General features: G+C 37.1%; 1 protein-coding gene and 1 pseudogene across 1 annotated transcript; one reads left to right on the top strand and one right to left on the bottom strand.

The window, feature by feature from the left end:
* Positions 1-4,412, bottom strand: part of LOC136125061 (cytochrome P450 1A1-like) — a 14,177-nt pseudogene extending 9,765 nt beyond the window's left edge.
* Positions 4,413-76,726: 72,314 nt separating this feature from the next.
* Positions 76,727-130,806, top strand: ALDH1A1 (aldehyde dehydrogenase 1 family member A1). The gene is made up of 13 exons (XM_065879239.1): positions 76,727-76,828; positions 95,500-95,604; positions 103,474-103,614; positions 105,694-105,823; positions 107,414-107,475; positions 109,024-109,152; positions 110,784-110,897; positions 115,072-115,174; positions 116,734-116,918; positions 119,751-119,915; positions 123,198-123,355; positions 125,428-125,502; positions 130,199-130,806. The coding sequence occupies exons 1-13, from the start codon at positions 76,763-76,765 to the stop codon at positions 130,269-130,271; spliced, it is 1,506 nt and encodes a 501-aa protein (XP_065735311.1). The 5' UTR covers positions 76,727-76,762; the 3' UTR covers positions 130,272-130,806.
* The last annotated feature ends 13,373 nt before the right edge of the window (positions 130,807-144,179 follow it).

The following is a 144,179-nucleotide window of genomic DNA, read 5'->3' as shown; positions in this document are numbered from 1 at the left end:
GGAACTATAAGAAATTTGATAGTGTCAACACAAATAAAAAACAATCTATAATAGGTATAGAAGAGAGTTTTATTCGAACTAAACTGAGGACTATAGCCCAGGAGACACAGATTCAAGAAGCACTTGAATTGTGTTTCCCCAGAATACAAAATGGGGAAGGTTTGTATAGGCAAAAACTGCAAAGTTACATAGGTTGTCTGTCAAGAATTATGGTTGGAGCTGGCAAGAAGTAAGTGTGGCTGTTCAACAAGGGTTGGCTGGGGTCTGAAATGGTTGCTTAGTTACAAGGGGAAACCTTCTAACCATAATATTGCAGCTTGCAGCTACTAGCAGATATTGTTTTAAAAATGGCTGGTGTTGTCCTTGAGTTTGATACAGCACAGAAAATTCAAGTTCTCAGTGATGCAGGGATGTGTCTGAAATCACATCCACAATGGCCATCCAGCTCCATTATGGTTACCTGAACCACAGTTTTATATTTTGTCAGAACAAAGAACAAACATCAAACATGACATGGGTACATTCCTTCAAGGTTTCAAAAAAGACAGGTTAGTATATTTACAGTGAGTCAGCATGACCTTGGTGTCTGAGAAGGAAACTTCATCTTCAAAGGAGTACTAGCATTGGTGTCATAGGAAGGGGGGATGACATATATATTATATCTATCTTCAAAGTAGACATTCCGAACAATCTGATAAATGCATTCTTCTTCTTTTTTTTTTTAACGGTTAAGCAGATGTACAGGCCATACTAGTTAGCATAAAGCTCAAGCCAAATCACGTATCCACCATGATGACTTCCCCATACCTCAATATATGAAAATTTCTTCCATCAATAGGTAAAAATGATTTAGAAAAAAACTATGAAATGTAAGAATGATAGTAGTGTGGTGGCAGTATAAATTGTCTTTCTGAAAAGGATTCTGGTAATCTGTATGAAAAACTCAAGAATCCTTTTATTAGGTGACCCAGAAATTCTGCTTCTTAACGTAAGACCATAATGAAAAAGGAGGGAAAACTGATGCACAAAGATAGTCATCTTAGCATTGCCAATATCTGCATTACTGAGACAGCAGACTAGTAAAATGTAGGGGGTACTGGCCATGGAGTACTATGCAACCATTAGAAGAAGCAAATTAGAAATACACCTGACAACCATGATTGAACCTTAAAAATATAGGGCTTCATGAAAAAAGTTAGAAATAAGTTGAGATGTAAATAACAATGGTAATTTACATATATTAAAATTCATGATAATATTAGAATACACGCTAATACATGAAAATATAAAGCCCATTTTATAAGAATACATGAAACAAAAAAACAGCACTTAAACAGATTAAGAGTAAATGTCAATGGGTTGGGAAAGGTACTGGGAGTGGGATGTAGGGATGAAAGTAGTAAATGGCCGATATCAAAAGAGGGAAAGACTCTAAAATGTAAACAGTAGAAAACAGAAAATTGCAATTAATCTTGCTTCACCTTAAATATATATATATGTATTTTTTGCGGTACGCAGGCCTCTCACTGCTGTGGCCTCTCCCGTTGCAGAGCACAGGCTCCGGACACGCAGGCTCAGCGGCCATGGCTCACAGGCCCAGCCGCTCCGCAGCATGTGGGATCTTCCCAGACCGGGGTACGAACCCATGTCCCCTGCATCGGCAGGCGGACTCTCAACCACTGCGCCACCAGGGAAGCCCCACCTTAAATATTGATAAATACTTTCACATACCAGCTCCAAAGAGGTCATTCACAGTGCTTATGATTTCATCATCATTTAAGGTGGCTGTTTTGGTAGCGGCATATTTGTTGTGGCATGTATTAATCAGAGCATCAGTGATATCTTGGATATAGTCCTGAGGATATAAACCTTAACATGATTAGTCATCCCTAACTACATTTTACAGCATATATGACTCTCATGCAAGAAAAGCCTTGAAATGAACTTGAAATGAACCCAATTAGCTTAGGAATATAAAGAATATAGGTAGATCATTTTAAACCTTGCAACAAGTTTTGCTTCTTAATGCTTAATCTTAAGGCAATGTTCAATCTTAAAAGAATGTAGAGGGCTTCCCTGGTGGCACAGTGGTTGAGAGGCCGCCTGCTGATGCAGGGGACACGGGTTCGTGCCCTGGTCTGGGAAGATCCCACATGCTGCGGAGCGGCTGGGCCCGTGAGCCATGGCCGCTGAGCCTGCGCGTCTGGAGCCTGTGCTCCGCAATGGGAGAGGCCACAACAGTGAGAGGCCGAGAGGCCGGCGTACTGCAAAAAAAAAAAAAAAGAATGTAGAATAGAAAATCAAGGTACCAAACTCAAATTTTTTCTTAAAAGTTTTTTTTCAATCAATAAAGAATATACCTATGTCTGGAAGCACACTTAGAAAAGTCAGAGGTTAACTTATTACAGAGAGATTGCTAAGCAATAAATACAATAGGAGGTTTTCAAACCTACTGTAAGGATTTTACTATAATCCCCATGACGAGGAAGTGGGGCTAGAGTAGGTTAGGGAGTAGGAAGCAAAATTTATGAATTTCACAAACTCTTTTACTTACTGTATCTGATCTAGAATTCCCTGCTGGTACCCTGAGACACATTGTTTTCTGCCTCTTCCTTCTAATCAGAGGGGACTTAAATCCTCACATCTCTTCATTTGCTCAATTACTCACATTTTCATGGTTTTTTTTTTCCCGATGCTCTCCTCTCAGCAAATTGGTCCCCAAGAACTAGGATTCTTTCTAGTACATACATATTTCAAGAGAGAAATTTACTCTTTTGTGGACCATCAAATTGGGCCAAAAACATCTCAATGGCCTCATAAGAAGGTTTGCTTCTGTCACATGGATAACATTTCTACATGTGTTATGACCTCAAAGTTCATTTCTTCATAGGAAAGAAACTCAAGTAGGATATGAGGGTAAATTGGAAGGTTCCTATAGAATATTCTTTATAATTATTCAAAACACTTTCTGAAAAAAAATATGCTAATAATTTTAAGACCTGATAGTTTCAGATGAAAAATTAGAGAAACAAAATTATTGGGTCATTTCTTCAGGAGGCTCACCTACATGTTAGTCATCATTTATCAGTCAATTACAGATTCATAATTCAAGTAGCAGCACATTAGGGAAATTTCTGAGGTCTCAAAAAATTCAAAGCTCTTCTTATGGTCCCTACATGAGAACTAAGTAATACTGCCCTATAATTGCTCTGATTGGACCTCACATTTACCAATAGTTTGGGTAAGGTTCATTATGGAAAAATTACAGTGAAAGAACCAAGGAAGTACATAAAGTTGTCTGAGTTCTTAATGCATCTCACCCTTTTTTTTTTCACTTCTCACCAAATCCCCAGTCCTGGCATGAATTTAAACCCTTACCGTATCATATGTTGTAAGATGATCTTGCACATGTAGAGCAATAAACTGATTCAGGGCCTGATAAAACTCCTGGGGAGAATTTATAATTTGCAGTGGAAGGTAGCCGAAACACAGTATGAAATCGGCAGGATTAGCAGCCTTGGAGGCCTTGAGTAAGTCACCATTCTCTTTAACTGTTCTAAGAAACTCCTCATCACTGTGGTCACATCTCTTGCCCAAACAAAGGGCACAGACAACGTTGGCCACTGCACACGTAATAGCACCTCTGGGGTCAAAGCTGCCATTCTTGGAAGTCAACTCTGCAGAGACTTTTACCAGCTCAGAAACTTCCTCAATGACATGTTTCTCAAGTAAGCAAAAGCAAGTGGAGGATTTTGCTTCTGCTTTAGAAAATGTTGTAAAGCATTGGAAGCAGTTTTCTTATGAAGCTTCCAACTCTCTCCGTAATTGACCGGAAACGTTAAGACTCTTTCCTTCTGCCAGGAAAGAAAATGTATGCATGTTAGGTCGGCCTGAAAAATGCTCTCCATCTTTTTTTTTTTTTGAGGTACGTGGGCCTCTCACTGCTGTGGCCTTTCCCGTTGCGGAGCACAGGCTCCGGACGCACAGGCTCAGCGGCCATGGCTCATGGGCCCAGCTGCTCCGCGGCATGTGGGATCTTCCCAGACTGGGGCACGAACCCATGTCCCCTGCATCGGCAGGCGGACTCTCAACCATGGTGCCACCTGGGAAGCCCTCTCCAACTTTGAGTAGTACTTGTTTCACCATTTCCATCCCATTCACCACCAGGACAGGCACCATGCCAAGTCTGATGAGAAAGACATTTCCGTATTTCTTCCTCGTCTCCATGAATGTAAGGTAAGGATGGTCTCCAAGCTGAAGAAGATTTCCTATGATGGGGAAGGACCACGGGCCAGGAGGAGACACCCGCTTTCTCCCTTTGCTCCTTAGGGCTCTTACAAAAACAAAAACCATCCCCAAATTATGAGAGAAGTGGTCACCTCTCCAGGAGTGATTGCCATGCCGAATATCATTTTCAGGAATAAAACACCTAAAATAGAAATACGTAACCCTTATTTTTGCCATTCTAAGCATAGACTAAGAGTAATCTTTCTCCATGTAAACTTTTAAAATAAAAGTACAGACCCTTTGTGTTTAGTTAAAAGCTGTTATTAAACAATGCACCAAGAGGGTAAAATTAAATTCTTGTAAAAGGCACTGTACCTTTATCTCAATTCTGTTACTTTCATGATTCTAACCACCAGACCAAATCCTTTCATGTCAGTTGTTGACACCCTATGGCATCAGAAGAAGAGGACAACTCAATGTAGAAAGCAGCCTGGCAGGTAGGAAAGGGATTGAGGCTATGGAAGCTGAGTTCATACTCATTAGCTGCGGGATCTTCAATCTGTCACTTAATCTAAGTGTATGCCAGTTGTCTCATCTAAGTGTCCTACCTAACAGAATTAGTCATACATTCTTTCAGCAAATATTTACTGAACACCCCAGTGTCAGGCACTAAAAATACAAAACAGGGGCTTCCCTGGTGGCACAGGGGTTGAGAGTCCGCCTGCCGATGCAAGGGACGCAGGTTCGTGCCCCGGCCTGGGAAGATCGCACATGACATGGAGCAGCTGGGCCTGTGAGCCATGGCCACTGAGCCTGTGCGTTCGGAGCCTGTGCTCCGCAACGGGAGAGGCCACAACAGTGAGAGGCCCGTGTACCGAACAACAACAACAACAAAAAATACAAAACAAAATTTCATAGACTAATCAGGAAACTAGATAAACAAAACTAAGATTACAAAGTGAAAAGTGTATAGAGAACTGTGAATAGAGTGGTCTGTCATTGTTTGAGGATGAAATGAAATCATTATTAAAAAGTACTTGGTGAATTACAAGCCATTTAGTGGATATCTAGTTGGCTGACTGCCTAGTCTGTTCTTGAACTTCTCAGGCCTGCTTGTAAAAGTGACTTTCTGTTTTGAAACCTGCCCACATAGTCATGGATGATTGATCCAAGGATAAGCCCTTGACCCAAGATGAACCTTCCTTATGAATATGGAATTAGGGCTGTGAAAGTTCATCTTCTCATTGGGCAGCTAGATCTATAAGATATAAATCTGAAAATATGATTTGGGGACCTTTCACCTACCAGGAGGACCTAAGAAACTGTGAAAGCACATCTGAAAAATAAATAAAGTAGAAAGGAAAAGAAACAGAGAGAGAGAGACCTCATGACCTTGCATTCACTGTTTCTAGTACCTTCCTGAGATCTTGTCCTTGGATTGAATTCTTTCCTGCTTAAACTAGCTAGAATTGGTTTCTGTTACTTGAAACCAAGGGAGTCCTACCCACCCCTCCTTCCCCTACCCCTGCAAAATAAAGTTTAATACACATGAAGAATATTTTTTGTTAGCTATTGCATTTTTTAGTAACTATAGAAAGAATACAAAACTTTCTCTCCCTTGAAAGAAAACAACTCAATTTCACACTTCTCAAATTACTTCCTGAGACAAGTTAACATTGGTGGGCAGTATACTCATTTGCCAGTGTAAATATCCAGTTCTTTTTGAGTTTTTGAGTAGGCCAACACTTGATTTCATATATATATATATATATATATATATATATATATATATATATATATATATATACACACACACACACATTCATATTGGGAAGCATTCTTGCAAGCAGCAATGAATTTGTTTTCCAGTTCAGAAGAAAATGATAGGGTGGTAAAAAGCACTACGCTTACGTTCTACTTTTAAAATGCACCAAGGATCAAAGAAATGTGTATCTTATGGCCCTCACTCTGAATACGTAAGAAAACCCTTGTCTTCTATTTTAGTTGATTGTTTTACCTTTCCAAGTTCACAGATAAAATGTGGCTAATTACACCAACTTGGTTGGCACTGTTTTCTAAGGAATTAACTTTGGAGTTAAAAGTGAAAGATCAACTTGTTTTTATAGGGGGAAAATTGTGCATTTAAACTAAAAAGAAAAACTGAGTCCCTAATCAATGCAACAGCTACAATTTACAAAACTTCCCTTTTCTCTCAGTTCAGGAAGAAAACAGTGAGAATGTCATTGCACTGAGGCTTTGCAGCATACTGATTTTGGGAAACCTCTCTCGCTTCTATGACCATTTATTGCTCTCTTACCAGATGCCAGATCCAGAACCAAGCACTAAATCCACACTTTCAAAGCTCATACCTCTATGAGGTAATGTATCATCCTGTTATGGGGAGGCTTTGCGAGATAAAGTCATTTTCCTCATTTATTTCCCATGGTTTTTGAGCTTAATAATGAATCACCAATTACTTCTAGCACTTGCCTTTTCATAAAATTCCATTTCTCTTGGGCATTCACCAAACTTCCAATTTGACAAATGCACATTGACAATTATCAGAGGCGTTTCCAAAGCAGACAACTAAATAGATGAGAAGTGAGTGGGTGTGGCTAGAAGTAGGTACGGTTTGACTCCCACAAAGATGACTGGGTTTCCCCCGCCTACCTCTTTCCCTATTTAGATGTGGGAACTCTATTATAGTGTCTTTTGGCCTCAGTTTTCTCATCTGTAAAATGGTCCCTCCAGACTAGTAGACTTTGAAGGCCAGCTCCAGCCTTCAGTAACCAAAGTTAGAAGGAAAAAGTGGGCAGAAGCCTGAGTGTGATGTCCAGGGTTAATTGCCTGGCTATATTGTGTTGCCAGAGTTTCCAGAGCAGTTAGCAGTTCCACAAATGTAAGTAACTGTGTGATCACCCTGGATTCTTTTTCAACTTGGGCCCTTCTAGTCTGTAATTAAATTCTCTTTGGCAGTTTACCAGACCCAGGCGCATTGCCAACTTTCCCAGCAACTTTCTTGGAAAGCTCTGAAGGCAAATTCTGTTCCTGTTGTTTTGGAGTGAGCTAGGGCTGAAACAGGGTATACAGCTCCCTAAGTGTGGGCTGCAGCATCGTCAAAAATTCAAGGTGAACTTTAACCCCTTAAGAGAAGAACCAGGTGAAAAAAGCACAAGTAGGTTGAAGGCTTTTGTTTTGGTTCTCAAACCTAGACACACACATCAGACCTTCCTCGGAAGCTGTGAAACCATTGTAATACCCACGTCCCAAACGGACCAGTTATCCAAATCTCTAGGGGTGGATGCATGTTAAAAAGCTCCTCAATATGACTAAGGGCCATTCCAAGTTGAGGACATTTTTGGGGAGAAAACCACCTGCTATGAGATCAACAAATCCATTCAGCCAAATTACAATGAAGCTTGGAAGGCTCACCCGTGTCCAGAAATCTTGCAGTCAGTGCGAGGAATCTGGCGGAGGGATCTAACGGCAAAGAAGGTTTTCTAGAAAGTTGCGTGCATCCTAGGAAACAGGAACAGTGTGGTCACAGCAGCAGCAGGCCTGGGGAAAGGCTGGGAGAGAACATTCTGGGAATAGAGAATGAGGGGTGGACTTTGGGCCTGTGTGGGGAGGAGTCTGGTGCTGGATTAGGGTATTTGAGAGCTAGAAAGAGGAACGGAGAGGCCTCTGCAGCCAGAATTGGGCCCTGGAAGCTGGGAAATTCCAGCATGAGTGGAGGGAGAGGGACCACATCTGGAGCTAGGGGTGGGAAGAAGACTGTAGGATGGAAATTGATCTTGGAAAAAAGCAGGGCGGGAAAGGGAGGATGCAAAAACTAAGCCTTTTAAAATTGCTGGTGACAAGCAGAATTAGGGTCGAAAGATAGGCAGCAAGGAAGCAAAGAGCAAGAAGGAAATGTACCGATGGTGCAGAGGTATTGCTTTGCTGTGAATTTCAGGAAACCAGGGACATGCACGCAGCCCTCTGGGCAGCCAAGCACAGTGGCAGGAAGATGGACGAAATAAAAAATCCAGGAAACTCAGGTTGCCTTTGTCAGGAGGGTTTGGTAGCTTCTTGGGAGTCTTCATCAACCAGACAGATTTGTATTTCCACAACTAGAGCAGTTAATTCTGAGTATGATATTCACAGCTTTGATCTGAGACAATATTCTTACCTGCGTCAAGGCACTTTTGTTCGACCTGTGTAAACACCAATTTTTCTACCTTTACAGCGTGTGAAGTCTAGTTTTTCTACCTGTTATTAGGGAAATGCTGGGTGGTTTGGTGACATCATCCTTTCAAGGTGTCTATAAGTTATTACATAATAAACTTTTCTTTAAAGCTTTGGAGTTTTTGGCTCCATAATTATTCTAGGTTTCAACTCAGCTTTTAATGAGACTGTCCAAGAAGGATCGCTGGTAGCTGGTACTTTCTCACGTGGTAAAGAAAGCAAGCCCCCAAAGAGAGTGTTAAACCTCAGATATTTCCTCAGGGGTAACCTTCAGGCCCTGAACTACTGTGTCATATTCACAAAACATTGTGGATTTCTCAATATCAAAACTCTTGAAATCATATGGCCAAAAAAGTCTGACTCCAAACCATAGGGACTTTCTGACCCAGGGGCAGAATTTTCCTAACCAGCATTTAGTCATTTCATACTTAGCTACCGAAAAAAAAAATTTTTTTTATTACTAATGTTTTTCTTTAAGTATTACCTTCTTAATACAACTAACTCCACATTGGATTAATGTATAGACATTACATAGCCATATCAAGTTCCTCGTGCATGTACCCGTGTTATAGACAATTGATAATAATTGCTTGGCAATGTGTTATTTAAAAGCTTTGTTAGGAGAAGATAATGAGAATTGCCTTGCATTCCCATTGGTTAAGAGGAAAATCCGTTCCAAAATATTAATTGTGACAGCTAATATTTATTGTGTGCTTCCAAGGAATAAGCATTTGAAAGTACTTTACATATTATTTCAGTTATTTCTTATATCCAACTTCTAAAAGAACTGCTATTTTTTCCCTGTTTATCCCTGATAAATTTTGAGGTACCAAGAAATTAGAAAAATTGCTCAGGCTAAAAGAGTGTAAATGGTGTAAAAAAAGTTTTGAACCCAAGTAATATAACTCTAGTACTGTGCCCATAGCCTCTGATTATACCATCTTCTACTGGAGAATTCTTCAGCAGATGTATACGATGGAATATTAGTCAGCCATAAAAAGAAATGAAACTGAGTTATTTGTAGTGAGGTGGATGTACCTAGAGACTGCCCTACAGAGTGAAGTAAGTCAGAAAGAGAAAAACAAATACCGTATGCTAACACATATATATGGAATCTAAAAAAAAAATGGTTCTGAAGAACCTAGGGGCAGGACAGGAATAAAGACACAGACATAGAGAATGGACTTGAGGACATGGGGAGGGGGAAGGGTAAGCTGGGATGAAGTGAGAGAGTGGCATAGACATATATATACACTACCAAATGTAAAATAGATAGCTAGTGGGAAGCAGCCGCATAGCACAGGGAGATCAGCTCAGTGCTTTGTATCCACCTAGAGGGGTGGAATAGGGAGGGTGGGAGGGAGATGCAAGAGGAAGGAGATATGGGGATGTATATATATGTATAGCTGATTCGCTTTGTTATACAGCAGAAACTAACACACCATTGTAAAGCAATTATACTCTAATAAAGATGTTAAAAAAAAAAAAGAAATCCTGGTATTTCTGGAACAGATATATTGTGTTGTAGCAAAAACATCTAACACCTATCATTTTTTGAGGATTATTTGGAGTTTTACACAAATTATCTCATTTAATCCTTAATAAGAGCTTTTTGAATTTGGTATAATTACACCCATTTAACTATGGTTCAGTGGTATTTTTTTCAAGGGTAGTACAAAGAACTCCCATACAGTCTTCAAACAATCTCCTGAAATAGTAACACTTATTACATTATCTACCATTCTCTTTTTCTCTTCAATAACTACAGTAGGAATAAAACCAGGAAATTAACGTTAATACACTAATATTATCATATTCAAATTGCCTGATAATGTTCTTTATAGCAGAAGAAAATATATTGTCTGTAGTTGCCATGCTGTTTTAAGCTCCTTCAACATAGTCATTCCACAGTTTTCCACGACTTTAACACTTTAGAACAGTGTGGTCTAGTCTTTGCTAGAATGTTGTTAAATGTAAGTTTGTCTGATGTTTCCTTAGGACTATGTTCAAATTATGCATTTTTGCCTGAAAGGTCCAATGGTTATTGGTAGCACAATTAAAGTTACACAGCTAATTAAATTTGAGGCCAGGATTTGAATTTGAGTGAGAATCCAAAAGCTACATTCTCGATCTCCATTTATAACATCATGAATAATTACAGAATTTCTCATACAACCTCTTTAACAAAGGATAATGACCTCTATAAATATCACAAAGATTTACTCTTGCATCTGCCATATTATAAAATGTGAAGGCAGGAAAATCAAATGGTATGATGGTATAGAACCTATTACAGGAAGTACACGTTTATTATCTGACTTGGGGAATGCTATTCAAAAATTTGGATTAATATAAAACTTTACTGTATTCTGTATGTCTTGGATTATCAATTTTATGGTTCCTTACTTTACTTGCTTATTTGGCTTCTGTCTTCTTTTCTTATCCTAAAAAATTGTTACATGATAGAAAATGTCAGTGTAATTCTATAGTACTTCAATATACACTAGTCATTTTCTAAAAAACATAATATAAACATTATAAATAAACTGCACCACATTCCAGAAATTCAACTCCTAAAAGCTTTGTACACAGGTAATGATTTCTATATAATATCCTGCTCTTTTAATTATTTCAATATCCAACACGTTAGAAAAGTCGATAAAAAAATAGTAGCATAGTCAATACTAAAAAACAAACTTCCCTATTTCCAAAACACTATACATCTTGGGCTAATTTTTCTAACGTCATTACTATGTTGTAAATTTAAGCAATACTCAATACTCAATTATCACTAACATTTTGGTCATGAGTATCTTTAAAAGCAAACAAGTTCTACAAATAAAAATTTAAATTTCCTGGCTACCCTTTATTTTAAACTTTCAGTTTATATACTCTCTCAAAATCACGATTAACTTGATTTCTATTAGTAAAAGTAAAAAGTCCCTGAAAACAAACATAGCTTCTCAATATAAATTGGTATTACATCTAAGAACCCAAATAATTAAATGGTGTACTTCTATTAATAGTACTGTGTCTCAGATATCACCATACACTTTCAGAACCAAAGTCCTAGAAAATCCATGGCCCATTGAGAAGAAGTAATGACTGATACACAAGGACAAGTGACTAGTTTATTTAATCCAGTGTTTTCAAGGATGTGGGTTTAGCTTATTAGTAGGTCATGACCAGTGTTTTAAAAAAACAAAACAGTGGAGAATTTCTCAATATGTCATATGGTAAATGTAAATATTAATATGTGAAACTTTTGTTTTAGTATGTGTGCATCTTTTGTATAGTGTGTGGAAAGGAAAAATAGTTTATTTACTGTGACACAACCAAAGAAAGCTTGGAAGCCACTGGTTTAATCAGAATTCAAATCAACTCATTTTTCACTGTTATTCCTATAGGTAACAAATGTGATGTATTTCATTCTTTATTAATTTTCTTTTGTCTTGCCTGTTCTTGACATTTCTAGGGCCTTTTTCACAGCCCTTACCTACCCTCCCCCAGCAATTCACACAGATAAACACTTCACCTAGAAATGTTCCTCACCTTCCACTCCAGCTTTCTCATAAAAATTAAAGCAGTTTCAGCCAGCATACCAGGTAGATACATACTGTAGATGTTAAGAGTTCTCTTCTTCCCATTGGCAATAATCTTTAGTCTCTTCTTAACTGATGAAATTTGCCTCAACAAAATGTCAATTTGTCTAATTTGCTCACCCTTATATACTGAGTTCCTACCCCATGGTATGGGCTCTGTAAGTATTTATTAAATAAATAACTGAATGAGATATTCATTTAACTCCCACAGACCTATGTGTGAGAGTGATCCTATCTACCAGTACACAGTGGCCTTTCTAAAACACCCCTCCCTACCAGACTGTTTAATCTGATTCTCACAGGACTCTTAAAGCATCCTCCCCTAGATTACACAATTAAAGGGGTAAGGGAGATAGAGGACTCTTCTTTTTTTTTTGTCTTTATCCTTTTTTTTTTTTAAACATCTTTATTGAAGTATAATTGCTTTACGGTGGTGTGTTAGTTTCTGCTTTATAACAAAGTGAATCAGCTATACATATATATACATCCCCATATCTCCTCCCTCTTGCGTCTCCCTCCCACCCTCCCTATTCCACCCCTCTAGGTGGACGCAAAGCACAGAGCTGGTCTCCCTGTGCTATGCGGCTGCTTCCCACTAGCTGTTTTACATTTGGTAGTGTATATATGTCCATGCCACTCTCTCACTTCGTCCCAGTTTACCCTTCCCCCACCCCGCGTCCTCAAGTCCATTCTCTACGTCAGTGGAGGACTCTCTTCTTGATTGAGATTATAATAGGGCTGGCTGCAGATTAAATCCAGCCAGTTTGGAAGTCTGGGATTAGCAGATGCAAACTATTATATATAGAATGGATAAACGACAAGGTTCTACTGTATAGCACAGGGAACTATATTCAATATCCTGTGATAAACCATAATGGAAAAGAATATGAAAAAGAATATGTGTAACTGAATCACTTTGCTGTACAGCAGAAATTAACATAACATTGTAAATCAACTGTATTTCAATAAAATAAATTAAAAAATAAATCCAGTCAGCAAAAATGGTTTATTTGGCCCACACATTTTAATCAATGTCCTATATTTAGATGGTAGAAATTCTCACATAAAAACTCAGCCTGTCTTGAAAGATCATAAGATCTGACAATGCCAGGTCTACAGTCGGCTGGAGCTGGGGTAGCTGATTCATTTTGATGAGTCATGTGTATACATCTTTTCTTCAGGTTTGCCTCCCTTAACAAGACTATGAGTTCCCCAGAATCCTCCTATCATGTTTTGTTTAGTCAGGGCTCAATATGTAGCATGAAGGCATAAATTAGGAGTGGGTCACAGTGCTTAAGGTCAGTTTTGAAGACGGCTTATATAACTATAAGGTTCAGTTCTCTCCTCTCCTCCTCACAGCATCTAGAGTTCGTCCCGCAGAAATCTAATCTTAGCTCATGGTTCAGCTCTCCTTTCTGCCATAAAGCTGAATCTGCAAGCCTGGCCTGCTTCTTGGATTCTAACCAGAAATCACTAACTGTCCCTCTCAGACTGTGTCACAAGCTTACTCTGTTATCCAGCCAAAACATACTTTCCAACCGATGGCCCTGATTTGTTTTAACGCTACCATCATCCTACCATGCACATAACCTTGAAGCCTCAGCAATTTTAACTTCCTTTTTCCTCCCTCGCCAGTCACATTCAGCGAGTTATCAAATCTAGTTTACTCATTCTTCAAAATATTGAATGTCTCTTTTTTTTCTCTTCTCCTTCCTCTGTTCAAGGTCAAGTTTCATCATCTTGATAAACACTTAATTGCTCTCCTTACCTCAAGCCTTTTGCCTTTCCATGTAGATTTATTTATAATAGCAATGAATATTTAGCCAGTGTCCACTGCTGTCTGAGGAGTTAGGGATACAGCAGTAAACAAAAGTGAGAGTTGTGGCTTTCATGGATTTGTAATCAGTGAGGGATACAGCAAACAAACAAACACGTAAATAATCATATAATGTCAAATAGTAATACATTACGTGAAAAAATAGCTCATATGAGGATAGGGAATAATGGATTAGAGAGGTACAACTTTAAAAAAAATAATTGTAATTCTTTTAAGGTTTAAATTCATATGCAACTAAAGGACACTTATTGCATATAGTTTCCCATATTAAACTTCCTGAAACATGTCACATTATGCCACTTCTCTATGCAAACACATTTAACAGTTATTTATCTATAAAACAAGTGAGATATAGTCCAAAGTGGTTAGCTCAGGATTACTTAATCTGGTCCCAAATATTCTTTCTTGCCTTTAGTGGATAAACACAAAACTTGGTTAACTTCCTGGCTTTATGCTTTGCTACTTGATTGGCTTATTACCATCCTAAGCCTCTCTGAAGCACCCCTACCCTTCAGGTCCCAGTGCAAAAAAGCCCCTCTCCCTTCTCCCTGCTCTAGGTCATCCAGTATGACAGCAATCCACCACCTCATAATGAGCTGTCTCCTTGTGTTTATATTTTATATTCCTAGGTGGATGGCGTACTTTTGAAAGATGACTGTATTATATTACTTTACACTCTTCTTAGTACTTTACAAAGTGGTTGGCAAATAAACACGTTTGTTAAGTAAGTGTCGACCAACCAACTACATGAGTTGACCACAGTCAGCATCTGTGGCTCCAAGTGGGCACAGCCTCACATCATCTGCCCTTGGTGACATGAAGCCTATACTTGAGACAAAACCATCACTTGAAGTTTCCATTTGAATATGCCTTTTATTTCCCTCTTAAAAGCAGTATATCAAGATGTTTAAAAAAAAAAAAAAAAAAAAGCAGTATATCACTGTAATCCAAACAGATCTTACATCATTTTGTGTCTAGAATGAAAGGTCTTGCTTTATCAGGGTGTTAGCTCTCTAAACTGGCCACAAGGGGGAGCAGCAGTTCTTTTCCAGGGACCAGAATGACTCCACACTTTTCATTCTTCTATAGTTAAGCCACCCCAATGTTCTGCTTTTGCCTGTACTTGGTCCCATACATGTTTCTCTTTTTGCTTTTTCTCCTGAAGGTATTTCTCACAACCGAAAGGAAACTTCTTCTTCACCTTAAGAAATTTTATTTTAGTTTTCTTGATTCCATTTCTCTAGCTATTAAGAGTTTAATTTCCATTCGGATTCTTAATTCCTTACTTTCATAGAACTTCTCAGCACTTCTGGAAAATAGTTACTGTTGGAAATAACAATTGAAGGGCAAATGAAAAATTATCTTTCAATCAATATCTGACATGGACGACAGGTAGCATGTATTTCTGTCCCTCAGCTTACCTAAAGTATCGAGTGCAAATAGGTGTTTAATATTGACAAATAGGAAAAGCTCTTAAAGCGTCTTAAAACTGGATGTTCCAATACTCAACACATATACAATTCTAGAGTTAGCAGGAATATTAGAAATAAACTGGACCCAAACCTCATTACAAATAAGGACTTTAAATCATAGAAAAATCAAATGATGAGCTGAACTAGTTCAAGGGCTCATTCCATGAAGCTCCGTTGTCTCTCTTTTGATCATAATGTAAAACCTGGTCTATAGTTTAAACATAGAGATGAAATAGTTCTTTTACAAATCTGACAATATCATGCTAAGGACCATTATAAAAATGTTGCTTTGGGTTCTGAATACTACAGAACACCTTACATCCACACATAGTGTAAGTGTTACCTTGCAGTTAAAGTTACTCAAGTAGATCTGTTGGTACTGGTTTGAGGTTCCAACTGAGTGAGGAAACCAAGATAAATAATAATAATAACAATAGAAATAATAACAATAATAATATTATGTAGTGTGATTTCTATTTTTATAAAGAAAACTATATATGTAAATACATGGATAAAGTTCTGTAAGTGTATACAGTCAAAATTGTTAACCCTGATACTTACTCTAGGGAGAGAGAAGGGAGCAGGCAAATGCCTTTCAGGGAGGCTTTCATTTTACACTGCATTTATTTCCATAATATTAGAGTTTTTGCAACAAGTATGTATAACTTCTGAGTTTATGAGCATTTAAAAGGCAAAAATTAAAAAATATAAAAGGAAACACTGCATTAACATTATTATGAGAAGAAAATTTTACTTTTACGAAAGGCCATTGAATTTGATTAAAAAACAAAGACATCCTTTATTTTCCCACTGAAAACATAGTCAGTGATTAACCAGCATAATAATAAGAGCTCAAAATTCAGTCCTAATGGTGGCTCCATACTGAGTTACGACTAACAAAGAATGGACTTGTTTTGCAGGACTGATTAAAAAATTCTTAGGAGCTACTTCCTAGTACATCAACTACATTAAATCTCCTATTCACCACAGTGAATGTCTTGAAGCGGTAAAGACATCTAGGCTTTATTAGTGCTCAAAGTTCAGGGTCAGAATTTTTTCACCCTCCACTAATACTTGGCCAGTGAGAATGGCCAAGCCCTGGAAAGCTACTTCCAGGCAGCCCTCTGTAGACGTCTTACTAGTGTCTCCTTATGTCCACTAATCCCCAGTCCGCTTTGTTTACTAAAATACAATTATGTTAATGAGTTCCTTTTATTTAAATATAGCTCCATAGTTTCTCCTTTCCTAAAATTAGGATGTAACAACATAAATTTTGAACCTCTTATATGTCTCTTGTCCTCTATATGATTTTGGAATCTTTTATTAAAAGGAAACGTGTATCCATGCCCCTCTCCGACTCCTCACATTGCCATAATGGAAACGGTTCTCAGTCTCAACTCTCTGACTTAGAATGAGTATTAGAACAAATACTTCTAGCTCCTCTCTCTATCTGGCCATTTCTCTTTTGGATGAAGAAGTAGCTTATCAGAGTGGTGACTTCAGTTAGAATATGGCCTTCATCTGTGCCATGTTTCTCTATTGGCTGAGATAATTGGTGTTGAAGGCCTTGTCCATGAGTTACCCCACCTCTTGTCTATTGTTCTTTTCCTTTTGGAGTGTTCTGTTCTCAAGTGGCACATACTTTCCTCCTCCAGCTCTTTTGTGTCCGTTTGGTACCTTCCTGTAGGGCATGTCTGCCATTCTCTAGATTGAGGAGATCAAATCCCAGTGAGAGGAAGCCCTACAATGCACTCAAGTTCAATATTTTTAGAATCTGATTCTGGACTTTGATCCCCACTTATCTCCTTGGGTTAGTTCCAAATTGTTTATAAACATAGGGGAAGATTTGTATGCAACTCATACTCTTCCCTGAGCTCCAGAACTGTATATCCACCTGTCTAATGTGTATCTTCTCTTGGGCATCTCAGAGTGACCTCAAAATTGAACACCCAAACTTAACTCATAATCTTCTCACTTGTGTAAAAATAAATTAACAAAATGCTGGTTCTCTTTGGAGCATCCCTTAGCTCAGCAAATGCCATTATCTTCTCTCTAGCTGTATAAGCCAGAAGCCAGAAGTCTTCCCTGATTTCTCTTCTCCATTTCACATATTTCACGTATCCAATCTATCACATTTCCCTCCATCTCCACCACGTCCTCCCTATTCTTAAACAACCTCATCTCTCACCTGAACTACCACCATTGCCTCATAATTGTCTACCCACATGTCCTCTGGGCTCTGTTCATTGAACTCACCATATTATAGCCTGAGGCATTTTTTCCACGCCATTGATGGCATTCTATTTCTCTTTCAATAAAGACAAAACTCCTGGCAAAACCTGTAACAGGGGTCAGCAAACTTTTTCCTCTAAGGGACTATATAACAAATATTTTAGGTTTTCCTGGCCATACAGTCTCTGTTGCAACTTTTCAACACTGTTATTATAATGAAAAACAGCCACAAACAATAAACAAATAGGGGGCTGTGGTCCAATAAAACTTCACATATAATCAAGCAACAGGCTGGGTTTGACACACAGGCTCTAATTTGCCAGTCCTTGTCCTAAAATATTCTGCATATTGCACCCCTAATTACCTCTCTACTCTCTCATACAGAATATCCTACTGTTATTGCCATTCCAGTGTTTATTTCATGCTTTTATACTTAACATATTCTTTCCCACCACAAGGCTTTCACTGATGTCCTTCTCTCTGCCTGGGTTGTTCTTCCATCATCTCTTCACCTGGTTAGCTCTTATTCCTTCTTCAGATCTTGGTGCAAAGAAGCCACCTGTGGCCTCCCCACCTTTGTTGAGTCTCTCAGAGCCTCCTAGATCCTTCCTCCAGAGCACTTGTCAAGGGCAATTCTTATTTCTGCAATTATCCGAGTAATGTTTGTTATCTCAACGTCCGATAACTTCCACTCCCTATCACCAACTGTGAGATCCAGAAAGGCAGGGATAGTATTTTCCTCTTGTTTATCATTGCATCCCCAGGCCCCGGTGCCCAGCACATAGTTAGCGCTCAGTAAATTCTTACTGGTGGACTAAATAAGTGAATGGAGGCATGGATGAATTATTTCCACTTTCACCACCACTAGCCTCCAACATCCCATGGTGACCTGTGTCTATTTTCTCAAGTCCTCTCTTCATAAATTGTCTCTAGCAATGTCTCTCTCTCTCCCTCTTTCCATATCAATCTCCCCTTTTTCTGCACACTTGGAAGAATTTCTATTGCTGTTAATTTATCTCTCTGTCCTTTACATATAACTGTCTTTTCTGGTGAGTGTTCTTCTAGCTTTCCTTTGATCCCCAAATGCTCATGCCACAGATTTGTCAAATTTCTCCAGCCAAAAACTTCCCAGAACACATTTGTAGTATAACACAGTTGCTTTTATTCACTTGTTATAATGAGGAAGAACACGCCCTTTGAGAAACCTTGGGGGCATCTCAGTGAAAGGGTGTAAGAAGCAACTTAGAAGATTTGGACATACGTTTGGTGATCTTAGGAAGAGTTCAAGGAAGTAGGCCTTTTGCTCTGGATTGACTGCTGCTATCAAAAATTAAAGATAATTCTTTGGGCATCTTAAAAATTATTTTCTAGGCAGTAGAGAGGAATGGTGTACAGCTAAAACTGTAATTGGTCAAAAGGCAATAGTTACTCATAGTAGCCAGATAAGGGTAACATCTGGTCTTTTTTATCACTTGGGTAATGTCCTTGTTTTTGTCTAACACATAATTACAGGAGGTTCTTGTTTTTGCCTTGATCCAACAAAATCACAGTGTGGCCTTGTCTGGTTTTGGCATTCTCTGAAATTATTTCTATTCAATAAGAGAATACCATGGCTTAGCTGTGAGTGGCAGGCCAGCTCCTAGCAGCACAAGGCCTTCTTGTAGTGCCAGGGAGTCCCTGGCTTTCAGAAGCTGCTGATCTTTCTCTCGGAGTGAGTCCTCTGATGGAGGAGTGGGTATACATGCAGGGTGTCCACACATACGAAGGCTCTCTATGCCGCATTCTGTGCCCGGTAGTCTGTGCAGGCAGGCTGACCTTGGCTAGCATGGATTAGAATTTCAAGACTGAATACTTCTGTTTATCATTTTTCATTGTGTCCTAGTTGAAGAGTCACATTAAGTTATGAAGTTAGACAAATAAAATTCCTCACTTAATGAAAAATGCATGGAATCCTTTGGCCTGTGCTCACTATTGTAATCACAGATAAGAATTTGAAAGTACAACAGCTCTCAATTATCTCTCTCCAGTACACAATTTTTAAAAAATCTCTTGAGTAATTTTGCAAAGATTGTCCATATGATATCGACTGAGAAGGCAAACAACTGAATTTTGGAAAAGAGCCAGCCCACTAGCATTAATTATTGACTGCAGCCATTGGCCCTGGGTATGACATGTGAAAAGGATTTATGAAAAGAAGCCAATGTAAGGTGCAGCCTGAGGACTGTGATAAGGAAGGATCTGCATCCTGTATACAGAGTTTGAGGTTTCATATTAATATTAGATGGTTCTTGAAACAAGAGTTGCATAAGATTGCATTGGCTGATAGGAGTAGAAAACCTGATTCACCCAAATCCCTCTGAGATCAGTGAAGCACAAATTATGAAAGTTTCTGGAAGTCTCTGTTCAGTACGTATTTGTGGGAGAAGAGTTTTGATCGTATCTGAGGTTATGCAAAGGCAGTTATCGAGGCTGAACAGGAGCAAAACACCAAGTCACTGGTTGGACATACAACTTCTTGGTTGGGGGAGGTGGTGTTGAATTAGAAATAACTTTGTAAATTTCAAGAACCACACACATACGATAAATTCATATTAGTATCATATTATCATTCAATTATATTAAACAATCTACAGATGTGTAAATATTGGCATATGTGTGATTACCTGTAAAGGAGAACATTGAAAATGTGGGTCCTGATAGACTGCTTATGGTCTATCGGCTAATTTCCTGATAGACCATAAGCAGTCATGTTCTTCAGGGGGGTTAGGCTAGAATAGAATAATAATATAACATAATGCAATACAACACAGTACAAATCTGCAACACTCTTTTTTTCTTTTAAGCTATTGAACTCAAAGTCTTCAATTTTCAAGTCTTGTATAAATTTTCAAAATGGAAATTCAGTATTACGGTATCAGATTAATTTACACTTTAGTATACAAATTGCTTTGTAAGAGACATTTGATGTTTAAGGAAACTTTTTACGAACAATTTTTTGTCAACACTATTTCTTTGAGGCAGAAAGTTGTATTTTGCCAAGAAAAACCAGAACTCAAATGTTGGCTTTATTCATATGACCTATAAAGCTGCCAAGCTGTGTTCTTCAGTCTTTAGAATTACACTTCTTTCAAGAAAATTTAAGTTAATGACTAAGTTGTAACATCCTTTTCTGTCTACTAAAACCTTAATTAGCAAAGCAATTCTCCATAATTAAACATTACAGTATGTTCTATCTTTAGAAGAACTGATAAACCTAAAAATCATGCTCTAATATTTTTTAACCATTTTAAATTTCAAGTCAGGTATTTCATTGGCTTGTTAGATTTGAGTGCATAATTTATCTTTATTCTAATACACTTGTGGTTTTGTTTTGTGTTTTTAGTTTGGAAAACTTTACATCATTTAAGAAACCAAAGCATTATTAAGCTCAACAATGAATGACGTTTACACTGAATATTTTGTGGCAGGTACACCTGAGAACATAGGATTCCTGATTTCCAGGCATGGGCAATTTCTACTGCTTTTCTGGCATTCCCCTCTCACTCACTGGCAACCCTGGTTGCTCTGGCCTCCCTCTCCTTGTTAACGTGAATTAGATAATGTGACATCCCAATCATGAATTTAGAAGCATTAATATTTTTAAAGTATAGTTGCCAAAATAAACTCCCCAAACCAGGAATGACTATTTATCAAAAATGATGATGATTCTTCCTCAGATATATAATTTTTTAAACCATATATATTTCTTTTATTTCTTACAGGGTATTAATTCCATATTTCAGAAGAAAAGAAAATAAGGGTTGATGAACTGCAAATTTCAAGTGCAAAACTTGCAATTTTGCCCATATTCTTGACTACAACTGTATCATGAAATGAAAATAATAATTTCCAAAGAAAAAGAAACAAGTGTTTAAAAGTAATAACCACAATGACAACTTTTGTAGAACCACATATATACATGCAGCACTAAGAGATATCTTTAGATCCCTTTTTTAGATGATTCCATCTATAATGGGACAAAAATACGTAATAGCTACCAGAATACATGCTTCATTGTTTAAGACTTATTAAATCATTACAAGCAGATCTATGAATAAGGCATTGGAATCACATGAGGACATGAATCACTACGTCTTTAAGTTTAAAATAAGATTAGGTTCTTATCCAAAGAATTAAATATATATATAGTGTTTCATATACAGGAGATATATATATTATATATGTATATATATTTGCATAGAAATATACTATATATATGTGTGCATATATATATACACACACATATATATACATATCCTACATGGAAATATATAGTTATCATAGAATATAAAACAGAGAGAATATCAAAAATTGTTACTAGAGACTAAGGAAGGACATTTTATCATGACAGAAAGGGTTAGAAAAAGTTAAGAACTGGAAGGAAATCAACCAATAATTTTTGAATGCTAAGAATGCAGAAAGATTTTTTCTTCTTAAGTATTTCTTGTGTTTCCCTATTTTTTAGAATCAGCTGGGTATTACTTTTAAATCATTAAAAATTCTTCCAGAAAAAGAAGCAAATAATTATTTGAGAGGATTAGCAATTTAAAATAGTAAATGTAACTCCTATATGATCTGAAAATTGCAACCCTTGTAATTTCAAGGTTAGTAGTCAGTTTAGCATTAAAATGGCATTAGTCAGTTCAGCATCTTAGTAACATAAATAATAATTTTGTAGAGACAGTAGTGAAACATTTCTATCAAATTAAAAAAATATATCAAATCATGTCTCAAATGACACAGGAACAAATCACTGGAGTACTGTATCATTTCCATAATTTGATGTAACAATAACAAATAGTAACATGTTAATAAAATTCACCTAACCTATGTAAACAATGCACATACCCATATTTATAATAACTAGATAAAATAACATAACTTATTGACATAAACAATTACAGTTATCTTAACAAGAATAATTAAAATTTGAGGGAGCTACCTTCTGAAAGACTAAAACCCCAAAGTATTTTCCACTTTAAAATTTTGGGTAGGTAACAGAGCTGCACTACTGGGTCTAAATCTATTTCCCAGTTAAGTTGACTCTAGCAATGGGCTTCTGTCCTCTGAATAAGGGTATGGGCTCCTAGTGTCTGCATATTGAGGTGACCCTCTCATTTCACTGGGAGTACCTACATGGGATGGAACAGAACACATTTTATCTCCTTGACTATATCTGATTTGGGAACCAGTGAGTTGAGGTACCAGGATCTGCATTGCAAAAGAAAGGCAAAACGGCTTGAAGACAATTTTACTCTCATTGGGGACTTTTTTGGGCTCCCTGAAAACTCCTCCTGAAATAGCTAATGCTGACTCAGTGGCTTTGGGGACACACTTATTGTAGCCAAAATTTTTTATGGCACTTGATTATGAGATCCTAGATCAGCTACATTGCTTGTTGACACATGAACGTTTTCACTTTGACTTACCTAAATTCAAATTATAAACTTTCAGAAAGAGCACAGATGGCTTTAAGATTTAGCATTTTATATTTATAAGGAAAAAATATACTCTATTCTAATTTATTCTCCTACCACAAGAAAATCTATGTTTTGTGCTAAGCAATTCCATTTATATCTACATGAAATGTCCCTGTCATTTCTTTCAGTCTCCACCCCAGCTGTTCTCATCACTACCCACACTCAAAAAATCTCTCTTATATACATTTTTAGTCATATTTTCTGCTCTAGAAAGGAATGTGCAGTAATTCAAATAACGCCTCAGCCTAGCATCGTAGGGTAATTGGCAAAAGAGAGTGGGGAGGGGGGTAACTAAGAAAGAGAGAGAAAGAAGTAGGAGGAGGAAGAGGGAAGGGGGGCAGAAGAAGAAGGAAAGAAAGAAAGAAAGAAAGGAGGAAAGAAGGAAAGAAACAGAGAGGGAGGGAGGAAAGGAGGGAAGGAAAAAGAAAGGGAATTTGCATCTGAGTTGCCATTTGAGAAATTGCTTTTCTGATTGTGACAAATTATTTTCAAAGGGACTTATATACACAGTAATTATCATTAAGATTCAAATAACGTAATAAGAACAGAGTGAACATTTCTCCAAAATTTAGCTAACAACAAATGCTTGTAAAGAATCTAAAACAAAGGTATTTATCACAGCATAATGTATTAATACAAATTATTTAACACATCCAAAAATGAGGAAATGATTTATGATATATTAGTATATCTATGCAGTACAGAGATATACTAAGACCTTATGTGGACAATAACATTGTGATTGTGGATTATTTAATGACAAAGATGCTAACCGTATATTAGATTATTACGCATAAAAGAGGGTTTAAAAAATTGCCTGTAGAATACGACCCCAGTTTCTGCAAATATAAAGATGTGTGTGTGGACATAGAAAACAAACCTATGGTTACCAAAGGGGAAGGGGAGGAGGGATAAATTATGAATATGGGATCAACAGATACACACTACTATATATAAAATAGATAAACCACAAGGATTACCTGTGCATAGCACAGGTAACTATAGTCGATATCTTGAGTAGAAAAAAAATATATATATGTATAACCAAATCACTCTGCTGTACACATGAAACTAACACAGTATTGTAAATCAACTATACTTCAATTTTAAAAAATGTGTATGTGTGTGTAATAAGAGCAAAAGATACACCAATTCTTTTTAAATTGTAGGATTATAAGAGATTTTTATTATATTGTTTTACTCCATAAATATGTACCGCTTTTTAATATGGAAAGTAAGCCAGTTCAAGTTACTTTTATACATGTTGTTTAGTGGACCAAGTTGACGATCAGTTTCGTGCTGCGCTGGTTATTAACCTACTGTATATCATCTCCAAACCCATTCTTCTATGCTCTGCTCTGTCATGCTGAGGTTTCAACTTTGCAAATAATCTTTCTGCTTTCTAGCAGGTTTCCTGTTAGATTCTACCAATGGGGGCACTCCTGGGAGACTGAGAGGCAAACACACAGAGAAGGGATATGCTCTTCCTATTTGCTTCTTTCTGTGGGTGTCATCCCAGCAATGGCCTGTCACAGCACAATTTGTTTCACTCGCGAGCTCATTTCAGCACTCCCAGAACAAGCCTCACCGCACCCCCTTGGTAGTACTAGCATAAAACGGGCCATGTCCTCTCCCAACTACTAACCGCCCTTACTGAATCACTTCTAAAACTAACACGTTTGAGTGGAAGCAAAGCAAGAGAAGGCTCCCCTTCCCCATATCAACACTGAGCTCACACACTTGGCTGCACCCCGTGCAGTGAAGGCGGTGGGCACCCCGATGGCAGGGCGGGCGGCAGAGGTATGGGGTGGATGGCACCACTCTCGAGATTCACAGATGTGGCAGGCCCATCTGATTGGCAGGGCAGTCAATCGTCCTGTACAGCTGTTCTCTTTAAAAACACTTACGATACAGTAGAGTTCAAGTCCAGGAGTTGAAATGCACAGTAATTGAGGGCAAAGGTTGGTGGCCTTGCCCAGGGCCTGCTGGGACAGACCCTGTTTGAACTCTGCCTGGATTCTGACACCTGGGCAGCAGCCAGCTGGGGAGTCACAGGCCAGGGCTAGGAGTTCCACAACTGAGTACATGGGCTTTTTTTGTTGGCCAGGTAGGGAAAAAGCTCATGATGTCCCGGAGGGAATCACTACTGTCCTATGCAATAGAACTGAAATCAGGGAGTAGTAAGAACATTCACATTGCTCTGGCTACATTGACCGTGAACTATTCTCTTTTCATAAAGACCATAACATTGAAGGGAAAGCTTAAGGCTTGTCAGTAATTAGCAAGTCTTGGAAGTTGTACAAGACCTGGCAGCTACTTTTAGACTTCTTGTGGCTCTTGGGACACTTATCAGTGATGATTCAAATGCAGTACAATTAGCCAAGTCTTTAGGCATTGATTCTCAAATTAAAAAATATGCCTCAGTATTAGAACCAGCTAAAATAAGCGAATGCTGTAGACTTACCCTAAATTTGCTATAACAGTGGGGTAAGAGGCTGAGATTTTAAATTGACTAGTGTTTTTTTTCTTACATTTTACATGACTGAGTACAGATGATGAAAAGAATGCTGTGGATTAAGTAACATTTCAGATCCTCTAAAGTGCGGGGGAAGGGAAAACAAAGGAGAAATAAAATTTTTGCACTGATGAACTGTGAAATTTTCCTGTATAATGTGGGTAGGTTTTTAAGAGTTTAGAAATAAATTAAGAATGAGCTGTGACCACCATCAGCAACAACAAGAAACAGGGGTGATTAAAAAAAAAAAGCAAGAGAAGGCTCTGCTGCAAGTCCAGTGGTCCTGCCTGGCCACTTGTCGACTCACAGTGGCAGATCCTAAGATCCTAAGAGTCTGGGTAAACAGGGGTGCTGCAAGAAGACTCTGGAAGGCCCCAAGAGGAGGACCACCGTGAAGACCTCTAGGGCTCGGGAGCAAATCTATGCTCTCTCTGATACGTTCTTTTCTTCTTTTGAGAAACGGTTCTTGGAGTGCTTTTTTGTTTTTGTTTTTTTTTTTTTATTGCGGTATGTGGGCCTCTCACTGTTGTGGCCTCTCCCGTTGCGGAGCACAGGCTCCGGACGCGCAGGCTCAGCGGCCATGGCTGAATGGCCCAGCCGCTCCGCGGCATGTGGGATCTTCCCGGACTGGGGCACGAACCCGTGCAGTTGGACTCCCAACCACTGTGCCACCAGGGAAGCCCTTGGAGTGCTTTTGACCCTTATAGAGACTGAAATCTTGACCATGGGACTGTCGACTGAAAAAAAAAAAATAATGCACAACCTAAAAGTTGAGAGTTATGTTTTATTTGGTGGACAAAACTGAGGACTTCAGTCGGGGAGGCAGCCTCTCAGATAGCTCTGAGGGATGGCTCAGACAAGGTAAAGGAGGAGCCGGGATATAGAGGAGTTTTTGCAACAAAGACCAGGTAGTCAGAACTTCAAAAGATTACTGTTAATTAATTAGAAAAATAGACATCTCAAGTTAAGGAATTTAGCACTTTTCTATGTATGAGAAGATGCAAAAGTCTGGGCTCACTGAAATCATTCATTTGATGTGCACCTCAGCTATCTGGGGCCAGTATCCTGTGTTTTCCCATCCTGAGTCTCCTTAGGGTGCACCATCGGGGTGGCTGCAGTGGCTGAGGGCTTGATGGCTGCAATGTCCTTTGTTCACTGATATGACAGGTGACATTTTTTCACTCACAGGACACGAAAATGACCATCCAACCTGAACTGCCCCTCATGAACTAGGTATTACATGGTTCACCAAGCCAGGAGTTTGGGCAAGTAATTAATCATCAAGTGGATACTTGATGCACATGAGAAGGTGGCTTGAGGCCTTCAGTTGTATTTTGATGTACTTCTTTGATACCAACTCCTGCTTTGGTGTCTCTTCTGCTTTGATCCAAGAGATTTTCTTATGACGGAGGAAAACAACTTGAGCTGTTTCCAGATGGTTAGATCCTGAGGAAGGTGGCTCTAACACAATTTAGGCTCTAATGGACACCAGAAGTTTCATTAAACTGGAAGCTAAAACTATTGCCTGGTCACTTCGGGCTCCTTATGGCACTGAACTAACACTCAGAAAAGGAGGTAGCTGCACAGGCTGGGGAAGTTGGTGTCGATTATCAAAGGGACTTGAGTAGCTTCTAAACAGGAAGGGAAGTAGGGAGCACACTGACAGGATTCTCTGAGCACCTATTAATACTTTCATGTCCAATAATAGAAGTTAATAGAAAACTACAGCAACCATAAAAAGGCAGGTTACTGAGGATTCAGATCCTTCAGAAATAAAAACTGAGATAAGCCCACTGGTAAAGAAACCCAGTTGTTCAAACGGAACATGAAAAAAGAAAGTGACAAATATTAACCACCAATTCATGATTAGTTTTATAAATAAGGACTATAGAAGGTACACATGCTTTCTTCCTCGCTTGTTATGTGTATTCATATTTGTATTATTATATACTCATTCATTTATTTTTCTCTTTTCTCTTTCTCTTATTATTTTATATGAGATTTATTGGGTGGTGGTTCTACTACAATTTAGACTGCAGATTAGTCTCCAGGTGAGACTGTTACAGAATTTGAGGAGTAATTAACATCACTCAGCGATGGATACCATGACTCTTTCCAGAGGTGAACACCCCAGTTGGGATTCTGTGTCTCCCTTTTTCCAGAAAGAGGGGAGAGCAAAGGACTATCTTTCTAGGCAAAAGCATAGTTTTTGCTTTTTTGGAAATTCAAAAATGGGTATAATACAAAGTAGTCAATGAGTGAACGATGCCAGTTCATTAAGCTATTTCTTTTCAACTCCAGACTCTTTGTTCTGTACTCAGCTGAGACTGCAAAATCTGCAATTCCCCTTGGCCAGATTGAGTCTTTCTAGACGACCAGTAGGAGGCACTAGAGGGAAAATAGAAGGCAGAATGAAGGAGGAAAGACAAGCTCATGCTATTTCCTTACTCTTCTTCAACATCTTCCTGCCAAGAGCTTTTTTCCCTGGCAGCAGCAGAAACAGCCCCTTAAGAGCACAAGACAAGTCGAACTCTCTCCCCAGCCGGCTAGATCTCAGCTCTGTAGCCCCTCCTCCCAGGGCTTGGATAACCCACTCCAACACTTTCCTGTTTTCTCCCAGCCCTACAGGTGTAACTGCTTCCTGCAGTTAATTTCTGTTTCCTCAATGCTCCTCTTTTTACCTTTTTTAGTCACTCTCCATTTTCAAGTCTCTTTGTTAAAATAAGTAGTGTGGTTTCTGATTCCCTGATAATCATCAGGTACTCTGTCTCAGATCCATTGTTTTACCTAGTCTTCACAACAACCCTGTCCAGGATATACTAGAATCCAGGGTACTGGGGCTAAGGAAACTGAAGTTAAGCTTTGTTTCTCTTTCCATGGTCACAAAGGAAATGACTGTCAAAACCTGGATTTGAACCCAGAACAGGCTAACCCAAATGTCCACCAACTGATGAATGGATACATAAAATTTGGTATAACCTACAATGGAATATTATTGAGTAATAAAAAAGGAATGGAGTATTTATGCATGCTACAACATGAATGAACCTTGAAATCATGTGAAAGAAGCCAGACCAAAAAGGCAACATACTGCATGATCTTGCTAGTGTGAAATGTTCACAATCGGAAAATCTGTAGAGATAGGAAATAGAATAGTGTTTGCCAGGGCCTGGGGGCAGAAGGACTTAGGAGTGACTGCTAATGAGTATGGGGTTTTGTTTTGGAATGATGAAAATCTTCTCATATTAGATAGTGGTGATGAATATACCAAAACCCACTGAATCATAAACTTGAAAAGGATGGATCGATTTTATGGTATATAAATTTTATCTCAAGAAAACTGTTCCAAAAATTGTATTTAAAACCAAATAATGGGCTTCCCTGGTGGCGCAGTGGATGAGAGTCTGCCTGCCGATGCAGGGGACACGGGTTCATGCCCTGGTCCGGGAAGATCCCACATGCCGCAGAGTGGCTGGGCCCGTGAGCCATGGCCGCTGAGCCTGCGCGTCCAGAGCCTGTGCTCCGCAACGGGAGAGGCCACAACAGTGAGAGGCCCGCGTACCACAAAAAAAACAAAACAAAACAAACCCAAATAATGAAACATGGGGATGAATAGCTTCATTACTTTTACTCCAGGAAAATAATTATTTTATCTTTCTGTTAATCAGCCTGAAATGATTTCAGAGAATAGCATTTTGTGTGTAAACCACTATTTTGCATGTGTGCTCGTATGTGTTTTTTCCACGAAAGGCATTCACACAGAGAGGGCTTTAATTTTTCATGGTGTTGCCGTGTTGATCTCTGAGATTTTGCACAGTATTTTTGATCCTGGACTAAAAAAAGAAAGTAGGAGGGCATTTCACAAAAGAGGAAGTATGAATGGCTAATAATATAAAAAAGATGCTCTACTTCACTGAGAGAATGTAAATAAATTTAACAGTAAGCTATCACGTCACACCCTCAGACTGGCAAACACCGGAGTGGTAACAAGTGAGGAAGAGAACTCTCATACATTACTGGTGGAAGTATAAATAGTGACGGCCGTTTAGGAAAGCATTCTGGCACTCTATATTAAAATTAATAATCTGCATATCCTTTTATTCAGCAATCTCACTCCTTGTATTCTAGCCCATAGAAATAAAAGTACTAGTGCATAAGGAATAGTAACAAAGATATATTTTACAGCTTCAGAAACAATTGAGGACTAATTTAATATGTTGTGATAGTTTCATACAATATTATTTAGCCATTAAAAGGAATGAATTAGATCTATATATATTTCCCTAGAAATATGTCCATGATATACAGCTAAGGGACAAAAACAAAATTCAGAGAAATATATGCACCATTCCAATTATGTAAAAACAAAGTGGCAAAATGTGTTTTATATGTGCCGTATGTTTTTGCATATATGCATGTATGATTCCATATACGTGGGAAAAGGTATAGAAAGGTATAGAAATCATCTACACCAGGAGGTAGGTAATTTTTTTTTTTTTTTTTTTGCGGTACACGGGCCTCTCACTGCTGTGGCCTCTCCCGTTGCGGAGCACAGGCTCCGGACGCACAGGCTCAGCGGCCATGGCTCACGGGCCCAGCTGCTCCGCAGCTTGTGGGATCTTCCCAGACCGGGACACGAACCCATGTCCCCTGCATCGGCAGGCGGACTCTCAACCACCGTGCCATCAGGGAAGCCCTGTAATTTTTGACTATATAGTTGGTGAAGAAGAGATGAGGTGGGGAGGGGAGAATGGAGTAGAGGGAGAGGAGATGTCAGTTCATAAAAACAACTGACGCAGCATGTATTATATTGTCCCATTTACGCCATTTTATATACAGAATAAATATCTGTGATTGCATGAAGATGAATAAATGAATTTAACCAAAACGACGCAAATGGATACATGAGGGTAGCAGGATTTCAGAGGACATTTTCATTTTTCCCTATAATTTATGGTATTCTTCAAAGTTTTACAAAGTTATGCATTATTTACATAATCAGAAAAAGTGATAGCACTGTTTTCAATGGGGAAAATAGATAACATAAGCAATATTTTGTTACTGTTATTTTTAAAGGCATTTAACCTGGAATACCTTTGTTAATTTGTAGGTTCAGAAATTAAAATACTTTGGAAAATATCTGGGATTGAATATTACCTTTGCTAGACTGGAAATAAAAGTTTCCATCTAATTAATAGTGTAAATCCCACATGAGGAAGAGATGTGTGTAACTCACAGACATTGGTTTTCAAAATCTCTAACCCTGGGCTTCCCTGGTGGCGCGGTGGTTGAGAGTTTGCCTGCCGATGCAGGGGACATGGGTTCGTGCCCCGGTCCGGGAAGATCCCACAAGCCGCGGAGCAGCTGGGCCCGTGAGCCGTGGCTGCTGAGCCTGCGCGTCCGGAGCCTCTGCTCCACAATGGGAGAGGCCACAACAGTGAGAGGCCCGCGTAACGCAAAAAAAAAAAAAAAAAAAAAATCTCTAACCCTGGTTCTCCCACTCAAGTCAAGGGTGTGGCATCATGAAAATGGAACCACTGAGATCCAGTATGTGGTTCTTGCTCTAGCATTCATGTCTTATGTGGTCTCAGGGCCTTCTCATTTCTGGGCCTGGAGTTTCTGATCTGTTAAGTGGCCCGGACTAGATTAGATGTTCTCCAGTCTGATGGTCAGCAGACTCCCACAGCGTGAGGTCCATACCAAGCATAATGAATCAGAATCTCTGGAGCTGGAGGTTAGAAGTCTATATTTTTAAAAATCCCTCAAGTCTGGAAGATTTGAGAACCACATGGAACACCATGTCACATCCAGCCACGACTCTTTAAATATCTGCTGCATTTTTTTGCTGTTACTGCCACACCCTCTTAGTGTGGAAAACAAGTCATCTCCAATGATCTGTTGCTGCTTCGGTGACTGACGCTCATGACTGACTTGATGCTCCTGATATGTACTAGTTGCAGTGGTTTCTCAAGGTCTGGGGGAGGGACGAGAGATAGCTTTTCTTTCTGTGTTATGTGCAGCTAAGGTTGTTGAGATTGAGCAGGTACCGCCTGGACACAAGTGAATCCTTGCTGTCGTTTCCTTATCTTTGTGGTGAAAACCATGCCTGTCCTTCAGAAGTGATGAATTGGATTCTCTGGGTGTGTGCTGTATTAGTTGATCTAACTATTAATGAGATTTTTAATGTACAAATAAAATGTAGAAAACAAAAGGAGTGAAAATTTACATTTGTTACATATATTACATTCTGAAACATTATAAGTCAAATTAAACCACTTCTATTAAAAGTCTAAAGGATCTAGAACATTGTGTGTTTCAAAAAGGAAAAATGGGGCTTCCCTGGTGGCGCAGTGGTTGAGAGTCCGCCTGTCGATGCAGGGGACACGGGTTCGTGCCCCGGTCCGGCTAGGCCCGTGAGCCATGGCCACTGAAACTGCGCGTCCGGAGCCTGTGCTCTGCAACGGGAGAGGCCACGGCAGTGAGAGTCCCGCGTACCGCAAAAAAAAAAAAAAAAAAAAAGAAGGAAAAATGTGTCCTCTTCTTACTGCTCCATATACTCTAAATACCAAATAAAACAAAAGTACATTATGTATTTCAAATAGGGTGCCTTCTACTCTTCGATTTAGTAGAGAATGTTCACATAATAAATATCTTCTTTTGTTACTTTCTAATTCTCATAGAGTTGAAAATATAATGTGATCAGTTAAATATTCATTGGAACCCAGTGATGAACCCATTAGAAAATTTACCTTTTCATATATTTTATACTTCTATGACACATTTCAATGTGTGAAAAATGAGAGGTACGTTGTATGTTAAAAAATTGCTATTATTTTAAAATTATATTGTTAAAACAGTGTGATATATTATGTGAGGTCTTAGTTCTTTCATTTTTAACTTATTAAATATCTTTAAGAACCTATTATGCCCCAAGCATTTTGCTAAGTGCTGAAAATTCAAGGATGAACAAAACATAGTTACCATTTCCCTAGATCCTGGATTTGGTTGGTACACTGTCATATAAACAAAGAACTGTGATAAAATGTAATGAAATGGCCACACACAAAGGCATACAAAAACTGTCACCTCATTTATAACTTCCCATTTTTCCCATTTCCCCTTAATATAATAAAGTACAATGATATATTTAAATGCTTTGTAAAGTTTGTACACTTCTAGCCACCAAATAAAATGTATTTTAATATCACTTGATCTTGTTTCCTATTTTAAGGAAAGGTAGCTTATAAAAATGGTATGAGTTGAATGTATTGCCTGCTAATTTTGAAATACTAGTGATTTTAAATGAAGAATAACATTTATAGAATCATATGTACATATTATATTTAATAATATGATCAAGGAATCATATATTATATTTAATAATATATTTAATAATATAATTATAAATGTCAAATTCCATTTTTTTTCTATTGGAAAGGCTTTTTAAAAAATGCTCTCTGTGGAATTTTCTCCTCTTTCTCACTCTTCTTTTATTTCCTTCTCTCCTCAGTATCATAGTGTTAAAGCAAATGAGGTGTTAAAAGAAATTTTTTAAAAAATAGAAATAATAACAACAATAACAAAAAGGGAAAGAAAAGAAAGTCAGAAACACAACATTGAGAAAATGCATATTTAACCAAGTCTGGGAGATCAAGCCAGATAGCACTTGGTAAATACTCTTTGAAGACAGTAATGCTCAAAGGTTGTGTTTGCTGTTGTGCTTGAAGTTTGCTTTTCGTGGGATCAAAGACACCAGATGACCAGTAATCTCACTTGCCCTTTCTTTTTCTACTCTCTGTGGGCTCTGTACACACCTCCTTTCCCCTGCAACCTTGCTTGCCCCTGGCCATCTCCCGGCTCACTTGTTCTTCTAAAGATGTCTGGGATGGTTAGGATTCAGCAGGTCACACCTTAGCCTGTCAGGGCCTGGTGCCTCCTATGCCTAGCATTAGTTCATCACTTTATTTCCCCTCCAAAGGGCCCAGTGACAAGTCTGCCTTGTTAGACATAAATCTCAGTGAGCCCAAGGCAGCCAGCAGTCTCCCGTTTGGTTACCTGTCATATCTCCTTATGTTTTGGCAGTCTGAGACACCCGTAGTTCTCAACCTCAGCCAGGGCCATGCCAAGGAGGGCGGATATAGGATAGACAACTCCACTCAAGGGCCTTTAGATTTAATCTGCACAAGGTCACCATTTACAAACTGCATAGGGTTAGACACAAATCCATGGTAAAATTTTTAAAAGTTTTAGTTTCGTTTAATTCAACTCCCCAATCATTTATTAAAGCTATGCAAGCTGAGGGAAACTGCACATGACACGTAAGTTTTAAAAGTTTAACTTATCACTCATTACCAGTTTTGATCTTCACAACAACCTTGCGAGATAGATGGGTAAATATTCTTCCATTGCATTGCATTCCATTCATTTATTCATCTATTCATTCACTTAACTTTTTTTTTTTTTTAAAAGAATCTACTCTATTTGGTACTGCTCTTGGATTAGAGCTACAATAAAAAGACTGATGAAATGTTGTCCTTACTTTCCAGAGACTACCTGTCTAGGAGAGGCACAGAATTAGGCAGATACTACATAGAGTAAATGCAATGACAGAGATAAGCAAAGGAGAGTATATCCAATGAGGTGAGATAAGAGGGTATATACAAGGGCTGGATGCTCCAAGGAGGTGATGCCTGAGGTGAAGTATGAAGAGAAGTAAGAGTCTGCCAGGAAAACAAAAACCCTGACATATTTTGCCCTTATTTTGTAATTTCATAAAACCCTTAGAGGTTCTTATTCATATCACTGCTTCTCTTCAGATGTTTCAATCCAGGTTTAATGTAGTTATGGGAACTAGGCAACGTCACTTAGCAAATAATCGGCAGAAATGCGACAAAGCAAACTCATTCTGTCTGATTCACATTTAGTGCTCTTTTCATGAAGCAATGTTATTTCCTTAGGAGGAGTTAATTCCATTTTGAAGACAATATTGATAGTGGAGAAGAAGTGAATTATAAGATGAGATCACTTTAATTATAAGCCAGAGAGCCATAATAAGTTTAAGAATTTCATCTGAAATACTCCAACTTTCCAACTCCTCTGTACAAAATAAGTGGACAAAAATTTCCATTTATATTTTAAATTAGGTTTATGTGGTAAATATTTTGTAATTTTTGTGAAGCACAGACTACCATTTGAACTTTGCTAAATAAGAACAGAGTTCAATTTACAGTTAATTCCGTATTGAAGAAGTTGGTGGTTTTTTTTTTTCAAGAATCATCAGAGAACTTAAAAGCATACTCTTACCCAGCCAAAGAGAATGCTTAAAATCATTTTCCTGAATAATTAGAGAAAGTGAAATCAGGTAAAAGAATATAAATGCATTCCTCTTGTAGACTTTTCTGGAAAAACAGCAGGAGGAACATTACAAAAGATCACTAAGAAAAATTACACAATGGAAAACCACTAGATAAGAAATGCCAGCTCTGCCAAGATTTGCTGTATGGTTCTGAGTACATCACTTTACCAAGGTGAGCCCTTCTGCTTTCTTTGGTGTAATGAAGAAAATGGTCCTATTTTGTTCCAATTTACAAGGTTCCAGTGCATAAATTAAATGATATATGGGGAATAATTTGAAACATAAAACACTATGCATAAAGTACTGAAAAGAAGAATGTATTTATTATTACAAATTAAATATTTTGTGCATATTAATAAAGAAGAAGGTTTGTATTAGCAGATCTTCAAGGGAAAGAGCTGATATAGACATCTTAGGAAAACCATGAGTCCTCTCCTGAGTAGATTGTAAACGACTCTTGTTATGTTGCCTACAATTCATTTTAAATATCTAGGCATAGATAGTGTAATAAAGTGGGTATAATTTAACTATAATCTACGTGCTAGAATGGATTATTAACGTTGAAAGTATTCTAGTTAGGATAATTAGATAGCATTTGAAAGACTCTAATCAGTGTTGTGTATCTTCCAATAACAACGACTTCTAATTATGACATCCCCCAACTGCAATAGAACAGAAGAGATACTTGAGATACTTTTCCCCCATTGTAAAGGTGATTTGAGAACTTGGTGAGCCAGCGCGCACTATCCTTCAAAGCGTGCCCTAGTCCTAGGACTCCTGTTCTTTCCCAGGGCCCCAAAGCAAAAAAAAGGACTCACCTAATTTTAACCAGATGACTAGCTGATCCTCAAAACTACTGTCACATGGGCCTCCAAAGAACCTTTCATGAAAGGTCAATGACTGAAGGACACAGAGCTAAAATTTCACCTTGTTTAAAGAACACGTTGTTTGAATGTTTTTGTACCTTCTTGGTAATAAATTTGTTTATGCCACCTGTGTCTGTGACTTGATTTTGTTGTAATGTACCCCTTGGCATGTTGCAAACTTGTTAAGGAGATTATTACTCGGAGAGCCACAATGTGAGTTCCTATTTTAAAGACTTCAAAGAATTTTTGAGGAATTAACGTGATTCCATCTTTTTTAATAAGAGACTCATGGAGCCTACTTTATCTCCCTTTTTACTTTGGTTTGCAGAAAACTCTAAGTTTGGTTTGATATTTGATTGGAAGTCCTCTGGGATGATCCAAACAGCCTACATTTTTGTTTTCTTCCTTTACGTGGTTTTGATTTTTTAAATTTTAGGCAAATTGCTCTACATTTTATTATTCTAATGGCTATTTATTTCATTTTTTATCTTAAGTCCTATATGTAAAAAGGATTAGAATTAAAAACATACTTACAAATAAATTTATCATATAATATGAATTTACAATATTATAAATCCATAATTTATAATTATGGACTGCTGTAAGAAAATCCTGCAATAGTAAAAAAGATTACCTTTTCTCTACAAGCTTATTTTCACGCTAAAAACTTAGAGAAATGACTGAACATTAGAAGCATCAGTATAAAAGTAACATTTTTAATGAGTTGCAAATTATGGAAAAATAGAATGCTGTGCACATTTTTAATAAGGAATTTTATTAATGCACATCTATAATAAATGGCTTTCTCAAACAAAATTAGAATAAAAGTTCTCATTATACATCTTTTAAAATGTCTTTAATACTATGTTGTAATACTTAGTCTTTATAAATTTTCTAAACTTTGAAAAAACTTGCTAAGCAAGTTTTTAAATCAATAAATTATTTTTTAATTGATAAAATATTTTCCTATCCCAACCACTTCCACCCTTCTCAGCCCCAAGCTAATGATAAATGCAGAATCAAGTGCAAGAAGTGCAAGAAAAGACTTAATATCACTTTGAAACTTAGGCTATTGTCCTTTAGGTGCTGAAATTCTTTTTTTGTAGAAATTCAGGAGATTGCATCCAAATGGGTTAAAGCCACTAACTGGTTAGCACTAACTTCCAATACCTGTGAAGTAATTAGTGCCCAATTTGTTCCTTTAACATTTATTTCCTTTGTACCAAATCTTTGAGGTTGGAAATTAGGATTAATTTCTTAATCTTCATGTTGTAGTACTTATCATCTCTCTCATTAGTCTAATTTGAGTTAATTAGAATCTGTATTACTTCTCAATCTGTGTTATAGTGGAACAATTGAAAAGAGAGGCACAGACACAATTATGGTTTTTTTATTGTCTGGAGGAGACAGAAAGCCAGTGGGGCTTCCCTTATTAGGTTAATATCTACCTGACTTCAAAATGTTCCAGTGGTACAAATAGCAATGGGAGCCATTGCACTTTCCAAATTCCATCCCTCTTTCCCTTGCCCTACCCCTTACAATCCAATTAATTCAAAGGTGATGGAAGAAGAGAAATGTTCTACATGTCAAAATGACAATGTCCATTACATGATTTACAGAATGAGTAGTATGTGTGATAGTCTGGGGTGAATTCATGTTTTTACTTTTAAAATAAATTCCCTTTTTGTCATGTTTCATTAAAACCCCCTTCAAATCAGTATGGATGAAGCATGTGCCTAAATAATCTCTTTTGATGACAACAGCGGTTTGATAAAAATGAGATTGAAACAAATATAAAACGTTGTGAATCTATTACCTCCAATTCCTTGATAATCTGGCAGTTGTGGTGTGGTTTGATACCCCAAGATGAAACTTTGCTTTTGAGTATAGGTTATGAAGCCAACTTTTATTGTAAAGGTAAGACACTCCATTCTTCAAAATCTATGTGGTTTAGGCCTGGTCTGAATTTCAATGAACAAATGTGCTATTTATAAAAACATCAAAAGAAAGGCATACTATTTGATATAATTAAATATACATGCCAGTTACTATAATCAAGTGAACTCTAAGGCTCCAATCCAATGACTGGAAATTAGTAACTGTTAAGAATATAATCAATATGAATGAGTCATTAATGTTTAACAAAAGAGGGTTTTTCTTAGAAAACACATAGGGACAAACAATATTCATTGTAAATGTAGAAAGATCTTAAATTTCACTCCTTAAGAAAATTCTAGTTGAAAATCACCAAGAGCCATTAGAACATGAATAAATGTAAAACAAATGAAAAACAGATTTTAAGGTACCAAGATCAGGTGGTAGGAAACAAAATAAATGTCAGCTACTTAAGAAATCTACATTGAATAAGAAACTACTAATACTCTTCCAAAAGGGATATTAAGGAATTATCTTAAAGATATTCTCCTCAGAGCCCTCTAGATTCATAAAAGCACTAGCTAAGTTGTTTTTTCCTTAGTTTAAGTAAAGTATATAGAGTGAAAACAGTGTTTATTATTAACTAAAAATAGATTTTAATTGACTCTAATGCAAAGTCGTTTCTCAAAGGTAGCTGTTATTTTCAGGAATATTTTCAAGGGAGAACTTTTTATTCGTAGGCTCACTTAGATAAGTTGTGAGAACAAAAATTCTAATAAATAAATTAGATTTGGGGAACACTACATAGCCACTACTTTTTTCACTCTTTTAAAACATATAAATTAAATAACAAAACATGATTAAATATTTTTATTAGAAAACAAAATTTTGATTGAATTTTAGAAGCCCAAAATATGGTTGAATTATTTCCTTTTATTATAATCTGTTTTTAGCCTATAAATGTTACATTAACTTTTAGTTGCAATGTATATGCCTATGGGGCTGCCTCACAAGTCATGAGTTGTAATTTTATTTGCAAAGGGAAATGTGGTAATTCTGTGTTCTATTCCGACCCAAAGAGGAAATTCAATTCCATTTTCTCAGTTGTAAAATGAGGACAATACCTGCTTTACTTATCTCCTAGTATTACTATGAGAATACTGATAAAATATGTGTGAAAGCTGGGAGAATAATAAAACCTTTGGCAAATGAAAGGTGATACCAGAATTTTTTTTTTTTTTTTTAACATCTTTATTGGGGTATAATTGCTTTACAATGGTGTGTTAGTTTCTGATTTATAACAAAGTGAATCAGCTATACATATACATGTGCTCCCATGTGTCTTCCCTCTTGCGTCTCCCTCCCTCCCACTCTCCCCCTCCCACCCCTCCAGGCTGTCCCAAAGCCCCGAGCTTATATCCCTGTGCCTTGCGGCTGCTTCCCCCTAGCTATCTACCTTACTACGTTTGTTAGTGTGTATATGTCCATGACTCTCTCTCGCCCTGTCAAAACTCACCCTTCCCCCTCCCCATATCCTCAAGTCCGTTCTCCAGTAGGTCTGCGCCTCTATTCCTGTCTTATCCCTAGGTTCTTCATGACACTTTTTCCCCCTTAAATTCCATATATATGTGTTAGCATACGGTATTTGTCTTTGTCTTTCTGACTTACTTCACTCTGTATGACAGACTCTAGGTCTATCCATCTCATTACAAATATCTCAATTTCATTTCTTTTTAAGGCTGAGTAATATTCCATTGTGTATATGTGCCACATCTTCTTTATCCATTCGTCCGATGATGGGCGCTTAGGTTCTTTCCATCTCCGGGCTATTGTAAATAGAGCTGCAATGAACATTTTGGTACATGACTCTTTTTGAATTTTGGTTTTCTCAGGGTATATGCCCAGTAGTGGGATTGCTGGGTCATATGGTAATTCTATTTGTAGTTTTTTAAGGAACCTCCATACTGTTCTCCATAGTGGCTGAACCAATTCACATTCCCACCAGCAGTGCAAGAGTGTCCCCTTTTCTCCACACCCTCTCCAGCATTTATTGTTTCTAGATTTTTTGATGATGGCCATTCTGACTGGTGTGAGATGATATCTCATTGTAGTTTTGATTTGCATTTCTCTAATGATTAATGATGTTGAGCATTCTTTCATGTGTTTGTTGGCATTCTGTATATCTTCTTTGGAGAAATGTCTGTTTAGGTCTTCTGCCCATTTTTGGATGGGGTTGTTTGTTTTTTTGTTATTGAGCTGCATGAGCTGCTTGTAAATTTTGGAGATTAATCCTTTGTCAGTTGCTTCATTTGCAAATGTTTTCTCCCATTCTGAGGGTTGTCTTTTGGTCTTGATTATGGTTTCCTTTGCTGTGCAAAAGCTTTGAAGTTTCATTAGGTCCCATTTGTTTATTTTTGTTTTTATTTCCATTACTCTAGGAGGTGGGTCAGAAAGGATCTTGCTGTGATTTATGTCATAGAGTGTTCTTCCTATGTTTTCCTCTAAGAGTTTGATAGTTTCTGGCCTTACATTTAGGTCTTTAATCCATTTTGAGCTTATTTTTGTGTATGGTGTTAGGGAGTGATCTAATCTCATACTTTTACATGTACCTGTCCAGTTTTCCCAGCACCATTTATTGAAGAGGCTGTCCTTTCTCCACTGTACATTCCTGCCTCCTTTATCAAAGATAAGGTGTCCATATGTGCGTGGGTTTATCTCTGGGCTTTCTATCCTGTTCCACTGATCTATCTTTCTGTTTTTGTGCCAGTACCATACTGTCTTGATTACTGTTGCTTTGTAGTATAGTCTGAAGTCAGGGAGCCTGATTCCTCCAGCTCCTTTTTTCGTTCTCAAGATTGCTTTGGCTATTCGGGGTCTTTTGTGTTTCCATACAAATTGCGAAATTTTTTGTTCTAGTTCTGTGAAAAATGCCAGTGGTAGTTTGATAGGGATTGCATTGAATCTGTAGATTGCGATACCAGAATTTTTACTGCATATCATGTAGAAATATCAATGCACTCTATCTGGATGATTGGAGCAGAAAATAATGTTCTGAGAGTGCTTTTTATAATATTGCAATATTACATCTTGATGCAAACATGCAGAGTTGGCTAGCCCAAGTGTGCTTTTGTGCTAACTAGGAAAAAAGAACCTCCTCCTCCAGACAAATGAATGCCCTTGCCAGGACGATGACTTGGGGAGTGGGGTACAGGTTGGGTTTACTTAGGAACCCTTGTGTTGTAAACAACGTTTATAACTGTACACTGTGACTCAGTAAACATGCTTTAATTTAAAAACTCAGATTTTCACTAAAGTATCAATCTAATATGGGCTGTGAACGTTTACTAACAACTGAAATGGTCTCACAACCAAGGGGAAAGTTATGTCATATGTGGTTAGATTAGCTGTGGCTATACAGAATGAATACTCTCTAAAATACATGTGGTAACAATGGCCACAAATTTCCTAAAGGGCAAAATTTAAGTTTTAACTTCTATTTACAGTATAGATCAGGGCTGTTCCACTGAAAATATATGCAAGCTATATTTGTCATTTAAAATTGTCTAGTAGCCACATTAAAAAATATTAAAACAAGTATATTTAAAAATTTTCAGTATTATATTTTGTATAACCCAATATATCCAAAATATTGATCCAACATGTAAAAAATAGAGAATTCATTACTTTAGTTTTGTTTTTCTCCTTTATTTTTCATACTAAGTCTTTACTAATCATCAGATGTGCTTTGGAATTTTTTAAGGGATGGCACCAGAAAACTTAACAATTTTTTTAAAATGATGTTCAAATATAGAAGTAAATTATTAATCAAATTCCAAAAGGTAATATTTTAACAAAATACATAGGTTTATATAAAAGATTTTGCAGAGTAATAAATGTCTACTTGGTTGAAATATTAATTTCCTATACTTGCTTATTAACTTACTCTGTGGATTGTCATCTTTTTTCATAAAATGACTTTTATATCTGTAATAGTCACATTCATAATTTTCTGTCTAAAAGTTAACTCAAATGTTGCCTCAATTAAAACAAAGCATCTCCTCCTATGCATCTTCTAACTTAATTGAACTTTGTACTGTTTACTTTCAAGGAAGGAAGGGGAAAACTCAATTTATTTCTTACCCTTTCAGTATAGAAGAAGAATTTGGAGAATATGTTTGATGCTTAATATTACTATTTTTTTTTAAGTTGCAACTTGGAAAATGAAATTATGAACAAAATTCTCAATGTTCACACTCAACTACTCACATTCCTAGTCCTTGGGACAATGCAAGAATTGCAAAGAGCTACCAAGCATTTAAAAAATTAATGTTTATTGCAAAGTTTTATTGCACGATTTTTTTCTACTTTTACATCCTTCTTATATGTTCTGTAGAATGTCCGCTTTTTAGAGATATGTTTTATTATTCTGATGGGGAAAAGATCCTTGAGGATGTGTTCTATTCTAATTACTTTGTACCACCTTAGTCACCTTCAACTAATGATATGAAACTCTTGAATATATGTTCTCTATAGGAAAGCAAATTTGAATGTAATAATCTTCCCCTCTCCAACTAAATGGATAAATATCATTCAGATTTTTTATGTGTTTTTGCTTAACTGAGCTTGGAAGTTTTCATTAATTCCATTGTAAAAATATATGTTAAATCTGCACACCTAATAAACGTTTTAGAAATTAAATATTTTCATTTTTTATAATTCTATTTATTGAAAATATCTATATCTCAGTTTTCTAAAAGTATCCTGAAGTAACATCCTTGTGTTTGACACTTCGATAAGATGAAAAAGACCGAAATTTTATAATAGACGATTGCATAAAATCATTTTCCTCAAAAGTGGTTATGGTGTTTTAAAATTACATACTGAAAAAAAAAATCACACAGCAAGACTTCATTGTTCTATATGAATTTACTACCCAAAACCAGTCAGTGAAAAAGCGTCCAAAGTATTGGGAGCAATTAACCATTAAAATTTTAAGTCTTCCTTTACTGAATCTTTTTGTTTTGCAAAATCTATTCAGTTGTATAAACAACTTTGTATCTGGACTTGACTTGTGATGAACTTGAATGACTTTTATGGGTACAAGACACAAACTGATTCTACGTTCACAAATTGTTCTCCCTTCCGTTGAAAATTACACAGAGGGCTCATGTCATTTCCCTGAGAGAAAGCAAATGTCGTGTTATGTTCCTGTTCATGATGTCCTCTGAATAGAGAAGCATTGTAATATTTATTTCAGCAATGTAATTCATGTCACTATAAATATGCTGCACTGTCTAGTAACTCCATGGAGAGGCAATGAATTGCAGTGATAAAGCAGTGCTCTATGCAGAGAATAATGTGCAAATAAGAAAAGCATGCAGCCTTATCTCTAAAGGAAAACAGCTTTTACAAGACAAATCCCATTGCAGATAGTTTGTTAATACACCTGACAATTTTTATACTAACATTTTATTGTCTGTAATGCTGCTTATAATAAGTAATACAGCAGTTAGGGTATAGAAAAACATACTGTTTCACATATTTTATTTTAACATCAGTAGTTAAATGGACTTTTTGAGTTCCAGCATATAAAAGGAAACTCCATCTTGATATTCTTTGCAAATCTGAGTTAACTAAATCTTTTTCATATTTTGGTGTGCCTACTGGAAAATGTTTTTCATCAATGCATAATGCCATATTTAGCCATATAAATGTGAACATTTATTCATATGCATCACAAAGAACATGTCTACTTCTGTTTAGGTGTAAAAAATATTCTAGTTAAAGCATAATAATTCTTCATGATCTTTACGTAAAAAATACACCCAACCGTGTTCTTTTCTGAACATAAATCTGTTACGAGTTGTCACTTTGTATGTAAGGAAAGATCTACATATTTCTACCAGCAGGATGACTGCTGGTCAGCTTTACCCCTTTACATTTATGTATCATTTTGGATTTTTGAGCCCCAGGATATAGTATGAGCAAGGGCAAAGATGGAGAGCTGGAGAATGTACTTGGAATTTCTGGGAACATTCTTTATTTTTCCCCTAAACTACTCTGGGTTCTTTGCTTGCAAATGCTAGGCTTGTCTCCTTGTTGATGAAATCGAGAGACTGAAAATATTGGGAACTGGGTACAAATGTGTGTTTCTTCCTCCCTCCTTTCCTGCCTCGATGCCCAGTAAAGTACACCACCCCTGCAGTGTCATGTAAAGACCATAACATGTTCTGCCATCCCACATTTCATGGTTAACATGTGCTTCCCTCCTAAGTAAAGAGAAACAGATTAGATTGGGAGATACGTGTATTGATTGCAGTGGTCCTCAAAGCCTGTCCCATGCCAGAAGCATAAGAAATACCTGGGGACTTGGTAGGAAATACAAATTCTGTGTCTCACCCCAACCTACTAAGTTAGAAACTCCAACTTGTGTTTTAACAAATCCTCCAGGAAATTCTGAGTTTTAACCACTGGCATAGTGAAAGGCAAGACACAATTGTCCAAAGTCACATAGCCAGAGGTAGAACCAAGAGACAAGAAAGCATGTGCCCTGACTCCCAGCTGAAATCCACTTGCCCAAGACTCTGTGTATGTATGACTATCAGGTTCCTCTTGCACTTGTCTTTAAGGATGATTTGGATAATTTTTGAAACAGAACTTTTCCAGGACTTTAATTGAAGGAATTAATGACAGTGTGGATTTTTTATATTTTAATACCACAAAAACTAAATGAGAATATTATGAGTAATGTATACTTTTATTAAATATTTCTTGACTTTGGTGAGCCTATTGGAGATAATGGCTCTCTGATCAGACTTAACCATTTCTGTTTCTAGGAATATTCTCCTACAATTGGGAAACTGAATATTTCAAAGTGCTCAACAAAATCTTTGTGAAGTCTGCTTCAGTGCTTCTGTTTGTGAAGTGAATCTTTTGTAGGACAACATTGATGTATTAAACCACACTGATGTACTCAGATACTTTTCTTACTTTTCTTCATCTTGGTATCAGAAAATTCATCTGAAGTACACCAGTGAAATGGTATTCAGTTCTCTTGGCGCTTTGAGACATTCTAATGCTTTAGTACTGTCTCATTTTATTAGTCTATAAATTTGTAAACACATAAATAAACTATTGGCATCATCATAATTGTTTTATTGTTTGCAGCTAAGATTTACTCTCCATCCCTCTAGTCATAAAACAGATTCTCAATTTACTTCTGGTAATATCTATGTATTTTCATTTTATATATTTAAAAATGTTAACCTGGCGGTCTATCTTACCCTTCAAAATATTTAGGGATCTAACAAACTCCATTATTTGGGGAAAGAATGAATCATCTTTCCTCTCAAAGTTAATATTTCACAAATGATCATAGCTTGGTATAAGCATGAAGTTTTCAAAGGGGGCTGCTACAGGAACTTTTTCATTACAATACAGCTTTAAAGACACTGTGTAATCTATTTCTAAAGTCACAAGTTGTGGAAAGAAGACAAGCTATCTGGAGTGATTATGCTTAACGGGTTTGGTTTCCCTATACCTCAGGCATTCCCACCCACCACTCGAGGGAGACTTTATGAAATTATCATCACTCAGGGGTTTGCCCTGCCAAATATAATCCAGGTAAAACACATTTGTACAATGCAGCCAAGTATATAACTTAGTGTGCTTATGACAGGATTCCTTTCGGTCTGTAAATTGATAGGCACAGCCAGAGGGATTATGTAAATAATCAAGGGAATGAAATGCAATGCAAAGGGTGTAACTCTATCCCAGGCTGCAAAGCAAGAGGCAGCATGCACCTGACAGCTCGCTGGACTCAAGCGAGGTATCTAAAAATGGAAGCAGTTCCTTTTTATAGTCCTGTTACTCAAGGGGACCTACTCCACATTGTTATGTTAAGCAAATCTCCACACACTTCTGATGCTACCTGGGAGGTTCTAAATTGTTCCATAGTTTGCTGCTCACAGCTTTCTTGGAGCAAACTTCAGGCTTCTGAATTCAGTGTGTACTGTCTTCATAATAATTTTTTAAAAAATCTGTTATGTGCCTAGTATACAAAAGGAATGGTTTCTTACATCACTATCCCCCTTCCCCAGGATCATGATAAATGTTCATTCATGTAATGAATAATGATTCTTTGAATACACCAACTTTAAGCCATGTGCTGTACTAGTGTCAGGGGACACAGTGTTAGGAAAATACACTTGTGTAATATCCAAGTGGATCTCACAGATTCATAGACACCCTAGTGTGTGGTAAGTTCTATGGTTAAAAGGCATTGGGCGCTTTAAGAGCCCAAATAGTCTTAAGGGTTGGGGAAGGTTTCCCAGAATAAAGTCCAAGTATTACTAAGACCTGAAGTAGTAATTAATCAAGCAAAGAAAGAGAGCCGGAAGAGAGGAAATTATCATTTAAACATAACTTAGAGCACAATTTTATAATTATATGGCAACAAATCGCTAAGGTCATTAGGTCTAATAGCTGCCTTCAAAACAAACCAGGGTCTTAAAAGTCAAGAACATTTACCTAACCATTATTTCTCTAGTATTTTGCCAACTCCCTGAGTGGACTTTTCCTGCATTTTCTTGCCCTTATAAATAACCCCACAGCATAGTGTCTGGAATATTGTAGATGCTCAGTAAATATCTGATGAAGTATTATTTAAAATAATCTCCCCTTATATCATATAGTCTAGTATGAATATAGGAAAACAATCAAATCTTTTTTCTAGAAAATTTCTGCATGTATCTTTAGCTTTCTCTTAAGGGTAAGAAGTTTTCCTTAGAAAACTCAGTCACACCGGTAATATCCTACCACTAAGCATTCAACCCCAGGGTGCTGGGGTGTGGAGGAGGGAGTGTTTTAAACAGTAACCTTTATCTTAACTGTGAACGTTAACATCAAACTAATTTAACCCCAGTCATCATATAATGACAAAGCACTTCGGACATGCCTTTCCCAGGAGAAAGTGTTTCACCATTAAGCAACTATTCCTTGTTATCATATATCACCACATTTATGGAATCAGTCCTCCTCTTTACCTGCCTCAAAATGCAGTGTCATTAATGTGATGCCTAATTGCAAAAATATATATCTACAGGTTTACTGCTTACATATCAAATATGTAAAAATCAAGAGGCTGTCTGGGACTACCCTGGTGGCACAGTGGTTAAAAATCTGCCTGCCAAGGCAGTAGAAATGGGTTCGATCCCTGGTCCGGGAAGATCCCACACGCTGTGGAGCAACTAAGCCCGTGTGCCACATCTACTGAGCCTGCGCTCTAGAGTCCACGAGCCACAACTATTAAGCCTGCGTGCCACAACTACTGAAGCCTGCGCACCTAGAGCCCGTGCTCTGCAACAAGAGAAGCCACTGCAATGAGAAGCCCTCGCACCGCAACAGAGAGTAGCCCCCACTCACTGCAACTAGAGAAATCCTGCGCGCAGCAATGAAGACCCAACGCAGCCAAAAACAACAAACAAAACAAAGAGGCTGTCTGCATCTTGACTTTGAAACCAAGATTGCTTCAGGGAAAGTTGAAAGTTGCTTAATACCAACTACTTTCAGCAATACAAGCTGATGATTAAGGATTTAATCTGCAACCTGGTAGGAAGATGGGGATCTATTTGTCTATTCACATTATATTTAACGGAGAAAACTTTAGTCAGTAATTCCTTAAACACTTGCATAGAAAATTATTTTTTTTAAGTAGGGAAAACTCATGTTAATGTTTCATTTGCTCTCTTTAGATATGTCACTTGAGTCAGATTGTTATCATCCATGGCAAATCAGTACCTGAATGAGCACCTTGGGAGTATAAAGTGCACACAGAATTATGCATGATGAAGACTGAATGGAAGGCCCATCTAGTCCAAAGCATTGTTTCCCAGCTGGAGACAGAGAGGACTTGAGAGCCCAAGAGCCTGCACCTGTTCAGGGTCCCATTGCTGATTTTTGGAGGGCTGGAATGGGGGCTCTGGACTCCCAAGTCAAATCAGGGTTATCTTCCCTTGATCCAGCATTTCAATTTTTTGTTTAAGATTTTCCCAGTTGGGGCGATTACTAGATGGTGAACTGTATCTCAATTCCATGTTAGGATTTTCCAAATTGGAGTGATTAATACATTGTGAACTTCTGAAGAAAAATTAAAAACTCATTTGCAATGAATATCTTTACATTTTGATTACCTATTACAGTCATTGACCTCTGTGGAGGATAGTTTATTAACCTGTTTTTTGTTTCCTACTGCCAGTAATTAGCTAAAATTTCACAAATGCATGTGAATTTGATGTATGGTTTGTGTTCCCTAGTAGGTACATATACTCAAATTAACCCTTTTCTCGAAAGATTTTGAGGATAGTCCTTAAAGTAATCATTGACTAGCTTTTAAAGATTGTTTGGTTAGCTGGTAATTCCTGTGATATATTAACCCAGGTTGTCTATTCTGTCATTTCCTGACCTATAGAAGGTATCTAAATTAGGGACGAATTATTTTTCCTCTCAAAGCCTTTTTCTCTTAATAGAATGACTTGGTTCAGAACAGGCTCAGGCAATATAATTTATGGTACACAGTCTCCTAAAATATAGAGCAAAAACTAGGCCAATGGATCTTCTAACATCATACAGGATCCTGGGAAAAAGATACCTAACAGTAGATCCTCTACTACATCACTATGAAGTACATAGGCGCAAAGAATTGAAAAGGGCTTGTGATTCTGAACTTGGGACTATTCCTAAGAAATCACAATTATACTGAGAATCCTCCTTATTAAGCACTCTCACCTTAAGACTGATGGACCCAAAGCATCATTATCCAACCACGCCATTACAGCCAGGTTTGGAAAGATATCTGAGAAGAGCACCCTGCTGATGATAACAGAGCCCTGGCATTCCTCCTTAAAAGTTGTTCTCTGACTTAGTCATGCTGCTTCTTTTTCAAGAATCTACTATTGTATGCCTATTGCCATGACAGTTATTTCTCAGAGATGATTTCTTTCAGCAACATTCATTTTTTTCCCAGAAAATACTTATTGAGCTAATGTATGATGTGATAGGATATTTTTCATATATCACATTTAATATAGTACATATTTTATATCATATAGGGATAACTGAAAAATTTCTTGAAATAATACTGACCCTTACTACATGCAGTACACTCTAATATATTATATCCTACTGAATTTTATTTTTAAAAATTTAACAGAGAAGTACAAATCTAACTCCATATTGGATCTATTCTTTTAGCTCTAACCTTTGTGCTCTGTTGCCTGTGCTTAGTTATAATGGCTTTGCACCTTTGTAAAAGAATGTTTGCCTGAAATAAACATGATAGCCCATCCTCAAGGCTCTGCCTCCCAGGCTTCACCTTTAGAGGTATAACACCTTTCATTCACACAGAGATTTAAAAAAATGCAGAACAGAGAATAGCGTTCGTCTTGCTAAGAGTTTACAGGAACATCGTAACTAGACCTACGTGGACAGCTGCAAGAGCAAAGGATTATCACAATCCCTTGGGGGTCTGGCCAGCACCAGGAAGTTTGCAACAGCCAACCACACCACCTCCCCTTTTAGTGTAAAAGAGGCATGAACTCTAACTCAGGTAAGATGGTTCTTTGGGACACTCGTCCATCATTTTCTCAGTCTGCTGGCTTTCTGAATAGTCTCCATTCCTTGTCCCAACACCTTGTTTCCTGACTTAGTGGCCTGTTGTGCGGCGAGCAGTACAAGCTTGGACTCGGTAATAAAAATGCTTATCTTAACCCACTAAATTGATATCATTTACATTTTAGTTGGACAATTAATTTGGCTTATTATTTGATTTGTCATTTGAAAAATACTGTTTCAAGCCATATTAAAATTGGAAAGCCATTTAAAAATGATTTGTAAGCCGGGGCTTCCCTGGTGGCGCAGTGGTTGGGAGTCCGCCTGCCGATGCGGGGGACGCGGGTTCGTGCCCCGGTCTGGGAGGATCCCGCATGCCGCGGAGCGGCTGGGCCCGTGAGCCATGGCCGCTGAGCCTGCGCGTCCGGAGCCTGTGCTCCGCAACGGGGGAGGCCACGACGGTGAGAGGCCCGTGTGCCGCAAAAAAAAAAAAAAAAAAAAATGATTTGTAAGCCTTGAAAATGATTGGGGGATTTTGAAGCTGTTTAAGAGTTTTTAACAAAGAAATGGAGTGTGATCCTTTGGTATCTTATTTTATTTTGTGCTCAATTAACATTTTAATTAAGGGTAACAAACAATTAAACAGATGACATTTAAATTAATTTTCTCACTATAAATAGTCTGATGGAAATTATTGTAAAATCTGATCTAAATATTTCTCATCACAAAAACAGTGACCTCAAACTACCTATGATCAGAAACATCACCCCACTTTTTTCCAGCTTTATTAAAATATAATTAACATATAACGTGTAAGTTTAAGGTGTATGACATATTCATTTGATACATGAATATATTGCAAATGATTACCATTATAGTGTTGGCCAACACCTCCATCAAGTAATATAATTACCATTTCTTTTTTGTGTTGAGAGCATTTAAGATCTACTCTTATCAACTTTCAAGTATACAATACAATATAATTAACTATAGTCACTATGCTGTACATTAGGTCCCCAGAACTTATTCATCTTATAACTGGAAGTTTGTACTCTTTGACCAACATCTCCCCTCACCTCCCCGCCGGCCCCTGGTAAGTACCATTCTAGTCTCTACTTCTCCTTTTGGTATTTTAAAAGAAAATTCTGCCTGTGCCATAGAGCATGACTTGGAGGGGATGGAGACATCCCAGGTGTCAACCATCTGTACAAGAGCCTGGAACTTCACTGAGTAGCAGAGGGGCATCTGCCTCTCCTTGTCATGACTTGGCCCAGATGTCCTGGGAACAATTGGAAGGCTAGGGTTTTAAGATGGTGATTTCCACGTGAGCAGCAGTCAGACCAAGAAAATAAGGAACTAAAGCAAGGGGATTATGAAATCAGTCCAGTCTTTTGGAGCTGGAGTTTAGAAACTTCAAGCTGTAGAATCTACTTGCATGATAGCCATGTGTACTTTGTTATCCAAATTACTTAGTATTTTAGTCACTCATGTATTCATTCATTTAAGGTGTATAAAACAATTACTATCTGTCAAGACTGTGTTAAGTGTCAGGGATTTAAGGAAATAAGGCTAGTTCCCGGTCTTAAAAGAGATCCACACATCTTTCCCTGGAAGAAAACAAATCTTATGTTTTCTGTATTTATTTCTCTTTTGCTCTTTCTATGTACTTATTAAAAGTCTGAAAATCTAGCCTGGCTTTGTTGTAGTGAGAGGAACCTATAGTATCAGGAAAAACCAGCGCCACTGGAAAGGGGAAACTTGAGAGAACAAATCTGGAGCCACTTGGTTCAAAATGGACCTCTCTATGGAGACTTTGCTTCCAGTAAAAAAAATCTTTTTGAGGTTCTGGATTTTGTTTGAGAGAGTTGGCATTCCCTTAATCCTACATTATAATCTTAGTATAAGCCTTTTCAAGCATGTTAACTATTAGGAAAATCAGTTGTTTATCACAAAGAACTGAAAGATGAATGAATGACACTCTCCATTATTCATCAACACGTCTCTCTAAATGTGTTTAAGCTATCAGCGAGTAATGCTGGCAACAGCTGAAACAGGCTTACAGAATACTAAGAGACAAAAGATAAAGATCGGAGCAGTAACATAGAACAGAGGTAGGGTTATTCCAAGCACACTTTCCCCCAAACTCCAGCACACACAATAACTCCCTCTGTGAGTAGCAGTCTTCCGTGGAAGATCAAAGAACTAACACTTGAGACTGTATCAAGAAATCTAGTCGTTAAGGAGCCAAAAATGTAGATCAGAATCTTCTTTCAGATTAACTCAGGATATGAAGCAGAAGAAAATGGGCAAAATATCTTTCCAGTGAAGCGAGGAAGGAAAAAGTAAAAGAAAAGAAAGCAGTAATCTATAGTTCAAAGCAGACTCCTAAAATATGGGACATTCAAATATTGTATCTATTTTGGGTCCCTGTAGACTGTCTCATCCCCCACCTGATTATTTGTCCCACATTCCTGAAGATTATAAAAACACTATAGAAAATTGAAAGTGCTAACTGAAAAACAAGGAAGTTCTGAAAACTGTTCAATAATCTTGGTCATTATCACTGCAGGGAGACTGGATTCAACGGCAAACCATTCTTGGTTTCCTGTTTGGCCCAAATAATTGGAACTCAGTACTTTTACAGGTAGTTTACGTTACCTAGTGAATAGTTCTTTACTACTTCTTTAACTTGCAAAATAAAATGGTAAAATGAAATGCTCTCTGTGGCACTTTCCAGCCTTAAGACCTTATATGTTCAAACCTTTTGAAAGGATACACCCACTTGATTTTATATATATATATATATATATATATATATATATATATATATATATATATATATATATATATAAAATAAAAGGAAAGATTTTGTCGGTAGAGAACACATCCTAACTGTGACATTCCTGATAGATGGCACCACAAAATGGGCCCCATAGACTTCTGAATCTATCTGTCTTGATGGATAATTTAATATGCTAAATAAAAGCCCCAATTGGGAATGTGACTTATACAACATCTGTTGACAAAGACCACTTTAACCTGAGAAAAATGCAGTTTTCCCTGGATTTAATCTACGTGTAAGGTTTGACCTTTAATTTCTTGCACAGTAAGTCAGCATTATTTGGTGCTGCTAAGGAGTGTAAACTAACTTCCACACTTGCTGTTATGCAACCCATAGCTTTATCTTTTCCCTTTGCATTCTCATAACCTTGAATCTCATCACAATCCCAAAAGCACTTTTGTAAAAATGCATACACCCTGTGTGTACACCTGAGGTCTTGTTTATATTTGGTTACTGTGGTGGTAACCATAGAGCACTTTTGGGGTAGGTGTCGCTGTTTGCATAAAAACTCAAATTCAACCTTAACTTATATACCCCAGAACCTAGTAAACACAGTGAATTCCATGGTGCTCAATTATTTTATATGTAAACAGTGCCTCCTAGAATTCTATGACTTTTGTGGCCTTAGTGGAGATAATCACCTCTTTCATAAAGATTCGAGGGAGCCAGTAGGGGCTTTCTCTGAGAAAGAGGCCACATTGTGAAAAATTTCTGAATGTGCTTGATAATAGTTCAAGCCTTGCTAAAATAGTTGTCTTCTGTTCTCTAACAATTATTTTGTGGATATTGATGAGAGGAAAACATGAAAGAAATCAGAATGTTATTTAAAGCATATTATTTCACGAACATATAATACCCTAGTTTATCTAAAATGTGTGAGTCTTAAAACAGCAGTTCCTCTATTAGCAGGTCGAAATATAGAGTATTGCATAGTAGCCAGGGGATCCAAGTCCAGAAGGAAATAGTTTTAATATACTGAATTATTCAAGCCTATAATCTCTTGGATTGTTTTGTAACATTTCACTCCACTATTTGGAAACGTTTCCAAACCACAGAATGTCTTCAGCATTGCAAATAAGTTACTATGCCAACACCTGCCACCCTGTTGAGCCGCATTATAAGATGAGTTCCCTTAGTACCAATTATTTTTTGAGGGACTAGATTCACTTGGTTGGAAACATCATGCTTTCAATAACCTTTTAACACAAAAACTTGCGATCTCATTGCATGCATGCTTTCAGTCAATCAGCATGTGTTTATTCAGACATTTCCTAGGAGGTACAGGACTGGGTATAGTACACAGAGTAAAGACAATTAAGAAACAGCTCCTGTCCTCCAGGTGCTCAAAGTCTAGGACAGAAGACAGACAGATAATCACAACCATAAAACAATATGATTCAGATAATAAGCAAGATCAGTGCAAGATGCTCTAGTAATAGAAGGGTTAGCAACTGACTGGTGGAGCCTAGAAAGACTTGAAGAAGTAAAATTGAAGGTAATATTTAAGCCATTCAGAGAAGAGGAATTAAGACTTTCATGGTAGAGGGTGCAACGTTATAAATTATAGAAACTTAAAAGATTAAAATATATTAAGAATATTAAGGCAATGACAATTTATATGGCATGGATGATTTACAACTTGAAATATGTTAGAGAATGTATGGAAGATGACAGGGAAGGTAGGATGAGTCTTTAGTCTGGTGTACCTATGTACCAGGCAGGAAGGCTGGACGTCATCTCGTGGGAAACTGGAAGCCTTTGAAGGTTTTTTGAGCAGGGAACTAGAGACATGATTATAACTTTACTTTAAAAAGATAATTCTGGTGGCCATATTTAATGAACATCTATTAGTCTTCAGTCGGTCCTACCACCCTTAGTTTGGAATACTGCCCCTTCCTTGCTTCTTGTAATTTTGGTGGGGTAGTAAGCAAGGGTTTCCACCTCTCCACCATGGGGTTGGGCACATGGCACAAGCTGGCTAATCAAACTGGCCCAGGAGTGAACCCTGACCCATGAGAGCTTAATATAAATCTTTGGGGGTGGGGTGGGTGGATGACATACATGCTAGTGGTCATCATGCTTTTTTCTCTGGAACTGCTACCTAAAAGACTTATTCATGTGAGCCTGTGGCTCCTTGGCTATCTTTGCCACTATGTGGACAGAACCTGACCAAGGAGGCCAACGGTGAAAAAAGCAGAGCTGAGGGATGGAAAGAGAGACAGAATTCTGATGGCATCATTTGAACACCTGTGTCTAGCTATGCTTGAAACCAACTCTCTTCTTCAGTTTTCTTATTTAGTAAATTATATTTTGTTGTTTATTTCATAAACATAATTTGAATTTGGTTTCTGTATTTGTAGTTGAAAATGTTCTCACTAATGTAGAGGATAAAAGTCAGATAAAAGTGGAAGAAGAGAGATGTACTTATAGGAATTAAAGTATTCTACATGAGTGATGACAAGGGCCTGAACTAAGACAATGGAGCTAAAGAAGAGAGGCTATATCCAAATGTATGAATCCTGAATGGACATGCTTCAGTGACTTATTAGATGTGTTAAGGAGAAAGGGGAGAGGGAGAATGAAGACTGACAGATGTTATCTATGAAACACTCTCCACCATAATTTCTAAGCAAGTGAAAGGTCCCATTCTTAACTAAAATGAATGATTGAAGAAGCAGGATATGCTTTAGTTTTCCTTGGGGTTCAGTCCAAGGAAATTTATATAGTTTATTGCACCCTGGTGAATAGCCAGTGTGAAGAAACAGAGGCTGTGTGTGCATTTCCTCCTCAGTACTCTGGGAGTCAGGTTCCAAGCTTAGTGTATTGTAATTAGCTAACACAGCACTTGATGTTCCTTCATCTAAAAGCTGGGCACTGTCAGATGTGACCTGCCAGCTAAGCTGAGTGCTACGAAAGGATGAGGATGACTCACCGTGCTCTGCTGCTATGCCTGCCACTGCTTTGAATGAGATAGAAACTTCAAATCCTCATCTGTGAAGCCAGTCTTTGCGGGTAACTCTTGAGCAGAGCTGTAATTCAATCTCTAGTTCCCAAGGGTATAATTGATGTTGTTTCAGAGAGATGATGCCACTTCTGTGCCAAAATGCAGCTGGAAGAGGATCTTGTGTGATTTGTCCAATATGATGGAATGAAAAAAAAAAAAAACCAGACTAAGCAGGCGCTTAGAATGTTAGTACTTTAAAAAAGAAATCAAGTTATACAGTATCTAGTCTAAATCTGTAACCTATAAAGAGCACATTCAAATTTTTATGTAAAGCACCAAGACTTCAATATAAAGAGAATGAGCGGGAGACCCACTCATGAAGAGACATGCACAATACACAGACTCAAGGAAACCTATTTAGCCTCATGGGCAATCCAATAAATGCTTACTGAAACTAAACCAAAGTACCTTTGCATTACTAATAACTTGGAGGCAGGAAATTAAAATGTTAAAATGAAATCATGATTTTGGAATTGAGTATGGCAATATTTAACTTATGGTATTTAAAACCATAAAATATCATTACTCTTACTCAATATTCCTACTCTTGGGATTATATCCTTAGGATATTATTCGGCAGAAGAAAAAGATATGTACATAAAATGTCCATTATAACATTCTCTGTAGTATCAATATACTGGAAAAAGCTTAACTGACCAATAACAGGGAATGGATAAACAAAAATGCTGCAAAAAGGTATATAGGCACAATGTTATAAAACAATGTGGAAATATTGAAAATAAGATAACTTCTGAAATAAAGAAGCAGTACTCAAAATTGAACATACACTATGTGAATGAAAAATGTATATCTGGACAAGGACTAAGTTGACTCAAAGAAAATGGAAACAAGGTAATGCATGTATTGAAACTTAATTTATGACTGAGATTAAAAGGACAAAAAAGGAGGTACTCAATAAATAATGCTGTATGACACACAGACAAAAATCAATTCCAGCTAGTTAAAAAACTTTAATGTGAAAGGTAAAATTTTCATACTTTTAGAAGATAATCTAGGAGAATTTTTTTCTGGCTTCAGAACAGGAATAACTCCTTAAATCATACATTAAAAGCATTTACCATAAAAGAAAAATGATACAATTGACTTCATGAAAATAAGAAACTTCTGTTCATCCAAAGACACCCTCAAAAGAGTAAAAATACAAGCCACAAATTGAGAGTAGATATATGTAACACATATAACCCACAAAGCCCTAGTATACAGACTACAGGAAGATTTTAAAATTGGGTGAAAGTCATGAATATATATGCTTCACAAATGAAGAAGTATGAGTAGCCATTAAACAAACTCATTAATAATCAAGCAATTTTACATTACAATCACACTGAGATATGCTTCATTCCAGCATTGCTATATATAGCTGCATGGATCACCCACTGCTCAACTCCAGGGAGCACCATCCTTATGAACTCAAATATGACTGTCATCCCCTTGAAGCTGTGGAATGCACTGGCTCTGTTTCACAACTGCTAAACTGGCAAAAAATCAGAAGTCTGCCACATGAGCAAGGATGTGAAACAATGAGAATCTCAGTTACTGCTTACTGACGTGTAAATTGGTTCAACCCCTTTGGAGAACAGCTTGTCATTATCCAGGACAATTAATGGCAGGTTTAGAGTAGGAATGGGAAAGAGTGTTCACTAGTGACAAACAGAGAAATGAGCAGATATTAAAAATAAAAATGTGAAATGGCTCTAATCCGGATACATTTTTTTTCCAGATGTCTTTAGAAGCCTGGCAACAAAAGTGAGGAAAGCAGATCAAGACAGGATAAAAAACTGTTAAGATAGATGGGGCTAAAGGTCAGGAGGGCACAGATAGGGTGAAGTTGAAATAATTATCCAGGCTATCCTTGTTCGTATATAGACTAAGGCATAGGCCAACATACTATGACCTGTGGACCAAATCCAGCTTGACTACCTTTTTTTGTAAATAAAGTTTTACTGAAACACAGTCACATCCTTTCATTTCTGTGTAATCTATAAGCTCCTTTTGCTCTACAACAGTGAAGGTGAATAGTTGTGCAGAAGCCTATGGCCTGTTAAGCCTAAAATATTTATTATCTCACCCTTACGGAAACATTTTGCTAATCCCTGGACCAAAACATTAGGAAAGTAAAAAAAAAAAAAAAAAATTAGAGTGCTTGGTAAAATTTTAATGAAACAATGAAAAGATTCTTGATCTCTATCATGGAAGAGAATTACAGAATTCATGTACGTGAAGTTAAAGCTAAAATGCAAAGTAACAAAGTCCAGAGTGTGTTCATGCCAGTGGTTGCCAACCTGATATCAAGTTGTGATTAAATTTAGCAGACTTTTTGATCTCTAGTAATCATAGTGGAAAATCTGGAACAGAAGGCCAAACATTCCCTATGAATTGACAAAATTCTACATCATGTGGATGTAGATATAACTGACTCAATTAAAAAGACCAAAAAATAAATGGTGAGAGATTGAGTTTTGCTACTAGAGTGTTTGGGTATTCAATTGCTTTTGATGACTCCTGTAGTTATGACAATAGTTTACAACAGGGGTATCCACTCACAGATGTATTTGTCAGGGCAAGACTAAACAATTATAAATGATTTCCAAAAATCCAGATAAAAACTGTCCTTGTCCCTCTCCCATAAATGTTCCTATGAGTTCACTTCAGGTTTGCAGGGGAACCCTACTCTTTGAGGTCATTCATAAGCCATATTCCAGAAGTCATTGTCAGGCTACCCCTTAGGCACTATCACCAGTTGACACTGTCATTGTCCCTTTCACTCTGGTCAGGACTGAATTCCCATCTCATCTAGCTTCCTGCTGGTAGAAAAGGAAAGAGGAGATAGAAGAGGTATACTTGATGCCTGAAGTCCTAGACCAAAAACTGGCACATATAACTTCTGGAACTGTGCCATGCACTCACATGTCAGCCTCAAACCTATTATTATGGAATATGAGAATAATGGATTTTGGAAGAGAAGTAGCAGCCTCTCTCTCTCTGTCAAGGAATAGTAGCTTTCTATCTAGTAGAAGAATGCCAGCCCAATCGATGCTAAGCAGAGATGTAAATAATATGATTCCAAATGTGGAGATGATAAGGTAACCTATTCATAATATTCGCTTGAAAAAAAATCCATAAAAATTCTTCAGGGTTTTCTACTTTTAAACTGCATTATGAGAGATATGCAGAGATCTTTTCTCTCTTTCGCTTGGGGATGAGAGGAGGAAATGTAATATTTTTCCAGTCACTGAAACTTCTATATATTTAGTTATTCAGAACATGAAAATAAAGTTGGCAGAAAGACAATGTGGTCACAGAACAAATTAACCTCAACCTAAGATAACAAAAACTGGCAATGCAAAGCTGCCACAAATTAAGAATACTGGCCCAGTGACATGGTCATGGTCTCCTTGCTTCTCAAGGCAAATAAAGTTTCGTGGGAAGTATCCTCCTATATTAACCAAAGAGGAACACCAAGTCTCTTGTTTTATTAACTGGGTTAACCACAGTCTCATGAATGGAAACTATGGTGCTGATGACTTTCTGAAGATTCTTTGGACCAGGTGTGCTGGTTGGGGACCCTGGTTCTTAACTATTATATGAATATTTTATCTGTGGCAATTCACGTGGAGCCATTGCTCAGGTAATCGGAAAGCAATAAAACATTAGCTGTTCAGAGGATGAATACTAGGTGGTCTACATCCAAATCTAAGTACTTCTCTAACATCAATATCAATAATTTACATAACTTTAAAAATGATTATGAAATATTTTATTATGTGCAAGGCGCTTCCCTCTGAACCACATCTGATACAAAGCTGAGTGAGATGGGCCATTTCCTCAATTTATAAGCTGCTGGAAGAATGAGCAAGCTATGTATGGGAGCTGAATTAAGAGATGTATCAAGGTATTAACATTTCTATAGGAGGTGGCAAGTCAAAGAAGGTAGGGACTAAATTGATTTGGAATGGTGAGTTGGGAAGGACTAGGAAGACAGTAGGACTCTGAGGATATTACTGACCTCACGAAACCTTGTTTTTTTCATCCATACAATGGGGAGAATAGTACTTTCAATCCAGATTTATAAAGCACTTAGAATAGAATTAGGTTCATAATAACTTCAGTTGTCATTGTTGCTGTTTTTGTTTTGGCTAATGTAATTTTCTGAAAGTTTGATTTTGAATAATGAACAGAATTCCAATAGTTTAAAATACTGGAGTGTAGAATTCTAGGCAGATGGAATGGAATCATCAGCTACTGGATACTTCATTGGTATGAATGCAGACTGCAATGGGATTTAGTATGGATTTACTAAGCAAAATGCCTTTCTAAGCCAGCTGCCTAAAAGAGACTTTGATACACCAAGGTTTCTGTGTCCTTGAGTCTACATTTACAAAGAAGGATTTAATTTACTCAGTTTTATGAATTTCCTATTTTACACTTTTGAGGGAGAATGCCACTAGTCTCTTTCTATATGTTGACTGGGGTAAAAGAACTTGTCCATGCACATATCAGTGATAGCCCATATATGGAGGTACATAAAAAAATATATATAAGTCAGTCCTCACTCATATGGTAGTTGAAATTAAAAAGTTACATAATGTTAATTCTGATACCATGTAATGGTACACTGGGGTCAAGTGGTAAGGAATGAATAACTTGCAATTCTGTGGAACATAGTGGAATCTCTGTATGCTGGTACTTTTTTTTTTTTTTTTTGGGTACGCGGGCCTCTCACTGTTGTGGCCTCTCCCATTGCGGAGCACAGGCTCCGGACGCGCAGGCTTAGCGGCCACGGCTCATGGGCCCAGCCGCTCCGCGGCATGTGAGATTCTCCCGGACCGGGGCACGAACCCGCGTCCCCTGCATTGGCAGGCGGACTCTCAACTGCGCCACCAGGGAAGCCCCAGGACTTTGAACTTTTGAAGTCCATTTTTTTTGAGAAACAGTTTGCATCGCCCACAGATAATGTTAGAAGATTATAATTGCTTAGGGAGATCATGACTCTCTTATTTAAAAAATTAGTCCTCATACAGGAACATGAGGGAGAGAAGTGTGCCATTGCTTTTTTGCCTAGGAAAGCTGTATCCTGGGAGAAACAACCCCCAATGGTTTAGAGGGAAGCTTTGAAATCTGGGTTGAGGACAAATCATGACACTATTGCCTGAGGGAAACCATTTCCTATGTTCACACACCATTTATTTTTAAAATGTTTAAACTCCACATTCTAAATTGCTCTTCAGTGCTTTAAAGTCATAGTAGTCTGACTTCAGAGAGAAAAGAATTCCCGATTCTCAAACGCTTTCCAAAACTAATCAGAGCAACTTAGGAAAGATTTTAGATTAATACCGACTCTTGTTTTATTCTTTGAATGAGGGGGAACTTGAGGCAAATCATTCTTTATCCTTCAGAAACAACAAGAAAAATATACAAATTTATCCTTTTAGAATATTCTTGAAGTGTTATCCAATACATGCTAATCATTATTTATGTTGTCACAATATCTAAGAATTGAGACTGAAACAATAGGACATGGGAGCAAAATATTTTAAATGGCATGAAACTCATATTTCCCCAGGGCAGCCATTCCTGGGTCAGTTTGAAAGTAATAAAAACAGTTTCTCAGGCTTTTAGTATCCATGGTATTGCAAGGTCTACAGCCTCATCAAAGAATCATCCATCAACTGGTATAGTCCTTGGGTTGTCACATGTGGTCAGTAATGTTTCTATCTGCTTCCTCTTTATATTTTTAAAATAATTTATTGAGGTGAATTTTTACAACATGAAATTAACCATTTTAAAGGAAACAGTTCAGTGACATTTAGTCCATTCACATGTGGTGCAGCCACCACCCTTATCTAGTTCCAAAACATTTCCATCACTCCAAAGTAAAACTCCTTCCTCATTAATCAGTTTCTCCTCAGGCCCTGGCAACCACCAGTTCACATTCTGTCTCATCTGTTTCCCGTTTTGTGATCTATTCCTTTTAGCGAGCGTTCTTACCAGGCTTTTGCTGTCCATAAAGTCATCTGAGAGCACCTGGCTGCAGCCATTTACAGCTAAAGAAAAGCTGATCTTAGAGCCAAGGACACAATCTCTCTCTTGGTGGTCACTAAGCTGCCAATAACAACCCTTTGCTGCCTGAATGCTCTCCTATCTCCATGGCTACCCTACCTCCTGGGTATTGCATGGGCGCTACATCTCTGCTGCCACGACTGACATAGTGGAGTCTTCAAAAATACCAGTGATAATGTATTTTCTGGGTTCATTAATGTACCAAAGCCACTGTGGGAGAGTCTTTCTCTTTCTCTTAACTCTTGCATTTCTCTTTATCATGTGAGTAACAGATAAATTAAATACCCCTGGAATTTCTTTGTGTCTGTGGGAGAATGACTTTTCATTAATTAACAGTTTTTGTTTTTGTTTTTGTTTTTGTTTTTGCGGTACGCAGGCCTTTCACTGCTGTGGCCTCTCCTGTTGTGGAGCACAGGCCCCGGACGCGCAGGCTCAGCGGCCATGGCTCACGGGCCCAGCCGCTCTGCGGCATGTGGGATCTTCCCGGACCGGGGCACGAACCCATGTCCCCTGCATCGGCAGGCAGACTCTCAACCACTGTGCCACCAGGGAAGCCCCAATTAACAGTTTTCTATTAATTAATTTCAGCCTACTCTCTCCTTACATTATGATGAAAACCCATGTTTGGGAGAAGGGGTGCTGAGTTAGGAGCAAATCTCAATAGCAAATGGCAAGTTGTGATCAGATTCAACCCTCATCTCTGACAATCAAAGCATTACTATAGACCTCAGTTTGTTTCTCTGGTGCTATCCTCACTTAGAGTTATTCCCAGGAAGATCTTAGCCCTTCCTTTAAAAATGCTCCTGATGGGTCAATATGATCAGTAGTCTGGACACATTCAAAATATCTCAACACTGGTAGATTTTAGCTTGAGTTTAGGTTCAACCTGGAACTCTAAGTACAAGTATTAAACTTAGTATTGGAGTGATAACAAACTAATATGATCTTGTATGATTTTGTAATTTTAATATAAATTGACTAAAATTTTCTATAAAAGGGAAAAACTGAAAAAAAAAAGCTCCAAATCAGGAAAGAGGTTTCTATACACATACACCTTTACGCTTGTAAGTAATAATAAACAATATATACCATATATAAGAGAGTATGAATATTTTCTTATATTGATTGCCATTTATTAAAGAAAGTTTCTCAAAATTATGTGCAAACAAAAAATGAGCAAGTGTAAAAATCTAGTAGTCTTATGAATGAACTAGTTTTTTTTAAATGACTGTGCTCTTTTTGGAAAAATAATTTCCATTTCACTCATTATAGCAGGCTAGATCATGGGGAAATTCTCTTTCTAAAACACAACTGAAAACGCAAGATAAAAATATAATAAGTAACTGTCGAATGCATACTTGGCTCAATAAGAAAGTAAAAAAAAAAAATTCCAGAAGCCAAAAGAACAAAGAGGAAACTTAAAATTGAGAGGTAAACAAACTGTTCCTGCTCTTGAGAATGTGCTGCCTTGATAGCCAAAGGGTTTAATAGCCAAGTAAGGAGAGCAGTCAAGGTTGCAGGAAGAGGAGGTAGGAACTAAGACCCCACATGGTTGAATGGCTTACATTCACTAAAGAATGTAATAGAAAAATATGCCCTTTGAATCACTGGATGGGGAGGCAACAGCATGGTCAAACAGCTCCTTAGTCTAGGCTGTGGGTGTAAAAAAAATTTCTTCCTTCTTTGAGATTTCATAAACAAAGGCGTTTACTCTTTGTCTGTGTTACATCACTTAGACTTGAAACTGCAGTTCCTCCCAAATGCTAATGAAAGGAATATCAGAAAGATAATAATAAAATGTTTCTTCTTCTCCTTACAATACAGAGGAGCAGATACAATTTCATGTCTTAAGTTTAGTTCTGATAAAGTGGTAAATTGAGAACATTTACAAAAACATTTCAATATGATTCTCTTTCCCAGTATGGAGATTTGTATAAAAATGAATAATCCTGTTCTATTTCATAACACATTCTTGGAAGTGTTATTTATACAAATAAGCCTTTTAAAACATTCAGATTTTGGCGGTTGTTGCTGTGTTTTGTGAAATATAACCTCAACAAACTTCTACGTGTTTGCCCAAGAAATACTATTTGAATTGACAGATTATTTGAGGTTTTGTTGTTAGTCCAGAAGCACTTTAAACTTTCCTTTTTTACCATTTGTTTATAAAGACACAATATATCTGTGATTCTGTTGAATTCTTCAGTTAAATGAAGGTTTGAGAATATTCATCTTATTTAAATCAACACAAGATAATACAAAAAAAAAAGCCCATGATAATTTTAAAAAGAATCAAAACTCCAGAAAGAAAAAAACATAGTCATTGAAATTAAAAACTCAATTGATGCTCTAAACAACAGATTAAAAATAGCTGAATAGAGAGTAAGTAAAATAGAGTATACATTTGAGGAATTATCTAGGATGCAGCACAGAGAAATCAAGATATGGGGATTATGAAACAGATTTTCAAGAACACAGAGGTTAGAATGAGAAGGTACAATATATATCTAATAGAAATAAAGGCCATAGCAAATATAAATATTTTTAAGAAGAAGAGAGGATCATCATAAGTCTTCAATTATTTGAAAACAAAATTTTAAATCCAATGCCTAATACATAATGTCTAGCACAGTCAGAAGAAGAAAAGACAGCATGAACAAAAGCCAGAAGGATCAACAGACAAAATGCATTTCTCAATGCAGAGACTTAGGATATTGGAATTATCAGACACAGACTTTAAAATTTAAAAGATAAGACTAATAATTTCAGAAGAGATCCAAAAACTGAAAAAAGAATAACAAAAAAATAATACTTGAACTAAAAATGGCCATTATCAAATGCCGCCTAGATGAATTATTTAATAGCAACTGGACACAGTTGAAGGAAGAATTAGTAAACTAGTTAGGATAGAAGAAAATTTCCATAGTGAAGCCTAGACAGACAAAATACTAACAAAAAATAGAGAAGAGTGAGTAAATGCCTAAATAATACAGACATGATCTAATAAAACATAGCTGGAGTCCCTGAAGGAGAAGAGAGAAGATTCAATGCAATCCCAATTAAAATCCCAGAAGGCATTTTTGTGGAAATTGGCAAACTGATTCTAAAATTCACATGGAAATAGAAAGGATCTAGAATAAACCGAAAAACTTTGAAAAACACAGCACTGGAGGATGAACATTACCTTATTTCAAGATTCATTATAAAGTAACAGCTACTAAAACAGCGTGATATAAACACAGACAAAGAGATTAATGGACTAATATAGAGTCCAGAAATAAACCTACATATACATGAACAATTGACTTTCCACAGAGGCACAAAGGCAAGTTGGTAGAAAAAGAATAGTCTTTTCAACAAATGGTGTTGGAGCAATTGGATAGGTTGACACATAGCTGTTGAAAGTGGGTTTTTTCTTAATTTTCATTTTAATTATTACATTATCTGCAAGCATGTCCCATTTTATCAAGATATTTTTGTATCCTTTTTCTCTTTTATTGCTCAGTCTTTCAAATGTTCCATCTTCTATTTTTCAAAAAGTCAAGCTTTGGCTTTGTTGAATTTCTCTATTTTGTCTTTTAAAAAAAACTTAATTCATGCCTTTTTTACTCTTATTAGTTCCCTCTTTCTACTTTCTTTAGATATATACTGTTATGGATTTCCTACCTCCTTAAAATGAGCAGTTATTTCATTCACTTGAAGAATTTTTTCAATATAAGTTTCAGGAATAAAAATTTCCCTTGAAGTACTGTTTTTGCTGAGCCTAACAGATGTTAATATATGATAATTTTATTATCATACATTTTTAGATGTATCTATATTTTCACTCGCAATGTAAATAATTAAATGCAAATCCAATTTAGCTTTAGTTCCAGTATGCAAAGGTTTTTTAACATTAGAAAAATCCATAAATGTACCTGACAACATACAGAATTAAAAAGAAAAAAAACATGAAAATCTAAGGTAATACAAAAAATTATTTTATGAAATTCAACACATTCATAATAAAACAAAACCTCTAAGTAAAGTAGGAATAAAAAGAACCTTCTTTAAACTAATAGGGAGTTTCTAAATATAAACAAACAAACCCACTATCAAAAATCAATCTAAACGGGAAAACATTTGAAATGCTACTTTTAAAATCAGGATATAGAGAAGGATGCCCACTGACATCACTTAAATTCTACAATGTGTTGGATGGCTTAGCCAGTGTAATACAAATTTGAAAATCAAGTACTCAAGAATAAATCTAACAAAATCTGTACAAATCTCAACAGGGAATTTTTAAATTTTATTAGGAAATATTAAGGATTTGCTAAATACACTGGGAAACTATACCATTTCATGGATAGAAATGTTTATACAATGAAGATGTCAATTCTTTCCAAATTCCAATCAATATCTCAACACATGGCTTTTCATGAAACATAAAGTAAAAAAGATTCTAAAATATACATGGAAGAGTATAAAGCCAAGAATAGCAGGCACTCTTCTAAAGAAAAAGAGCAGAGAGAATAATCTTTTTCTACTAATGGCAAAGCCAGACATACTAATTAAGACAATGTGGTATTGGTAGTTGGATGGGCAAAATGACCAGAGAAATAAAACAAAGAACCCCCACAAAAACACACATATATTTGTATGAAATGTTATTCTATGACAAGATAGCATGTCAAGTTATTAGAGAAAAGCAAGATATTCAATAAAAGGAACTTGAAAAAATGCTTATCCACATAGAGAAGATTAATCAGTACTGCTACTCAATGCTGTGCTGGTAAACCAACCCTCAAAAAAAAACAAAACGAAACAAAAAAGGCCCTGATTTGCACTGGTTTGTAGCACTTGACAGTTCCCGTAATGCAAATACTCCATCCATGATTGAGTTTAAGTAACCAGTGTAAAGTCACCTGACTCTCGAATACCTGAAAGATTAACAGCCATGTTTCCTGAGCTAGGATGAGCCAGCTGCAACACCCCACTAACTTTACTTCACACCATACACAAAAATCATTCCCAAAGAAGCTTCAAAGGGAAAAATACAATTTAAAGTTCTTAGTAGGAAAAGATGACAGCATATCTTTGGTCTGTGTTGTTTGATTAGTTTTCTTTTAAAAAGCACAAAAAGCAACACTGACTGTAAAAATAAAAGACTGATAAATTTAATTGCATTAAAATTAAGAATATTTTGATCATTAAAAATATACTGTATGTAAATTAAAATTTAGAGATTCAAAACTGAGAAAAGACATTAGTAATATGATTAAGGATTAGAATCAAGTATATATTTTTAAACATTACAAAATAATTTAAAAATACACAGACAATACAATAAAACTGTGCACAGCACGTGAATAGGCTTTTACAAAAACAAAACTAACCAATAAACATATGATGAAGTATTCGAGATACTTAGTGACAAAAGAAGAACAAATCAAGATTGCAGTGCGATACCACCTTCTATCTCTTTGATTATTAAAAATTAAAAATCCTGATACTCAAATGCTGAAGAATATGGATCCATAGGGTTATTTTTCCGTTGGAGATAGAAGTGCAAATTGATACAATCACTGTGACATTATATCCCAAAGTTTAACATTCCTCTCCTTAAGAAATATCAAATTTGATTCTAGATATATAGCCAATAAAATGTATACAAAAATGTTCATAGAGGGTTTCCCTGGTGGCGCAGTGGTTGAGAGTCCACCTGCCGATGCAGGGGACACGGGTTCGTGCCCCGGTCCGGGACGATCCCACATACCGCAGAGCGGCTGGGCCCGTGAGCCATGGCCGCTGAGCCTGCGCGTCCGGAGCCTGTGCTCCGCAGCGGGAAAAGCCACAACGGTGAGAGGACCGCGTACCACAAAAAAAAAAAAAATGTTCATAGAAGCACTGCTCATAATAGCAAAGCCCCCCAAAACCCATTATCAAAGACTGGATGAATAAACTATTATCAGAAAAGTATATCACCCAGCAGTCAAAATAAAGAAACTACGTGACATGCAACAATATGAATGAATTCTATCTATAACATTTAAGGGAGTTCCCCTGTGGTCTGGTGGTTAAGATTCGGTGCTTTCACCACTGTGGCCTGGGTTCAATCCTACAAGCAGCATGGCCAAAAAACAAAACAAAACAAAAAACATTTAAATAAGAAAAGAATAAAGTTAGAACTAACTAAAATGTATACACATACACACACACAAACACAGGCATACCATTTTCTGGAATACACGGAAATACAGTGGAAGTCAACCAAGATAATAATAAACACAGGTTTCATAATTTTCTCATCCGGTAGGAGAGAGGGGACAGAGCAATGGAATGAAGGACCACAAGTATACATGTAGGTTATCTTCAAAGTACTTTGTTTTGTGTAGTGGTTTGCTAGTGCTTATTATGTTATTATACATAACAAATTATACAATTAAACAAAACAAAAAGATGTATCTGAAATTCTAAAGGAATAATATCAGGGTCACAGCAAAAACAAAAGGCATACCTGGCTGGAGTTTTGTAAATGATATAATGAAGGAATTTTTTACAGAAGGGTAGACAATCCACAAGGAATACTGAAGAACCTAGAGCTTGCACAAGTGAGAAGCAGTGACCACTCCTGAAAGCCTGAAGAGACAGGAGGTGGAAATGGTATTTTCAGAGCCCAGTCAATAAAGCCAACACTCTATAGTGAGGGACATTCAACAAGGTCTGCAGTCATAGGAGGAAGAGTCAGCCCTGCCAGAACCCTGCCAGAATGCCAGCCAGCCATGAGAGAAGCAAGGGAGCATGTATCCTGGGCTTTCTCTCCTGCTACACTCCATTCTCCTGTCAGCACCTCCCTCCCTTTCCTATTGGTTGAACAAAACCAGAAGCCAGAGGGCAAGAGAGCCGTGTCATAAGGCAAAGAGATGAAATGGATCTGAAGTGGAAAACAGAATATCCAGTAATATTAACATGCACACACAAATATTTAAATAAACATCCACCAGCAATGACATGTATATGGGGAGAGATGTAAACAAGTTTAAAGTGTTCTACGTATTTAGATTGGCCAAGGAAAAGAGTAAAGGTACAAATTAATTTTAGACTTTGAACTATTATTAAAATAATAAACCCAATATAAAATTCCCCAAATAATAGAGAATAAATAATTTTAAAATTAATTTAAATGAATGTACACTAAATGAAAAATTAACATAGTTTAGTTTAATTTTAAAACTAATATCTTAATTAATTTTAAATCAATTTTTTATAAAGGTAAGAAAAGAAAAATAGAGCAAGTAAAACAAATAAAAGTATTTAGTAAGATGATAGAATTTTTAAACATAAATTTATCAATACATTATATTACATGTCAATAAAATAAATGATCCAATTAAAACAGAAAATCTGTAAAATTGCACAAATGAAGAAAACCCAACAATGGGTCATTTAAAGAGATGTGCAACACATATAGACACAGAGATTGTAAGTAAGAAGATGGAAGAATATATATTACGCAAATTCCAACCCAAAGAAAAGCTACTGTGGGTATAATTTATCCGACAAAGGAAACAAAGGCAAAAAGCATAAAGATGAACAGGGACATCTTATAGTGATAAAAAGTTCAATTCACAAGGAAGATAAATCAAGGCTAAATTTGTAAGCACATAAATATATAGCCTTACTAATGTAAGCTGCAAAGACTTGGGGGCTGTTTATTGCCAACCAATAGAAAAATTAAGAAATGCACACCAAAATAAACAATAAGTCAAGGAAGATATCACAATGGAAATTAGAAAGTATTTTTAATTGCCTGAAAATGAAAATACTATTTCCAAACTTGTAGACGCTTCTAAAGACATGCTTAGAGGGAAATTTAGAGCTTTAAATGAGGGAAGTGCATTAAAATTTATAGGTTGACTAATAAAAATAGAAAGCATTTCTTCCAAACAAAAAAAGAGGTGAAAATGGAGGAATAGAGAAATTGCAATCACTACAAGAAGAGAGGTAAGAAGTAAAGGAGCATGCAGTTACCTCTACAATATAGTCCTCTCTTCTTACTACTACAATTACTGATTTTGAACTATGAGCCTGGTTGCCCAGAAAAAGTGTACAGTCTTTATTTTTCCTTACAGCTAAGTGTGGATATGTGACTAAACTGTGATCACTGAGCTCTAAGCTTCAAGGGAAACCTCCTCAAAATGCAGTGGACCCTAGTCCTTTGTCATTTTTCCTCCCCTTTCTCCATTCTGAATCCTGGGATATGAATGCAACGGTTGGAATTCTGGCAGCCTTCTCTTACCAGGAAGCCAAGAGTCATAGTTCAGGGATGCTGGGGCAGTAAGCTGAAAGGAATTCCCTCTGTATCTTTCAACTCTGCCACCATGCCTTCCCTGGATGAGCAATTTACGATGTCTGTTTATGTGAAAGAGAAATCCATTTCCATTTTGAGTATTTATTTTGGATATTCCCTAATGGGCAACCAAACCTAATCCTAACTGATATAAGGACAAACAGAAAGCACAAAGTACATCAGTCATCACAATAAATAGAAATAGATAGAAATGGAATAAACATACGTGTTAAAAGCAGAGACTCTGAGATTGGATTAAAAAAATATGACAGCTATGTGCTCGTTAAAACCTTGACCTAAAATGTCAGGACACTGGAAAGTTGAAAGTAATAATTATTTCAATAAATAAAATTAATAGTTTTACAGGAAAAAGGCAAGGAATCACAGATGCCTGAATTTTCGTCGCTGTTGTTTTGTTATAAGCAGAAAGAGAAAATTCAAGAAAAAGGTTTGATTTTGAAAAATGATAATGAGTTTAATCAAGGGTCTTAAAATATGAACTAAGAGACTAGGTAGTTAACCTAATTGAGTGAAAATAGGCTGAACTAAATACTAGAGATAGGTTGGGTCTATGTTTCAGTGCAGTGATCCTCAAACTTGACCTTGACTCAGAATCACCTGATGGGTTCCTTAAAGCACAGATTGCTGGGCCCTAGCTCCAAGGATTCTGATTCAGTTGTTCTGAGATGGAACCTGAGAATTAGCATTTCTAAAATTTCCAGGTGATGTGGATGTCACTCCAACATTGAGCACCATGAGGAAATAGAGCCAGAGCTGCTTCAGCGGTTCTGACAGCTGACCACACATTAGAATTACCTGAGGAACTTTAAATGCATACCAATAGCTGGGCTCAAACCACTGTTACTGAATCGGAATCTCTTTTGCTTTGTTTTGTTTTGAATTCCCTAGGTGATTCCAATGGGCAGGCAGGCTAAAACACTCTTCCAGTCTTCTGATGGTCAAGTTAAAATCTGGGTTTTTATGTAAATGTTTCTATTTTTTTAAAATCATACTGCATGGTCCACGTAAACAAATATGCAGGCTCTCAATTTTCAAATCCAGCTACCTGACTAGATGTGACATGTAGCTCAGGTACCGAACAAGCAGCTGGAACCTAAGCCAGAGCCTGGAAGATAAGTTTGGATTGTAGTTATAGATCTGGGTACATATGTGTGTGGGAAAAATCCAAGCAAGCAAATGCAAACCAAGTTTGATATTGTCTAGCTAAAATGATCATTTTAAAAAATTAAAGGCTTTCACAAACATCATTTTCTATTGCATCTTACTTTTGCAATTGAATGAATATCCACTTATACTACAACGGAACCTGGAAGGATTTCAAAATGTCAGCACCTGAGAAGTTTTTATTCCAGGTACAGATGGGAGGGAGGTTTCCCTTTATTTGAACATGAATATTTAGATTTTAACAATAAACTAGAAAAACATGCAGAGGGCATGACCAATGACAGCGGATACTATTTGGCAACCCTGAACTCCTGCTTACATTGATTATTGTATTGGGTGCCCATGACTGAGGTAACAAATTACCATAAACTTGGTGGTTTAACACAGCACACATTCATTCTCTTACAATTCTAGAGGTCATAGGGCTGAAATCAGTTTCACTGGTCAATATCAAAGGAGTGGGCAGAGCCAGTTCCCTCCAGAGGCACAGGGGGAGAATCCATCCCTTGTATTTTCCAGTTTCTAGAGCTGCATTCCTTGCATTCCTTGGCTCCTAGCCCCTTGATTGTCAAAGCTAGCTGCTTCAGTGGTCAAACTGCCTTCTGTTTCTGTGGTCAAATCTCCTTTGCCTCCCTCTTACAAGGATACTTGTGATTACATTTAAGGCCCACCCTGATAATCCAAAATAATCTCTCATCTCAAGATCCTTAACTAAATCATATCTGCAAACTTTCTTTTGCTATATAAGGTAACATTCACAGCTTCCAGAGATATCTTTAGGAGTCATTATTCAGCCTGGGAAAATTCTATAAAATATAACCAAAGAAATCACATGATTGTTTTTATCATGCATAAATTCAAAATGCCAGAAATGACACTGAAGTCAAAATTCAGCTATTTAGCTTTCCAAATGCTGAGGCCGAGGTCAAAGGCAAATTGCAGATTTCGGCCAAATATTAAGAGTGAAGCACAATTTCTCAGCATGCCTACAGAGGGCACACGGGTTTATAACCTGCTTTTTCATTTTTTACTAATTTACAATATATCACAAAAGTTCCTCAAGTATTTGTTTACTTTTTTCACTAACCCATGATTTATCTAACCATCTGGTATTTTTTCAATTTCATAAATAATATTCCTTTAAAGATACTTGTTCATAATTCACACATATTTATTTGTTTCCTTAAAAGAAATTTCTAGAATTAGAATAACCAGATCAAGGGTTAAATGTTTTTAATATTTTAATACAATTTGCCAAGTGTTATTAAGCTCTGAGAAACGCTACAGGAAAAGGGTCATTTTTCTGCACCCTTACATGTGCCGGGATTGGGATAAAAAAAGTGCCCTTTGACTCTTAAAAATGCTAACTTGTTGCTGCGTATTTTGCACTTATAATTTAAATTTATTGGAGGATATTTGGGTGGAGAGTACTCCCTGAGAAACTTTCTTTACCTACAACCACGATTTAACTCACTTGCCAGATTAACTTGCACCTCTGAAGTTCCTTTGTAAAAATATTCTGACTGTATGATTTGCTTACAGGTTCAAAATCAGGCAAAAAAGAATGTGTGGCATTAGAAGTTAAGATACTGGTCATCTGGGGTGAGGAAGAAGGGGATAGTGACAGAGAAGATGTACAAAGTGGGCTATAGGGTTCTAATATTGTTCAATTCTTTGACCCCGGTGGTGGTTATTTTGTTTTGTTCCTTTCATGACTGTTTGTTGAGATGTTATAAAGAAAAAGTTATGATTTTTGCAGTTTTTCTATACATGGTGTATTTGACTTAAAAAAATTTTAATAAAAAATAAATTAAAAGAGAAAAAAATTAGTACTGACACTCATGTCTACATACACTCAGTTTTTGGGCACAATTTTGTCTGCTTAGCAATAGTCAAATCTCTTTGCTCTAAAATCTTATCATTCACATGAACCTAGTAGTTCAACCGCATGATTAAATTAAATGTTATTTAAGTTGTTGATTTATTAGGAGGAAAGGGAAAGTGATTTCTATGAAAACAAAACTGAGTGTTATGCAAACACTCAATCTCGTTAAATTATTAAACACACTGGCATAACAATAATAATCTGTGTATAAGACAATTGTAAAAAAATTAAAAATACATAAAAATCTGGAAGTAGTCTATATTCAGACTGCCTCAAAGATGTCTTTAAAATTCTTTCTGTACTCTGAGGAAACAACAACAATGTGAACATTATTTATGCAAGGTTATTTCAAACTCTAGCAGCAGACCCAGTTCTAAGAAATGGTTTTGGCCCATGAAGTTTAGCAAAACCTATTTAAAGTGAAATAACTGTCTTATAGAGGATTTAATCTACTATTTCTTTTAGTGACCCTACTGATTAGTGTCCTCATTGTATCAGGTAAGAGGGACATCTGCCATCTTAGTAACACAGGACAAAGAGAAAGCGATGATAGGATATGTGAGGAGAAGGGGAAATCAGAGGTAAAAAAATATCGCCAATTGGAAAAGATTGTCAGATGAACAGAAATTAGCCCACAAACACATCTGTTCACATACTCGAATTCTCTTTCCACCTCCATTTTTTTTTTTTTTTGCGGTACGCGGGCCTCTCACTGCTGTGGCCTCTCCTGTTGCGAAGCACAGGCTCCGGACGCACAGGCTCAGCAGCCATAGCTCACGGGCCCAGCCGCGGATCTTCCCGGACCAGGGCACGAACCCACGTCCCCTGCATCGGCAGGCGGACTCTCAACCACTGCGCCACCAGGGAAGCCCTCCACCTCCATTTTTAATAGCAACTTGCCAACTGAGCACATATTCTCTCATCACATACAAGATCCACTTTTTCCAAATTATTAAAACCCAAACAGGCACATAAGCCCATGTGGTGTCTGTTGAAATTGCAGTGATCAAAAGCAAAGGGACATATCCATTGCTGGGTTAACCACCTGGCAGACTCACCCAGTCATGCTGAAGGTGACAATGAAGTGTCAGGGATGGCAGATGTCACTGAGCAAAAGAAGTTCAACAAACTGATCCTGGATTTTGAAATCAGAAAATGTGAAAATCAGCTATTTTTTATTTTACCATACAATTAAGTTTGTTAAATATAAATGGTTTTTATTTCAATTACTCATGTGGGTGGGAGGTTAGGCTCCATTAGCTTTTCAGTGATTAAGGCTTGAATGGAGTTTTAGAGAGATTCCTTATAAAATGAGACAGCAGTTTCAGCAATGGTTGATGACCTGGTCTATATATTTCTTGGTATAATGACAGCTTTCACAAAGGACTGTAAGAAGTCAGATTCAAAATAAAAATAAATTATGCTCCTTTCCCCATCCCCCCACTGCCATGTGTGTGTGTGTGTGTGTGTGTGTGTGTGTGTGTGTGTGTAACTTAACTTGTCCCTAAGAAAGAAAGGAAGATTAAACATCCTTCATCTATTAATCCCAAATTCAAGTTCCAGCCCCTCCTCTGCTGCATAATCCTGGCAAAATATACAAATATATATTGTATATAAAAATATACACGATTGGGTCCAGTCTTGAAGTGGGGCTTCTTGGGCCCTGTGTTCTCACCAAAGCCACTTTGTAAGGGAGGAAAGTGATCTCCTAGACCTTTTACCCATGCAACCACTCCTAAAAATATAGTATTCTACGAGACAAATTCCAGGGGCAGGATGATACTTACTTCAGAAATAGAAATCTCAGGGCCTGTGGTTTCTGGACAGAAGAGATCTGCCCTTCAAGTAAGATTAAGGTTGGAGAGTTCCTGATACTCTAATCACAATGCTTTACTCATAGAAGATACTTGGTAAATATTTGTTAAAATTTAATGTGCAGGTGTGGTAACCTGTTTCCAAGGCTGTTCCTTTTACCTACATTCAGTAATATCTGGCATAAAGGGACCTGTTCTTATGTAATTATTCAATAGAATATGATTAAGGATGAGCTTAAAATATTGAGATGACACACCAAATGTGTTATGAAGCTTTGAGCTTTCACTGCCTGGACAAGTGTCTGACTCCACAAACACCTGCAAAGCTGAGAGAAGAAGAAAGTAGCAAAACACAGCTGTCTGGGCCTGGCCAGAGCACCACTCTGCAAGTTATGTAACAGCTATTGTGTAATTGTGCATTTAATTCGGAACACATTTTTAAGAGAGAAAACAATTAGATTTTCCAAAAAGAATGAAACTGAGAGTGAGAGAAAGAAAGGGAGAGAGAGACAAAAATGATGAAATAGCACAGAAGTTTCCATCTGGTCTTCAAGAGTGAAGCGCAGGGAAGGCAAGGACCTTGGGGATGGTTCTCTTAGAATCTAGGGGCCTGCCTATGAGTCAAATCTGGCCTGCCTCCTGTTTTTGTAAATAAAATTGTATTGCAAAACACCCTACACCCCTTAATGTATCGATTGCCTGTAGTTTGTTTCATGCAGGGTTGAGTAAGTTACAACAGAAACTATCTGGCCTAGAAAGTGGAAAATATTATCTCTTTACAGAAAAAGTTTGCTGACCCCCATTTTAGGTGAACAGAAGGTTAAGCTTGAGTGCCTGTGAGGAGTGACTACTCACTTAGAGAACCAAAACAGCCGATTCTCAAGCCCATCTGGGAACTCTCTTATGGAGAGGAGGGCAAGGAGAATAAATTGGAATAAGAGCCAGGGTTTTAGCGTCCGACTGGCCTGAAATGAAATTCAGGCCAGTGAAATTCTTGTACATATTAGATTTGTGTTCATAAGCAAGCTACTTACTCTATGTCTGTAAAATGGGAAACCCAGTGAAGAAGGAAAGAGAAAGTAAGGCTTCTGCACCTGATCTGGAGTAACTACTCAGTAAGTCTTAGCTTCCCTACCTAAATCTCATATTTGGGGGAGCTGGCATTTTTCACTGGAAAAAATAATTGTTGTTCTTAATTCTTAGTAACCAGTTAAGAGCATCCAAAGTTTTCCATCTTGTTCTGACTCTAGCTTTTGCTAGAGTTTCAATAAAATAAACTATTGTACTTAAAATGGGAGTAGTACAGTTAAAAATTGTCCTTTTTGAATGTTCCCAACTTGAAACATTGATTTCATTTTAAGAACTTGTATTACTTGGGAGTCCTGTTTAAATTCACTCTTGGTACAATTGCCTGCGTCAATGATTGATAAATACCAGCCAACTTCCAAAACCAGAGGTTACTTTCATTTTAAATGAGTTTTAGCAGACGATATTGCCATATTGCTACTGTGGTGACTGTGTGACAGCACAGTCCGAGTTTTTAAAAAATATCCTGCTAACTTTTCTATTCCCACATATAAAAGATAATTTAGATAAAGGTAATTTAAATAAAGATAATTTAGAGTTCCTGAAATCCTAGTTCTACTTACCAAGCACTGAAAATACATTTGATTGGTATGATTTTTTATAAGCTGACTTGGGGTAGGGTCTCTATAGAGGGCCTTTCTTCTACAAACAGCACCCTGCTTTTCTGGGACATGGACTGATTCTCTGACTGCACTGTCCTAAAGATACCTGGCCAGGGTCCTCGACACACCAGCCTCTGCTGAGAACAAGTACCCTTTGAGATTATTTTTCAATCCTCGAATTCTCTGATTCCAAGTCTGTCAGAGAACAGAAAGTTTCACAGCAGCATAAAAAGCATGAAAAGCCAAAAAAATAATAACTGGCCTTAGTGGCCAGAGCAGCTGTGCTTCGTACCCTTATCACAGGTTTCGGCTTTGTAAATTAATTCGTCTGCAAATAGTGCCCTCTCTCCAGATGCAGCTTCAATGCTGTAGCACTGGTTTCTTAAGGATTTAAGTTTAAAGTCAAGGGCTTCCTGCCCTAGGTGTTACAAATAAGTAGTGTCGTTTTCTTTTTGCTCCCAGTTTGTTCATCCAATCATATCCCAGTATGCAAATAAACCTTAGCCCATGCAGATAAAAAGGAACAAATAAAGCCAAGTGCTCTATCAGAACCAAATCGCTGAGCCTGTCACCTGTGTTCCAGGAGCTGAACCAGAAATGTCGTCCTCAGCCATGCCAGATGTACCTGTCCCACTCACCAATTTGAAGTTTCAATATACTAAGGTTAGTACAACTTCTATTTGCTGTTTTGCCTCAGTTTTATAAAAACTACGTTTATTTAAAGCATAAAAGGTCAATTTAAGTAAACTTGTGTAAAGAGCCCTTTGCAAATATAAAAATAAAAGGCTTGCAAAATGCCGGTCTGGGTTTAGTGTCTTGATCAAATAATGAATTCTAAATTGTATCAGGCAACTTTTCATAAATTTATTTCTTAAAATATTTCTGAGTGAAAGGAATTCTCTTCGTTGTAAAAGGTTCTTGTGCCAGGATTCAGGGGACTTTGCTAAGCAGTTCTATTAACTTTCAGCAGAGCCTAGCGTGTGTGATAGGAGAGGCAAATACTTACTAGAGAAACTTACTGGAAACAGACAAACAAATGGGAATGATTTTTAAAAAAGGAAAAAAAAGAGAGAGAAACAGAGCATAGTGAAGTAACATGATTTTTATATATGTCAAATGAGTGTCAAAATTGAAAGACCTCAGTCTGATAATTGATGAAGAAAACTCCAGTTCCAAAAAAATTCATGGGACTTGCATTATTTAGCATATTTGGGGAAAGAAAGCATTCTTATTTATTTCTTCAGCCAAATTTGCTGCCATTGGAGCCAGTATGTAATTGTTAGCTGATAAATATTTACAGAAACAAGAGCAGAAGCCAGACCCAGATTTAAAAATCCACAGCTAGAGAGAAGGAGGAAATGGATCCTATTTGAGTCGATCAGGAGTATCTCTGAACTTTGCCTGTTTCACACTGTTACATTCCTGCTTTCTAGTCAGAGCCTAGAACTCCCAGAAAAACAAATAAAACAAACAAAACCAATCTAACCAAAATCATTTAAAAAGTGAGCTTTGTGGTGTGATGCAGAAAGGAAGGTAAGAAAGGAACTATTCCAACTCAGGGAGAGCCATTTTCCTGTCTGAATTAACCAATGAGAAACCAAGAGCATTATACGTTAATGATAAAGTCCTGCTATTATTAAATTGTTTCCTTACTTGCGACCACGGATGCTTTTGAAATCCTAAAGTCTGTTACATTTTCATTTTCATAAGCACAACAAATGAGGAAGTTATTCAGCTGACTGACTATTTTCCATAGGAAAGTGCCTGTAGAGATCAGATTGTGCCTTTAACATGGTTGACCAACAGCTACAAAGTGTATTAAAGTATTATTTTCACAAGGTTTTATTAAAAGGGAAAATATTTTTTGTCAGTTTGATTTTATTCCAAATGGGAATATGAAAAATGCGATGACACTACATATACCCTCCAAAAATTTTGCACTTGGCAAAGTTATGCCCAAAAGATAACAAGACTCCAGTTTTGCCAACTTTCTTAACTCTGTTATTCACAAGAAATTTCGATCCAAGGTAAGTACATTTAAAAATGCATTCATTTCATAAAGATCAAAACCATTGGCAATGATTGAATTATACCCTTACTATTATAAGAGTCTTTTTATTTTTTTCTATACTACCTGGGAAGATATTTTGGTAGTCTGCATGTCACTTTTTTTGAAAATCTGGTTTGCAGAAGTTTGCATTCTTCCTTATATGTGAATCTCCAGGGACATCTAGTATGAAATATTCTTTCTACTGAATTAAGCTTCATTTAGTAGTTATTAATTAAACATGTGAGAAACAGTAGTAGACAAATGAGATGGTCCTTAAAATCTAACATACAAAAAAAAAATCTAACATACAAACACAGATCTAGTGATTCTTTAACACATAGAGATGATTTTAAGATTAAAGTCTCCTGTTCACTTAAAAGTCATTACACAAGAACACCCTCTAGGGAAACTAACTGACCTTCGTGTTCAAAAGGAGGCAAGATTCCAAGAGCAGGAATTTACTCTTGCATATAAGAACTTTTCTGGGTAAAAATGACCAGTGCAAGTCAGTGAATTTTGATTGCTCACACATCTTCTCTACAAATCTGTTCTGCTCAGATACCATTTTATTGTCTGATTTATTGGTTACAGCATTTTCACACTTGGGAGGACACCAGTTATGTATGTAATTAAATCTAAATGGGTGAGCTTTTTCAAATGCCTTTGCATTTTCTTTTTACTGTGCCTCACTGAAGAATTGTATTGGATTTGCACTTGCAAGAGGAGTTGGAAAATGATGGTTATTAACTAAGTTTCCGGGTTGCAAACCAAATAAGCAAGGATTTTATACTGTCTGAGAAATCACCTTCTATAGCTAGCCCCTAAACTCTATTATTTTTCTCCCACTGTTTTAGTGTCCGTCTTTATTATCGCTAGAATATATTGGTCACTGGGGCAAGGCGGAGGGAAGAGACAGGCAAAATTGAGTAACCAAAAACTATTACAACTATGGTAGAAGAACTACACGCCCTCTCAAGCTTGAGACTGCCTCTCATCCAAACAAAAGACATCGTTGTCTCTTATGACTTATTTTCTAGTACAGTCGGTTTAATTTTTTAAGGTGCATAAAACAGAGATCAGAGTTTAAGAAATACTTTCTAAAATGATACCAAAGTTTTTAGAACTTAAAACCTCAATAACATCATTATAAATGCACATAAACTCAGATTTCATCTCTATTCTCATTTTCCGCCTTTCCAATTCTAAACAAACCCTACATCTGCCAACTCATCTGTTTTGTTGAGCTTTTAAATGATGAGGTTCTTCGGAAATTATGTGACCTTTGGGCAAACTACATTACCCCTCTCTGCCTTGGTTTCCTTACATGGAAAATAGGAATTCCTAAGGTGGAAAAAAGCATTAAATGAGTTTAATGCATTTAAGGCACTTGAAATAGTGCTTGGCACATGGGAAGTGATCGATTAACATTAGCTATCCTAGTCCTATTTATTTTTCTGAATTCCTTCCAATTTTCCAGAGCCTTCTTTTACTCAGCCTTTCCTAGACCTGTTTCCCACAAGTGTCCCTCTCATCTCATCCTCTTTTCCAAGGCTTTCTGTCACTCTTTCTTGCACAGTCATGCCCCACCTGACAGGACCGCATTGGAGCGAAGTTCCAGGGGTTGATCTGGGATTTCAGGGATCAAGAACTTTCTCTTACAGGATTTGGTAAATTTGTTTTCCATTCTCCCTTCATAACACTGTTTTCTACCTTAAAAGACAAATAGAAAATTCAAGAAGAAAGCTTTCTCAGACAGGATTCAAACCCCAAAATATTTAACTTGACTCTTAAATGTAACTCATTGAATAATGATTTATTCATGCTAGAAAAGATCTTCATCAGCTAATGACATTTCACACACACACTCACATACCCATACCCACACACACACATGAAATATCATAGTTAAGTTTCCTTGTGTTTACTCTGTGCCAATGACTGTTTAAGTCCTTTACAATGATTTTATTTACTCCTTACAATAACCCTATGAGGACGTTACTATTCCTGTTTTGTAGATGAGGACACTGAAGAACAGAGTGGCTAAGTAACTTGGCTTAAGTTACACAGCTAGCAAATGACAAAGCTAGACTTGGAATGCTGGCAGTCTCAGCCCTCACACCAACAAGTGACTTGTCTAAGACCAATATCACTACTTTGGGACATGGCGTTGCTGACATCCTATTCTACCTTTATTCTGTCTTTCATTTGTTCATTCCTGATTACTGGTGGGGCCATGCCCATGAGCCTTTCCAGCTGTTGCTCCGCTGTTCCCAGGCCAACAGGAGGAAGTTTGCCACCAACTTAGAAAAAGAGGAGAACAATAAGGAAGGTTGGAAATAAACAGACTCTCTGCTTTGATTGAAAAGGTGGCCTTTGGGCTGGGAGAGACCACGATGCAGAGGAGTTTGACATAGGTGTGCAATTTCTACGTGGACTGCATTTCTTCAACCCATAAGGAATAATACATTTTGGTTAGAGGAGGAGATATTTTCCTAGATTTCTGGTATTATTGTTTAACCCATGTGGGTTAAAGATATATTTTTGATAAAGAAGAGTTATGAATCATTGAATACTATGTGCTAGGCACAATTTAAAGTGTTTTTTTCCCCTCCTATTATCTCCTTTTAAATTCTTACAACAAACAAATTCAGACCACATGTAGTTCCAAATACTCCACTCTCTTCACTCATTTCTCCCTTTTTCCCTTCCTCTCTCCCATTTTACCTCCCTTTATTTAACAAATCATTGAATGACTGTTCTGTGCTAGGTCTTATGATATAAGAAAGCTAGTATGATTCGTGCCTCATGGAGCTTATATTCCTGCAAGGTGTGGGATGGGAAGGAAGGAAGCAAGTAAGTAAATACTTTAATCACAAATTGTGGTAAATGCTAAAAAGAAGAAAACAAAGCTGAGACAATATGAGGGGAAGAGCTTACTTTGGATGAGGTATCAGGGAAGGGGGAACCTGAGGGATGCAGAGCATAAGGTGGCCATGGAAAGTGGGGAAACAAAGATCCAGAGGTAATAACACGTGCAGGGACGTCTGCGGACAAGAGTTTGGTATATTCAAAGAACTATCAAAAGGCAAACATAGCCGGAATAAAGTGAGGAAGAGAGAGCATGGATGAGATAAGACTTGAGATGGAGCCTCCAGCCAGACTGCCTGATGGATTTCATTTGAGGGAAACCACTGAGGGGTGCTTAAAACAGGACAGGACTTATGTTGAAGACAAAGACGATTGTGCCGTGGCACTGCTTTCATTTGGGAAATCTTTTTAAGTCCCCTCTGACTGAAGCAATATTTTGTTTGCTTTTGGCTTGGAAGCAGTTGAACAAATAGCTGGATGGCTGCAAGGTGCAGTGGCTTAACAAGATAAACCCGGCTTCAATTTCTAGCTCTTCTACTTATTTAATGATATGACCTTGGCCAAGCTTCTAATCTCCTTGAGTTTCAGTTCCCTTGTCTGTAAATTGGGAATAATAATGACTACCTTGGAAAGTGGCTGTGAGAATTAAGTGAGGTAATTTGTGTAAAGTGCCCAGCACTTATTAGCTCCTTGGTCCAGGTTCTCTTTAACCCTCTCCTTCCCAAGATGACTCCTAGAATTCTAAAAATTTTCAGTTGCCAATGTAAGTGGAACAAATACTTGCACTGCTTGTCAAAGTTCAAAACTACTTTCATCTGCTAGTCTCATCTGAAGTTCATAATTAACCACCGGGAAGGAGCTAGGGAAGATGTTACTTGTGACCCATTTTAGAGCTGAGGGACCTGAGCTCAGCTTAAGTGACTTGCCCAAGGTCACACAGTTTTTAAGAGGCAAGCACAGAATGAACTGGATTCTGAATCTTATTTCAGATCTGATTCTTTTCCACAGGATTTCATATTTTTCCTAAATATTAAAAATAGTAGTATTTGAATCTCACTGGATCGTCTCTAACAAATGCTTTTGCACCTGTTATTTAATTTGTATCATTCATTCCTTTATCCGATAGAGAGAATGGAAATTTGGATGATAAGAGAAGAGAGATGATTTGGACACTAGATCCCTAAACACGTGGACTAATAGAAAGAAGATACTCTAGAGCAGTATATCTCAAATTTGATTGTGTAAGTGCCTCACTTAGAGACCATGTTGAAACACAGATTCTGATGCTGTAGGTATGAGGTGAGGTATGAAATTCTGCATCTCTAACAGACTTAAAGGTTTTGCTGATGCTACTCAAAGCATGGTCCATTGACCAGCAGCAACTGTCTAAAAGTTTTGGGTCAGCCTTATAACTTACCTACAGTGATCACCATCTAATTACTTAGGGACTTGACTTCCTATTTCTCCCAGAAACTCACTCACACCCAGCCATGTCAGAAGCACTTACTTTCTCTTTCAGTGCCTGAGTCCAGCAAGAACTATATCATGGCCACAAACCAGTGATGAAACCAACTATTGATTTTGATCCTGGGAGATAAACATTCTCTAAGAATGCAATATTTTAGCTTATCTCTGAAGACAGTGTCTTGGCAAATTGTTTTGTCCTCTGGCACCTGCCTGGCTTCAAGAAAACCTAATCAACAAAATCCTAAAGTAAATAGCACATACCCAAAAGAGGGTGTTATTCCCATTTCATGAGGACCCTCAGGACTACAAGTGTTCACATGATTTCTTTAAACTGGACTTCACCTAATGGATTTGTCATTAACTACTTCTCAGACTAAGGGGGCAGGGTGAGAAAAACTCTTGAAGAGTATGAGAAACAACTCATTTGAAGAGCAACCCAAAGTTAGATTAGTGCCTCTGAAATGGCATGGGTAATCTACGGGATGATATAATCCAGATCAGCCAAAAAGAACCCTCATGGGAATACAGGCATTGATAAAATGGCCATAAACCTGTCTCAGGGTAGCAGTTAGATGGCTTGGGTGGTGGTGGTGGTGGTGGTCTGTGTTTTCATAATGCTATAATTGTGGTCAAACCCATTACACATTTACCAGATTTAAGTGGCAACATAGAGCCATGTTCAAAAGAACAGGAGCAATAATTGCTTCATAATTAAACATTTAATTAAGAGCCACTGCTAATCTACAAATCAGAAAAATAAATATTTGTGTAAACTGGATTTCATCACACTGATTCATTTGGAGTATACACACGTGCATATGTGTGTGTGTGTGTGTGTGTGTGTGTGTGTGTGTGTGTGTCTGTCTGTCTGTCAAAAGTTCCCACAAACACTGGCGATGCTTGCAAGGTATGTAGAGTGTTGCTAATATTTGATTTCTGATGTTATCTCTACCTGATGCCTTTATTGTAATGTTGGAATTATTAATGTATATTTCTTGACTGCGGGTCTGCACAAACAGCACAGTTCTTAAAATTTTGCCTGAACAGCTACCTCCCTCACCCAGATCCCATTAACTATTTCCACTGCTCTCCCAATACTTTTTCAGAAGTCAAAGGAATGCAAATATCAAACAACAGAATCATGCTCTCCATTTGGCACTTTCTTCAGAAGGAAGAAGGCTTATATGCGAGCAATTACCTTATTGGGTCTTGATAATTGTTAAATATAAAATATATGCAGAACTTTCTAGTGCTTCTGCATCTTACCTTTTTGATATAGGGTATATATGATGTATGGAAATTATCGACGAGTGCTTTTGTCATTTATGGGACAAAATGAAGTTGTGGCTCAAAACAGAAATGCTTTAGCATCTTTTCTTTTCCCCTAATTGAATTGAAAAGGCTGAAAGGTTTTTCAAAGAACAAGAAAGTAGAGTATACACTCATGTTACTGAACTCAGACTATAATATAAAACAGAAATGAAAGGAAAATTTTATTTCTCTTACTTTTCTTTTGGTCACCCCCTCATTTTGTTTTCATTCTTTTGACTGCAGTTAAGTATTTTCTTCCCATCTGTTATTTCCTCCTTAATTTCCTTTTAGACATTTTTACTTTGAGTCTCAACATTTTGCTTTGCAAAATGGGTTGCATTTGGGTTAAAACTACTTGCTAGAGATCTAGCTTTGATTCTTTTAAATGTTTAACACCTGACTTTTGTTCAGTCTCTCTCTTTTATTATTGAACCCCCATCTTGTTCTTTCTCCCTGCCCTCACCCCCCACCCTCACGGTCTCTGGTGCTTTTTAGGTTCCTAATGCTGAGAAAAGTTTACACATTTACAGCATCCATCACTTCCTATACGTTTACAACAGTACCCATCACTTCACATGCCTGAGACCCAGGCTCTCAGGTTTGGAATTTCACACAGGTGACATAAAATGGAGAATCTCATCAAACTTCCTCACACTTGGCATGACTTAAAAGGAATTCTTTGTAGGTTGAAAATGTGAAATCTGTTAAAATCTCTCTGCCACCAAGAAAGCATTGGTTTCTCTTACGGCATCTGGAGCCGCTGGCCAGGTTGCAGTCCTACAGAGATAATGTGAATTTAGGGCTCCCCGAGGGACTGTTAGAGGGAGCCAACAGGTTCCAAAAATCTCATATCAGCAGATAAGGCTAATAGGTTTTATTTGCCTATTAGTCAAACCTAACTTGATCTAAGCCAGACATATTTTGAAGAAAGTGCTTATTTATTTAGAATTGTAGCTTTATACTAAACACACTAAGATATAATAACTTTTCCTCAGGAAAGCCTTTTTTTCTTCAAAATTATGATTTATTGTTGGACACTAAACTACATTCAGGAAACAGCCACTTTTTTTTTTATCAAAGGTTATGTACTGCATCTCTTACAATCTGACATATCTGAAATTTAAAGAGTAAAAATCAATTTTTAAGTTGCTTCAACATTTCCATTGATTGTTTCCCCAAATAAGAAGCACTTGAAGTTTAAGAGTATGAATAGGCATCTATAATTTCCCATCAATACTGTGAACTTTGAGTCTACTGCACATATATATTATTCAAAAGTATCCTGAGTCCAAAATTCATAATTACAATATAGTTAACATAATGGTTAAATAGGATCCAATAATTTTTTTTTTTTTTACTTTTATAGCATGATCCTTTTCCCCCTAAACTTGCTAAAGGCAAATAGCAAATGGAAAATGAGGTTGTAACCATGATAGATCATTTCAACAGGCCTAAAACAGGTTTCATAACCATTATAAAAAACATTCATTAACCTACACATCTCCATATAACCATTTTATATAACTACAGGAAGGATGGTTATTCAAAAACATTCAGTCACAGTTAGCTGGAAGGCAAATATAAACCCAATACAATTAAAACAGAAAAAACGATGATTAAGATAGTCCCTATCAATAACTTCTCCACAGCTCAGGGGAAGAAAAAGATGGTACAATGCTTGCCTCTCATCTCATTATCTGTGCTGAGTTTTGTTTTTACGCTGCAAGGCCACTGTTTGGGGGAGAATGTGTATCATTCATAATTTGCAGACTATACTGCTGTGTCATTCTCCTCTAAAGCCTTAAGACGTCATGCCTGGAATGTTAGAATGGTCTCCAGGCAAATTCCCTGGACTGTTTGTGCTCCTCAAATCCATTTTGGGTACAGTAAAATCAATATTCCTAAAACATCCATTTGATCCTGTCACTCCCTTATGACATCCAGAATAGAGTCACTCAGGTATCAAGAACCACCACAAACTGGCTTCATTTTCACTGCTGGAACTTATCTAAGACTTGTTTGCACTGGAACTCTCTGCTTGGGGCTGATCTCTCTACCGTGTTCCAAACACCCCAAGAGGGTTCCCTCCTTCTGCTCCTTGTTTTCCTTTTTTTCTACCAATCCTATCTTCCAGATTGCATTCTTCCAGCCCATGGTCCTCTCCTCCATGAGTTTCACTCTGCAATTTACTGACTAAAGCACTGCTTTGGTCATTGTACTCTACAATCTTTAATTCTTTACTGGCTGATCTTGATATAAATATACTCTCCTCTTAGATCATAAACCACTTGGAAGCAGGGGCCAGAGCTCACTCATCTTCCATGTTTCCATATGACCTTACAGAGTATTTCTCAGCTATCTACACATTATTTGACAAACACTTTTCTGATCAAAGAAAAGTGACCATTTGGGATTATGTGAGTATAAGCACAAATTCAAACAAAAATTAAGTTCACTGTGTTTTCCTTTATTAAAGGTTAAAACTGAATAATGCAGAGTAGTTGCTGGTAATTTGGGATCATCCACAACTGATCTCTTCAGTTGCCTGGAGGCTGACAGATAAATTTGTGTTCTTTAATGCTCATTTACAAAATATTCACTGACTTTAATCTGAAAGGGGAGTTTTATGTACAGTTTAAATGCAAGAGCCTGATAATAAAAATAGATGGTACATACATATTGTAATGGTTCTTTCACCAAAAGAGATCGTATGAAGGGATTAAAACAAGTTATAATATACTGAAGGTGTATTATTGAAAAGTTGAAACCACAAATTATCAGGGTGAGAGGACTTAGGTGGGAGCTGGAAAGCTTCACCACAGGCCTATCAAAATATAATACATTCTGTCTCTTCTTTTTATGAGAGTTTTGGTGAAATTATACTGTGGAAGGGTGGAATTCTGGGCATATCTCTGACAGGGTGAGACTTTGTGCTCTCTTAGTTTAGAGATATAAAGTTGGAGGAGGGGATACTATCTTTAGGGCTGAGAAGAGGCAGAATTAGACATCTGTGAGTGAATCTGAATCAAGTTTTGCAAGGCTGGCTCAAGAATCTAGAGCAAGTACCATGATGTCTTTAGTTTTCTGTTTATAATTTGATGAGCTGATATGTAGATAGCTAGCTTTAATTCAAAACAGAACATAATAAGTAATTTAATAGTAGGATATTCAAATGCTATGTTAGGAACGAGAAAAAAAGAGGTTAAATCCAATCGGACAGACTAGTGAAATCTTCATGAGGAAATGACATTTTAAAAGAGTTTGAAGTATGAAGAGAAGAAAATAGTGAAACTCCAGTCTGAGGAACAGCATGAATCAAGGTATGGAGGAGAAAAAAATGCATGGTATTTGAGACAGTAGAATGAGGTTGAAATAAAGGGTAAATTGAGGAAAGAGTGGGATAAAAGGTTGGAAAAGGACATTGGGGCCAAACCATAAGACACCTCAAATGCCATGCTCAGTAGTTTGAGAATGGAGAACCACCTAAGTGTTCTGAGGAGGGGACAAAATTTGAACTGGCCTGGCTTAGGAAGGTTATGTTAACAGGGTAAAAATTAAATTTCAATTAGGCAGAGGTGGGGGCAGGGAGAACAGGCGAAAGCTTTTTTATGATAGTATAAAACACAGTGATACAAAAGGATGAGTAGGGATTTTGTGTGCCATTAACAGAAGAGGGAAAGTGTGTGTGCATGTAAGACAGAGAGAGAATGCAAGAGCAAGTTTTAGAACCTTAGTTTGAGGTGAGAGCAGCATAAAGCTAGAGATGACAGTGAGCTGAACTTGGGACACTTAGATTGAGGTGCTTCCCAGCGATCCCATGCGAGGAAAAATAAGAGGTAAAGGCTAAAGACGCATGAAAGAGAATACTCTTTAAGAGTAATTACAGGATTCCATAAAATGCGTTTTTGATAGCTAGAATGCTGATTCACTCCAAGAGACGTTGAGTAAGTCAGTAGTTTTAATCTGAATTTATCTTTCTTCAAGTTGAACTAAGATGCCAATTTTTTTTTTTTTTGGAGGCTAATAGGAGTTTTATGCTCTTCGTCTGTATTCCATTACCCTATCAGAGAAACAAGGATTTTCTTGATACCTCTATCTTTCTCAAACCTCCATATATGTGTCTTTGGACATCTAGTCTCTTTATCTGAACTGCTTTGCACCCCTCCCCCTTTATTTATTCACACCCACATCTTTTTCCTGTCAGTTCCAGGCTAGCATCACAATTCTTTTGAACGCCTCCCAATACATAGGTTATATTGGCAGGAACAGGCAAAGGAGGAGACTTATCCTTCCCCTTGTTTTTTAGCAAATCAAAATATCAGAGTGTACTCATGTGCAGAATATTATAGATATTACCCATACGTAGCTGCTGGATTCTAGGTTCTTTGATTCAATTTTAAGTTATTTATTTAAGAGTTCTTTACTGAGGTTAAGGCCACTTGAGGACTGGGATTGTGTTGCACACCTTGGACACTTTGGCTGGGAATTTTTTATTCTGAGGATAAACCAGAAAAACAGACAAACATAACTTTATTCATCACATAAGTGGTACTTCTTAATTTGGCCTCATCAAATGTTTTTATTCTATGAAAAGATGAATATCAAAGCTCTATTAATTTCCATAATGAAATGCAAATTCAGGGCTGCAAAAGTTGAAACTCAGACTTTTTAAATGATGACATACTAACACTTCTTAATATTCTTATTTTTTTATTGTGTACAAAAAACAAAATTCCATTATTTTCTAGATCCTTCTGTTTCTTTAGATGCAGATCTCTTTCTCATAGATAGCACTAAGAAATCTAGTACCTGATTTCAAATGAGGACAAATAATTTATTAGATAATCTTTTAAAAAAGAGAATGAAACCCTTATGCCTTTAAAAAGTCGATGAAAAAATGTCACTAGCCAATTTTTTTCTAAGCAATCTTCTTTTAAAATCCTCCCTCAGCCTACTTTCAAGACAGTAAAATAAAGGATCAAAAAATAGTCACTTATGATACCAAATCACCAGTAGCCCAAAATGAGCATGTTCAGAATCTGAAGTAGAAAATAGACAGTGATTCATAAAGATCAAGCCCACTCAAGCCTTCGCTCTTACCTCAAATTTATGGCTATTTCAGATAACAGCATCTTTTTCTAGATTGTCTTCTCCAGTCTGTATTTTCTATTCTTTAAATGACCTCATATCTTAGTGAAATTTTAAAGTATTACCTTACCTTACTGTGTGTATGTGTGCATGCGTGTGTGTGTATCTGTGAATGTGTGTGTAAAATGTCTTAAACGGCTAAAATATTCTTGGAGGGGGCAGGTAGGTGAGGGAGGTGAGGATGTAATATTGGCTTCACCTATGCATTCTGTAGTGCTTTAGTTTAAGTTTATAAAGAGTTTCTGAAATTTGCTGTATTTAAATGCCTTTTTAAAAAACAGGTCTTTATTGGAGTATAATTGCTTCATAATACCATGTTAGTTTCTATTGCACAAAAAAGCGAATCAGCCATATGCATACACATATCCCCTCCCTCTTGAGCTTCCCTCTCGTCCTCCCTATGCCACCCCTTTAGGTCATCGCAAAGCACCGAGCTGATCTCCCTGTGCTATGCTGTTGCTTCCCACCAGCCAACTATTTTACATTTGGCAGAGTATATATGTCGATGCTACTCTCACTTCACCCCAGCTTCACCTTCCCACCCCATGTCCTCAAGTCCATTCTCTATGCCTACCTCTTTATTCCTGCCCTGCAACTAAGTTCATCAGTACCATTTTTTTTTTTTTTTAGATTCCACGTATATGTGTTAGCACATGGTATTTGTTCTTTTCTTTCTGACTTACTTCACTCTGCATGAGAGACTCTAGGTCCATCCACCTCACTACAAATAACTCAATTTTGTTTCTTATTATGGCTAAGAAATATTCCATTGTATATATGTGCCACATCTTCTTTATCCATTCATCTGCTGATGGACACTTAGGTTGCTTCCATGTCCTGGCTATTGTAAAGAGTGCTGCAATGAACATTGTGCTGCATGTCTCTTTTTGAATTATGGTTTTCTCAGGGTATATGCCCAATGGTGGGGTGCTGGGTCATATGGTAGATCTATTTTTAGTTTTTTAAGGAAGCTCCATACTCTTCTCCATAGTGGTTGTATCAATTTACATTCCCACCAACAGTGTAGGAGGGTTCCCTTTTCACCACACCCTTTCCAGAATTTATTGTTTCTAGGTTTTTTGATAATGGCCATTCTGACTGGCGTAAGGTGATACCTCATTGTAGTTTTGATTTGCATGTCTCTAATAATTAGTGATGTTGAGCATTTTTTCATGTGCCTCTTGGCCATCTTTATCTTCCTTGGTCAAATGTCTGTTTAGATCTTCCACCCATTTCTGGATTGGGTTGTTTGTCTTTTTGATATTGAGCTCCATGAGCTGTTTGTGTATTTTGGAGATTAATCCTTTGTCTGTTGATTCATTTGCAAATATTTTCTCCCATTCTGAGAGTTGTCTTTTTGTTTTGTTTATGGTTTCCTTTGCTGTGCAAAGGCTTTTAAGTCCCATTTGTTTATTAATTTTTTTTTATTTCTGTCACTCTAGGAGGTGGGTCAAAAAAGACCTTGCTGTGGTTTATGTCAAAGAGTGTTTTTCCTATGTTTTCCTCTAAAAGTTTTATAGTGTCTGTTTTACATTTGAGTCTTTAATCCATTTGGAGTTTATTTTTGTGTATGGTGTTAGGGAGTGTTCTAATTTCATTCTTTTACACGTAGCTGTCCAGTTTTCCCAGCACCACTTATTGAAGAGGCTGTCTTTTCTCCACTGTATGTTCTTGCCTCCTTTGTCGTAAATTAGGTGCCCATATGTGCGTGGGTTTATCTCTGGGCATTCTATCCCGTACTATTGATCTATATTTCTGTTTTTGTGCCAGTATCATACTGTCCTGATTACTGTAGCTTTGTGGTATAGTTTGGAGTCAGGGAGCCTGATTTCTTCAACTCTGTTTTTCTTTCTCAAGATTGCTTTGGCTATTCGGGGTCTTTTGTGTTTTCATATGAATTGTAAGATTTTTTGTTCTAATTCTGTGGAGAATGCCATTGGTAGTTTGATAGGGATTGCACTGAATCTGTAGATTGCTTTGGGTAGTATACACATTTTCACGGGGTTGATTCTTCCAATCCAAGAACATGGTATATTTCTCCATCTGTTTATGTCATCTTTGATTTCTTTCATCAGTGTTTTATAGTTTTCTGAGTACAAGTCTTTTGCCTCCTTAGGCAGGTTTATTCCTAGGTATTTTATTCTTTTTGTTGCAGTGGTAAATGGGAGTGTTTACTTAATTTCTATTTCTGAGTTTTCGTTGTTGGTGTATAGGAAAGCCAGAGATTTCTGTGCATTAATTTTGTATCCTACAACCTTACCAAATTCATTCATTAGTTCTAGTAGTTTTCTGGTGGCATCTTTAGGATTTTCTATGTATAGTATCATGTCACCTGCAAACAGTGACAATTTTACTTCCTCTTTTCCAATTTGTATTCCTTTTATTTCTTTTTCTTCTCTGATTGCCACGGCTAGGACTTCCAAAACCTTGTTGAATAAGAGTGGTGAGAGTGGACATACTTGTCTTATTCCTGATCTTAGTGGAAATGCTTTTAGTTTTTCACCATTGAGTATGATGCTTGCTGTGGGTTTGTCATATATGGCCTTTATTATGTTGAGGTAGTTTCCCTCTATGCCCACTATCTGGAGAGTTTTTTTTATCATAAATGGGTGTTGAATTTTGTCAAAAGCTTTTTCTGCATCTATTGAGATGATCATATGATTTTTTATTCTGTAGTTTGTTCATATGTTGTATCACACTGATTGATTTGCATATATTGACAAATCCATGCATCCCTGGGATAAATCCCATTTGATCATGGTGTATGATCCTTTTACTGTGTTGTTGGATTCTGTGTGCTAGTATTTTGTTGAGGATTTTTGCATCTATGTTCATCAGTGATATTGGCCTGTAGTTTTCTTTCTTTGTGACATCTTTGTCTGCTTTTGGTATCAGGGTGATGGTGGCCTCGTAGAATGAATTTGGGAGTGTTTCTCCCTCTGCAATTTTTGGGAAGAGTTTGAGAAGGATGAGTGCTAGCTTTTCTCTTAAGTGTTTGATAGAATTCGCCTGTGAAGCCATCTGGTCCTAGACTTTTGTTTGCTGGAAGATTTTTAATTATGGTTTCAATTCATTACTTGTGATAGGTTGTTTATATTTTCTAATTCTTCCTGGTTCTGTCTTGGAAAATTGTAGCTTTCCAAGAATTTGTCCATTTCTTTGTGGTTCTCCATTTTATTGGCATGTAATTGTATGTAGTAGTCTCTCATAATCCTTTGTATTTCTGCAGTGTCAGTTGTGATTTCTCCTTTTTCATCTCTAATTTTAGTGATTTGCGTCCTCTCCCTTTTCTTCTTGATGAGTCTGGCTAAGGGTTTATCAATTTTGTTTATCTTCTCAAAGAACCAGCTTTTAGTTTTATTGATCTTTGCTATTGTTTTCTTCATTTCTATTTCATTTATTTCTGCTCTGATCTTTATGATTTCTTTCCTTCTACTGACTTTGCGTTCTCAATGTTCTTCTTTCTCAAGTGATTTAAGTGTAGCATTAGATTATTTGAGATTTTTCTTGTTTCTTGAGGTGAGACTGAATTGCTGTAAACTTCCCTCTTAGAAATGTCTTTGCTTCATCCCATAGGTTTTGGGTCGTCGTGTTTTTGTTGTCATTTGTTTCTATGTATTTCTTTGTTTCTTCTTTGATTTCTTCAGAGATCTCTTGATTATTTAGTAGCACACTCTTTAGCCTCCATGTATTTTTGTTTCTTATGGTGTTTTTCCCTGTAATTGATTTCCAATCTCATAACGTTGTGGTCAGAATAGATGCTTGATACAATTTCAATTTTCTTAAATTTTCCGAGGCTTGATTTGTGACCCAAGATGTGATGTATCCTGGAGAATGTTTGTGTGCACTTGAGAAGAAAGTGTATTCTGTCACTTTTGGGTGGAATGTTTTATAAATATCAGTTAGATCTATCTGATCTTGTGTCATTTAAAGCTTATGTTTCCTTATTTATTTTCTGTTTGGATGATCTGTCCATTGGTGTAACTGGGGTGTTAAAGTCCCCTACTATTATTTTGTTACTGTTGATTTCTCCTTTCATGGTTGTTAGCATTTTCTTTATGTATTGAATTTCTCCTATGTTGGGTGCATAAACATTTATAATTGTTATATCTTCTTCTTGGATTGATCCTTTGATCATTATGTAGTGTCCCTCCTTACCTCTTGTAACAGTCTTTATTTTAAAGTCTATTTTATCTGATACAAGTACTGCTACTCCAGCTTTCTTTTGATTTCCATTTGCATGGAATATCTTCTTCCATCCCCTCACTTTCAGTCTGTATGTGTCCCTAGGTCTGAAGTGGGTCTCTTATAGACAGCATATAGATAGGTCTTGTTTTTGTATCCATTCAGCGAGCCTGTGTCTTTTGGTTGGAGCATTTAATCCACTTACATTCAAGGTTATTATAGGTATGTATATTCCTATTACCATTTTCTTAATTATTTTGGGTTTGTTTTTGTGGGTCTTGTTCTTCTCTTGTGTTTACTGCTTAGAGAAGTTTCTTTAGCATTTGTTGTAAAGCTGGTTTGGTGGTGCTGAATTCTCTTAGCTTTTACTTGTCTGAAAAGCTTTTAATTTCTCCATAGAATCTGAATGACATCCTTGCTGGGTAATCTTGGTGGCAGGTTTTTCCGCTTTCATCACTTTAAGTATATCCTGCCACTCCCTTCTGGCCTGCAGAGTTTCCACTGAAAAATCAGCTGATAACCTTATGGGGATTCCTTTGTATGTTATTTTTTGGTTTTCCCTTGCTGCTTTTAATATTTTTTCTTTGAATTTAATTTTTGTTAGTTTGATTAATATGTGTCTTGGTGTGTTTCTCCTAGGGTTTATCCTGTATGGGGCTCTCTGTGCTTCCTGGACTTGGGTGACTATTTCCTTCCCCATGTTAGGGAAGTTTTCCACTATAATCTCTTCAAATATTTTTTCAGACCCTTTCTTTTTCTCTTCTTCTTCTGGGACCCCTATAATTCAAATGTTGGTGCATTTAATGTTGTCTCAGAGGTCTCTGAGATTGCCTTCAATTCTTTTCATTCTTTTTTCTTTATTCTGCTCCTCGGCAGTTATTTCCACCTTTTTGTCTTTCTGCTCACTTATTCATTCTTCTGCCTCAGTTATTCTGTTATTGATTCCTTCTAGTGTATTTTTCATTTCAGGTATTGTGTTGTTCATCTCTGTTTGTTTGTTCTTTAGTTCTTCTAGATCTTTGTTAAATATTACTTGTATTTTCTCAATCCATGCTTCCATTCTATTTCTGAGATTCTGGATCATCTTTACTATCATTACTCTGAATTCTTTTTCAGGCAGATTGCCTCTTTCCTCTTTATTTATTTGGTCTTGTAGGTTTTCACCTTGCTCCTTCATCTGTGACATTATTTTGCCATCTCATCTTTTTTTTTTGATGAGTGGGATTGTGTTCCTGTTTTACTGGTTGTTTGGCCTGAGGCTTCCAACACTGGAGTTTGTAGGCTATTGAGCAGAGCTGGGTCTTGGTTCCCTGGGGTCTGAGGTTCTCTGTTAGTCCAGTGTGTTGGACTTGGAGCTCCAAGTTCACGGACCTTCCACCCGACCCCGGGCTCCGTGAACCAAGATCCCTCAAGCCGTGTGGGGTGGCAAAAAAAAAAACACCCCAAAACAATAACAAAGTAAAAAATAAGACTAGGAAACTAACAGATGTTAGAAAGAATGTAAAAATATAGATGAATCAACAACTGGAAGGTACATCAGTGCCACGATAGTAAAAAAGAGGAGGAGGGAAAAGAAAAAAAAGGGGGGGAAGGCCTTGGCTGTGGAGGGTGGGGCCTAAGCAAGGGTGAGGTTTGAATGGTGGGTGGGTCCCGTGCTCAGGACCCACAGGGCTGGAAAAGGCCCTGGGGGCATGGGAGGGTGGGGCTTAGGCTCAAGGAACAGAAGGGGCACAGGCGTGCCCCCCCACCCCTGGTCTCAGAGGGCAGGGGACCTCACCTGGGAGCCCAGCAGGCTTCCTGGGCTTGAGTGGGCAGGGAAAATGTCCTCCTCTCCTCTACTGATCCTCTGGTCTGGGGTCTGGGAGCGTCCCTCCCGCCTGCCTCTCCTGATCTCCCTGAGCATCCCTCCTATGCCCCCAAGGACACACATGGCCTGGAGGGGGCTTTGGAGGGCAGGGGATCAACCCAGGAGCTCAGCAGGCTCCCTGTGCCCAAGTGGGCCAGGCAATCTCCCTTTGCTCCTCTCCCGCTCTTCCCAGAGAGTCTCTCCTACCTGCCTCTCCTGATCTCCCCAGCCTCAGGGGCACCGATCCTGTCTGGCCTCCACTTCTCCTCCCCCCTCAGTCCCCCTACATCCTACCGGTTCACTCTGGGGTTCCTCCCGTCTCCTTGGGCGTCAGAGTCCCCCACCAGCAGCTGGCAGTCACCCTAGTTGTGGGGAGATGCTAACTCCGTGTCTTCCCACACTGCTATCTTGACTCTGTCCTTAAATACCTTTTTATTTACCTTTTCTCCTTCTCTGCAGATATTCATAAACAATGAATGGCATAGTTCAGTGAGTGGCAAGAAATTTCCGGTCTTTAATCCTGCAACTGAGGAGAAACTATGCGAGGTAGAAGAAGGAGATAAGGTAAGTTTTATAACACTAGTTCCATTTTATGCCACCATTCTGAGCTCCCAACCTCCTCCCATGTTCAAACAGACATGTCATGAAAACATGGTTTCCAGGTCATCTGGGGAAATGTTCTTGGTACATAATGGGTACTCACTAGTCATGCAATGATGATGAGCCTGTGCTTGTGCTTCTGGGTGTGGTGATTCTTTTCATATTATTTTTCTTGCTTTTCAACTGAAATAGTGTCTGTATTTATTGTACAAATAGACTGCATATGAAGTGAGTGGTCATACATTTAAAAAGCAGAGAAATCCTTTATTCATACAAAATTTTTTAAGTTGCAAAAGGAAACTAAAACATCTTAATATAGGGCTTTTGTAATGATACATTGCCAAGTTATTTCATTAAAAATCATTGAATTTATATTGATCAGTACCTTAAAAATTGAATTTTAAAGTGACTTAAATTGAATCACAAATTAAGTGTTGTTGCTTGCTAGCTAATAATACTAACAACAAAAACTAACTTTTATAATGATAATTTTTAATACAAATTAAAAAAAATTTAATACACAAAGCAACCCTACGTACTGCTGTTAGCCACTTTTACAAATGATGATGAAACAGCAGAATGAAAAGGTTGAGTAATTTACTCAAGAAGATATTGCTAATAAATAATGAAATCAGCATTCAGCTGCTGTGCTTCTGTCCCCGGAGCCTGTGTCTGGCAGGGCTACTGCCTTACCTTGTGATTATTATAAAAGAGAGGGTAATATTAAATAGGCCAGGGAGTGAAGAGAGTATAAAAGCCTTCAGAATTTTTATCTGAACACATACCTTAAAAAGCATATGGTCTAATTTGAAATGATTTTTCTGGTCGTTAGCTGTCCAGATGTTATCAAGCTTTTAATTTCTGTTATATAAGATATAAAGAGGTAAAATATTTTGCCTCATGAAAAGACTACTTATTGGAAGATGAAGTCAGCAAAATCCAAGGATAATACTACTTCCGACACTATGTTCAGTTCATGGTAGCAATCATGTGTTCCTGTCCTGTCTCCATTCTTTTGCTATCTTCTTCCCAATCAACTAATCTCAAGGTATTACACCTTGCAAACCTTTTTGAAAATAGTGATAGACCTGAGGGGCTCTTTGGGATTTAGGAAAGGCCCTGGATTCAGGTTGCAGTGTTATCAGAAGAAATAAGACCCATGCCTCAAGGGGCAAGGATTCAGAGTTTAGACAGAGGCGTCAACAGCTTGAGAAGTAGAAGCAACATAGAATGGAGACACACGTCACCTGCTTTCAGATTTCACTTTCTACATACCAGAGTTCACCCGGGCATAAATTCTTCAAGGGCTTCTCATTGCCTCTGGGGGGTGGGGGGGAAACCTTTGTTTCTGGCTTCCATTTTTCCTCATCAATGTAAGAGTTCCAACCTTACGGTGCCCAGTACCATGCCCCAAACACTGCATGTTGATCGCTGCCTCTGGGCCACAGCCACAGTGCAGTCCTTGAGACCTAGTTCAAGTCACCATCTGTGGTGAGGACACAGAAGTTCCACATTTGCATTTACCATTTACCCTCTTTGAATTCCTGTTCCTTTTTGTGCAAAACAGGGAGATAGGAAAAACTTGGGGGAGCTTAAATAAGAAAATACGTAGTGTTTTAACAGTGCCAGGCATATAATGTAGCCTCAATCATTATAGGTATTACACTTCTTTAAAGCAAGGTAGAATTGCTCTCTTCTATGTCATTACAGAACATCACTTATATTCTATCCCTTGTGTTTTACTGCTTATTGGTTAATTTGTCTGAGACAATATGCTTCTTGTAGAGATTGACATTACATCTCACCTTTATGCCCATGGTATCTAACACCCTATAGATAATGGATAAATGAAATCATTTTCTCTTTCATCAAGCTTTGTTTCCATATACCTCATACACCTTACCTTAGGAATCTAGTACTAAAATGACTACTGACTAAAGCAGTGATTCTTGAAATTTTGGTTGCTTATAACTTCTTGGAAGGCTTGTTAAACACAGATCCCTGGACCCCACCCATCCTGAGTTTGTTTCAATAATTCTAGAGTGAGACCTGAGAATTTGTGTTTCTGACAAATTCTTAGCTGATGCTGATGCTGCTGTTTGGGGTGAGGGTAGGGAATACACCTTGATAACCACTGAACTAATGTATTAAATTGTAAGCTGTATCTCCTCTCAGGTGTTAGCATTTAAGAGGAAGCATGGGTTTTGACAGGTAAGAAAGCTGATGATTGGAAACTGTGCTATGATAATCACCCTGCATCTCTATGAAATGGCACAAGACCAAACTTAGGCAGAAAAATACTGATGATCCCTAGCAATGTGCTCTAGGAAACCCAGAACCCTGGGTCCTATTAGGCATTCCCAGAAATCAGAGAAAAATTGATTCTTCACATTCAATAAAGAAGAATAGTTTTTATCATAGACTTCTAGAGGTCTACCCAGAATTACGTGACCTCAAATGTCCTTCTAGTTGCTTGAGTGGCTCTGACAACCCTGAAGAGGTGGGAAAAGCAATAAAGGACAGGATGAGGGCAGAGTTGAGCCCCTGACAGCTGCCTACGCTTTCTCTCCAGAGGTATAAATGCCACTCAGGAGGGAGACTGCAGAACTGTGTGCAGTTTGCATTAACGAAAGAAAAAACCAATTCTTGATGCTTTAGCTCTTGGGCCTTGGACATCTTGCTTTGCCACTAGCTTCTGAGATTAGTTTCCTCAGTAAAACAAATCTGTGCCTGGAATTCCAGGTGAAATCTTGTCAGGCAATCTGAGGACTTTTCTTGGTATCATTGGTGAGATTTACCCTTTTCCTAAAGTGTAGTGAGGGAAAGCTGATGATCACACCTGAAGCTTTAAAAACATTTGATATCTATTTGCTCTCTGCTTATTGACAATTATTCCTGCTCTAGGGCAGAACTGTCTGTGCAAATGTGGTTTAAAAACATTCATTAAAGTCCAGCAAAGCTTCAAATCAGGTCACCGTGCTAATGGAGTTGGCTGGATACTTGATCTCTCAAGTTAGATTGTTTATGGTATAAACTGTCCATAGTAAGCAACTGTTTGCTTAAGATCCAGTGCTCTTGTCCTCATATTCTTTTTTGAAATGATCTACCAGCATTTGCTTTAAAATAATTTTATTGCTGTTCTCACAATTTTGCTGACAAATGTATAGTAACTTCCAACGTTGCTTAGTGAAAGGTACAAATCTAGTAAATTACATGGTCACAGTAAACCTAATATTCTGGAACTGACTCTTTAGATAATGAGCCAAGAGGTTTTAAGGATTTAATTGATGAGTAGAATGGAGCTAACAATGGGCTACATACCGCCTTTCAATGGTACTGTAAAGAAAGGAGGAAGGGCAAGAACAAATGCAGGTTACAAAGAAAAGCACAGATGGGGGTGGGAACTGTTTTCTTTTCACTTCAGTGGCTCTTTTGGGCTATACTGACTAATCCCGAAAACTGCTTTTAATACTAAAGCATGACCTAACAAATAATTGGTGGGGATAAAAGTAAATGTCCATTAAAGTAAATGCCTATGACAGGTGTAAAACTGGTCTGATAACTACTTTCTCCAAATCTGAACAAATTTCATATGCAAATGCACGGTCTGGGAGGGATGGAAGAGTTCAGTCCTTCCTTAATTTCATCTTTTCAACTTGTGGTCCCTACTTCAAAAAGGAACATTTTAAACACTATAAGGTAAAAGTATTATTGATGGTAGAAAATCTGAGTTAATGGTATCAAATTGTTTTCTAGTTAGTTAAAAAATTATGTCCTTGGAAATGCTAGTCATGGATTAAAAATCCAAGAAATAGTAATAGTCTTGGAATAAAAAAATAATAATAATAATTTACAAAAACCCCTTATGCCTAATAGTTTGGGTTAATGTAAAAGCTTTGTTATATAATGGAATCAATTAAGATATGAATTATTTTGTAAATATCAATATAAGAAAATTATTTATATAAGGAGCATGCTTATATAAAATCAATGTAACATAATGAGTTTATAAGATGCATAATAAACTTATTAAATATTTATAAACTGCCTATTGTAGACCCAAATAGTAGGAAGTATTATAGCTTATAATAGAGATAGCAGTGAGTATTCATTGCAAATGAGATCATTATCAGGATAGCCTTGAAGAGCTATACAACTGGATTTTGGAGTCAGATTTGGGACTAAATTTTGGTTCTACTATCTGCTAGATTTCATGTCCTATAAAACAAGGTCTGTGATGCTTAACTACAGCAGTAACTGTGGGGTTATAAAGGGTTTAGCATAGTGCCAGGAACTTAGTAAGCTCTTAACTAGTAGCTATTATCAAGCTGGATTAATCTGGCAAGGGTGTAGGTAGGTTGTGATATTTGAGCTGCGTCTTAAAGAATATGTAGGATTTTGAAAGGAAAGAGGTGTGCTGGCAGAACATTCTAGGCGAGGAGAATTATAGGAGCAAAGGTGAGAAGTAGTTGGGCCAGACAGAGCAGAAAAAATGTGAGCACAAGTTTGAGTAGGTGAAGTGGGGCCCCAAAATGCTAGGCTTTGAAAATCAGAAAGAGAAGTCTGACCTAAGGACTGTGGGCAAAGGGGGCATTTGCAAATATTGGAAGGGGAAAGTGATACGGTCAAATTATTTGAGGAAGATTAGCCTGGTAGCAATAGGCAAGACAGTTTGGGGAGAGAAGAAAATGGACTTAGGAAGGTAGCAACGATACAAGATAATGACAGCCTAAAATAATACAGGGCAGTGAAAACTGAAAGGAAGGATTAAAACACACTACAACTGCTGAGAGTTATTTTAAGGTTGTTTTGACTGCTCTGATTCCAATAGCACTTACTACCATTTAATGAACACTTAACATAATGTCTGTCACAGAAAATGTGTTTCAAGTGTCACCTTATTTAATCTTCAACAGAACTCCATGAGGTACATTATCCCTATTTTAAAGATAAGAAAACCAAAGGTGAGAGAAGTCATATCACAATATAGTTCACTTCAGAATATTTCTCATGGTTTATAATAATGATGTGATTATTTGGTTGTATGTTTCTCCCACACAATTGGAATTTTCAAAAGGCCAGTCTCTTTACTTCACTACTTTATCGTTAGCAGCCTGATAAGAATGCTACAGAGTAGAGTGTTTAGCAAATCTTTAGATAGATGGATGAATGAATAGATGGATGCTCCAAAGCTTACATAGCTAATAGGTGAGGAACCAGAATTCACATCAGGGTTGTTTTGTTCCAGACCTATATATTAACTACCATTATTCTATTTCTGTGCCAGCAAGATAAAATATATGAGAAAAGGAGAAGCATGATACAAAAACGTCTGTATTTATAGCAGCATTCTCCAGGAACATATTTTCCATATGGCAGCGTTCCTTGTCTTGAAGCCAATTATTCCATATCCCTTTGAGAGGCCAGGATGCCTATGATAAACCATATTTGGCTAAGGCTGATGAGGGAACACGGAGCACACGGATCCATACGAAAGCTGTGTCACACAGACCTTTTTAAACACAGAGCAGAATGTATTTTATAAGCTGTGGTATCCACAGGTCATGCTGGCAATTTCAGATTCTTGTGGTTTGCTTTTTAATTGTTTTCAACAGTGCTCTTCCAATATAATTTGGAAAAGGTGAGAACCTATGGCATAACACAATGTCCAAATATAAGCAATCAATGTGATTAACTGAATGCCCAAAATATGACTGTATATATATTTCTCAGGAAGGGAGAGTAAGAATACATGTATTTTATTGTACATAATCACTATTCTCTCAAAAGTTAGACAGTAAGATATATAAGTGACTAATAAGAACCTGCTGTATAAAAAAATAAATAAAATTAAATTAAAAAAATTTTTTTAAAAAGAAAAGATACACAAGTGTGTGATGGTTACAGTGAAAGAATGTTTGCTTGTAGTCTGTATTGTGATAATATTATCACTTAATCAGACCGAATTATACTTCTAAAATGTCCCTCTGGCCCAAGATCATCTTAGTGTGGTGATAAATAATGTAAAAATAATTTACTTTTCTTATATTTTAATATGCAGACTTGTAAGTTTGGGATTTTTTTTTTTTTTTTTTTTTTTTTTTTTGGTGGCGCTACGTGGGATCTTTGTTCTCCAACCAGGGATCAAACCCATGTCCCTGCAGTGGAAGTGTGGAGTCCTAACCACTGGACCACCAGGGAATTCCCAGTTTGGGACTTCTTGACTGAATATAATCAAAGGCAGGGAATATTAATCTGAGATCCATGCCTCCCAAAGGGGGGGGGTATCATCGTTAAATGGGTTCAGCTTAATTTGAGCAACTTAAAAAAATTTAGGACAATTTTCCCTTCAGATTCTTTAAGGAAACTATGGCTCCTGCACAAAAGACAACCCACTGGCCTAAGAGGTACCATGATTTGTGGAGCTTATATAGCTCCATGTAGTGACCAGACTGATAAGCAAAAGAAGATTGGGAAAATCTATGCCTTTAAAGTGTTTGCAGCTGATTAGATGGAGGAAGGAAAAAAGACAAAGTAGTAATAGAAGAGGTAGTGATTTTTGTAGTAGGTGTATTCTATAGGCGCTCAGATGGGATCTGAACAAAGATCTATGGGAATGAGTGGCCAGGGAAAGTATTTAACTGAGGCAGACTAGGAAACAACAGGAGGAATAAACCAGTTCAGAAAAAAGAGTATGAGTGAGGACAGATGAGAGACAGCAAGAAGACTGAGTGTGAAATTACTCAATTATTTGACTTTTGCTTGAATTAATGTAATTTTAAGCAGTGCCTTAATAATAAGAAACTGACTTCTTTACCTAGTTAGGGAATGAAAGGAACTCTTTGTACCTAATTGGGAAATAAGAGGTTGTAATATACCGCCCTCTTTCTCTATACCAGACCCGCTGCCTCTGTGCCTTTTTCGCTCTGAACAAGAGGAATGAGCACATATTTATAATGTTTACTCTTAAACAGCAAAACACAGTTCTTATTCACCCTTCAGTAGGTTCTTCATAAGAGTACACAACCCATAAAGTCACCAGAGATCCAAGAAGATATTCACTATTTTAGATCTTGAGCTTTCCCTGGAACTCTTGACAAACCAATCACCAAAGCAGTAAAATGCAGTGGTGAAGAGCAAAGACTCTACAGTCAGCTGGGCTCCTTTTAAAACACAGTTCAGCCACTTTCAGCTATTGAGCTTGGGCAAATCTCCTCTTTCTCTTTGCTTCAGTTTCTTCATCTGTAAAATGGGGAACGTATCTGTCTCATAAAATTATTAAGAATTAAATGAGGGTTTCTCTGGTGGCGCAGTGGTTGAGAGTCCATCTGCCGATGCAGGGGACACGGGTTCGTGCCCTGGTCCGGGAAGATCCCACATGCCGCGGAGCGGCTGGGCCCGTGAGCCATGGCCGCTGAGCCTGCGCGTCCGGAGCCTGTGCTCCGCAACGGGAGAGGCCACAACAGTGAGAGGCCCACATACCACACACACACAAAAAAAAAAACAAAAAAAGAATTAAATGAGTTAATTTAATTAACTCATAAAGCAATTAGAACATTACCTGATATATGGTAAGCACGCCAATAATAGGAACTATTAAAATATAATATTTCTATTCTAGGAAATCAAGCATGTGCTATGTGTGTGGTACTCATCATTCCAAAGAGTAGGCAGCAGGTATAATTCCAATATATGGTAGTTGAGTTTGTACAGTATGCTGGAATTAGGCTGATGAAGACACAGCTTATGAGGAGTTTTAGTGTATTTTATAGGGTTATTGCCACTGGATTTGCTAATGTATTTAGCCCACGAATTGAATTCTTTGACTTGCAGGAGGATGTTGACAAAGCAGTGAAGGCCGCAAGACAGTCTTTTCAGATTGGCTCTCCATGGCGTACTATGGATGCTTCAGAGAGAGGACGGCTAATAAACAAGTTGGCTGATTTAATCGAAAGAGATCGTCTGCTTCTGGCAGTGAGTATTAACCGAACTACGCAGAACTCAAAATCTCTAGAAAGCGTTCATTGTTTGGATTGGTGAGTTGTTTTAATTTTAGTGTTCACTATATACTCTCTACAAATAAAACAAAAAGACTTCTACCAGCTCTTGTATATGAATGGTACCATTGAGCTTATTCTCGGATAGTAAGTAATCTGCACTCTGGTTTTAGATGACGTTAATGTCTACTCCCAGAATAGAGTCTACAGTCTAAACATTGGTTCTTTTTGCTTTATTTATTTATTTAGTTAGTTAGTTAGTTGCACTGGGTCTTAGTTGTGGCAGGCGGGCTCCTTAGTTGCGGCATGCACGTGGCATCTAGTTCCCTGACCAGGGATCAAACCCAGGCCCCCTGCATTGGGAGCATGGAGTCTTAACCACTGCACCACCAGGGCAGACCCTGAGTTAGATCCAATTAAACAAGTTTCTTTCCTTTACTGTAGAATTTCTGAGCCTTTATAAAATAAGGTCACATGCAGCATGAAGATCCTAGAATAATATACCAGCTTTCTTGAACTTACTTGACCACTGAACTCCTCAAGTGAAAAAATCTCATGGAGTTTGTTAAAGGTGCCCAGGATATTTCTTTAAAATAAACCTTATTTCTCCATAATCTAGCCCACCAAGACAGTTAATAAAATGGCCACTTTTTCCTTTCCTGAAATGTACATGTTCACAATGGTCTTGAATAAATTATGTTCTTTTTATAGGTGAAAGAGCGAATAATAAAGAAAAATCCATTCATGTGTTTATAAAAATGTTATTTTTATGTATACTGCTTTTTAAAACACATTTCAGCAGTTATATGAATCAGCACATAAAATGAGTGGGGGAGGTGTTTCCTTGTTTTTTCCTAGAGAAGCCAATTTAACACAAAGCAACAGCAACATCAGATTTCAGAGTAAGTTTTTACTACCTTTAGAATCTTAACTGGCGGCAACAGAAAGGCTTATGTTTTTTAAAATCAACATTAGCAATTATAGTTAATCAAAAGGCCATTTATTATCCAATCAAAGATTCAGCATAATTCAAAGTATGTAAAAATATGGAATTAGAAGTTATACACAATACAACAACCATAACCAAAACATCTTGCAGGAAGAAAGCAGAATTTGTTAAAACTTGCATTCCCTAATTTATCTGATCTGTGAATTACAGAATGTTGACTGCCTCTGTCAGCATAAGATCGTAAGGGGGGAACAAAGAGTAAGCATACAAAAATCATATTTGATTAAGTTTTGAGGTAGCATACAATATAATGCAGAGAGAGAAGACTGTACAACAGATAAGGAACTGATTTAAGAGTTTATCACCTGTACACTCCTGCCCCAGCAGAACATTACACCCCAAAGTCTTCACAGTTCTGCTTAAGAAAAGGAGGAAAAGAAGAGATAGGTCATCCTAAAACCATTAGGGCACTAGACTAGAAAATGTTGAACTTTACAGCCTGACCATTCAAACAATAATTTTGATTGTGGCAAAACTCAGAGTTTCACAATTTAAACTTTTGTTGAAGGAAACTCATGGATTAAAAAAAAAATCCAGGGGTTACTTAAGTTTGTGTGAATATCCAGATGGGATGTAAAAATTAAAAATGATTATTGAGGCATTATTAATGGTCACTGACAGTAAATTGTCACCCACAGTTGTATCATACAATAAGTGAAATCTTGTTGGAACTCTGATCTGACTAAGGAGACTAAGTGCCACTCTCACAAGCTGTGTGTATATCAAATTGTGACCAATTCCTAGAAAGCTGGTTCACTGGCGGACGTTCAGAATGAGATAGAAGGGCACTAGGGTTTAGAAACCAGAATCTCACTACCTTTTCTACCCAGATCTTGCTATGTCCTTAAGCAAGTATGATCTTAAGCAAGTCCTTTTAACTCTTTTTTTAGTCTCCTTTTTAAAAAGAGGAGGTTACAAAAGATTGCTTACAGGACTTCTTCTAGTATTTTCAAAATTCTCTAGCACACGATTACTCAAAATATTGACTATTTTTTTAATCTAAAATTTCTGTGGAAGTTTAGATTTGGGGTGTGATCTCTTTTTCAGACAATGGAGTCAATGAATGGTGGAAAACTATTTTCCAATGCATATCTGATGGATTTAGGAGGCTGTATAAAAACATTACGCTACTGTGCAGGTTGGGCTGACAAGATCCAGGGCCGCACGATACCCATTGGTAAGTAGCTTTGGGAAACCACCGTGGGTGACGGTAGGGGTGAGGAGATTATTGTAGAGATGAAAAATTCCAAACTCTCCCTTTTAAAGATGTCAACCAAGTAGGGCAGAATTATTTTCTTCTTGACTTTGAGACAATGCAGTTCTGAACCTGGACGTTCTGCTAAGATTCATCATATGGGTTTTAAAATTGTTTCAACATAATTATGCAGAAGATAACACTATAGATACTTTAGAAAATATTAAAGTAAGAACATTCGTATGCCCACAATTACTGATTTAAGCAGTTGTCTCTCTAAGAACTCAAACTTTTCAGAGCTGGCCTCTGAGATTATTTATTTGGGTTTTATTCCAATGGTGACATTTATACCCTTTCTATAATGTAATTATTTAAGCCTCTTTGTATGTTCCAGTATGAGTCAGCTATGGTCATCTGTGCCTGGTCTAACTCAGTATAGTTAGAGCAGACTAATTAAACAAACTAATTCACATTGATTTGTTTCAAATAGTTTCAAAGAAAGATGGGTCTGTGTTTACGGCTTAAGAATTTGTGTGAGTGAATGTGTATGCATTTTAGTATCTTAATAGAGTATGTACACAACAGGATAGGAATATGAAAAGGCATCGAGTCAGAAAACATTACAAGTAGAATTTAATTCATATAAACGTATTGACTATGGAAATACAACACCCTCCAGGACTGGCCCCGAAGTGCATTTCCAATCTAACTGGAGCATCCCACTGGTTAGATGTGAGAGCCAGGAAGTGGAAAGGGGAGAGTGAAACCATGATGGGACCAAGAACTGTGGTTATTTCAGAAACTTTTACTTTACCCTTTGATAAAATGGGAGAAACCATTTAAAGTACAAATCGATCTTGATAAGTAGCCTTCTTGCTATGATAGCCAGGAAACTTTTGTGGGAACTAGAACGAACACAAAGCACAGTGCAACCTCAGGATGACCACATCAAACTTGGAGGCACATGAATCAATCAAATCCAGATGGAAATGTCCTTTACTTCTGGCATTTTTTTCCATAGATTAAGAGAGCTTGCTTTTATTGTTCGGTAGGCAAAAAGAAGAGGACTTTTTAGAACAAGCCAGTAGGAAAGGCTTGTCACTCGCAGGGAGATATTTTTTTAATTCTACTATATTTTAATTTTACTATTTTTAAAATTATATTATGCACTTAAAAAATTGCTGGTAGAACTCAGAGCTGTCAGAAACAGAACTCTAACAGTTTCTTTCTTAGTTACACACCTTTTATTTCCTTTATCATGAAAGAAAGGAAACGGAGAACAAGTATGATTTAGAAAGTAGCCCTCCTATAGGATCAGAGATAGAATAAATATTGTTCAGATCTTTTCCAATTGTGCATCTTTGCTTTGACCTAACTCAGTTTTATGGTTCCTCTCATTTCAAATTACTATTTGAGGGCTCAGTTTTTCATTTTGTAAATAAGCAGAGATATGTTCTCTCTTTCTTTTTTAAAAATTATTGTCTATACCTTCCTCTCACATCAGCCCCAAACCACCATTCTGTGAATATCAAGCACATTTGTCTATAAATGATTGTGTGTTTTATTTTTCAGATGGAAACTTTTTTACTTATACAAGAAATGAGCCTATTGGTGTGTGTGGCCAAATCATTCCTGTAAGTTGCCCTCATATAAGTTTCAGTTAAAAAAAAGTGAGTTCCAATTCTATTTCTTTTGTTAATGAAGATTTCTTGGGCACAAATGAATGCTTAGATATTTGCTAAATGTGGAGCAAATATAGTAATTGTTGAACTTGGGTCTCTCTGTGGCTGTACCCTTTGGATACGAACTAGTAGTCCAGAAACCTATCTATATTCTGGCATATCTCTTGAGTGTGTTTCCATATACAGCATCACCAAACCTTAACCTTTTACTCTATGGCTTGTTTTTAAGAAGATGTATTGTGCACTCTGTTTAAGACCCATGCTTTACATGTACATAGCAAAGTGGTCATCGTGCAAGACGCCAAGCATTTCAGTGAAGTATAGTATGGCCAACCACTCTCCAACACTTTCTATCAATATATCCTCATTGGGACTTCTCAACATAGAGAATAGTAGCAACCAGAGTGTTCAAATTGAATGAAATTTCTTAACTAAATGGAAGAAACTGTGCCAGAGGCATTTGGAGCACAGTATGGAATATATCCTACCTTCAGATAAGAGGCTTTGATACTCCACATTCCTCTTAGAGAACGTACCATTTTAAGCAGAATCATGAAGATTTCCTTTTATGTCCAACAAATAGGAGACTATCAATGATTTCACTTTAACTGACATATTCAGAAAGGCCAAAAAGGCCAAACGAAAAGATGATAAAATGTCCTGATGTTCTTAGATGAGGAAGTGGCAATGACTTATCTTCTGCTCCAATGAGATTGAAATGTATACATATTAACATTTTGAATGAAATTGCTCATTAGTTCAAAAATCCCAACAAAACCCATAAAAACTACATAATCCTGAATACTAAGAATTGTTAATATTTACTGTATGCCTGTGATGAACAATTCACTGCATTAAACATTTGGCCCACTTTCTCTATGAATCCCCAGGACAACCTTCTGAAGTAGAGAGGACTGTTTTCAGCACTTATAGATGATGAAATCATACACAAAATGCATATAACTTGTCTGAATTGACATGGCTGCTCAGTGATTGAGCTGATGTGAACCAAGCTGTCAGCCTCCAGACCCTAGACTTCTGTGTCTTTAGCAAGATATCTGTCTTGGAATTAAATACTACTATATATTATTATTGGATAAATGGTTACATTTAAAGACCTATAGGGAGGGAGGAATAATTACACTTTTTAAACCCTTACAGGTAACTTACAATATATTTAATAGTAAGGCTTGATTTCTAAACCATGCAGTGATTTTTTTTCCTGGTAGAAAAAGAACTCAAAATAACAGCACTTGATAAAATTTTATGACTTTCTCCTGCTCTCTTCCTGTATCTAGTTTGTTTGGAGGGTTTTTTTTTTTTTTTTTAGCATTTATGAGTTGCTTTGAGCAATGAACTTAATTAGAATATACCAGATGATTAAACAAAACTACTACAATTCTTGTTTAACATCTACAGGGAGTGTATAATGTGGAAGTTAGATTAGCAAATGTGGCTTTCAGCAATACAAAGAATCTATTGTTATATATCGCTTTCTAGTGGAATTTCCCATTGGTCATGCTCATTTGGAAAATAGGGCCTGCCCTCAGCTGCGGAAACACAGTGGTTGTGAAACCAGCAGAGCAAACCCCTCTGACTGCTCTTCACATGGCATCTTTAATAAAAGAGGTACGTTTCCTAAATCAAAATATGTTTAATCTTTGGATGCTGAAGGAGATGGATGGGCTTTGGAGTGAATGTGGCCGTTAAAAAAAAAAAAACCTTTATTTTTTGGACCTGCATATTTAGCTGTTTTGGAACACAGTTGTTTCCTCCTTGAGTTTCAAATATAAGACTGCTACAGTCACATGACAATATTGAGAGGTGGAATCTTGTTTGTTACTGTCATTCCCATTTCTTTTCGTTTAGAATCAGAATAAAGTTGTATTTCAAATATCTTAAAAAAAAAATGTGCAAGAAATCAGTAGTCCTGATTTACAGTAGGAAGACTTCATCTGTTGCTACTGTAAACTACATTATCTGCCAATGGCTCCTGTCCAGTGGGGAAGCATTAAGCATAGCTGCTGGCAGGGGCTTTCGGCAGTCAACCCAAATGAACCTCTGCCCAAAGGAGGACAGGAAGCCAGACCAAAAGCTTCATGTCCAACTGCACCTTATGATCACTTTTTTAATTTCTTTTGCCTAACACCCATGAATGCAAGTTCATGTTGAAATTGCTATGATTTTCTTTCAAATGTTGAACTGTAAGTTGGTATATAACTGCAACTAACAGCCTGGAAATTCTACAAATTTAAACTAGCTTAAACTAGTCTATCTGACAGTTGGAGGCTTCTGAGCTAATATGCTTGCTTGTGGCATTGGGCTACATTATTTCTAAACTCATTCACCAATGAGGGAATACCTTTATATTCTCTTTTCTATTACGGTTTCCTCTGCATTTACCTTCCTGCTCAAAAACTGACAAAAGAGCACATAAAATTTATTTTCATCAACTATCTAGATTGTTTTAATATATTTTTTCTTGCAAACAAGTTACTGTCCTTTATATCATACCAATATTTAAAAAATAAGCTTTAGTCCCTAGAAATTTAAAATTCAGGAAATCTGAATCCATATCTTAAAAATATTCTTCACTTCAAATTACAAGTAGGCAAAAGAGATGTCAAAATGAGACATTTTGATGCAAATAACATGAAATTTCAATGTGTTGTTTCAGTTGCCACACTGCTCTATACTTGATAATTCTTTAATTGGGATTGGAATCAATCTGTGAAGCTTGATCATGAATGGGATGACCATTTTTAACCTAACATTTTTCTGATTAAATAATGCTGATAGGAATTTGCAACCTAGTTGGTATGCCCTGATCAATCAACAGGTAGAAACTAAAAATGTTAAGATCGCTTTAGTTTCTTATTTTTGCTGAATGGATAATAAACACATTGTTTTCCTTCTTTGTGAGTAATTTACCAACCACTTTTACACACACTATCTTTTTGAGTTACTATTATAAAATTTGAGACAGCCATCATTGGAGCAAATGATCCATGAAAGTCAAAGATGGACTTACTCTGAGGAGAAATAGTCCATCAATAATGCAACCCTTGAGGTTATTTTAAGTGGGCTAAACAATGAAATAAGAATAATAATAAATAATAAAACCACCTATACGCATCTTTCTTTGTAGAGAAACTCATAAGATTAGCATAAAGAGGCAGCTTTGATCCCATACTCTCCTCTTTTTTCTGTAGAATTAAATGATCAGTTCTGTTCTAACTATTTTACTTGTTATCTTTTAGGCAGGGTTTCCTCCTGGAGTAGTGAATATTGTCCCTGGTTACGGGCCTACTGCAGGGGCGGCCATTTCTTCTCACATGGATGTAGACAAAGTGGCCTTCACAGGATCAACACAGGTAACATCATTTACTGAGGCCAGCAGTGAAGCAGTTGGAAGCATGTTTTATGTTACTGTTTTTAAGCTGACATTTCCTTAAAACAAAAGTTCTTTTAATGATTTGTTCCTTATTCTAGCCTTCACACATGTTTATAGAACATAAGCAGATGTCGTTGAGATGAAACGAAATACCTATTACAAAAGCAGAAGGACTGGAGTAAACTGTTTTTAGTATGTTATTACTTTCTCTGACGAGAAATATGGCTGATTAGACCTTGTTGTATGATTAGTAAGGTTTATGATAAAAAATATAAATTAGGCCACAGTGATTTGTATGAATGAATTGTAATTTTATCCTGTGGATTAGGGAAATCAAAGAGCAGAGCCTCACCCTTAGCTCCTTATTTGGGGCTCTCTCTTCCCTGAACATTCTGAAAAGGAGTCAGCAGCTCAGCTTCCCGATCCAACCTAACTTTTCTGCCTCAGTAGCTCCAGCTTGGCTATCCAGAAGATTAAAGAACAGGACCCCAGCCGTGGGCACTTCAGAGGAGAGGGATGGGGGAGAGGAGGGATGCTAAATGCTCTTTAAATGTTCTGGGTGTTGAAAATGGTTACTTTTTTAACTTTCTGGAGAAACAGGAAGAACATTCCAGATAGTGTGGAAAGGCTAATTTGATTATTTTATACTCCTAATTAGCCACTCCAATATAAAGAGTAGTTTACATAGAGAACTAAAATGATAGAAAATAAAATTTTATTTTTCTTGATCTTTTTTAAACTAGATATATCAATATATAATTTTTTCTTGTTTTTTTTAGACATAGAGTAGAAAAAGTTTACATTCTACAAACTCCTAATTGAGGTAGGGGAAAACCAATTCTTCAATCAGGAGTCTGTGGACAAAACAATTGGTAATGGTCAAGACACAGCAATAAATTAAAACATGATGAAGTCACAGGTTGAAATCATAGCAGAGGAGGTAAAGCAGGAAGGTACCAATTTCTCAGCCTAGCACTGTAGACCTTTCCCAACAGGGACGCCACATACAGCTTCTGCTCTAGATCCCACACGCTTCTCTAGTTTGTCTGAGCCAGAGGCTACTGTTCCACGATGCCATCTCTGCATCACTGCCTGTTTGTCTTGGCTCATCCCTGAACCCCTACAGCACTTTAGGGGTACTTTATCTGCCCCCTCCCCCAGAAAACTTTGGTATGAGAAGACTAGGAAACATCTTGGTTTAAATTCTCAGTCTACCCCTCCTAGCAGTATGTCTTCCAAAAGTTAAGTATCCTTACTAAACTTGAGTTTCTTCATATGTAAAATGGGAATAATAATATCTACTTTATTGAGTTATACCAAATAAAACTGAATAAGCTAATGAGTAGTAAAACATTTAGCATCCTACAGAGTAGTCACTAAATGGCATGATTATTGTGTGTTCTAGAGTCATTTCCATTCCCTTGTTCCTTCCCTCACTCTTTAATTTCTCACACTAGTTCATAAGGTGTGAGGGAAGAGGTCCCTTCTCCACAAAATATTTCTGCATCGCTGCCCCATCACTTCCTGATTATTTCATGCATCTTTTCATTCCCGCAGGCGTTTGCTCATGCGTGGCCACACCTACTATAATGTGGCTCCCATCACATGCCCTCTATGGCTTTCTCCGCAGTCTCAGGAGCATCCTGAATTTAAAAACTTTCCATCTGTGCCCCCATTGTCCCTGATATATAATTATGATAGCACGTGCTCCTTGCTTTGTTATGTATCTCTCTCCCTTTTGCTGACTATCCTCAAAGACCATCTTATTCATTCTCATCTCCAGAAACCAGTACAGTAACTACTTCTGATTGAGTATTAAAGAATTAAGTGTGACTAAGATGATTTTAGAAGCCACACAAAAAATCAGTCTTTCTGGGTCCTCTTTTAGCTTTAAGTTCGTTGCTTTGAAGATAGTAGTGAACTTGCCAAATGCCATGAAAGAGGCAAACTATGGATTTTATGTTTTTGTGGTTCATTGTAGCAGTCACGCTCATTATAAAAATGTTTCTGGCATGGTAAGAATTTTAATGTCCCATTAGATTCATTTAAAACAGAATCCAACCCACGTTGTGCAGGATGTGCTAAGTTAGAACACTGTTTTGAGCATTTGCTACTTCTGCCCCACAAGGGCAACGCCACAATATCATGGAACATACTTTTTACCATAGCCTAAATAGTCCTTATCCTCTCTTCATTGTAGACCTTTTTGAGGAAAAAATGACAACATTTTACTTTTTTCCAAGTGAGGGAACAAAATCATGGGGCAAAAACTGATGTTTCCTTATTCTGACTTTAGCTAGACCTTTGGGAAAACTCAAATGAACCTTTTATTTGCCATCTGAAACTGCACGAAGTAAAAGTGTAACCTTTCTTTCTCACTCGTACCGCTAACCATTCTTCATGCTAGTTCTTTTGACATTTGTAGCTTTTAGGAAAATGCCTCTGATCTTACTCCCTTCCCCAAGACAAAAATTATCTGCTTTAATAAAGTTTCTCCAGCAAATCTTTCTAAGCTAAAAACAAACCAAAAAAACCCCCAAAACCCCCAGAAAATAAAAGAAAGATGCAGAGAAAGAATTTGGAGAATTCAAAGGGAGAAAGGCAAAGATTATTATCTAGAAAATACAAAATTCTTAATCACCTCAAATGAAAATTCAATTTTTGAGAGTGGTCATAAGAAATATGTTATGGAACCAAAATGGGATATAAGAGAAATTTCAAACAGGGTTTCTCCATTGCCAGTCTACTTTTAGTTTATTTTTATTAACCTACATTTAAGGGTTTGATTTAGTGCATGAAGATTTTAAATAAGATGAAAACATCAGCAGATTAATTAATGATCTACTCTGTAATGCACAGTAGGAGTCGGTTCAACAGTCAAAATTTAAACACACATTCAAGCAAGCGTCTACTTAACATTTATTCAGTTGAGATAGAAACTTTTTCTTAAAATCTGATGTGTTGAGGAAAAGAAATCCAGAGAATAAAAGAAGCAACATAAAATGAATCACCTTGTAAAAAGAAAAGCAAAGATTCTTTTAGTGTACTAAGACTTCAATAAAAAATAATAAGGAAGAAATAGTTATATTAAAGAAAGAAAGAAGAAATAATTATAAAACAGGCCAGATTTTAGAAATGAGAAAAATATAAAGAAATGCAGAAACTAATCTTCATAGGAAGTGATCCATAAAGAAAAAAAATGAAAACTCTTTCTCTGAAGAGAGGCCACTAGCATTAATAAGAAAACAAACAAACAAACAAAAAAAACAGTAGGATTCCAGCTAACTGAAGTAGCAGCACAGAACACAGACCCAATTTCTTTCTCCAAACTCCACTCTTCAAAGGTATGGAGGACAGCATGAGAAAGAGGGAAAGTGAGAGTGGGAGCCATGGGGGAGAGGGGATATCAGTTCATCAATAGTTAAGTGAGCCCACTCTGACAGACAGTGCTGAGAAAAGGTATGCAATGATAGGACATTGTCACTGCTACCAGGGAGGCAACATCTGTTTGGGAAATTGATATTTATACAAATAGTACAATCCAAGAGAAACTCTGAAACGAGTCCTCATGAGGGCACTTATTGGAGATCAGAGAAAGAAAGGGTCATGTTCACCTTGAGTCATCATAGATGGCTTCAAAGAGGAGCTAAGATACAAGCTGGACCCTAAGGAAGGGTAGGAATGGAGGCAGCCCAAGTCGGGGTAAGACCTTTGGGTCTCATTATAAACGAGAAGCAGAGAGAGATTCGAGGCTGGTAAATACGCCACTTTGTCTGGATAGAGTTTTCTGGATTTCAACAGAAGGATGAAAAGTCAAAATAGATAAATTATGGTTGGATCATGATTTGTCAGACTGATCAGAAGAATGACGAAGTTCTGATTAAAATGAAAAATAACCTGTCTAGCCATGTACATCAAGATCATGTACATCAAGATCAGCTATCACGTTCAATATATCTGTTTTCATGATCCATCATATGTTTATGTTTGGATGGAGAAGTCTTTGGTATCTGAACGTGCCAAATCTGGAAAAATGCCACTTCTCCCTAATGAAACGTAACTGTGGCACAAACATCGTATAAATTTAAATCGCTAAAGAAACCTGCCTTCATGAGAGCAGATTAAGCCTCCTCCTTTGTAATGCTCCATTTCAGGTTGGCAAAATGATCAAAGAAGCTGCTGGGAAAAGCAATCTGAAGAGGGTGACCCTGGAACTCGGAGGAAAAAGTCCTTGCATAGTGTTTGCTGATGCCGACCGTGAGTAAAAGTCACTGCTCACTTCTCACCCTTCTTTTTGGTGTCTGGTAATGCCATACAGTGCAGGGTTTGCTTCTAACGTCAAGGTGTAAGGCATTAACCAGAGTCCAAAATTACTCTTAAAAATCTCTTAAATTGTCCTAAAGTTATAACGCCTAGATAAGTCCAACACAGACACAATTTCTTGGTTTGGAATAGATTGCTATTTTCTCAGCTGAACTCTAGAGAAACTAACTATTTTGCATTTAGGGGCCGTAATGTATATTCTTAATTCCATACCTTTAAATATTAGCATCACCTTAAGCGTGGTGAGATACCCTCAGACACGCTGGACTGAGACCAGCTGGAGAGACAGCAAGTTGAACATTTGTCATCTCCCTTCTCTCTGGGTCACACGCTCATTGAATAAAATGGCAAGAGGAAAAGGATGCCTACTATTTAAGTAATTTCTCTCATTTTTTTCTAGCAGGTGTAGTTGAATTTATATATATTAAATCTCTAATTATGATGTGACTCCATTATACAATATCCTAGGTTCATCCTGATTATATTATCAAGTAGAATCCTGCAATTATTTCCAGCAGAAAAAGAAGGTCAAACATTCATCTGTCTCTTTAAGAGCTGCATTATTGGTCTGAGGCAATCAACACAAATGACTTATGTTGTTACTGTGATCTTACCCGAAGCTTTTTAGAGCACACTATCTTATACATTCTACAGACATGACAAGATTTCTGATTTTACCAAATCTTCCTGTAAACTGCTTTCACTACAGCTAAGCAGATGTGATTAGTTCACAAAATAAAGATAACAATATCCAGTTGCTACAATGTTAAATTAAACCTTCTGCATTTAGAAAATTAAAATGCAAAGAAAACTTTAGGATCTACTAAGGAAGCAAACTATTTCCTCTTTTTAAGACCCACATAACCATCTCAAATAAACAGATAAGAAGAATTTATAGGCATATATGAAATAACATGGCACACTTTACATAAATTTGGAAAAATGTTTTCATAGAATAGGGTTGTAAGGTGGGTGAGCAATTCTGAGTATTAGTTGTTTGGAGGTTTGGGGGGGTTTAATGGGGTTTTTTGTTTTCAGAAATATCACTTTTTCTATTGATTAGGGTATCTAAGAATGTTTTTAAATTCTTATTTAATGTAATGGATATTTTATATTTTCTTTGTCATTAGTTAAAACCTGAGGCCTGAAAGAAATATTCACAGTCGTCTAATTATAAATGGAGATATTTATAAAAATCACTTGCAGTGAGATTTGATCTTAGGATAGTTTCCACATTCTTGGAATTGTGCATATTAAAGTTGTATTAAAAACTACTATTATTTCAGAGTCTACTATTTTTACTACCACTTTAGTAGCAAATAAAGGATCAGAAAGGTTATTGTGTCACCTGGCTAATGAGGTAGAATATACTGAATCTATGACTATATGACTCATGATATTTTTATACCACCATATCACCTCTGAGAAAGATGTATAAAAATATATAATCGTTAGAAAACATCTCTTCTTTAACATGAATGTCTTCTTTGCAGTGGACAGTGCTGTTGCATTTGCACACCACGGGGTATTCTACCACCAGGGCCAATGTTGTATAGCTGCATCCCGGCTCTTTGTAGAAGAATCAATTTATGATGAGTTTGTTCGAAAGAGTGTTGAGCAGGCTAGAAAGTATGTTCTTGGAAATCCTCTAACCCCAGGAGTCAATCAAGGCCCTCAGGTGAGTGTAAAATAGACGGAACAGCATTCACCAGGCACAAGAATAAAGTATCTTCTCTAGACTTGGTTTTACTTGAATACGATTACTTCCCATTCGCATATCTTCCCAGGTGACAATACTGTATCAGTTTGGTGATTAAAAAAATAATGAATCTAACTCCCAATGGTAAAGAAAGTATCCTGGTTTTGTGTTGCCTGGTTATCACATCCAGAAACAGTTGAAGAGATATGTTGGAAATTAAAGATGTGAGGAAAAATAACAGATGCTGTAAATTTGTTTTCCTCGATCTGTACACCTCTGAATCCCTATTTACAGTTCCTATCCACTTGGAAGTTCTTAAACAATCCTATCATTTATTCTTTCCTCAGCATCAATCCTTTTTCTCGGCTTCCAATCCCAGATACAGGCAGCTGGCACACCTCTATAAATTCTCTCCAAAGTCTTTAGTCACTCGACCTTCTAAAGATAGCATGAGTGCCTTAAAAAGTCCCGAGTTCCTGGCTTTGTGGCAAACTTCCCATTTTAGTTGTTAAAGCTCAATGATCCCCTAGGGTTCCCATTTTCTTCTGTCTGCTTAGAACCACTGTCAACAAGAGTGTCTCTCTTATCCAAAGCTCATCCTTCCCTCTTTGTTACACAGTTCTCTGTTCATTGTCTGCTTTCAAGCTCCTGGACCTTTGGTTCTAAATTTACTCCTGCCCTTTGAGGTCTTGATCCAGAGTAGAGTTTCTACCTGATCTCATAGAGCTTACAGTCTAGAAAGTTAAAAGGCTGTCTTGGATTTTCCTGCTCATGACAAGATACCCAAGTAGGAAAATTTTAGGACTTAGGCAATACCAAATATTGAAATCTAAAAGCCCTAAAATAACCTAACTGGTAAATGAAGTAACACGTTTTGTTAAGTCTAATCTTGTTATATTTTGTATTTATCTTTGTGTTTAGTAACTACATAGAAGTAGTTGCTAATTTTGATCATATTGGGTAACTTTCCAAATGGATGCCAAGACATGTATTAAATTCAATTTTGACTTGGTCTCCCATTCTAAAAAAGGATGGGATTCTAAGGCTTTAGCTGTGATTGTTTTTCTCTAAATATCTGTCTATTTATCTATCTATGTAAAAGTAAACACGTTTCCCATTTGCGATACACATCTATCAAACAGACATAAGATAGATGATAGATAGACAGATTGATAGATAGAAAGAAATATATATGTGAAGAGGAAAGAAAAGAAGAGAGAGGAAGGGAAGAGAAGATACTTAATATTAAACATTGTTGGGCAATATTTTCCCCCATCAGGGGATCTGCACAATTCAACCGGAGGCTCAAAAATTGAGCTAGAATGCTTCATTTTAAGAAAATTTCCATTCATAGCGTTCTTAAGTAAATAATCCAGTGATCTAACTACTTAACATAATAATTTAAACTTGATAAGTGAAAATATTTTTGTCACAGGTTGCACTGAATAAGTAGAAAAAGTAGATATGTTGGGACTTCGAGTAAAAGACCGAAAAGCCCCTGAAGCTTCTTTACCCTTTGAAATACTCACTTGTTGTTATAAGAAAGAGCTTATGGAAAGAGACACTCATTTACTAAGCTTTAATATATATTCTAATTTATAATATAAAATTATATATATATGTGGATATCATAACTTCTTTTTCAAATGAAAATACTGATTATTTCCAACTTTTTAAGGAAATGTATATTTTGGTCTTTGAAATCAGATTGGAAAAGGACTTTACCAAGGAAGAATTTGTTATATGTGTAAATAGTATTTAATCTAATTGGATATGGAGCTGGATTGTGTGCAGTGAGAACTCTGAAAACTTTTCCTGGGATTTAGAAGATAGGTGAGATTACAGAGTCATAGAGGACGATAAAGAACAACAGTTTTTAAGTAGTCAGAAGAGTCAAGGCAAATTGACAAGAGGCTCACACCTTAACTCCAGGATCTCCAATGTTTTTCCTTTAAAACCTAACCCTAGCCACATCTGAGACAAGGCAGTCTTCACCAGTGATTTGGAGTCCAAGAATCACCCAGTCCTTCAACCCCCCCAAATAGGAACTGAGGCAATAGGTAGTCCCAATTCCAGTGCATGGAGGAGAGGTATGGGCTCCTGAGGTTCCCAGGTAGAACTCTGTAGTCATTCTTTTCCTTGTAAAAATAAACCATTTAAGTTCTGTAGTTCTTGTAATATATTTAGATGTGGTCCATTTAACAAAGCAAGTTGGCAACAATCAGGACAGGTCAGAAATTAGAACCAGACCTACTCGCTGCCCCAGGGGGACTTAAACTGGGTGGGATAACCAGGCTGTGGTCAGCATGAACCCTGCCACAAGGGGATGGTCAGGATGAAGAGAAGCAGAGGTCAAGGAATCTTCCTAAAGTCACAAAGCATCTGCTTTCCAACTGCCATGTCTAATTAACCCAGTATCAAAGTTTTCTTTTTCTTCTTTCACCTTTTAATTTCATTTAGGATTACAGTTTCCAGGTTAAGTGTGGTTGATGATTAACAGACATTTCTTCCTGTAAATAAATGACAGTTGTGTGAAAAGGTTTACACGTTTGCAGTGCCAATACACTTCTCTTACATGGCTGTGAAACAAACACTAAATACAAATATTTATCTTCAAGGATTCTTTCCAGAAAAGTCTTGAGATAAAATATACCCAACAATAAATCTGAGCCTCTGTCAGCTGTTTAGGTTGAATATTTAACTTAATAACAATAGCCTAGCATTTTGAAACCTTTATTTACAGGCCGGGCAAAGTATTATCTTTACGAGTTGCTATTTTTTTTTCCTTTTCATGTGATATTTTTCAAATAGATTGATAAGGAACAATATGAAAAAATACTTGACCTCATTGAAAGTGGGAAGAAGGAAGGGGCCAAACTGGAGTGTGGCGGAGGTCCATGGGGGAATAAAGGCTACTTTATCCAGCCCACGGTTTTCTCCAATGTTACTGATGAGATGCGCATTGCCAAAGAGGAGGTAAATGGTTTCATTCTGTTCTGTTCCCTTTGTTGCCATATTTTGTCTGCATGGATGTATACAAAGTATTACTGTAACATTCTCAGCTCTTTGAACACCTTTTCCAATAAATGTTACTTTTCATTTCTAATACTGATAAAGGATTAATTTATTTTTGATTAAGACTAAAAATAGTCAGGAGCTAGCTCACTGGGCAGGCCAAGAACTTCCAGTGGACTGCAGATCAGGATGCTTAGCAATTTCTAGGTGCTTCCTTCACAGATTTAAAGTAATAGAAAATACAATTCCACGTTCATTGTTGCTTCTTCTCCTTTGGAAATAATATATTTGAAAATAATTGGAAAAGAATAAAGTGATATTCTGTTTTTTTAAATTCAACTCCTTATTTTGAGATAATTGTAGATTCAGTTGCCATTGTGAGAATACAGAAAGATCCCATGTACTCTTTATCCAGTTTCCATCATTGATAACATCTTACAAATCTATAATATAATATCACAGCAAGTATGTTAACATTGATACAGTCAAGACACAGAGCATTTCATCACCACGTGAATCTCTCATGTTTCCCTTTAATAGCCAAATCTATTATCCTTCCTACACCATCCCATCCTCAACCCTTGGCTTTCTCTTAAACATTAATCTCTTCTTTATTTCTGTAATTTTGTCATTTCAAGAATGTTACGTAAGTGGATTCATACTTCATGCAATCTTTTGGGATTAGCTTTTTTTCACTCAGCGTAATTCTCTATAGATTCATCTAGGTTGTTGCACGTAAGGATAGTTTGTTCCTGTTTATTGATGAGTAGTATTTCATAGTATGGGTGCACCACAGTTTGTTTAACAATTCACCCTTTGAAGAACTTTGGGTTGTTTCCAGTTTGGGGCTACTTTTAATAATGCTGTTATAAACATCAGTATACAGGTTTTTTGTGTGAACGTAAGTCTTCATTTCTCTGGGATAAGTGCCCAGGAGTATAATGCTAGGTCATATGGTAGATGCAACTTTTTAAGAAATTGCCAAACTGTTTTCCAGAGTGGCTGAACGATTTCACATTCCCCTTAGCAATGTATGAATGATCCTAATTTCTTTGCACCCTTGCTAACATTTGTTGTGACTATTTTTTATTTTAGCCATTCTGATAGGTGTGATAGCTCACTGAGGTTTAAATTTGCATTTCCTTAGTGGCTAGTGATATTGAACATCTTTAATGAGCTTATTTGCCATCTGATAACTTCCTTGATGAAATGTCTCTTCATTTTTTTTGCTCATGTTCTAATTGGATTGTGTGCTTTTTACTGTTGAGTTTCGAGAGCCCCTTATACATTCTTGATACTGATCTTTTTTTGGATGTGTGGTTCACAAATATTTCCTTCCAGGCTGTAGCTTGTCTTTTCATCTTCTTTACCAGGGTCTTTCTCAGAACAGAAGTTTTTAATTTTACAGAAGTCCAATTTATCCATTTTTCTTTTTATGGATAGTATTTTTGGTGTCAACTCTATGAACTACTCTTTGTTTACCCCTAAATCCAAAAATACTTTTTTCCGTGTAATTTTTTTATTCTTTCTGAAAGCTTTATAGTCTATGTTTTACACTTAAGTCTATGATCCATTTTAGGTTAATTTTTATACAGGGTGTGAGATTTAAGTCAAGGCTGTTTGTTCGTTTGTTTTTGCTGATATGTTCAATTGCTTCAGCATCATTTGTTGAAAAGGTGTTTTTCTTCCATTCCATTACTCTTGCAACTGTGAAAGTTCAGTTGTGCATATTTGTGTGTGTATCAATTTCTGGGTTCTCTACTCTTCAATTGATCTATGTGTCTATTTCTCTACTTATACCCTCTTTTTTAATTTATTTACTTTTATTGAAGTATAGTTGATTTACAATGCTGTGTTAGCTTCAGGTGTACAGCAAAGTGATTCATATATATATGAATATATATATATATTCTTTTTCAGATTCTTTTCCCTTATAGGTTATTACAAAATATTGAGTATACTCCTTTGATTTTGGTAGCTGTATAATAAGTCTTGAGATTGGAAAGACTGAGTCCTCTCACTTTAGTCTTCTTTTTCAAAATTGTTTTATCTAAGCTAATTCCTTTGCTCTTCCATATAAAGTTTAGAATAACCTTGTCCATATATACTAAAATATCTTGCTGGAATTTTGAGAGGAGTTGTGTTAAAACTGTGTATATATCAATTTGGGGAGAATTAATGTTTTTATTGTACTAAATCTTCCAGTTATTGAATATAGTAGATCTCTCCATTTATTTATAACTTCCTTTATTTCTTTCATTAGCATTTTGTAATTTCTGGTAACAAGTCCTATATGTGTTTTATTGGATTTATACCTAAGTATTTTCTGAGTGATTGTAAATGGTATTTCTCATTTCAGTATGCACATGTTCATTGCTAGTATATACAAGTATATTTGATTTTTGTATATTTTCTTGCATCCTGTGACATCACTGAGCTCAGGTATTCTAGAAGATTTTTGGATATTCCTTGGGAATTTACATGTAGACAATCATGTCACCTACAAATAGGGACAATTTTATTCCTTTGTTTCTAATCTATATGCCTTTTATTTCCTCTTCTTGCCTTTTTCATTTGCTAGAATTCCAGCACTATGTTGAATAAGAGTAGTAAAAGTGGACATCTTGCTTTGCTCCCTATCTTAGGGGAAAAGCATTCAGTATCATATCATTGAGTATGATGTTAACTGTAAGATTTTTCATAACTGCCTTTGATCAGGTTCAGAAGTGCCTTTCTATTTTTAATCTGTTAAGGGGGAAAAGAGGTTGGATTTTTGTCAAATGCTTTTTCTGCATCAATTGAGATGATTATATGATATTTTACCTTCATTCTATTAATATGATGTATTATATTGATTGATTTTTGAATACTGAACCAGACTCGCATCTCTAGAATGAACCTCACTTGGTGATGGTGTACAATTCTTTGTAGGTATTGTTGAACACTATTTGCTAATATTTTTAAGGAATATTTGCTGTAGTTGATATTGGCCTGTGGTTTAAGGGATATTGGTCTGCAGTTTTGGTTGTTTTTATTGATAATAAAAAAACATTTAGTGATTGCTCACTGTGTGCCAAGTACCTTATAGTCAATATAAAACATAAGTATATTTACATGAAATATAATAAATATAAATCTTTTATTTATATATTACATAGATTTATATTTATAACTATAATACAAAATAAATATTTAGTTGTAACCTATTACTTTGATTTATTTCATTCATTTCTTGTGGTATAGATATTTGGACCAGTGCAGCAAATCATGAAGTTTAAATCTTTAGATGATGTAATCAAGAGAGCAAACAATACTTTCTATGGCTTATCAGCAGGAATTTTTACCAAAGATATTGATAAAGCCATCACAGTCTCCTCTGCTCTGCAGGCCGGGACAGTGTGGTAAGTCAAACCTATGTAATACCACGTTTTCAATGTTAACCACATTAACAGGCTACTTTGAATTTTTTCTGACTCTGATTTTTTGTTTGGAATCACATGGCCTGCTGTTTGAAAATAAAACAAACAAACAAAAATCCTGCTGTATTGGAAGAACTTTAGAAGAGCATAGAAGATAGATAGATAGATAGATAGATATAGCATATATATATATATATATACACATATCTATATCTATCTATCTATATATATATATATATATACACAGACACATATATATATTTAACTCTATCCAGCCTTCTGAAATTACTTGCCCAAAGTACTTTATTGATGTTTGGCTAATACAATATGTATTATTATTATAAATAATTTCTAGGCACTTGGCACTATGCTACACACAAGGGAGATAAAAGTTCTGTTTAATCAAGATAATCAGATAGTAAGACAGTATTTATTCAGTGCCCTTATGTATACAAGCATTTAGTTCTTACATCAGCTTTTTACTCTGGGACTATTAGAGATGTCTGAAGGTCTTAAATTGGAAGAACATATTGCATTTTGAGGAGCATGTCTGTTTTATTTTATTTTTATTTTTTTTTGTGGTACGCGGGCCTCTCACTGTTGTGGCCTCTCCCGTTGCGGAGCACAGGCTCCGGACGCGCAGGCCCAGCGGCCATGGGTCACGGGCCCAGCCGCTCCGCGGCATGTGGGATCCTCCCAGACCGGGGCACGAACCCGCATCCCCTGCATCGGCAGGCGGACTCTCAACCACTGCGCCACCAGGGAAGCCCTGTTTTATTTTTGACCTGGTTTATATCTCTGATGTTTACACTTTAATTTAGAGTATATAAGTGCCAAGGCTATGTCTCTCAAACTGTCACATCCCCTGCCCAGCCCCCCATCTCTGGACTGCCTTGTTAGTAATTTTTTTTCCATCAGACCTCACTTTGTCCCCTCAGTCCCATCAACAGCCCAAGATTATTTTCTTCCCGATAATGTCACAACCAAATCCACTGGACATTGAAAAGTATCTATCCTTGAGAGACAGCCAAGAAATCCTTGCCCCTCTTGATAGCTCTAGAATCTTTTTTCTTAAGCAAAGGGACATTCATGATTTAGTCAGTATGCACTCTACGCTAAGCACCACGTGGCAGTCTTCACATTCATTATCTCATGTTACCTTACTACAACTGTTAATTGGTATGGCAAATTTATGGATGGAAAAGCAGAAGCTTAGTGAGGTTGCATAACTGATCGAGATCATGCAATAAATGACAGCTGAGATTCAGACCTATTTCAGACTCTAAAGCAGTGATTCTCAACCCTGGCTGTACAGCAGAGTTGTATGGGGAGCTTTAAAAATATCTACACTGATTTGGGTAGAGGAGGGTGTACGTCAAACCCACCAATTATATCAGTTTCTGTGACTGAGTCTGGATGTAGGTCTTTTAATTTTTTTAAATTCTAATTATTCATGTTTTTATAATTATATGTTCATAAAAGCATTTTGAAACATTTTTTAAAACATGGCAAGGGATAAGCAGATTAATAATGAAATCCAACTCCTGTCAAGGCCTCTGTCTAAGCAATTTTTTGAATTAATTAATGAAAAAAGTGAACTAAGTAATATGAGACATATTACAATTATAAAAGAAAATTAATTCTAGCCTGTTAAGTATACAACCACAAGAGAACTACAAAGCTTACTGAGCATAGGCAGGAAAGAACACCCATCCAACAAACTCGTCTCTCACAGACCATATCCTTCCTCTTATGGTACGTTGGGTAGTCTATCTTTTATAATTCAAGCTGTAACTTCTCAGGGACATGATGTACTGCCAAAATGGCTATCCACACACAGAGCTGGACCATTTTTTTAAAAATTCCTAGGCAGTATATATACATATGCTTATACTCCTGCATTCTAATTAATAGTGCTACTTTTGCTCAAAAATGACTATGTAATATTAAAATTAATGGAGTTGTTAAAGAACTCTCTGAATTTCAAAAATTCCAAATTTAGGAGTTATTTCATAGGTTAAGTATGACCTATAACGTACTTATTTTCTTTTCAGGGTTAACTGCTATAGTGTGGTATCTGCCCAGTGCCCCTTTGGTGGATTCAAGATGTCTGGAAATGGTCGAGAACTGTAAGATTAACTTTCATTAAGATAAATACTTATCTTGATAAAAATGGTTCTCACTCTCAAGGAATTAATCCTATTACTACTCAGATTAAAACCTGCCTCTGTTCTTTCCTGGAGATTAATACTGTCAAACAGCTTTTTAAATGCTGGATTTACCCCAAAAAGTGCAAACAGGTGATGGCAGAGGGAAATACAATTTATTAAACTCTTACAATTCACAAGGGATCATACTAAGCACTTTACATTGGTTACTGAAATACTGCTTACTTTTAGAATTGTTTGCTGTATACATGAATGTAATATATTGGGGAAACATTTCCAGAAAGGAGGTGGAAACTACAAATTGGTGATTGTAAGAAGTGTGCAAATATAAGAACAGTTTAGCTATTTGAACATGCCTCTTACATAAGTAAATTAGGTGTCTTTATATCAAAAAACTTTTCAGTGTAGGAGTAATGATTCTCATTTGTTGTAATATTTTTGATGTAGACTCTAAAATAACCTGAAAGAGTTATTTTTGGTACTAAAATCTAAACTGAAAGAAAAATTTAACTAAGGAAAACATGTTTTATAGTCATGACTAGATTGAGGATATATTAGATTGTATATATACTAGGTTGTATATATTATACAAATGCATTTATGAGCCTTCAGTTGCTTTTCAATCCAGGAAATATTGACTTTTTAAAAACGTGCACATACATATTTACACACAGAAAGTAGTGGCAATGTGTTTGGTCAATTTTGTTCAAGCACTTTTAACCATTTTATTTCTTAAAATTTTCTCATATTTATCAACAAATTTTAAAAATCATCAGGAAAAGACACATTATATTCAAACCTTATGGAATCAAACATAGTAAAGCTGCTCATTTTGTAAACAGCAAGTAAAAGTGAGTCTCAGCTTCTAAAGGTCATGAGTGCCTTAAAGAGCCAGGTACTTGTCATTTAAATAAATCAGCAAAATCACAACGAAACAACTACCACTGGGGAGTCAGTGAAAAAAGGGCATGTTAAAATGATCCATTCTCCTTCTCAATATACTTTCATTAAGTAGTTACTATGTATATGAGGTCCTAGGAGCCCCAGAAACACGGTACCACGTTCCACCTTCCATATAATCGTGGTGGCAGGAGGAACATGTAAAAATATAGAGAGAGCAAAATAACCAACACACACTATGAAATAAATAGTAACAGACTGGGAGTCCGTGCCTCGCGAAGGTAGAGAAGCAGTTAAAATGGAGAGCGCAGTATCAGAGGACGGAAAATCTGGGCACCACCAGACTATAACATTCACGTCACCTCGCTAACTCTCACTACTTTCATCTGTCAGACAAGCTCAGCATTTGTGGTGGGGATAGGAATGGGAGAAGGAAGTAAAAGGTCTATGAGCTCCTTTCCATGCTTGAGATTTTGTGGTTTTAACCCTGGTGAAAATGCAGCGGATAAAAACTTAAAGACCGTTTATAGAATAAGAGAAGACCTAACAGAAAAGGTAGGACTTGATCTAGGGCATGTAACAAGTGTAGGATGTTAGGAAGCAGATAAGAGGGCATTCTTGAAGGAATGTTCTATGTGGCATGTTGAGGGGTTAGTGAATTTGCCTGACAGGTGGGGATTTATGGGGGTGAGAAGTGTGATTTCAGAGTTAAATAGGATACAGATTAAGAAGCCTTGAATTCAAGAAAATCGGCTTACATATATTAGTGGAGCAGGGAAAGCAATAGATAGCTTTAGAATGTTGATGGAGAGGTGGAGTGGGCAAAAGATCAATTTGTCAAAGGTGCACACGGCATAGTAAACATAACTGGAGACTAACCAGCCTGCCTGTGAACTCTGACTCCACCTCTTGCTAGCCACAGAGTCCAGTTCCAGTTGCCTAACTTCTGAACATCTATTTTTTCCTATTTAAAAGGGAAATGTTAATATTCCACTTAAGATGGTTGTGAGAGTTAGGAAACATACTACGCCTTCATTCCCTAGCACTGTATCTGTCACAAAGCGGGGACTCAACAAATGGTTTCATCCTTCCCTAGCTCCTTGTCTTTATAATACCCATTATTGGGGAGTCCCTTGGCAGCACTAATTACTTTGTACAAAGAGCTATAACAAAAGTTAGATTATTCTGAAGATCAGATTACTGCTGGCCCAGCTATCTAATACACTTCCCTAGGAATGTCATAGATAAAATAATCAGAAGGGATGAAATAATTAAAGTAGACTAAACATATCAATTTTGTTAAATACAATTTAGTCAAACTTTATGTTCTAGACATATGGAAAGCAAATAAAGAAGGGGATGAAAACAAGAATCAACCATCAGTAATTTCTTAAATATCTGGACTGTGGGTGTAGATAATTTGCTTCTTTGAAATACAAAGGAAAAAGTTATACTGTAATTTTTACTTCAAAACTTCCAGCTGAGGATGCTAGTGTTAATGTCTATCTGAAACCAAATTTGGCAAATTTAATAAATAAGTCATTTGCTGCAAGATGTTTAAAGAGAATTACTGAAGCAATAACTTCAAATGACTCCCAAGAGTTCAATTACAGTTTATCTTCAAAGATAGAAAGGTAGAATTGATCAGTTGGAAAGAGTTCTCAAAGAGCTGAAAATAGTAGTATGCACAGCCCAATGTGGTGGTGATGCTGAGTGCCCAAACCAGGATTTGCATCTCAGGTCATGGTGCTGGCCCTGGAATGAGTTAAATGGTAGAAATCCCTCTCTCTGTGTAATTGCACTAATTTTTACTTAGATTAACATAGGTCACTTGAGACTTTACTAGTATGCCATTTCAAACTTAATTGGCTCTCAACACCTCACAAGATATTTCTTTCTTCCTGTCCCCTTCAGAAATGGGGAGAGATAAAGTGGTATAAACTGGTGGGCTAACGTGAGTAGTTTTTGCTTGATTATATTTGCCAAACCAGTTCAGCAAACATTTTCCTGTGCCTACTTAATTAGTGCCAGGCTCATTTCTGGATACAGAGTGAAAAACAGGCATAACCTGTTACTAGCATCTTATCACTCCAGTGTGGACCCTGGATGAGAAGCATGGGTATCACATAAAAGTATGTTGGAAACGCAGTCTCAGGCCTATCCCCAGCATTTGCATCAGGTCCCGGGTGACTGGTACATTGACAATTTTAGAAGCACAGAACCAATAACTCATAGGCTAGTGATATAAAGAGAAATATAAAGATGTTTTTGTGTTATGTCATAGACATAGGAATTTGTGTACATCGGAACACTAAGAAGCAGGGCCTATTTCAACTTGAGTAAGACAATTATCACACTTTGTACTCTCCTGAGAGTTTCAAGTGTCCATGTAACCCAAAATACAATGGAAAGCCTATTGGCAAAAATCATGGGTTAATATATCTAACTTTGTGAGATAAAATACTTACTAAAATATTATCCTTTAATGGGTTTCAGACAACTGAGGCTAAACCCTTTAATTACTTTGAAGAACATGCTCATTGAAGCTTTTAGAAGGTATTTTCAGAAGCTTAATGGCCCAAGAAAATAATCAGTGTAAGAGGATTAGGTTACCCACGAGAAAAAGATGTCTTCTACATACCTGTCTACCTCACCAAAGGAGAGGGGTAGAAAAAGATCAAGATCTTTTTCCTCTGTAAGCCTACATGTGCATGAGTGTTATGATTTTAAGAGTACTCTTATGTACATGTAATTTAATCCTTTCATCAAAACAATACAGAGAATAATTTAGCCTAATCTTTTTAGTTATCTCTTTAATGAAGGGTACATCACAGTTTCCAAAACTGATAGGTCTCAATAAACCTGATAATAAGATACAAGGATTTTAATTGACTGACTCAAGTTAATTCCTGATCATTTGGGTTGGATTTAAGAGTTATATAAGCAAATGACAGGGGTTGCATAAATAGAAAAATCCAACAACCACAGAAAGCTCAAAAGCCCTGAATTTTAGGCCAATGAACCCTCTCCCCCTCTTAAAACAAAACAAAACAAAACAACCCCACCCCCAAATAAAAAGTTGTAACAGTTAAGGTCAGAGTTTTGGTTTTGGGGGTTTTTGTTTTTGTTTTTGCCAAGAATCAAGAACAAAAGATATTAGAACTACAGCTAGAAAATATTTTGTTTTAAGCCATATTAGGGCCAGTTAAGAGTGAAAATAGAAGCCTGGTCATTTTTAGCCCCTTCCTCATTTCTGGACCAACTGGACATGGTAAATACACTAAACTGAGCTATACTTGAATTTATAGTTGTTTTATACTACTCAAGTGATTATAAATTACTACTTTTCCTCTAGTAATATAGCCTTCTTATTTATTTGAACCTAAGCTAGATATGATAAAATTCTTGTTGGGCTGATTTGTGTGTGTGTGTGTGTGCGTGTGCATGTGCGTGTGTTGAGTCCTTTTATAGTCAAGCAGAAAAAATGTCAAAATTGAACAATTTCTTTGAAAGTCTACTGAGGGTACATGATCATTTAAAAATGCAAAAAAATTATTTTAAAAATTTTCCCACAAGGGGATTTATATAAGACCAGATATCTTACGGTTGGCTAGCTACTATTTGAAATGGTTCTGTACACAGAAAATATTTTCCATTGTCCCTAGCCAGATAAGCAGGAACAAACTTTGATTATCATTGACCATAGTATATTTGTACTGCTCTGCTAAATTCTGTTCATTTTTCCCCCTCTCTCTAGAGGAGAATATGGTCTCCATGAATACACAGAGGTCAAGACGGTCACAATCAAAATTTCTCAGAAGAACTCATAAACTACAAGAGTGCAGAGATGACTCCTCAATGGCTAAGCACCTCCTTCAGTGGCTAATATATCATAGTGGGTTTTAAATGCAAAATTGTTCTTTCTTTCATTTTTTAAACACGAGCTAATCATATTAGCATTAATACTACACATAGAAAACTTGCTATGTAGCTTATTCTGAAGGAATCATCTGCCTTCTGATATGACACCCAAGTCCTACCCGTAATGAAAATGATGGATTTGGATGCAAGATCTCTCTAGCTCTGTAACAGTCATGTGCTTTTCTTTGTAGCTACTTGTCTAGGATAAACATTTTATGAAAGAGGACCAGTTATCATTTATCTTCTTTCCCTTGACCACCCCTTGAAGTACTTACCATACCTGTTAACTGCAGACTAGATGTGCTCTGTTCCCCATAATTGTGAAGTCCTTGGAGTTTGTTGAAATGTTTCCTAAAATGTCATGTCTGCTTGTCAAATGAAGTAATGCCTGAAATACTTAGATGTAATCTAAACATAAAGCTTAATAAAAACAACCTTGCATGATTCTTGTTCAGTGTGAATTTTTTAAATAGAGTCTTGGTTATGGTGATTTACTCTCCCTGTCACTCAAAAGCAGTGTTAAACTGAGCATAAAGATATATTTAAAAATAAAAGTCTAATCTACTTATTCTCAAATAGGTAAAGAAACAAATTTTATTTTCTGCAGGAATTCTTGCAATCAATAGCAAACATTTGAGATAGATGGCTTCAGTCCTTCAGCAAGCATTTATTGAGTTCCTACAAAGCTCTAGGCACTATGGTGGGTGTTGTAGAAAATAGGTGAATAGTGAATGGTCCATTATCCAAAATGCTTTAATATGTGGAGAACAAAGACACTGTCTGAAAAAAATGATGGCGCATATGATGGAAATGAGAATTCGAAGAACCATAAGATTATAGTAATATGCCAAAGGGTAGTGATACCAGTAACTGACGGACTTGGGAATGGCCTCATGAAGGAAATTTGACTGGATATGAACCTTAATGATGAGCAGATTTGCAGTGAATAAAGAAGTCCTACAAAATATTCCCTCTGGACATGTTCCATCAAAAAAAATTCTATATAATATTTTCCCCTGTTGGAGTTGCAGATTGCACATTGGCATAGTCTAAGTTCTGAGAAGTCCTACAAACTGTTTACTTTTGTTTAATAGTTTTTTTTCCCCAAAATTTGTTTAACCAGAGGCCTTGCCTTCCCCTCACCCTCATTTAATACCAGTTAACATTAAGAAACCCACATTGGAAGATGCTGTTCTATGCAACGAGGTAGCACTGAGTGTTCTGAGCAGAGATCTGGGGATCAAAGGGAAGCAGCTGGGAAAATGTCATCTGTAAAACTAACTGGACCATATTTACATATTTGTGCCCTAGACAAAGAGCCTCTTCTTGTTGTGCTCCCATGTGGGAAGTGACTTAAGCCCAAGTATAATGTTTTTTATATATTACTATACATATTCTAAAACCGTTAGTTCAGCAGCTTAAAATTTAAGCCTAGTAATCTTTAGGATAACATTCTTTTTCAGATTGAGATTTTATATAAATGATTAAGTATGTCATTTTACATTAACAGATTAGTTAGTGACACTGTTACTAGGACATTCTAATAGCTGTCATAGTCAAGTGCAACAATGTGTGAACAAATGAAATTTATTAGCTTCTTAGACCTGAAATAATTTCACCCCCAATTGCAAGAGCTTCTCTAACTTGTATGGGCCTATAAAATTTGCCATCTGGACTATCTTATACAATTTGGGACATAATGACCATTTTGAAAACAGGAAGAATTAAAGTCTAGGGAGAACTGAAAGATGTTAGGACACTGAGAAGGGAAAAAAGCCAAATACAGAGGAAGGTTGTGTTTTCCAAAAACCAGAGTGTCTACATTATGAAAAGATGTGTTTAAAACCATGCATAAATAAATAGGTAGACAAGTTAATATTGTAATGGCAACCCACCAGAACATTTTAAAATGTAGAACAAAGAGGAATGAACACAAAACAAGACAAAAGCCAGAAGCAAGTTTAAATATCTGAAAATTAAATCTTCCTGGTATAAATAAGACATTACAGGATTAAACAACAACAAAAAAATCTGTTTAATATTGGCTCATCCTGACCCTCTAGACATTATTTGTGTTCCTTCTCCTCCGATTTCTAAAGCCATACTGGCAATAATTCTTAAAACCTTGAAAAGTTAACGGGTATCTTATTAGCCCATGACTACAGGAAGTACATTAAGGAATTTTATCATAAAGAATTCAGTTCTGCAGTTGTAAATGTGATCTCATTGTCTCAAACCACCTGGCAGAAGTATTTTCAACTCTAGGAACACCAAAGTTGGAGGTAACTGTTTAGGCAGAGGCAATATCAGAGGTCAATATCAGAGGTCAGATATGGATTCTCAAATGTCTAGCATCTTTTTTTTTTTTTTTCATTTTTTAGGATACATGTTTCTGGGTTTATTTTGAAATAACCAATGAGAAATAGCGAGAAAATATTTTTCTTAAATTCTTGTGGTCAACTAAAAATAGAGTTAACTCAAAGTAGGAAATTTTAGTCATTTCTTCACATAATTCAGGAGGGAATAATGGACCCCAAAGACACCTTTCCCTGGGCAATGCATGTAATTTTTTGAGTATCTAATTTCACTTGGACTTTTAGAAGTGTGCAAGTACCATCAATGAAACTCTTATCTTTTGGTGACTTTTGCAGGGTATATCAAACAACTAGGTTACATTTTCACATGAAGCATAAGTTCCCAATTAGACTTTGATTTGCTGATTCACCTTGGGTTTTTTTTTTAATGCTCTCTGGAAATGGATTTGAGGCTTCCCTTTTTTATACTGAGAGAATATATAGGAAAGAGAATTAGAGAAGATAGCTAAATTCCCTGGATACCAAAATTCAGCGACTACCAGGAGGGCATGGAAGCCCACTCTTGTAACATGCTGAGACTGTGGTAGTCTGGAAGATATCATCGTGAGTCAAGATACAAATGAGAGGGAAATAGCTCAGTTATCCCTTTGACATCCTGTAGGGGAGAAGAGATGGCATCTCTCTCCGAAGGCAAGGCCACAAAATTACCAGGGGTGATTGAGATTGCTCTAGACCATGTCTTTAAATCAGTCTTTAGATTCTGGGTGGTGGTTTTATTCCAGGGGAGAATAGTCACATCCATTAACATCTATAAACACTTAGGATAATTCCAAAATCCCTAGAAAGTCAACTTTATTGCCTAGTAGAATATCTATGGCAAAGGTATTGCAATGTTTTTTTGCACATTTACTTTAGTGTCATGTGCCAACTAGTTTCACGAGCATTTAGTTTTCTTTTGTTTTGTTTAGTTTAGTTGTGTTTTAATGGACATCTCTGAGTTTTATAGAAAAGTTCATAGGAGGCTGACATGGCACTATCCTGAAATGATTTCACTAGAGTTTCAGGATTTTAGATTTTTAAATTTTTTGTTGAGTCACTTAAAGATTCATCAGGCCTTGGAAAATATATTTTACAAATTTGATTAAGATGCCAACTATTTTTTTAAGCTTTTTATTTTAAAATAATTTCAAAGTTTTGGAGGAGCTGCTACAGCAACACAAAGAACTCTCGTATATCTTTTATTCACTAATTAAAAAAAATTTTTTTACAGTAGGTTCTTATTGGTTATCTATTTTAAATATAGCCATGTGTACGTGTCAATCCCAAACTCTCAATGTATCCCTCCCCTCAAACATTCCCCTCTGGTAACCATAAGTTTGTTCTCTAAGTCTGTGAGTCTGTTTCTGTTTTGTAAATAAGTTCATTTGTATTGTTTTTTTTTTAGATTCCACATATAAGTGATATCATATGATATTTGTCTTTCTCTGTCTGACTTACTTCACTCAGTATGATAATCCCCAGGTCCATCCATGTTGCTAAAAGTGGCATTATTTCATTCTTTTTAATAGCTGAGTAATCATTTTTAATAATTTTTAATATTTTCCCACATTGATTTTTTTCATTCTAATTCTCCATACAGATTCATTTTTTTCTTGAGACAAACTTTTAAGAATAACTCTTAGCCATCATGTCCCTTTACCACAAAACATTTCAGTATCTTTTTCTAGAAATAATGTAATTCTTTCACAAAGCCACAATATAATTATCTAATTCAGGAAATTTAACATTGACAAGATACTAGTATCTAATATACAGTTCACATATAATTTTCTCTAACTGTCCCACTAATGTCCTTTATGGCATTTTCCCCCCATGATCCAAAACTTAATTCAGGATTATGCATTGCATTTACTTACCATAGCTTCCTTTTGTTTGCTCTTCCTTGACAATGGCTTTATACCTCATACACACACCTAATATTCAGTCAGGTTGTGTCGTTGGCCTGGAGAGAATCCTAAAGGACACACAAAACTCAAAGTTATTGAGTTAACAAGAATCAGAGAAAAGCAGGTTGAATAGTGTTAAAGGATAAATACTTCAAGATTTGATTATTAATTACCATCCTCCATGATAAATTGACAAGGATATTTATAAACTAGAAAATATACCTTCTTTCTTGGACAATTTTGAAGAAAAGCTGTATGTTCCCCTGAGGATATTAGTGACTGTCCCTTGTCTGTACTATTGCAACATTGCCCTTTTTCATTTTATTTCCTAGCTTACTTATTTGAATATTTTTTCTTAATAACAGATTGCCTACATTCTGATGACATCTGGGGAGGTACTTCAATTTGAACTAGTTACAAATCCCTAACCACATGGAAGCATATTAAATGACTTTCCTTTCAAAGTACAATGGGGATATAAAGATCTTGACCTTTGGAGGAAAAAGATTCTAAATTCTGGTTCCATTGCTCAATAGTGGTATTATCCTAGGTCAGTTGTTAAACCTTTCTCATTTAGCAATCATTCAAGAGACAGTGGTGGCTATTGATATTTCGGAAGAAATATAATGTTCTACATAATCACATGGGCCTTGGACCCCAGCAATCTGGTTTCAAATCCCTGTTCTGCACTCACTGGCCTTAAGATTTGGGACAAGATACCCAACCTCTCTAAACTGCAGTTTCTTTATCTGTAAGAAGGATCAATAACAGTACTTACCTAATTGCTTTATTCTATTAAATGAAATAATGTTTGTAAAATGTTTGCAGGGTTCCTAGGATGTAACAAGCGCCAAACACATTACTAATCTACTCATAGCTTAGATTAATTATAACGATGTCAACAAAAATAATAGTGTCTTTAGACAGCAAAGAAAGTATCTTTTTCTTGACTTTGTATTTTCCCTATGCTCTTTTTCTCAGTCTTCCAGTGACCTAGATGCTAAACTAATCTTATTTAGGACCCCATAATTGTGATTTGCCAATCCCCCCAAAAAATCATTCCCAGGACTTCCCAGGCTGTGCTGTGGTTAAGATTCTGTGCTCCCAATGCAGGGGGCCTGAGTCTGATCCCTGGTCAGGGAACTAGATCCCACATACATGCCACAGCTAAGAGTTCGCATGCCACAACCAAGGAACCGGTGAGCTACAACTAAGGAGCCCACCTGCTGCAACTAAGACCCAGAGCAACCAAATTAAAAAAAAAAAAATTCCCTTCATATAAAGGTTAACATTTACCATCAAAGTCAGAAGAGGATGGAGAAGAATGTGAACAAAAATTTGGCTCTAAAGCTGAGGTTGGAAATTTGAATATATTTAATTTCAAAGTGGAATTAGTTCTAATTAAATGAACTCAACTGCCTTTCATCCCTGAGTTGCCAGTCATCATGATTAATCTATAAGCTAATAGTCAGGGACAGGGGGACTAAGCAAAGACAAACAGAAGAGACTGGTTTCAGACTACCACACAGGAGCCCACAATGACACTGGTTACCCAGTGACTGATTCAGAGACTCAGCCCCTATGAATTCAATGAGAAGGATTAGTGGACTTAAAAGCACATGACTTAGCATTTGTGTTCAATGTTCAGTCATCCCAAATTCATGTAACCACAGAATGTCAGAGTTAGAAAAGAACCTAGTGTTCTTCTAGCCCAATAACTTCATTTCACAGAGGCATGGAAAAATCGAGACACTTGAAAGGTCGCTAAATTACCATTGGCAGAGTCTGGCTAATGCCCTCTGTATTCTAACTCCTAGTTCTGTGCTACTGCCTGGGTCCCATGTGGCACTGTAGATGCTTAATTGATACTTGATTAAATATGTAGCATCCATCATTTTACTTTATTTTTTATATTTTATTCCTTGTGTCTAAAAAAATGAAGCTATATAATACCCATTGTTACATTTTGTTTGCATGTATTTTATTTATTGGAATTTATTCCTTTTGTCTATAAAAGGAAAAACTCTAAATGATAGCTTTTTAATAAGTCTTTAAACGATGCAAGTTAGTTTCAATCACTTACACAGCAAAGTGCATTGATTTAGTTACAAAAACAAAAATTTGGCACATTTATTGATTTAACAGTTATTGGACGTCTATTGTGTACAAAATAACTAAGGACTGCAAAAGAAATAATGGTTATTAAGTCCTTTTTCTGTGAAAAAACAATTCTAGTGACTTAAGAGGTTATTTGCTTCGAATAAAAGTGAAAGATCCTACTCACTCAATGCTTACATCTGATAGAGGAAATGAGAAATATACACAAAATCATGGAAATAAAAGAATGTACAAAATATACAAAGATTGATAGCAAAAATTTGCAGTTGTTTAGAGGGAGGAAAATGGTTTCTCCCTGGAGTGACTTTTGTGGAATAGACAGCATCTGACCCAGCCTGACATAGAGGAGGACCTGAACAAGTGCAGATGAAGCAGGAAAGTGAAGTCCTGCTTGGTTGGGATATAAAGTTAGACAGGCAGTTTGGGGCAAGATCATGGAAACCTTGAATTCCAACTTAAGTCATAAAAATGTGACAGAGAAATCTTAAAATGAATGGTAAATTCATTGAGATTTTTTCAATTAAACTTTTAATTTTTAAATAATTGTAGATTCACATGTAGTTGTAAGAAATAGTAGAAAGAGATCACATGTACTTTTCCCCAATGGTAACATCTTGCAAAATTCTAATACAATATCACAACCAGAACACTGATGCCATTACAGCCAAGATAAGGAACATTTTCGTCATCTTGTGGATCCCTTATGTTGTTTTTTATTATCACACCCATGTCTCTCCCACCTTCACCTCTCCCTTAACCCCTAGCAATCTGTCCTCCATTTCTATAATTTGCCATTTCAAGAATCATACAGTATGCAATCTTTGGGGATTGGCTTTTTTTTTTTCAACCAGCACAATTCTCTGGAGATTTATCCAAGTTATTGTGTGTATTGAATTATAATCGTGTAAAATATATGATTGAATTCTACCACTTCTAATGGGAATTGTCTTGGCAAGTTTTAAGATACAAGTCTCTAAAGGGAGGGTTATTATTTTTTTTCTGTAATAACTTCTGAGTAGAGTTGAAGTGTCTTATTGTGCCCCATCCAAGTGTGAATATAGAATGACAATGAAAAGGCAGGAGAACAGGAGGAGGATCAGTTGGCAGAAACACAGAATATTCCATTTTTCTACTTCTAGAGATGTAGTTGAATCTCCTCTGAAGTTCTGAGTTAGATTTGAGAAAGCAGAAGGGACAAATCTTCCCGTACCCATGTCAGAAATGAAACAAAGCCTTGAAGAATACAGAGCAGGACCCCCATATGAGAGCATATGATTTCGGTTCTTAGGCAAGCACAACAGATCAGGAGATTGTCAACCTCCTGTGTCTTCTTCACACATCTCTGCTCATGATTCCTCCCCAGAAAGGCTACGGTAGAAAACATGGGGCTTCTCCCTCAGGACTTTTGACATACTGGTCCTCACACTGCCCAAAAGACTGGTCCACTCCAGCTGCTCCCCCACCCAGAAGGTGGGTTGTCTCCACTTGAGCCTGTCTCTTTCTCCCCACAGCTGCTGAATTAGGCTAAGACAACCACAGCACTCAGCAGCTCTCCAGCCCCACCCTGCAGAGTGACAGGAGCAGCTGCCACGGAACACCACAGAACATCACAGAACACCACAGCTCACACGACACCACAGAACACCACAGACATCACAGAATATCACAGAACACCACAGCACACCACAGGACCACTGAACACCACAGAACACCAGGAACACCACAGAATATCATGGAATACCACAGAACATGACGGGATACCACAGAATACTACGGAACACCACAGAACATCACAGGACACCACAGAACATCACAGAATACTACAGAAGAAGACAGAACACCACAGACACCACAGAACACCTCAGAACATCACACACACCACAGGACAACACAGAACACCAGGACACCACAGAATGTCACAGAACACCACAGAAAACCAGAAAATACCACTGAACAACACAGAACATCAGGAACACCACCATATACCATGGAATACCACAGAACACTGAGACACCACAGAATATCACAGAACACCAGAGACCACAGAACATCAGAGTACACCACAGAACACCACTGGACACCACAGAACACTGAGACACCACGGAACATCACAAGACACCTGAGAATACCACAGACGCCATAGAACACCAAGACACTACAGGACACCACAGAACACTGAGACACCACAGAATATCACAGAATACCACAGAGCACCATACACCACAGAACACCACTGGATACCACAGAACACCACGGGACACCATGGAACACCAAGGAACATCACGGAACATCACAGAATACAGTACCCCTCACAGAATACTTTGTTCACACCAGGCACTATTCTAAGTGCCCTCAGAAAATTATGTCATTTCCTCCTCTCAACAGTCATATGAGACCAGTACTACTTTCCTCATTTTGTAGTTGAGAAAACCGAAACTCAGAAAATTTAACTAACTTGAAAAAAGTAGACACCTAGTAAGTAGTAGTATGAAGATTCAAAGCCAGGCAGTCTAACTACTTAATCCCCCTCATTCTGAACCAATATACCATAATAACTAGGCATTAGGCCCAGTCAAGCAATCACATATTACAGAATATCATTAGCACATTAGGGAAGCTGTCATCTCTCTCATTCATTGGCCCTACCAGCCAAAAATTTACCCCAATATTTCTTTGCCCAATGATGGTCAAAGCAATGGTCTGGCGTTCAAGGTCTTCTTAGGCCAAGTGAAGTGATTATGGTACATCTATAACATTTCAAGACTTTTAAGCTACTCTCAGCTGATTTTTAAAGATAAAAGAATTTTATTAGGACTCATCTACTCCAACAATAAAGGATGTGCCAGTTTTAAGGCAAATCAAGTCTCAAGGAAAAAGGACGGAAGAAGAAATCTTTAGATTTTAAGGTTTTTAATAGTTAAATTATGGCTAAAGGAAAAAATCAAGGGAAGATTTGGAGAAATAAGAAATGAAAGCCCAGGGAGATTGTAGGCACAGACACTGAAGAGAGAGGAATAACTGTATTATATTATAATGATAACTTGGGTGATTGTTTAAGACTTAAGTCAGGGGTCACCTCAATCCAGAAGTCTTCCCTCCCACATACTTTTCTCAACCACTTTTCTAGTTAGTTGGCTCTCCTATCTGTCCTACAGTTAATCAGTCAGTGAATCTCTCACCTAGAATGCATTGTTCTCAACTGCAACCCTCTGTTTACTTGCTTGCTTCACACTGGACTGAGAAATGGTAGCCTGAGATTTGACATTGTGCTTTTATTTTACATTCCTCCATCCAGTACAGGGCTTAGCACCCTGGTCTTTTGCAAGCTCTGGTTACACTTCAAAAAATGGTTTTTACATGTAAAACATATATGTTGGATTTACCACAACTGGACTTTGCCATTTGCTCTCTCCTGTCCTAAATCTGGGGATAATGGAAAGATATGAACACCAGTGATCAGAGGATGGAGGCCAAAAGAGAACCAGAGCCCATTGCACAGGCTGCAGGTGGAGAAGAATCACAAAAGCAGATCAGAAATACACCCTCCTTACCACAGGCAGGCATGCTAATCCTTGTAAGAAATACCATAGACATTTTGCACAAGAAAGCTGACTTCAGCATCACGCAGACTTGCTTCAAAGAGCCAGCTCTGAAACCTGATGTAACTGTGCTACTTTGAGTAAAATAACCACTCTAGGTTTCACTTTCTTCATCTCATGAGTGTAATGGGGACGTAACAGTGAAAACTTCAGAGGGTTGTGAGAATGAATCCATGTAAGTAACGAACAGCCCATGGTCCGTGATTCATAAAAGTTGGCCGTGAAATCATTAGTGGTACAATTCTTCGTGACAGCTAACATTTTTGTTGCATTTTATATGGCACATTATTGTATTTGATTCTTGTAACCTCTCCTGAGGGGAGCTGGGAAGGAACTGTCATCCCACTGGATACATAAGAAATCTTAACTTTTAAGAGATTTACTGACTTGCTCAAGTTCAGACAGGTAAGGTGCGATAGTGCAAAGACTATGCTGAAATCTTCTGATATTATTACTCCAGGCTCCTAGACGGCACTCTCACATCCTTAATTGTTCTTGATCTCATCACATCCTTAATCGTTCTTGATCTCACTGTACTTTTCAAGTCAGAGGTGCCAGTGAAGCAGCAATGGCAAAGAACAATAGTTCACTGCTGGGGAAAGGGTGGAAAGGAGGAAGGAAGGTGGTGCTTACGCACAGAGGCCTGGGGACGTTGCTCCTTCATATTGGCCAGGAATGTCAAAGGAGAGCTGCATGGAGTTAGTTCTGCATGGGGAAGCGGTGCAGGTAAGGGATACAGGGCTCAATGCCACTGGAATGACAACCCCATACCATCACCCCCAAAGGGGTGCTTGTTTTCCCTTCAGAAGGTTGACCTCCTAATTCTTCTTTGTTCTCTTAGTGTTTCTAACACTAAGCAGAGTAGAGAGCAGGGTAGGTGGGGACAGTGTAAGAACGGAAGGAGCAGGTTGGAGAGCGCCATCTCTCCATCCCACAGAGTGCTCTCTCGGGACTTGAGAATCTGATCACAAATCCCTTCATATCTAAAAGGTGGACAGAATCTTCAAAAGAAATTCTGAATGGTGATGGAGGTGGGACACTACGGAAATTTCTAGATCTTTCATCCAAAAAAATAATAATAATTGGAAGCAAAGTTGTCACTATTAAAGAGCCAAAAAGTCTCCTCCAAATAAGATTTATAGCATCCAGCATTCTGAAAGGTAAAATCTCCAAAACTTGCAAATTCCGGGCCAGTTAATATAATTGAAACTGAGAGGTCTGTCATAGTCTCTCTCTCGGGCAGAAAGGGCTGGGGTAGATAAAAATGTTTAGCTACAACCTGCCGTTGGATAACTGCATGTTCTGCACAATATCAAACATAAGGTAGTCTCGACTTTATTGACATGAAGTGCTATTAGGTTGTCAAGAATCCTGTGATCTCAAACTGCAAGAACAGGTGGAAAATGACTATGCAGAGGATATTAAAGGATTGTAGGATATTCTCTCCATTGTTGTGGTATCACTTTATTTTCTCCAATCATTTTGAGTTGCATTCTGGAGGAGGAAAACTGGGTAGGATTTTCCCATAAGGTAGATGGTGCAATTTAAAGAAAGAGAGTGGTTTTGCTGGGCTTATAAAAGTCCCATCTGATGTTCTCCTGGTTTATAAGGTGCTTTAGAAGCACAGAAATGTAGGCAGCTATGACATGATTATACCTAGTGGGTAAAAGGGAAGCAATGAAATTGCATTTCTGTAAGTCATCCACATTTCAATTAACTTTCCAGGGTTTTTTAAGTTGTAACAGATTGTTTGCCATAGATTAGAGGAAGAAGTCAGAATAAAATTACTGCAGGGACTTCCCTGGTGGTGCAGTGGTTAAGAATCCACCTACCAATGCAGGGGACATGGGTTCGATCCCTCATGACAGAGCAACTAAGCCCGTGCGCCACAACTACCAAGCCCGCGTGATGCAACTACTGAAGCCTGCATGCCTAGAGCCCATGCTCCGCAACAAGAGAAGCCACCACAATGAGAAGCCCGCGCACCGCAGCAAAGAGTTACCCCTGCTCGCCGCAACTAGAGAAAGCCCACGTGCAGCAACAAAGACCCAGTGCAGCCAAAAAGGAAAAAAAGACTGCAAAGTCAAGCTCCTCCCTCTAGAAACAAAGTCCTTCTATACCTCCATAGATGGGGTTATAAGTGAAAAGGATCTAGCCCACACCTATCATTATGTAGCTGAAGATACTGAGGCTCAGAGATGTTAAGTGGGATGGCTGCTATCACACAGCTAGTTAGTGGCAGCATCACGACTAAAATCCAGGATTGCTAATTTGTGCACTGGTACATTTCCCAGTATCATTCTACCTGTCATGTTTCTAAACATAAAATATTTGCATCTTCAGGTTGGAACTGACTTGAAAGTTTCTGGTCACATGTTATTGGTCATTGTTTCATTTTTCCAGCTTAGCATGTATCTGAGGAACGAGCTTTTCTCCACTCTCACTCCATATGGTTTGGGAAAATAGGAACCTATGCACTTCCTCTAACTTTAGGGATGGGCATTAATCCAAGTCTGGTCAGAGTTTTTAACTTCCTGGGCTTGGGGATTGGTGTCCAGTTATGCACATGGTCCCAGCTAAGCCAGTCAGAACACTATCTGAAACAATTGTTGGAAATACAGAGACTGATTACTAAGACACCTGGCATATAGAATAAATGAGACTTAAGGGATCTAAATGGTACACGGCATTTTTTTTTTATCTCCCACTGTCCTCTTAAAATATATTTATTAGGAGAATTTCTCCTAATCCTACATGAGAACTTCAATAGAGCGATGAATTTCTCTCGCTCTCAGAGAATAAAAAGTTCTTTATATTTTTAAGAAGTAATTCAGCATTTAGAACATCAAGGTCTGCTTGTTAGTCAAAGGCCTACCTTTTCTCAAAGTCATCATTACTTCTCCTCCCCTAACCAGAGCTTGTGGTTGATGAAAACTTACAGACTGGAAAGGAGTGAGGACGTGGTCTTTTTTTCTTATTTCTTTTTTTTCCCAGTTTACACCTTTATCTCCTTCTTCCCCAACTTGCTAAGCAGCTTTCTTACCCTTTAGGGTCAAATCTGAGATGGAGGTAGGGAGGGATGAAGGGGAGGAAGCAGCATGGCGGCAGGAAAGGTTTTACGTGCCTGGTACTGTCGTGTCCTGGCTTTGTGGTCTCTGCTTCTGACTTTCTCCAGTGGGCATTTTCATGGGTTCTTGGAAAACTCCAGTGCTGGAGTTCTCATAACATCCGTGCCCTCATCCAGGTTAACCACAGCCACAAAATGTCTGCAAGTCAAGCTTCTTTTTGACAGAATCTGATAGCTACCCTGACAACCCTCTCCTATGAATAGCCCCGACATGTTCTGTGATGGGCTAAACTGTGCCCCCCAACTCCGTACTCATATGTGGAAGTCCTAACCCCCCAGTACCTCAGAATGTGACTGTATTTGAAGAAAGGGACTTTAAAGAGGCAGTTAAAGTTAAGATGAGGCCATTAGGGTGAGCCAATATGACTGGTCTCCTTATAGTGAGAGATTAGGACACGGACATACAGAGGAAAGACCTTGTGAGGACACAGCAGGAAGGTGGCCATCTGCAAGCCAAGGAGAGAGGCCTCGGAAGAAACCAAACCTGCCAACACCTTGATCATGGATTTCAGCCTCCAGAGCTCTGAGAAAATGAATTTCCATTGTTTAAGCTTCCCAGTCTATAGCATTTTGTTAGGGCAGCCCTAGCAAACTAACACACAGTCCAAGGGAGACACTTCTGCATCACTCTTGCTGTCAAACTTTGGAAGTGCAAGCTGAGCATAGCAGCAGTTCTCCTTCATTCTACTTCTAGAGAAGCTAGTCAACTTTT

The sequence above is a fragment of the Phocoena phocoena genome, chromosome 6 (assembly GCF_963924675.1).
Source record: "Phocoena phocoena chromosome 6, mPhoPho1.1, whole genome shotgun sequence".
Taxonomy (NCBI): domain Eukaryota; kingdom Metazoa; phylum Chordata; class Mammalia; order Artiodactyla; family Phocoenidae; genus Phocoena; species Phocoena phocoena.
This window is presented reverse-complemented; position numbering and strand designations above follow the sequence as displayed.

Coding starts and splice junctions, on each gene's coding strand:
- ALDH1A1 (XM_065879239.1), top strand. CDS start 76,763: ATGTCGTCCTCAGCCATGCCAGATGTACCTGTCCCACTCACCAATTTG. Junction 76,829..95,499: donor TGAAGTTTCAATATACTAAG/GTTAGTACAACT, acceptor CCTTCTCTGCAG/ATATTCATAAACAATGAATG. Junction 110,898..115,071: donor CCTTCACAGGATCAACACAG/GTAACATCATTT, acceptor GCTCCATTTCAG/GTTGGCAAAATGATCAAAGA.